The following is a 144,179-nucleotide window of genomic DNA, read 5'->3' as shown; positions in this document are numbered from 1 at the left end:
CAAGGAACAAAATAAAAACGAGAGCGATAGATATACAATACTGTGCAAAAGTTTTAGACAGGTGTGGAAAAAAATTAAAGAAAGAATGTTTTTATCACTAAACAAAATGCAAAGCAAGTAACCAGAAGAAAAGTCTAAATCAAATCAATATCTGGTGTCATGGTCAGATGCCCAATACTTTTGTCCATATAGTGTTATATACAGTGAAGGAAAAAATTTTTGATCCCCTGCTGATTTTGTACGTTTGCCCACTGACAAAGGTGGTAGGTTTATTTAAACAGTGAGAGACAGAACAACAACAAAAAATCCAGAATAACGCATTTCAAATAAGTTATAAATTTACATGCAGTAACATATTTATACACCCACAGTAACATACATTCATACTGACACACAGTGACATACTTACACACACAGTAATATATTTCACAGACACACATGTAATAGCATACTAACATACTTACACACATACAATGCACCGGGAAATTAAATCATATTCAAACTTTCAGACTCAGCATGCAGGGACTGAGGTAGCGAGGCTCTCTGACCCAGTGATATGCACAGGTGATGGTGGGTAGGGGTTTAATTGGGCTGCATTTGTGGTGGGGTCCCCCTTGGGCAGGGCTCCCTCTACGATGGGGGTCAGCTGGGGCCTCCGTTACATCAGTATATTCACTATAGTTTTGCCTATGATGCAGTTAGATGGCATCTCTAATAATATATATAGAATCAAAATACACCATAGCATAAACTTTTTTAAATTTCATATATGATAATGAATGTGTCTAACATAGTATTAAAGTTTAAGGTTGTGGCCACTTATAATGTATCCAATTTTAACTACTTTGCACTGATATGTGGTTACCTGTGCTGTGTTACCATATTAAAGATTATAAATACAGTAAAAATAAAACACCATCATAACACTCAACCAGAAATGTATATTCAATAACCTACCATCCCATTATAGATATACACCAGGGACTATACTGCTACACTACCTACTACTCACTACTTATAACTCCTCTTGTGCAAGTGTTAAATAAGCACTCAGTAAGTCACTCAAAACCTTCTACACCGGTCTAACGGGCAAAACTAGAATTGTTGGGTTCACAGGCATGTTTTTCAGTCATTAGCTAGGAGTAGGACAGCAGGGCCCTCCTCAGTTGTTATGTTATACAGTAAATTGCTTTTGTCCTGTTTACCCATTGTACAGTGCTAATGAATATCATGGCCCTATATAAAACAATAAGATAATAATACTAATGTGAACCATGCACACAATAGGAGAGACAAAAGGTGAGATAGCCTATCAGAGACACTAAAAAACCTAATACTAAAAGCATTGATAATTGTATTCTACAGAAATTGTGATATTGTCAGCCTCTGACATGATTCATAGCAGGGCAGTGATGAGGTCATGCGCCATCCCCAATATGGCACCGGCCAGAGAGGATTCAGGGAGGAGGCTACACAAAGTGAATGCTCAGGGACAGGCATGCACACTGAGGCCAATGATTACACCATGATAAAGACACCTGCTGTGTTCATGCAGAGTATGACTGCTTGTTGCTTGACAGTGATATAATTAGTATGCCTATGACAGGCTATAGTGGCTAAAAGTAGTCCACATTGGAGACTGTGGTTAAAAGTGCGATGTGTTGAGATGGTTGACAACTCATACTAGTGTTGTTTGAATATGTTAATAAATTTATGTTGATTTGCATTTTGCATAATTATGTTTACAGTTTGTTTGTTTGGGCCTCCTGACTGGCAGAACTCCAGGGCCCGGTTGCAGTTGCGACCCCTGTGACCCCGGTAGTTCCGCCACTGATGACGATTATAAACTTTAGCTTTTGTGTGGTCTCACTAGTTAAAGATTTGGAGGAAAGGGGTAACATAGTAATTTAGGTTGATTGAAGTCCATCAAGGTAAACCCTTCTACCTATTCTTCTTTCTTTTGATCCAAAAGAAGGCAAAGAAAAAAAAAAAAAAGCTATTGTTGGAATTAAGCTACTAAGGGAAGGAAAATTATTTCTTTTTGACTCCAAAAGGCAACCAGATCCTTGAATCAAGAAACTTTAAAAAATGAATACTAACATTGGGTCGACCTCAGTCAAGCCTATAAATGCCTTCAGCCCCTATGGACATATATGTACGTCCTTAAAAGGCATTCAGTGTACGTCCTGACATTGATGCTGCTCCACAGGAGATCAGGCTGTCACTAAACAGCCTGAACTTGCCCCAATAAGCAGAAGCCAGCATCGCTGGCATTCCCCTCTGGGAGACGTCACTGCTGAAGTCGACCGGAAGGTCAGCGGAGAACAGGATATCCGTGTTTTTTTTTTCCTATGTTTTCCCCCTGTTTCCCCTTTCCACAGGAGTATAATCACACCCTTATGTTACTAGGCCCATTGGATCCCCATTTCCCATGCCCTGTGCCTGACCAGGTCTTAGATGTATCACTCTGGTACTGTTTAGCGGCTAGGATCTGCAAAAGTGCTCACTGACTTAAATCCTAAACATCTCAGATGCCCATGGCCCCACCGGAGTGCCCTTCTGTGTATCTGCCAACAGTGTGTGGGGTACAAACAAGGGGTGATTAGGAGAGGGAGCTCCCTAAGGAACCCGGGTTTCTATTACCTCCTTTAGACCACCCTGGCTATGGAGCCTGCTCCCGGGTGCATTGCGGACCCAAAAGACTTTCAAACTGCTGCCCCTTGTGGTCCTGACCCTGACCATGGATCACGTGACCTTTTGGATTGAACAATCTAGGGACCCCAAGCTATCCATCGATTCCCCCCGGGATCGCTGTCGGTCCCTTTGGGACTATATGGGATTATACTCCTGAGCTAACTATATTTGTATGTATAAATATCTGTGCTATTCCCAATAAACCTAGTGTGTCTTTTTCCACCTCAACAGTTTTGTCTGATGATTGGGGTGGGCTGCTAGGACAATATTAGTACTGAGTAGCTACGCTCCTGGTGAGGCATAGTGCCAGCACGACTCCATTGTATTGCTGCCCCTCTTCATCTAGCCAGCACCAAATTTGGCCTATGTATCACTTAATATTTTTTCCAGATCTACTAAAAAAAATGTAAGTATCAATTGAAACATACTTCAAATATATATTTTTCTCGTATGAATTCTTAGGGGTGCCAATAATTGTGCCACACATATATTTAACTTTTTTTTCTTTTCTCTGTTTTATTTGCAGTTGTTTTATATTCATGAGAGCAATGTATGTTTGTGTATTTTTAAAGAAAAGATCAAAGGGTTAAACAAATAATTTTCACAGCCTTCTTTGCTCATATTTACCCAGTGTGCCAATATCAGTGGAGGGCACTGTATGTAAAAGATGGATGTGGGATATGTCTCTAATCAGGGAATATTGCTGAACATAAATTTGGCCATTGTTCAGTGACACCTGAAGTGTAGAAGAAATGGAAGAAAATTGCATAATAGAATACATTGTTTAGTTTTTATGGGGTTCTTTTTTGTACTAGCACCATACATGGGAACTATCCCAGTTTACCTGGATATTGCCGGGTGAAGCACCGCTTCTCCTGGTCAAGACCCAAATCCTCCAGGTCGCGGGAGTCTTGACACGCCCCGTTTCTCGTCCATTTTCCATTTAAACCGGGGATGCCCACTGACCTCCCATTGACGTCAGGGGGAACTCCCACCCACGTCACGGGACTGTCCGCTGACGTCAGTGGTCAGTCCTGGCCGCATCCCTCAAGGGAAGGCTCCAGGTGGCCGGAGCCCAGAAGTTCTCAGGTATGACTAGCACACACAATTTTTTATTTGGTGTGTAATTAAGAATCTGTCATTTGTGTGGGTATATCAAGCACAGAAAAGGGGAATCCTAATTAGGGCTGCAACTAACGATTATTTTAATAATCGACTAGTTGGCCGATTATTTTTTCGATTAATCGGATAAAAAAATGCAAATTTTTTTAAATTTAAAATAATGTAATAAAAAACTTACAATTTACATTTTCATCTCTTTATCGCAATGGCCTCTCTCTATTCACCTTCTTATTTTACTGACATAATAAAAGCTACAAGAACCGAAACACAGTGTTTCTCAAACTAGGTTTTAATACAAAGTTATTATTAAATATTAATTCATATGTTAACTATTTTTCATATTTAATAAAAACTGTGACAAAAAAGCCTTGTTTATATTTTCTTTTATTTACCAAACTGCCCCGAGTTATGCACATCTGACCCCCAGCTTGCCACTCTGCCCCCAGATATGCAAGAGATTCCACTGTGCCCCCTGATATGCCAATGAGCCCCCGATATGCCTTATACTCCTTATATGCCAGTGATATGCAACTGAGTCCCTGATATACCTTTTACCCCTAGATATGTCTTATGCCCCCCTGATATGCCTAATATTGATATGCCTTATACCCCCTATATGCCACTGTGCCCCCTGATATGCCTTATAACTTCCAATATTCCACTCGCCCCAATTTATGCCTTATACCTCCCTATATGCCACTGTGTACCCTGATATGCCACTCCGCCCCCATAAATGCCCTGCACCACCCTGAAATTCATTATACTCCCTGATTCACCACTCTGCCCCCCCCCAGATATGCCACTCTGAAATTCATTATACCCCCCATATACCACTCTGCCTCCCCCTATACACCACTCTAACTCCTCCAGATATGCCATTCTGCCTCCCTGAAATTCATTACACCCCCATACACCACTCTGCTATCCTGAAATTCATACCCCCCCCATACACCACTCTGGCTCCTCCCCCTCCCATGCACCACTTTGCCTCCTCCCCCCTCCCATACACCACTCTGCCTCCTGTCAGCAACAGAGGTTCACAAGACACCAGGGAGCCGGGTAGAGAGGTAGAGCGGTGTATGGGGGGGGAGGAGCCAGAGTGGTGTATGGGAGGGTGGCTCCCATACACAACTCTGCCTCCTCCCCCCTCCCATACACCGCTCTGCCTCTCTCCCGACTCCCTGGTGTCTTGTGAACCTCCATTGCTGACAGGCACTTTCACTGCAGCTTCATAGAAGCCTCAGCGTAAGTGAAGGGCAGTAACGGAGCCCGTCTGTGCGCATCGCACAGACCCCCACCAGCTGACAGAGGATGATCCTCTGCAGGAGACCTCGATTCTCTGTCAGCCGGTGGGGGTCGGCACGATGTGCACAGACAGCCTCCGTTACTGCATTGTACCACTGCATTGTAGGTGCGGAAGTGGAGGGGAGGGGCGGAAGTTGTCTGTGCGCATCGCACGGACACCCACCGGCTGACCGTGAGGGGAATCCAGGTCCCCTGCAGCGTTGCGGGGCATCTGGATTCTAGTGTTATAATCCGATCTCTGTTTGAGGTCGGACTATATAAGGAGAGGAGTTTTTCAGAGCATTTGCTCTGAAAAAAGCCTTTTTATAAATCGTTGAAAATCGATTCAACTAATCGATAATGAAAATCGTTGTCAACGATTTTTATCATCGATTAGTTGTTTCAGCCCTAATCCTTATTAAATCCACGTATGGTAAAAATGGCAAAAAAAGCTTTGGTAAGGTACCAAAACCCCCTGGGACTGAAGGGCTTAAAGAAAAAAAAAACCTAGATTTGTCATATTGTGCTTTAATCACATAAACAATAACACCCAAACTTTCAATAAACCATTTCAGTTTTAATAGCAAATGATGTTTGCAATGCTGCACAAGCAAGTAAAATCTTAAATTGTGAGTAGGTGAAACACATACACACTATTTTACAATATATATATATACATAGTTTTATTTTTTAAATAAAATATATGATATGCTTAGTCTTACCAAAAAAAATTTAATGCACAAAGAGGTTTGTTGATTGTATATTAGGAGGCAATGTCTCCCTCTTGTGGTCTACCTCTGAGTATTCGGTAATTTTATAGCAAGACAGGAGGCTTCATAATTTGCATAACGTCTTTACTCTACCACCAGTAGCAGCAAAGGAACAAACATGAAAAATCAAAATATATAACCAATCAACATAAAACAGGGACTATAAAGCCTGAAGACAGCCAGCTTTCCATTCAATTTTCCTATATTGATTGTTTCTATTATAGATTTTAGTTATCTTTATTTTAGTGATATTATTATTGCAATTACATCACCTCATCTTGCCTCATTTTTCTGTTTTTTAGATTATATATTTAAACGATTTTTTTTTTCTTCTGACATATGTGGTGCTTGCTGGCACATTTTCTCAGTTGGTCCCCTGTTTTAATACTAAAAAGGACATATTGCTATACAGGATGATTCAGGGAGGCCTACCAGATTGGTCCATGTCCCCACCTGGGTCATACTTTTACTACACCTGGAACCTTACCATTACTACACTACTAGCCTCTACCGCCACCTTGTGGTTTTATATATACTGTGGCTTGCACATTTATTACCGATCTCTCACAGATCTCTGGTGCCAACATCTTCACATGTTTTCTGCTCATACTCTCTTGCTCTGAATACCACCAAGCGCAATATGCAATACGCACTCCTGTTGGCTCCGCCCCAGAGCTCAGTGGGGATATCCATGGTGGCTTCAGGCACCTGCAACGGACTCCTAGATGAGTGGCAAGGCGATTCTCCTGACTCTGACCTAGATTTGGACTATCTGGACTGCCTTACTTCTCGCAGGATGGGGAGACGGCCTCTGATCCCCAGGCTGATCTGATGAATCCATCCGGAGCTGCTGCAACACCAGAGGATTCTGGTGCCCTCAATGCTGTGGATGAACCCTGTTTTGACCCTGAAAATATAAGGCACCCACGTTCGGCCGAGTGCACCCTGTCTGACCATATTTCAAACTCCCTGGTCACATGGATCCATAAACCAGTGAAGAGGGAGGTCCGGAACAAATTTCGTGCAGAATGCCCACATCCTAAGCTGCCATACTCGGCCCCTTGGCGCTTTACCAACCTGGTGAAGCCTGTCATGGCCTTCTTTCAGACCCAGGAGATCAAGAAGGAGATCCGCAGGGTGCTATGCTCCAAGACGATTCCAATAGCTTGCATTGTGGACCTTCTCTCCTCTTACATAGAAGCAAGCGTTCCTGCTTCGCTCCACTACCGAGCTCTTCAGCAACCCTTTGCAGGTTTCCATCCTACGATCGACAGATCACCCTTTCGACGGAGGGGAGGCTAAAGCTCATAGGGTGGCTACAATACATTGAGGCATGGAATGGTCACGCAGTCTTCGTCTCCCTTCTCGACTTAGTCGTGGAATCTGACGGCAGCTTTTATTGTTGTGGGGTGTCCAGACCGGTGGTTGATAGTCAACGGAGGAGATTGCACATCGATTGTCCGGAAGTGATTGCGGACTCCTTTGCCATTCAGAGCTTGGCAGCGGATTGCGCCAACTTTTGCCTTCTCCTTCGGGTGAACAACATCTCTTGTAATTCCTGCACCTTCTTCAGGATCTGGACCGTCAGTTTCACCCCTCTCTCTGAGACGCCCTTGCACCAGGCACTGGACGAGCTTATGATTATGCTTGTAGGTTCTGGGTGTCTTGGTGTTTGGAATGGCAGGATGATCCATTTTTGGCCCCTGTAATTGATGTTCCCAACTTTCTCTCTCAACTTTCTCCCAAGGGAAGTCTTACCGTACCCTGAATGCGTTAGATCAGCCATGCTCCAGTCTTTGGTGTTCCCCTGAGTAGGCATCCTCTGGTCTGCCGTCTTTTGCGCAGGGCCCAGTTATCTTGTCCCCTGGGCCCTAGGTATTCGTCTCTCTGGGACGTCCAGAAGTTATTGGATTGGTAATAGTATTGGATTTCCTGAAATCCTGGCCCAATAATACTTCTCTCTCTTAAACAGCGTTTGGCCAAATTTGCTTTGCGTCTGGCTTTAGTTTCCTTTTGCCGCATTTCCGATGTCCAGGCTTTCAATGCTGATGTCATTTCTTTCTCTCCGCAGGGGGTGGTTTTCTTGCTCTCTTGTCGCACAAAATCAATTTCTTTGGCTGTCTCCTACCCATACTTTCCAGAGCAGCTGCTTTTGCGGGTGGCTCGCTGTTCTCAGCAGTATCTTCTGTCCACAGCCTCTCATTGTCCAAGGGGTTCCCATCAGCTGCTTCGCTCGTATGTTTTCCCTTTAGTCTGGTATCTTCGTCTACCATCGCTAGATGGGTGCACTGACTTTTAGGTCTGGCTGCCATTGACCCCAGTTTCGGGGCTCATTCGGTCAAAGCGGCAGTGGCCTCTGTCGGACGTCCTGCACGCCGCAGACTGGTCCAAGACTCCTACTTTTGCCTTGCTCCCCATGCTGTTTTTGCTTGGTATAGCGTTAAAAATGCAAGTTATGAAGCCTCCTGTCTTGCTATAAAATTAGAGATTATAATAGCCTTGGTGCATATATAATCTAAATTTTAATAAAAAGACAGGAGGCAAATAATTTCCCACTCTGGTGTGTTTTTATGCCTTTTTGTTATTACTGTATGTTATTGACCTTGCTATAGCATCACAGTTACTTTTACTGTTCCCTTTTTATTTCAGTTTAATTGTGCCCTTTCTCTGGCTCGGAGGTGGATGTCATTGGTTCCACCCGTTGGAAATATCCGATTTGTTTGGTTCCGGTTATAACCTCATGTTCATATTTGTTCTTCACGTTGGCTCTGCATCAAAGAAGAGGAGGAAGAGTGGCTGTCATCAAGCTTTATAGTCCCTGTTTTATGGTGAGTGGTTATACATTTTAATTTTCATGTTTGTCTCTTTGGTGCTATTGGCTGAACCGAATATGCAGAGAACAAAAATAACTGCCTAAAAACGAGTTTTTGGCCCATTTGCACATCAAACATTCATTAAGTCCATACAGCATTACAAAGGTAGCTGGTTAAATATCATATATTGTATATTGTATCATAGATTGTATGAGGACATTTTTGCACTAAGTACTGTTCTCGTGACATGTCCTATTAGAGAGACCTTATGATTAGAGCAGCTTTTTTTGGAATGTACTTGTAGAAGTTATTGGAGCATGGTTAACATGCAAGCTGAAACATGTTAATCATTTATAGTAAAGCATGACAAGGTTTTTTTCTGTTAGTCTGGCAGTTATAATTAGAATATTTTCTCTTTAACGTCGCAAGTTCTTTAACTGCACAGTTCTCCAACATTTTCTCCACTCCATATAATATAAGAAATACTTTCTTCCCATAATGTTTGCTTTAGTAGTTACACATGCAAAAATACTTCAGTATACATCTATCTATCTATGTATCTATAAAAGATAAAGAAACCACCAGTCACGTGGAAAAATAAAATGAAAGTGTATCCTACACGGTCTGCAACTCCCAGTCAACACTACTCACAAATGTTCAAATAATCAAAAGTAGGGCGCATGAACATGTGGGAAAAACCAATAACAAAACACAATAGTGTAATAAGTTCAAACACAAGTGATATGTATGTGTAAGGTGCACTCACAAGTGTAACATCAAAAAGGGGCTCATGAGAGTGAATGACTTTTATTCTTTGAAGATCTGAAACACAAGTGCTGCAGTCTGAGTATCTTGGTATCGTTACCGTTTAAAAAGGTTCTTTGTAGTTTCCTCAGGTCTTTTCATCATTACGTTAAGCCGCCCCTCCACATTTATGTCCATCCCGAAAAAGGCTCTGTTGGGTCCATGTCTCAGCTTACAGTTTTCAATAAAGTTTTTTTTTTTTTTTTTTTTTTTTTTTTGACAGGATACCCTTCAGAACCCCAAGCTATCCATCAGCACCTCGGGATTGCCGCCGCTCTTTCGGGACCACCCCGAGAATGACATCTGGAGTTATACGGACATTGTGGGGCTCTGTGGCCTAAGTGTGGCGCTGGACTGTCTGGGCAGGGCGGAAAGATGTGGACATGATCAGGAGGGACAGAGGAATTTGGAAGGTGTGCGTTTATGTTAAACCAGAGTGAATGCCTCGTATTAAGGATTCTGTGGAAGCATTGTGGGTCGAAATATCAACTAGGAATAAAAGGGGTATTTCATTAATTTTGGGAGTTTGCTACAAACCCCCAAACAGCAACCAGGATATTCTTTAAGTTTAAAAAGCTGCACAGCAGGGTAATGTTCTAGTCATGGGAGATTTTAATTAGCCTGATATTCACTGGTATATTGGGGCTAGTAGTGAAAGGGAGGAGATGTTTGAACTTGTTGCATGACAACTACATGTCTCAGTTAGTAGAGGCACCTACTAGAAAAGAGGCTTATTTGGATCTTCTGTTAACTAACAACGTAGAGCTGTTTTCAAATATTCAAGTACGGGAGCAATTGGGAAGTAGTGATCATAATATGGTGCAGTTTGAAATTAAAAGTAAAAAGTAAACTGCTGTAATTGTCACCAAGACACTTAACTTTAAAAAAGCACATTTTAACAAGTTAAGGACATGCTTGCAGAGAATTAATTGGGATGACCTCTTTGTGTAAAGAGATACAGAGGACAAGTGGAGTATATTTAAACTCACAATTAAAAAATATATTTTGACACATGTACCATTAGGAAGTAAATCTACAAGAAAGAAACTAAAACCGATGTGGATGAATAAAAGTGTTAGTCATGTAATGCAAAAAAAGTACAAGTCAGAGGGCTCAGTGGCATCATATGTCAAGTATAAAGATGCTAACAGAGCTTGCACCAGGGCTATTAAACTGGCTAAATTTAACAATGAGAAGATGATAGCCAAGGAGCAAACAAATTCAAAAAGATTTTAAGTACATCAATGCCACAAAATTTAGGACTGACAATGTAGGCGTTTTGAAATCTGGAGACTGTAAGTTAATTAGTGATGATCAGGAAAAGGCAGCAATACTAAATGCCTTTTTTATCTGTATATAACAAAGAAGAGCCACTACCTGCTGATTGGCAATTCAGCACTACAGAAACCTTGAATCAATCGTGGAAATGGCTGACTCAAGATAAAATTTTAAAAAATGTAAGTAAACTTAGAGTAGACAAAGCTTCAGGGCCAGATGGGATACACCCAATGATACTATGGGAAGTGAGTCAAGAAATAGCCAGACCACTGTTTTTGATTTTCAAAGATTCTTTCCAGTCGGGAATGGTACCAAAGGATTGGTGGAAAGCCGACGTGGTTCCCATTTTTAAAAAAGGATCTGAGCCTGGGAACTACAGACCTGTAAGCTTAACGTCTGTGGTAGGGAAATTGTTTGAGAGTTTATTAAGAGATGGCATGGCCGTGTGCCCCCCAATTGAAATGCTTTTTTTTTTTTTGGCGCAGCTGGAGGAGAAAGAGAGAGGCGACGAGTGATCGCTCAGGAATAAGTTTTCAGCAACCGCTTGGCACCTCTCACTCTCCTCTGCGAGGCCCCTGCCTTGGTTGCTGTGCCGGCATTTCATGCTGAGCGCCGGTATATGACGTCATATTCCGGCGCACAGCAGTGAAGCAGCATGCACCACGGCAGAGCAGGGAGATAAAGGCCTCACGCTCCCACCGCAGGACTTCTACAAGGTAAGTGAACTTCAAAGTGGGGAGCGTGTAGATAGTGAGAAGGGAGTAGATAGGGCAGAAGGGAGTGAGAAGGGGTAGATAGGTGTGACATTCTGCCCTGGTTTCCTGGCTCCTGTATTGTGCATTCAGGTTTTTGGACTGTTCCTAGTTCAGCCTCTAGTGGCCGCTCTGCCTATGTTTCTACTCTCCTCCTTTTGTTGTCACCTGGCCTCGTTACCTGCTGCCCTGCAGTATAAAGGGCTGTAGCTTCCTGCAAACTGGGCCTTGGCATTGTAGTAATAGGACTGTTTTGCCCTGGTCCTGTTCCTGAATTATTCCTGGCTTCCTTTTTGTTCCTGATTCTGTATTGCTCCTGCCTTCAGCCCTGCAAGTGGGCTTCTTGTCTTGTGCCCTGCGAGTGGGCTTCCTGTCGTGTGCCCAGCCTGAGGGCTTCCAGCAGCATGTCCAGTCCTGTGCTCTGCCAGTGAGCTTCCAGTCGTGTGCCCTGCCGTGGGCTTCTATTTCAGCATCAACCTTGCCAGTTCCAGTCCCGCACTTCTGTCTGCTGTGTGCCTGTCTACTTTGCACCATGAATCGCGGTGTACAAACAGACAACGCTATCCCTGCACCGAGGCCCCTCGCTAACCTGCTTACCCAGTGTGTGACAGAATGCCAAGGCCATACTGAGGAGTCCGCAGGGATACCATCGGTGTTATTGATGCTGGCTGAGGGTATGCTGGTGTTGTGCAAGTCAGTTAAGTGCATGGTTGAGTGCAACACTAGGTGTGCTAGTACCAGTAAGTCCAGGGCTGTGTCTGAACTTAAAAGGTCCAAAACAAAAGTTATAAACGAGAACTCCTCACTAAAGCCGAAAAACAAAGGCGACAGGAGGGCAATTTATGCTTTTATTGTGGGGGGATAGATCACAGGATTTCTTTCTGCCGGTTCAGGCCACCTAAACCAGCTAAGTCCTCTATTGCTGATGAACAAAATATGCAAGCCTCAGAACATGAAAGTCATGGGGAAACTAGAGGTGAATCGGAGGAGGGTGAACCCAGTGCTCCCATTAACCCTTTCAATTCTGTCGTTGGGCCTAATGATCTTGAAATGCCTAGTGTGTCTGAACTTACAGGGGAGGAAAATATGTCTTTCGAGGCTCCAGATCTCAGTGAGGAGGACATAACTGAGAATCATTTTTGTAGTCCTATTTGCACTGTTAAAGAGGCTGTTTCTTCAACTCCCCGCAGACGCAAAACTGATAAAAGGAAAACTGTTGCTGCAAGGACTCCTATGGCGATTGGTTCTGTCAGGAGTACTACTCCTATCACTCAAAGCAAACGAAAAAATAACTCTGGAAAATTGCAGACTGCACGACATCCTTTAGGGGCCCCAGGTCTTGTCTTGGCTTCTGACGGGACAATCTTAGGTAGGGAAAATCTTGCTCAGTATGAAAAACATTTAAGCGAACACATGTCACTCCAATGTAAACGGCTACCTAATGAGTCTAAACATGTTTCTTTGATAAGCCAAAATTATTCTGAAAGAACCCCTAGCGCCTTTTCTAAACCCCTTGTCCTTGGCACAGTGCTGGTCTCTGATAAAGCTGAGGTAAAGAAGAAAAAGAAACCTGGTGCTCGCCAAGAGAAGATTATGACAGCCCATACAGAGGAGTCGCGCCACGTTTTGCCACCAGATTGTACCTATGCCTCTGATGGGACTGTAGTGAAACTTAAAGACCTACAGATTTATGAAAATATGTTGTGTACTAATTCTGACTAGTTACCTGTTCATGCCCTGTCTGTCTGTTTTTCTGCATTAGGGACTGGAGTGTGCTGTTTTCAGCAGCTCCTTTTAGTGTGGTCCCTTTTCGTTTCAAGTTTTGTCGCGTCCTGAGTTCGCTCCTTAAAGAGGGGGTACTGTGACATTCTGCCCTGGTTTCCTGGCTCCTGTATTGTGCATTCAGGTTTTTGGACTGTTCCTAGTTCAGCCTCTAGTGGCCGCTCTGCCTATGTTTCTACTCTCCTCCTTTTGTTGTCACCTGGCCTCGTTACCTGCTGCCCTGCAGTATAAAGGGCTGTAGCTTCCTGCAAACTGGGCCTTGGCATTGTAGTAATAGGACTGTTTTGCCCTGGTCCTGTTCCTGAATTATTCCTGGCTTCCTTTTTGTTCCTGATTCTGTATTGCTCCTGCCTTCAGCCCTGCGAGTGGGCTTCTTGTCGTGTGCCCTGCGAGTGGGCTTCCTGTCGTGTGCCCAGCCTGAGGGCTTCCAGCAGCATGTCCAGTCCTGTGCTCTGCCAGTGAGCTTCCAGTCGTGTTCCCTGCCGGTGGGCTTCTATTTCAGCATCAACCTTGCCAGTTCCAGTCCCGCACTTCTGTCTGCTGTGTGCCTGTCTACTTTGCACCATGAATCGCGGTGTACAAACAGACAACGCTATCCCTGCACCAAGGCCCCTCGCTAACCTGCTTACCCAGTGTGTGACAATAGGGCAGAAGAGAGGGAGAAGGGGTAGATTAAAGAGTCAGAATGAGAGAGAGAGAGTGAATGGATTAATGTGTGGATGAATTGTGTGAATGAGTGAGAGTATGAATTAATGTGTGGATGAATTGTGTGAATGAGTGAGATAAGTAATGGATATGCGAGAATGCATTAATGAATATGTGAAAATAATTTGTGTGAAAGAGTGAAAGAATAAATGATTGTGTGAATGGAAGTGAATTAGTGAGTGACTGTAAAAGGGTTTGTGTGAATCATAGGTGTGTAATTGATTTGTCAAAAAGGCAAAGATGGTATAAGCAGGGTGTTTAAGCATTGGGGACCAAGATGGCACAGGCAGGGAGTTTATGGGACAAAGATGGCACAAGTAGCGTGTTAATGGGACAAAGATTGCATAAGCTCACCTGTTTGGGGATAATGTTGACTCATGCTGGGCTGTTTGGGGACAAAGATGGCACGTCCAATGTGTGTAATTTGGGTGCTGGTCAGGTTCTATGTGGGCAATGTGGACGCCAGGGCTGGCCTTTGGGGTGTGAAACCTGTGATCTATGCCTGTAATTTAGGGGGTTTTATCTATACCTTTAATGCTGAGTTTTTAATGTGAACTCCAATTAATCTATACCTGCAAAGCTGTTTTTTAGTGTTATTCTGTTAATCTTTATCTGCTATGCTATGTTTCCATATATTATTTATGTTTGCCTGCAAGTACAGGATTTGTAGGTCTTATTCAGTTGATCAATACCCGGAGTGCTGTTGCTATGTTTTGTTTATTTGACCTATACCTTCAGTGCTGCGTTTACATGTGATTTCCAGTTGATCTATACCTGCAATGCTATGTTTTATGTTTCCATACATTATTTATGTATACCTGTAAATACAGGGTTTGTATCTCTTATTCAGTTGCACGTGCTGTTTCCATGTGTTGTTTATTTAATCTCTACCTGAACTACAGGGAGTACATTTAGAGAGGATTGGTTTAGTGAACGAGGGGACAAAGGGACTGTGGGGATGATTACAGGGGAGAGGACCTCTCAATGTCACGGTGCAGTCAGAAGGAGGGAAGGCTGCACTGACTCTCACAGTCTACCCCTGATCTGCAGTCAGTGTGACAATTTTTATTTTTTTTGGTGTGGTAGTGGAGGGAGTGATTGCATGTTAGGAAACCTGGAGCGGTGCCCAAGGAAATGCTATAAATAACTATAAAATATATTGGCAACAGGGTCTAATATTTATATATATATTGGCAGCAGGGGCAGATATTTATATATAATCGGCAGCAGGGGCAAATATTAGTATATATTGGCAGGGTCTAATACTAAAGAATGAAAAATAACTTCAGCTGTTATTTTTAAATCATATTTCAATCACGGTCTTTACTTCAAAGAGATAAGTACATTATGTAGTTAAAAATGCATGTCTAAACGCATAGATTATATATATATATATATATATATATATATATATATATATATTGTGGTAAAGTACCTCTTAGGACACTTCTAGAGCAGTGGGGATAGCAGGAGACCCAATATGTTTCAGGCTTTTATTGCACCAACTCCTACTCCTATTTAGGAGGCTTACTAAACAGTAGTCAGTAGTCTTCCCTGACTAACACAGAACAGGCCAGCTAAGCTGGTTACCAGTATAAAATAAAACAGAATATACTTCCCAAAAGTCATCTCTCCTACCAGTCCACCTTATAGCACACTGAAGCTCAGGTACACCTCCTGTTCCTTCCAAGATGTGGACAAATTGCAATGAGCTGGTCTCAGTCAGAGAGAGAGAGAGACGCTGTTTCCTCCACCCTGCATTTATCTCAGTGCAGATTTAAACCTGGGGCATGTGTGTTAATTGGACCAGCAGTTAACCCCTTAGTCACTGGGATAAACTGCTCTTTCCAATCTCCTGCTTACATAGAAGCCATCTTTCACCCTGTCACAATATATATATATGGCATATAGGAATATATTGTGAACAATGATATCATCAGTAGGAGTCAGCATGGTTTTGTGAAGAACAGATCATGTCAGACCAATTTAATTGCATTTTATGATGTTGTGAGTAATGTATAGATCAGGGTGTTGCTGTAGATGTCTATTTAGATTTTGCAAAAGCATTTGCCATAGTTCCACACCATCGGTTATTGTATAAGCTAGGGCAAATAGGTCTTGGAGAAAATGCCTGTGTTTGGATTAGAAATTGGCTTAGTGACAGGGTTCAAACAGTTGTTAATGGTAAATTCTTAAACTGGACAACTGTGGTAACTGGGGTGTCTCAGGGTTCTGTATTGGGTCCAGTTCTCTTTAACTTATTTATTAATGATCTTGAAATAGATATTGGAAGTCACTTGTCTGTTTGCTGATGACACAAAATTAGGTAAGGTTACAAAGTCTGATCAGGATGTAGTGTCTCTTCAGAATGATTTGGATAAACTAGGGGACTGGTCAAATAAGTGGCAGATGAGATGCAGTATATAGATAAGTGTAAGGTAATGCACTTTGGTACTAAAAATAAGTATGCAACTTACACTTTTAAGGGCATTGCATTGGGAAAAGCAGAAAATGAGAAGGACTTAGGTATAATTTTAGACCGTAGACTTAGCAATAAAGTGCAGTGCCAGTCAGCGGTTGCAAAAACCAGTAAGGTATTGGCATGCATAAAGAGGAGTATTAAATCACGAGATGAAAATATAATTTTACCTCTTTATAAAGCATTAGTGAGGCATCACCTTGTGCAATTGTGGGAACCAGTTTTAAAGAATGACGCTATAGAGCTGAAGAAAGTGCAGAGGTGGGCTACAAAGTTAATTGGAGGAATGGAGAATTTTAGTTATAAAGAAAGACTAGAAAAACTGAACTTGTTTTCACTTGAAAAGAGATGTCTAAGAGGTTATCTGATCACATTGTACAAATACATACAAGGTCAGTATAAACAGCTCTCTAGTGATCTATTCACCAAGAGGTCTCTACAAAAGACATGGGTCATCAGTTGAGACTTGAGGAAAGTAGATTTCACCATCAGCATTGGAAAGGGTTCTTCACAGTAAGAACAATAAGAATATGGAACTCTCTGCCTAAGGATGTTGTATTATCTAACTCTTTGGATATTTTTAAGTAGGTCTGGATGCTTTTCTGGTTAAGCATAACATAAAGGGCTACAACTGCTAAAAGGACAGTCATATTAGAAAGTAAGTAAAGGGAGTAATCTGATTGCTGCTATGGAATCAAGAAGGTATTTTTTCCCCTGTTGTGCCCCAAGTAGGGTTTTTTTTGCCTTCTTTTGGATCAATTTTAGAACTAGGTATGTGTGAAAGGTCGAACTTGATGGACTGAAGTCTTTTTTCAACCTACTATTCTATACTAATAAATGACATATTCAATTACATCTAGAAAAATGAAGGATGAACCCTACCAATTTTCAACAGACTTAACATGGTACTTACTAGACTTGGGCGCTGGCCAAGTCTTCGTGTTTGTCTTTAGGAAAAAAAAATCTTTGTATTTTGCGAATATTCGCCTGTTCTCGTGGCCTTTTAGGTTGAATATTTGTTTACTTTATTCGTGTGCCTTTCTTTTTATTTTTTATTTTTTAAACAGGGGTTAATACGAGGTTAATGCCCTAAAAATATGCAGCAGCTTTGGCACCAGGATTTTAAAAGATTCTATTGGTAGCCGGCAGGGGCCTCCTCTGGCATACATCATTGGTTGGCCTGGGTGTGTTTCAGAAGTTAAAGGTCCGTACGAGTGACTCAATTGGTCACCACCAGGGGGCTTGTCTGGCATCAACCAATGAAGGGCAGCTGTTCTTCATTGGTTGATGCCAGAGGAGCTCAGTGCTGGCGAGTTGATCCCCAGGCAAAGTTTTGGCGTCAGGAGTTAAAGGTCCGTACAAACGACTATTGGTCGCCACGAGAGGGCTCGTCTGGCATCAACCAACGAAGGGCACCCTTCATTAGAAGTAGACGCATCAGAAATTGGAACTGGAGCAGTGTTGTCCCAACATAAAACATATGATGGACCGCTAACATCCTTTTTTTCGAAAAAGTTTTCTCCAGCTGAGAGGAATTATGATATCGGCAACCGTGAACAACTGGCTGTCATTCACGACCTTTCTGAGTGACGTCATCTACTGGAGGGCTCCCGCGTACCTGTTTACCATCCTCACTGACCACAAGAACCTCCAGTATATTGGTGATGCCAAGAGACTAACTCCCTGTCAAGCAAGATAAGCTCTCTTCTTATCATGCTTTAACTAAATTTTCTCCTATCGCCCTTGTTCCAAAAATACCAAAGTTGACACTTTATCTCGTATGTTCTGCACAGCCACGGAGAGACCCTATCCAGAACCCATTGTAACCGCCAAATGTATTATCTCTGCGGTCACTATTCCTATTGCTTCTCCCCTTCTCCAGGACATTCAAGCTAGTCAACTCTCTGCTCCAGTCCATATTCCACCTGACAAGCTATTTGTGCCTCCAGAGTACCATGAGAAAATACTTCAGGTACATCATACTTCTAAGTTTGTGGGCCACCTTGGTCTCCGGCGCACCAGTCAGTCTCTAAGATGGCGTTTTTTTGGCCATCGTGGAGATGAGACACTGCTGATTTCATCAAATCCTCCCGCTGGTCTTCTATTTCATCTTCTGGTTGAAGCCAGAGGAGCTCAGTGCCGGCGACCAATAGAGTAGCTCATATAGTCTGTATAAGTGGCTCTATTGGTCACTGGCAGGGGCCTCCTCTGGTATCAACCAATGAAGGGCGGCTGCCCTGCCAGCGACCAATAGAGATGCTCATATGGGCCTTTAACTCCTGGTGCAATCCTACAGATTCCCGTTCCCGTTAACCCCTGCGATGCTGCATAGAGAAGGTAGGCAAGAGGCAGTTGGAAAGGACTAGGGAGATAATCATCATTTATGTTCGTTTTCATGTTCTGCCGAATATGAATGCACAAGTCTAGTACTTACTAACCAAGGTTAATAATTAATACCGTACTTGCTGGATAATAAGATGAGGTTTTTTTCAGAGCAAATGCCCCTCGTCTTATATTCAAGGCTGTCTTATAATCAGACCTCAAATGGGGACCTGGATCCTCCTCTCTGGTAACCTCCGCTACTGCTGCCATTTCCTCTGGGGGCTTCTATGATGGAGCGCCGGTGTGACATGACCTTCCAGTGCTCCATCATAGAAGCCTCGGTGGAACTAACCGGCAGCAGAGGTTATCTATGCGCATCGGGCAGATGTCCACCGGCCCCCACTAGACACCAGGGAGTCTGAAGTATGTGGAACGAGTTTGGGGAAGCATTGGTAAGTCGGGGGGCAGAGTGGCATATAGGGGTGTATAAGGCATATCTGGGGGCAGAGTAGCAAGCCTTTATAAACCTGCCCAGCCCTTCAGTCTGGGCCTTGACATTAATGTTTCTGGACTACCTGATTTGTTCCTGTACCTGATTTGTTCCTGTACCTGATTTGTTCCTGTTCCTGATTTGTTCCTGTTCCTGAGTTGCGGCCAGCAACCCACAAGCGGACTCCCAAGCCGAGTGCACTGCAAGCGGACTCCCAAGCCGAATGCCCTGCAAGCAGACTCCCAAGCCGAGTGCCCTGCAAGCGGACTCCCAAGCCAAGTGCCCTGCAAGCAGACTCCCAAGCTGAGTACCCTGTAAGTGGGCAATCTGCCATGTGCCCTGCAAGTGGGCAACCTGTCGTATGCGCCCTATCCAGAGGGCTACCTGATCTGTTCCTGTTCTTGAGTTGCGGCCAGCACCCCACAAGTGGACTCCCAAGCCGGGTGCCCTGCAAACGGACTCCCAAGCCGAGTGCCCTGCAAGCGAACTCCCAAGCTGAGTACCCTGCAAGTGGGCTTACCTGTCGTGTGCGCCCTGCAAGTGGGCTTACCTGTCGTGTGCGCCCTGCAAGTGGGCTTACCTGTCGTGTGCGCCCTGCAAGTGGGCTTACCTGTCATGTGCGCCCTGCAAGTGGGCTTACCTGTCCTGTGTGCCCTGCAAGTGGGCTTACCTGTCGTGTGTGCCCCATCCAGATGGCTTACCTGCCGTGTGTGCCCCATCCAGAGGGCTTACCTGCCGTGTGTGCCACATCCAGAGGGCTACTACCCGTGTGCCCGCCAGCGGGCTTCTAACCAAGAGACTTACCATCTGTATATGTTTATACTCTCTTCCGCAATACAATCCTTATTATCATAATCAGTCTGTTGTTCATTTCTTTCCACCCGCCTGTAGTATCCCCTGCACCTGGGCTCCTGCCCTAACTGTGTACCCGGTCCATGGCTTATAATTGAGCCATAAGCAGCTCACATAACATCACGAGGCTGATCACACACACTGAGCTAGCAGCCAGAGAAAAAGCTGCATGAGCGGTGAGAGGTAAGCGGGGATGGGACATATGTATATGTGTTTGTATTTATGTATGTATGTGAGCATGGATGTGTACTTGTGTATGTGTGTGAGCATGGATGTGTAATTGTGTGTGAGCATGGATTTGTAATTGTGTGTGTGAGCATGGATGTGTAAGTGGGGTGAGATAAAGTGTGTGTTAGTAAGTATGAGTAAGTCTGTGTAATTTGTGTAAGTGTGTATATTGGAAGGGGGGGCAAGGGGCAAAGAAGCCACACACCAGCTGTGTAGGGGCAATGATGGCACAGATTAGTTGTTGAAGTTGGGGGGCCCAGGGCAATTTTCGCACCAGTGCCCATGTGGTTTCTAGTTACGCCCCTGTGCATAGATGTAAGAACTCCGACACCATCCCTTGAAGTCCCGATCGGACCACTTTCCGGCTGCTTCCACAACGAGACCTCCTCCGGCTGGCTCCATACCTTCCTGGGTAGCGAGTACTCGTACTGAGCCTGCTACCCGTCCGCTGGTGCATCAGCTCCCCCGTGTGGCCAAATCATGACCTTGGGTGACTCTCTGTTTTTGACCCGACTAGCTGACACTGCTCTTGACTGCTGATTCTGCTCTTGCATTTCTGGCATCGACTCGGGTTGTTGATTCTGATTTGGCTCCGAATTGATCTCCTGGTTTGACACGGCTTGTTCACTACGCTACTTCTCCGTTCCGGTCTTGCTTGGTACGCTCCTACCTCTCTGGACCGTTACAATACATACTGTAAACACACACCCATAAACTGTATATATATATATATATAATTATGCAAACAGGTACACACACATATACAAATACACATACATACATATATGTACCACATCCTCCATTTCCCTCCTGTATGTTCCTGTAGCCTCCTGACTTTGTCATGATTCGATCCGGTCACGTGACGTGCAACAATTATTCTCCCTGAGCTCACGGCTTTATGGGACAGGTGAGAGGTATGGACCCATTGAATCCCGGGGCCTGGAGAAGTTAATCTGTTTGATCTATCATTAATCTGGGTGTAAGGAACTGGGTCCATGCTGATGACTGAAAGGACCCAGCGCGCCCAAAGATGGAGTTCAGGAGTCATTGCACGGTAGCGGAGATGGACAGGGCCTGATGCAGGGTGACCGCACTCACCTGGGTGTTGAGTATCTAGGGTTGTGCAGCCAAACACCAGCACCCTGATATAGCGGCGGATGAAGTCCAGAACGAAGTGAAATCCTGCAGGCACCCTGGAACAGGCATGAGACATCACACAACACTCATGTGCGGGATGCTGCAGGCTGGGAGAATGGAAGCTAAGTAGAGAAATATAGCAGAAACATAACAAGCAAGGGACAGGGAGACCAGGCATGAAACATAACCAGACAAGATATACATGTTACAGGGCACAACAGTGAACAAGACAAGGAATAAACATAACCAGACAAGATATACATAATACAGGACACAACAGGGAACAAGATAGGACACCTCGCTGCCGGGGATCCAAGACAGGACACCCCGCTGACGGGGATACAGAACAGGACACCCCGCTGACGGGGATACAGGACAGGACACCCCGCCGCCGGGGATACAGGACAGGATGACACACATAAATACAGGAACTAGCCTAAGACTGTTTGATAACTATTGGAGATTCCGTCACATCTTCTGGCCATAGTATGCTTAGCCCACCACTACGCCAAAGTACTCCAATGACGGTGGGTCCTAACGCTAATCCCTGCTGACAGTGGTACGAAACAAACCAAACATGTAATCCAAACACATAGCACTGAGCCATACCTTTAGACTGCAGACTGAGACAAACAGAACACACGGGTGGGGCAAACCTTATAAAGGAAACAGAGCTGAAGCAAAGAGCTGAAGCAGAAGCAAGGAATGGGAGATCAGAACAGAGCAAAAGGAAATCCAGGAATGGATTGAAGCAAAACAGGGAAACTGAAACAAGAGTAGATATGCAGCTCCACCGCCTGGGTAGAACGTGATACTGGCCCTGCACTCTCGTGTTCTACTTTAGTTACCCAGTAAAATATATATATAATAACCTAAGGACCAAGCAGTTTTTTATTTTTTTGTACCCTTCATGACCGAGGCTGTTTTAACACTTTTGCGGTGCTCATGGTTAGCTGTAATTTTCTTTTCATTTACTGTACCCACACAAATTATATATATTGTTTTTTTCAGAAGGGCTTTCTTCAGATAACATTTTTGATCGTATCATCTAAATTCCTATAAAATTAAATTTGCCTCATCAAACCATATATTTTTGAAAACTAGACACCCCAAAGTATTTCAAATGCTGGTATTTTAACCCTTTCCATGCACTCATTCTACTACCACCTTTGTAAAATTGTGTGGTTGTAATTTTCTTGTATTTTGTTCACACACATTGCACTTTAGGTATGTTTTTATGTCCTATTTGAGACATCTTTGAACCCAAATATTTAAATTAACACCATCACAACACTACATTTTTTTTAAAAAGTAGACAACGCTTGGTTATTTGAAATTCTTTTAGTATTTTAACTCTTTCCATGTCAGGATTTTTAGGAAGATACAGCGCTAATTTTAGCACTTGCTCATAAAAATAAACTTGATTTGAGCTATCCCTCACAGACATCAGTTCAGAAGCAACCTTTCTACTTATGCTCTATACCAAAGTCCTGCGTAAATCGTTGGTACTATATAAATAAATGGTAATAGTAATTATAAATACCAGGTATTTGTAATGCCTATGTGATGCTGTGGACAAATGAACAGGCATTCGTTAATGCATTTCCAGTTTGTGGAAGGATTCAGCAGTAATATCACCGCATCTATACCATAAATACAAAAACCTGCAGAGAGGCTAGGACAAGCAATCATTTGGCTATGAGCAATCAGATTGTTAATACGATGTATGGCATATTTTATCTATGTGTGGGTTTAGTATAACTGATTGTTGCACCGTTAAATATTAAGAAATTGAAGTGTATTTTATTATTATTTCTGGAAATACATGCTAACACAAAATGTGTGAAATTGCAGTTTTATACCAATTACATGGCTACAAAAGTAGATACAATAAATGAAAAACACTTGCCCTTGTATTAGAAAACACAAACATAGTTGTTCCCAGTTGTAACATAGGCAGTGGAAATAAGCCAGCATTACAACTTGAAGCCATTCAGCAGAGTGTATTATCCTGATAATAGAACAAATGGTAATCATAGCTGTCAGGCAATAACATTGATGAGTAGAACATGAGCTGTCATAGTCCTTATTAATATCACGAATAAGCACTGAACAGTAAATTCAATGCAGCACACTTAGTTCCTCATCATGAAAGAAAATGATGAATGCCTCTTGATTGCATAAGTGGAAAAGTTAAGATACCTATACATTAAGGAACGAGTTGCTAGTGTCAATCATGCAACATTTCAGGTGTCAAAATTGGACACTAAAGCGGGATAGTGGGACATTTCTATGTGACAGTGGCCACAAACTGGGACATTTAGGAGGAATGCAATGAGGTTAAAAGTTTGGTTGGTCTTACTAACCCAACAAAATCATACATAATCACATACCCACCAAAATCTGACTTTCTGTCACGTGTCCATCTAAGCTGATATTTGGTGAACTAGCCTGAGTTTTCCTTCAATTTTCAAATCAATTCCGATGTCAACTGTATTTGCAGTTTATTACTACTAGAAAGTGTACAAACGGCTCTCCACAGAAGCCATATAAATATTGCTTTTAATATTGGTGTATTTGTAATATATTTATATTTTTGTTAAGGTTTCAAGGACTCCATCACCATTATAGATGGAATTAACTCTGTGACTGTATCCCATAAGTTTCATAAATTTACAGCTTTTCATGGGTGAATAAAAATAAATGTAATAATTAAGAAAGATCACTAAGGTCCATACAATAAAAACGAAAAAATAATATTTTTTCAGGTAATAAATTTTTGGATGGATATTCCGCTAGTGATAAGACCCCTCTTATTACCCATCTTACAATTGATCCAGAGTGAATTAAATTCATTGCATAACTCATTAAAAATAAATCAACTTTATTATTGGTAAACTGTATATCTAATTAAGTTTAATTGGATAGAATATAATATATTTCCTGTTTGGCATCAAAATCACTTTGTTCATGACTGTTATCAAATTTAAATACACTTGGGAATTGCAGGAATATTCATACTTTGAATCAACATTGAGTTACTGTATTTGCTTGATTATAAGATGACCCTGATTATAAGATGACCCCCCAAAATCTGAATATTAATTTAGGGAAAAAAGAAAAAGTCTTAATATAAGACTGCCCGATAGGAAAAAGGTTTTACTAGTAAATATTAATTCACGTAAACTATTTTTTCATATTTAATAAAAGCTATGATTGAGAAAAATATTTTTTGTTTTTATTTCCTTTTATTTGCCAACCTGCCCTCCCCCCAGTTATGCACATCTTCCCCAGAAATGCCTTATACCCTCCTATATGCCACTCTGCTTCCATGATATGCCTTATACCCCCCTATATGACACTCTGCCCCATGAAATGCCTTAAAGGCATATCATGTGGCAAAGTGGCATATAGGGGGTTAAAGGGCATTTCTGGAGGCATATATACATATGATTGCTAACAGCAATCACAATCCTATCATACCAAGTCAGCCAGTACATGCTGGAACCTGGGCATGATAGGAGTGTGATTACAGCCTCCCTATGCCATGCTACCCCTCCTACACATCCATGCTATCACACACACACACTCATTCACAAACATTTAAATACTCCTTCATTCCCTTAATCATGCATACTTGTTCATAAACCCTCCCCCACGCCTTACCTGAACTGCAGATCTCTCACTCGCAAATTTCTGCAGGGGCCTGACTTATTCCCTCTCCAACTTCTCGTGTCCCGCCCCCAGAAAAAGAAGGAGGGGAGCAGAGGCACCTGACGTGCATTCACGTGACTCTGCTGGGTTCCTGTTCTCCTGGCCAGTACACCAAAGCATCGGTAAGCAGCCAGGCTCTATCTGAGGTCTGATTAGAAGCCGGCCTCGATTATAAGACAAGGGGTATTTTCAGAGCAAATACGGTAATTGCACTCCACATAGAACATCACTATGCTAGCTATAGCCCTGTACGATTGATCTCATTAATAGAACATACACAACAAGGAGGAAGTGTGATACCACATCAGCACCATATAATGTTTGATGACCATTGTAGGACATCTTAGCCCTGCTTATGTCTAATATCTCTGCCATATGCTGCCCCAAACCTGCAATACTTGCCACTATTAAAATTAAATTAAACATAAATAAGTCGAGAATTTACCCTAAAAAACAATTAATTGTTGCAGAGACCTGATTGTGGATGTCCATAAAAATAAATACATGTTGATTAATAAAAACTGAATATGTATTTTGCACCAGTTTAACATTAATTAAAACCTTTCTTCTTAGTGTTGAAAACAAAATCTTTTGTAGACTTTGGCAAAACTGAGAGATAATCAACACTGGAATGAATTTTTCTCCTATTCATTCTGAATGAAAGAGTTTATTATTTAAAATATGTTTTTCCAAAGAAAACCTGTGATCAGCTATCACATTCTCCCTGCCACCATGGTTTCCAGAAAGAAATCTTTCACACTGTGATAGAAACAAATAGTTCTTTACTGTCAAATGTGCATCTATGCATCATGCATTAGTTGGTTCTTGGCAGTTCCACAGAGAGGCAAAGAGTACTCTATGGGGAGGGCCCTATACAGCTGATACCCAGGCCCAGACTGAGCAGCCCATTTTTATAAAAAAAAAACATATGTACATACACATGTACATACACATACATAATACTTGGTCATCCAACATGGGAAGCCTGAAGCCACAATTTAGTGTGGCTAACCCTAGAAATAAATATTATAGCGTAAATAACACAATACTTTATCTTTTCCACTAAATTATTTCAGGGCCTTGAATGTTTTGTCCCCTGAAGTCACTACAAATTCAGGAGGGTGTTTTATCTCTGGATAAGTAAAAATGAAATAGTTCCTACTGTAAATTAAGGAAACAGATAACCAAACACACACCCCAGGACAGGCTCTGCCACACCGACACCCAAACACACACCCCAGGACAGGCTCTGCCACACTGACACCCAAACACACACCCCAGGACAGGCTCTGCCACACTGACACCCAAACACACATCAGGACAGGCTCTGCCACACTGACACCCAAACACACACACCAATACAGGCTCTGTCACACCGACACCCAAACACACACACACACACACACCAGGACAGTCTCTGTCACACCCACACACACACCAGGACAGGCTCTGCTATACTGATAACCAAAAACACACAAACAGCAGGACACAATCTACGACACAGACATCTACACCAGGATGGATTTTCCACACTGCATTGTCGTTGATACCCCCCTTAGTGTTTTGTCCCTTGTGTATTGATGCCTCAGCCAGCACCTTTTTAGTATAGATTAATGTGGTGCCCCCAGACCCTTGTATGATCGCCTCCAGCCAGCACTATTTGTATTAATGCCCCCAGCAAGCCCCTCCCTTTATTATTGATTTATGTGATGGCCCCATCACATATACACATTAGACATGCATTTTAAACTACATAATAAGTATTTATTTCTTGAAGTTTAAATATGATTTCAAAATAACAGCTGAACTGGCAGTTTCTTTAATATTAGATCCTGCTGCCCATATATATATATAAATATTAGACCCTGATGCCGATAGTAGCTATACAACACATTAACACACAAACCCAACTTTGCATGTATAGATCGATTGAAATTCACTTGTGAACTCCGTACTGAAGGTATAGATCAAATAAACAGAATCAGACAAATCCTGTATTTGCAGGTATACAATAATAATGTATGGAAACATAGCACAGCAGATATGGATCTACAGAAAAACCAAAAAACCCAGCTTTGCAGATATAGATCAATTGGAATTCACATAAAACCCCTGAATTACAAGCATAGATCACACCCCAAAGCCAACCCAAATTATACACATAGGACTTGCCCCAAACAGCCCAGCACGAGTCAACTTTGTCCCCAAACAGCCCGGCCTGTGCCATCTTTGTGCCATAAACACCCTGCCTGCGCCATCTTGGTCCCCATGGCTCCAACACCCTGCTTGTGCCTTTTTTGCCTTTCCACAGTTATCCACCTGACACACAAACACTTTTACTGTACCTCACTAATTCACACTTTCCGTCACCCGGCTCTGCCGCGGTGCGAGCTGCTACACTGCTGAGCGCCGGAATATGACTCCATGTTCCGGCGCTCAGCATGAAGTGCCGGCACCGCGACGGAGGTAGAGGCCTCGTGGAGGAGACTGAGGGGTGCCGAACGTTTCTATTCACACTGCCCGGGACCCGGGACACGTGGTCACCCAATTACAGCTAGAATGGCCCGGCCCACCGGTTAGCAGTTTGGACTTGGTATCCTTGGTAACATATCATTTGATGTTATTTTAATGGGCACAATTTGATTTACTTTTGAAGGGTAGTGGATGGCTTCTTGGCCGGGTATGGAATATCATTAACATGCACAGTGCCAAAAGATCTTGTCAGTCTGGATCGGGCAGAAGAAAATTGACTTTAGATAAAAGGATTTTTTCACTTCCTACCTCTTATTACTTTTTCAGTTTAAGATTAGTGCTGGTGGCGGGTCCTCGAGGAGTGGCACCAACATGGAACTTCAGGTGGCACTAGAACAATTGCAGGACTCACCATGAGCCCACCATATATTTTATTACAATTTGTTTTCCATCTGTGGCATTTTATCTCCATGCCTCTGTGACTTGATTTTAACATAGTTTAGTGGCTATATTAATATTGTACCCATCAAGAAAACAGTAAAGAGAAAACAAAAGTAATGTGAAAAGCCTCTTGATTTTGTGTGAGATATCCATACAGTATGCTATTGCAGATCACTACATGAATGCAAATTATGATGAAAACAGTTCACAAAATATAATGCAGCCAAATGTTCACATAAGCATCCGTTCCATGTTTTCCACCTATTTTGGGTTTTCATGAACATACTGCTTGGCATCCTTACAATGTAATATTATTTAATTAGGCTTTGACAACATATTGTTTATCATGCCCATTCAAGCTATTACTGTACTAGTTTAAGATATATATATATATATATCTCAGGGCTTGACAAATTTGTTGTGAATCTAGGCGCCAGCTAAAAAAGTTAGGAGCCAGGATTTTTTTTAAAACTAACAGATCACTTTCTAAGCTTGTTTAATGAAATGACGTGTCAGGCACGTCATACGTCGTTAAGAGATCGCATTTCCGTGATGTGCCTGACTCGTCAATGGACGTTAAGGGGTTAACGGCTGTGTGTTGAGTTATTTTGAGGGGACATCGAATTTACACATGCTGTACACTCACTACTTTACATTGTAGCAGAATGTCATAAAATTTTGACATAAATGTGAGGGGTGTACTCACTTTTGTGAGATACTGTATATACATATATACATACATTGATACATACATTGATTTGCATTTTACTCAGTGAAATAAGTATTTGACGCCTTTGCAAAACATGACTTAGTACTTGGTGGCAAAACCCTTGTTGGCAGTCACAGAGGTCAGATGTTTCTTGTAGTTGGCCACCAGGTTTGCACACATCTCAGGAGGGATTTTGTCCCACTCCTCTTGGCAGATCCTCTTCAAGTCATTCAGGTTTCGAGGCTGACATTTGGAAACTCGAACCTTCAGCTCCCTCCACAGATTTTCTATGGGATTAAGGTCTGGAGACTGGCTAGACCACTCCATGACCTTAATGTGCTTCTTCTTGAGCCACTCCTTTGTTGTCTTGACCATGTGTTTTGGGTCATTGTCATGCTGGAATAACCATCCACGGCCCATTTTTAATGCCCTGGCTGAGGGAAAGAGGTTCTCACCCAAGGATTGACATGGCCCCATCCATCGTCCCTTTGATGCGGTGAAGTTGTCCCCTTAGCAGAAAAACACCCCCAAAGCATTATGTTTCCACCTCCATGTTTGACGACGGGGGTGGTGTTCTTGGCAGCATTCCTCCTCCTCCAAACATGGCAAGTTGAGTTGATGCCAAACAGCTTGATTTTGGTCTCATCTGACCGCAACACTTTCACCCAGTTCTCCTCTGAAACATTCAGATGTTCATTGGCAAACTTAAGACGGACCTGTACATGTGCTTTCTTGAGCAGGGGGACCTTGCAGGCGCAGCAGGATTTCAGTCCTTCACGGCGTGTTTTCTTGGTGACTTAGCTGCCTTGAGGTCATTGACAAGATCCTCTTGTGTAGTTCTGGGCTGATTCCTCACCGTTCTCATGATCATAGAAACTCCAGGAGGTGAGAGGTGAGATCAACTGTTGTCACCTTCTCACCAAGCTGCTTGGTGATGGTCATACCTGGGAATTCTCTGGGTTTGACTTGGAGATTGCCAGGTGAGCCCTGCTCCTCTGGTTCCTCGGGGCAAGACCCTAATCCTCTGGGTCGGGGGAGCGGGGTCTTGACACACCCCGCTCCCCGCCTATTTTTTCCTTCAAATGGGGGTGTTTCCCGCCGACGTCAGCGTGACCGCCCACCAACATCAGCAGGACCACCCAGCAACGTCAGTGTGCAGTCCTGGCCGCGTCCCGCAAGGGAAGCCTCCGGGTAGCCAGAGCAGAGAAGTTCCCAGATACCCAGACATCCTTGGACAGCTCTTTGGTCTTGGTCATGGTGGAGAGTTTGGAATCTGATTGATTGATTGCTTCTGTGGACAGGTGTCTTTTATACAGGTAACAAACTGATATAAGAAGCACTCCCTTTAAGAGAGTGCTCCTAATCTCCACTTGTTACCTGTATAAAAGACACCTGGGAGCCAGAAATCTTGCTGATTGATAAGGGATCAAATACTTATTCCACTAAGTAAAATGAAAATCATTTTATAACTTATTTAAATTGGTTGATTCTGGATTTTTTGTTGTTATTCTGTCTCTCACAAATAAACCTACCATTAAAATTAAAATTATAGACTGATCATGTCTTTGTCAGTGGGCAAATGTACAAAATCAGCAGAGGATCAAATATTTTTTTCCTTCACTGTATGATACAGCATAAGCCATATCACTATATACTGAGCCAGACATTGACAGTAGTGTATCATAACCCCATCACTATATACTAAGCCAGACATTAACATGGCAGGCCTCTGCCCCTGAAGCTACACCTACCACTGAAACAGGCAGCTTGCCTGTGCCACCGCTGCCCCTTAAGCAGCTTGCCTGTGCCCCCTTATCCCTAAAACAGTCTGCCTGTGCCCCCTCTGCCCCTGAAATAGCTTGCCTGTGCCACTTCTGGCCCTGAAACAGCCTCCATGTGCCACTCTTCCCCTTAAGCAGCCTACCTGTGCCCCCTCTGTCCTTTGAGCAGCCTGCCTGTGTCCCCTCTGCCCTTTGAGCAGCCTGCCAGTGCCACCCTTGCTCCGTAAGCAGCCAGCCCATGCCACCCCTACCCCTTAAGCAGCCTGTGGTATCACCTCTGCCCCTTAAGTAGCCTGTCTGTGCCACCGTGATGGGAATGACCTGTACCTGTACTGGGTACACCCGTCAGACATTGCTGCTTTCTGCCTATGGTCACCAGGAATACATGGCTTGGATCATCAAGTGAAAATAGCGTTGACGACAACAGGAAATAGAGCCTCTCAGGAATCTCGGTGGCACTGTCATATAGCAATGCAGTGCTTTACTGTCCTGACAAGGACAGCACCGAGGCATACCCCAATAACAAGACGGAACTCGCATTGAGGTAAAACGGGAACTACTTTATTTGAACCAAACACAGAACTATATATACAAGTTAGAAAGGGGAAAGACAAATGTCACAGGATCTAATTCCCATGTCAGGAAGGAAGTAATTAGATCACATCCTGCAACACAATATCCGGGGAAGGATTTTTAATCTATGTTTAGATTTTTAATCTATGTTTATACTGACATACGCTTCAACTCACTCAGTTGCATTTTCACTCCTTGTGTAATACACTCCCACGTGCATCTAGAATGTGAGCTTGTTTCAGCAGGGCCCTCCTCACCTTTTGTTTCTTTCCAGAATGGCATCTGATGCAGTACTTGTTATGTCCTGTTTACCCACTGGACAGCTCTGTGAAATATGATGGCGCTGTCTAAATCAATAAATAAGATTTATCAATAAATAAATGCTTACTATATGAAATGCATGAAAAAGCCGTTTATAAAGGAGCCTCCATCCATCAGGTTTGAATTATTTAACAAATCTTGTGCTTACTAAAAATTTTTAACATAAAATACCTGCTTATTTTGAAGTTACATTTTTAAAGTTGAAGATGCAACAATTAGTGATGAAAGGGTGCTATCTTTACAAAAAGATAAAGAGCTGAAAAGCCTCTAAACATGCAACACTCAACTTTTTTGTGATATCAGTAATGAAGATTTTTTTTAATCGTCTCTGTATCCTTAGTAAAACAGTGCACCAAGCTTTGCCATGGTAACCAGTGTCTCAGTAGAAAGTCACAGAGAACCAAATAACTACAGAGCTGGAGAGGATTGCACAGTAGAGAGTGTTCCTATCTGTGTGTTGAATTTATAATAGGAGGCAATGGGAATGCACTTTTATTATCTAGCCATAAAGGTAAAAAAATAATGAATGTTTAGCATGATTTCATATCTGCATGTCAAGTTTGTAGAATTTTGGGTTAATCAAATTATACTGAAAGCTACATGAAATACCCAATATATACAAACATATATATATACAGGTCATGATGATGGTTATCAAGCCTATTCTCTTCGTGAATGAAAGAAATCTTAATACATATCCATAAATCACAATACAAAAAGTTTATATATATATATATATATATATATATATATATATATATATATATATATAAATAGTACTCTAAGGGTAAGCCCCAAGTCTCAGGATTTTAACAGTGTTTCAGGCTGTGTTTTTCTCATGCAGATGGTTAATGTGTGTAGACAGTATGTACAGTAGCAGAACAAGTGAACCCTATGGAATTACCAGCATTTATGTATACAGTTGTCTAAAAATAACACAAATTAGTGTATCGTTCTCATCCATAGTGAATACAAACAACTAACTGGAATATGGAATAAGCAAACCTGGAGACTAATCAGTGAGACAGGATGGTTTGTTTTAGAGCTATTTTGATTTATAAAAACACTCTATTGCTATTCACCAGATGTATCTGCTTGTGTGAACCGTGTCTTGCAAAAAAAACAATGACCTACAATAATTCTTTATTGCATAAAGCTGGAAAAGGCTACAAAGTAATTTCAAAGATTTTACATATACATCATTCTCCAGTTAGAGGACGTGGCTATAAATGGAAATTATTTAGTGAGATGGCTAGCATCCTTAGAAGTAGACGCCCAGTCAAGATGACTCCAAAGAGCACAACACAGAATGGTCAATGAGGTTAAAAAAAGAACCCTAGAATAACAGCTAAAGAAGAAATCATTGGAACTGGTTAACATCTCTGTTCTACCATATGCAAAACTTTGAACAGGGATGGAGTCTGTGGCAGGCCACCACAGAGAAAGCCACTGCTCTCCAATTTAAGATCGCTGTTGGCCTGAATTTTGCCATAAGGGCACCTTGACACTCGCCAAAGTTCTGATAAAACTAAGGTTAAGATGTGCGTAAAAATGGCACCGCATACAAACATGAAAACATCACCACGGCGGATGTGTTAAGTAAAGACATGAAATATTATCATTGGTTGTGTGTGTTATTAGCTTAAGCATAATCTGTTTGCCTATACTTGTATACTTGTGACTTAGTAGATCAGATCAAATTTTTTGAATTCATGTAGAAAACCAGGTAATTCCAAATGGTTCATTTACTTTTATTGCCATAGTTTTGCCAAATTAAATGCCTTTTTTATTAGACTAACTTTGAATTTTAAGGATGAGCTTTTAAGAGTATCTCCCTTTATCAAGTCTAAATCTAAGAAAGGCATAGATTATGAATTATAAAGACGGATAAGCAGTGGCGACTCTAGAAACAATATATAGGGGGGGCACACAAGATACCACAGTCAAACTGGGGGGGCATTAATAATTTCCACCATTAAATCATACCACTGAAAAAAACACACACACACACACACATATATATATATATATATATATATATATATATATATATATATATATATATATATATATATATATATTGCCAAAAGTAATGTGCTATGGAATGATACTTTTGTTATTGGACAATACAATACTTGATCATTCAACATGGGAAGCCTGAAGCCACAATTTAGTACGACTAATCCTTGAAATCCTTTAAACAACACAATACCTTAACTTTTGCACTAAATGACTTAAGGGCCTAATATTAGATCCTGCTGCTGATATATATATATATTAGCCCCTGCTGCCCAAATATATTAATATTAGCCCCAGTTGCCGATATATATATTAATATTAGTCCCTGCTGCCGATATATATATAAATATTAGACCCTGCTGCTGATAGCAGGTATAGATCAACACATTAACACACAAACCCAGCTTTGCATGTATAGATCAATTGAAATTCACTTGTGATCTCAGCACTGAAGGTATATATCAAATAAACAGAATCAGACATACAAATCCTGTATTTGCAGGTATACAATAATAATATATGAAACGTAGCATCGCAGGTATAGATCAAATAAATACATAGAAACAGCATTGCAGGTATTAATCAACTGAACAAGACATACAAACCCTGTATTTGCAGGTATACATAAATAATGTATGGAAACATAGCATAGCAGATATGGATCTACAGAATAACACAGAAACCCAGCTTTGCAGGTATAGATCAATTGGAATTCACATAAAAACACAGCATTAAAGGTATATTTAAAACCCCCTAAATTACAGGGATTGATCACAGGTTGCACACCCAGATAACACACATACGATTTGCCATCTTTGTCCCATATACACCCTGCCTGTGCCATCTTGGTCCCCAAGGCTCAAACATCCTGCTAGTGCCATCTTTGCCCTTCCACAATTATACATCTATGATACACACAATCACATTAACTCATGCTCTCCCTCATTCAGACAATTCATCCACATATTAACTCATGCTCTCCCTCATTCAGACAATTCATCCACATATTAACTCATGCTCTCCCTCATTCAGACAATTCATCCATTTTAAGAAACTACACCCCTTGGAGCTTCAAATGAGGGGCTACATGTATTTCTAGGACAAAAGTTGAGTGCACAAATAATGATGGAATATGTCGCTTTGGCTAGAAAATGTTTTTTCTATCCATAGCGACATGTTCATTTGTGTCTTGCGCACTCCAGGTTTGTACTAGAAACACATGCAGCCCCTCATTTGATGCGCCAAGGGATGTCGTTTTTGCAAATGTGTACTTTTTGTGCCATAATTTAACTTCCTACGTGAGCAGTAATGCCACGTCAAGGCTTCAACCCTAATTACTGACCATTCACACGCCTTTCATATCCCAATTCACTCGCAGAAGCACACACCATACTATAAATACATTCACTCACAGAAGCACACACCATTCTTTCCCCTTACAATCCCAAAGAATGATGATGATGGTAAAGGGAGAAAAAAAAATCACTTTTACAGCAAAAATAAGTTTTGCAGTAAAAATGCAAGGCGCTCCAGGGATGAGATGGTTACTCACGTACCGCACAGGCTAAATGGCTGATTTTAATAATATTTGCAGTTCATCAGGATTTCAAAAATTGCCTCCCTCTACCGTTGGCTAAATTTAACCCCATGATCAAAGGGATCATAGGATTAAAAATTAGTATCGGCCATTTTTAAAAAGGGAATGTGACTTTTTATAGCTATATGATCGCTGTGGTAACATTGGCTACCACAGTGATCATTTAGCTAGAATACTTAAACATTTTATTTTTTTTTTTAAAGTTAAACTACTTTGTTTAAATAATTTAATTTGGGGGTCTCTAGGCAATTTTGATCTTTTTTATCTGCCTTTAGAGACCCCCAAATCATTTTTTTTACATTTTTATTTTTTTAACTTAACATTTTTTATTATTTTTTTTTACAAGCTATATACCGTTGGAAAGGCGAGGCGATTACCTTTCCAATGGTATATGTTGGGGGTCTATAGCTGCTTAGATGCCTGAGATACAGGCATCTAAGCAGCATGCCCCCATACCTCTTTAACTGACAATTGTCAGTTGTTAATAAAGTTGCGCGGTGACGTCATCGCATCATTGCGCGAGACGTCACCGGGCAGATCGGGTGGCTCCGGTGATGCCCTTTAGTTTGAGGGGTAGATCGCCGGGGTAGGTGGTGATGGAGGTCCACAGACCTCCATCAAGGTAAGGTAGTGCTAGTGACGGCATGGTGCCGTCGTTAGCACCTGACTGGGACTGCTAGCGACGGCACCATGCCGTCGTTAGCAGTCAAGGGGTTACAAATTCGGCGGGGGGGGCAACAGGGGGGGCAAGGAATAACCTAGGGGGGGGCAATTGCCCCCCCTTGCCCCCCTGTAGCGACGCCACTGCGGATAAGATATACACACCCTGGCCACATTATTAGGTACACCTATTCAATTGCTTGTTAACACAAATAGCTAATCAGCCAATCACATGGCAGCAACTGAATGCATTTAGGCATATAGACGTGGTCAAGACAATTTGCTGAAGTTTAAACCCAGCATCAGAATGGGGATGAAAGAGGATTTAAGTGACTTTAAACGTGGCATGGCTGTTGGTGCCAGACAGGCTGGTCTGAGTATTTTAGAAACTGCTGTTCTACTAGGATTTCCACACACAAACATATTTAGGGTTTAGATAGAATGGTCTGAAAAATAGAAAATATCCAGTGAGTGGCAGTTGTGTGGACAAAAATGCCTTGTTGATGTCAGAGGTCAGAGGAGAATGGGCAGTTAAATAACCACTCGTTACAATCGAGGTATGCAGAATACCATCTGTGAGCACACAACATGTCAAACGTTGAAGCAGATGGGCTACAGCAGCAGAAGACCACACCAGGTGCCACTCATGTCAGCTAAGAACAGGCTACAACATGCACAGGCTTCCCCAAAGACTGGAAGAACGTTGCCTGGTCTGATAAGTCTTGATTTCGGCTGCAACATTCAGATGGTAGGGTCAGACTTTGGCGTAAACAATATGAAAGCATAGATCCATCCTGCCAATCTGAGCATTGTTTAAACACAACAGCCTACCTGAGTATTGTTGCTGACTATGTCCATCCGTTTCTAACCACATCTTCAGATGGCTACTTCCAGCAGGATAATGCACCATGTCACAAAGCTCACATCTCAAACTAGTTTCTTGAACATGACAATGAGTTCACTGTACTCTAATAGCCTCCATTCGTATCATGGATGTGCAGCTGACAAATCTACAGCAAAAGCGTGATCCCATCATGTCCATATGGACCAAAATCTCTGAAGAATGTTTCCAGCACCTTGTAGAAAGTATGCCATGAAGAATAAAGGCAGTTCTGAAGGCAAAAGGGGGTCCAACATAGTACTAGCAAGGTGTACCTAATAAAGTGGCCAGTGAGTGTAGGTCACAGCTGTATTGCTGCAATGCCTTGACATCGAGGCACTCAGCAACACCAAAACAAAATGTATGGGCCATGTAAGACCGCTCCTAGGAGCGATTATATTCCTTTTGCCCTTCAATTATGGTGTTGACTGATGGCTAAATAAAAGTGCTTAGGAGGTGATCAAGGATCATCTCCTAAGCTCAGCCAGTGTTGCTCAAGTGCCTCAATCTAGAGCACCACGAAACAAAGTCAGGGGCCCTGTTTGCCTCTAAGAAGATGGCAGCGCCCATTCAAAATAAGAGGTCCCAGAGGGTCTATCTAGACTATCATGAAGCCCCGTGGAGGAGGACTGAATTTCCACCACAATATTATAGATTGTTTTTTTAAAAAATGTTCCCCTAGAATAATGATGGTCTCGGATGGAGATACCTTTTATCTTGGAATTTTTTTTTTTATTCCTCCTGAAGAAGCTGGTTTCCGTTGTACTGGTGGTTTGCTGCTAATTTCACAAATTTTAGTGTGTGTCACAGTCAGGACTACTTGCCAAACTGTGATGGATTTACTAATTTTACCCCCTTAACAAGGCATAATTTATACCAAATTAACCCTCAAACTCTGCCTGTATCCCCCCAGGTAGTCTGCCACCACTCACAATTTTGATAACGGATTTGTAAGATATCTGAATGAAAAGATCTATCTCTATATACATATCAACCCACCCTGGCAAGCACCATATATATATCCTCTAGAAATTAGGAAATTATTTGGTAACATGTTATCCTCTCTTAGGGTTTGTGGATATCAATACTAGAGCCCAAAGACAGATTTGGATTATTAATATTTTCATAACAAAAAGACAAATGTTATACAGTGCCACAATTACAAAAAAACAAGACATACATAAGACAAAAACAGGCAAACAGTTCTTAAAAACAATGGGACTTTACTCACAACTGGACCCTCACTCACAAGTTTCATCAATAAGCAGGCCTGTGGAAACTCCTTCAGTCCAGATGGTTCCTTTCAATGTTGTTCGATGTTGGAGTTCTCTTTTGAGGTGGCTGCCTTATCCCTAAATCTGAGAGTTTTGCAAAGAAAACACCCCTCTCTGAGGAGAGTGAGGGGCGCCGAGTGGTTGCTGAAAACTCCCCCTCCCAGTGCCACTGAGACAGAGTTACTTGATACATGTGAGTTTATCGAACAGGGGGTTCTACTTCAGCTGTCTAAGGTAAAGACAAATAAGTTGATGCAGCCTGATGGGATACAGCCCATGTTATTAAAAGAGCTTGGTGGTGTACTAGTGTTAGGGAGTTCTGAGCAGAAGCCCAAATATGCAGGGAAAGTATCCCAAATTACCAACTGGGAGCCACCTCCTTTTCAATGTTCCTGGGGTTTTAGTCAGGACGTGCCCAAGAGCCCTCTTCACATGCCTTTAAGGAAGGTACCACCGGTGTGCATGCGCCTGCAGCTTCAGCCGGTACGGAGCCCACAAAGGTAAATAAAGGGGACAAGGCTCTGTGCATGGGAGGCAGTGGGTATTCAGTTGAGGTACTGCGCTTTGCTGTCGCAAGGCACTGCGAGTTGGTGCTCGATGGGCAGAGCCAGTCCCCGCCTGACAAGGGAGTAGTCCCAGAAGATTGGAAATTATCGAATGTTGTACCCATTGTGCAGTAGAGAGAAGTAGGGGCAACTACAGGCCTGTGAGTCTTACATCACTAGTGGGGAAATTAATGGAAACTATGTTATGTATAGGGTTGTTGAACATCTAAAGTCACATGGGTTTCAAGATCAAAAACAGCATGGGTTTACCTCAGGAAGATCATGCCAAGCTAATCTTATTGACTAAAGTAATTGATCAAGGTGGTGCAGTAGACATTGTGTATCTGGATTTCAGTAAGGCTTTTGACACTGTCCCACATAGAAGACTTATCAATAAACTCCAGTCTCTGAGTTTAGATCCCAATGTTGTTGAATGGATTCGGCAGTGGCAGAAAACAGAGGGTTTTAGTGAATGGAGTATATTCAGAGCAAGGTCTTGTTACTTGTGGGGTAGCTCAGGGATCTGTACTTGGACCCATTCTCTTTAATATTTTTCTTAGCGATATCGCAGAAGATCCTGATGGTGAGGTATGTCATTTTGCTGTTTCAGTATTGCACTAATTGTTGTTTGTTTCTTTTTTCCCTACATGTATTTGCGCCCCAACATCTGAAGATTTCTTTTGTGCTAAGAGTGCTGTAGGCAGCTTACCTAAAGGGGGTGAGGAGGGGTGAGGACGGCCCAGTTGCCACTCATCACGGTCTCTTCTAACCCCAATTAAGAAAAGGACCATATGTAATTATTGGTATAGGCAATAGTCAAAGATATGTAATCACTGTTCATAAATAAATGATTATTAAGATATATTAATAGGTTTCAATGATAGGCTTCAGGGTTTCCTTGACCTTAAATATGGAATGAAGGATTTACTGAACAGGCATTCCATAGATAGGATAGTAACTTGCTAATGCATGGTATAGTTGTAACTGTAAAAGGGCATTACAGTATGCGTACAGTGACCACCTAAAATAGGGTTTAGACGTGTAAAGATCTTAGTGAGCATGTTTACCCAATTAAGTGAAGACCAATAGACTGACATCATTATCCAAACCACATCTAAGCTAGGCTTTTGTAAGACATGGAGAGGCATGGGAAGAGAGGTTGAGAGAAGATGTACTTGCCATCCACGGACTCTTCACGTCCCAAACACTCCCTCCCTCCATCCTCAGGAATGCATAGGACAGATATCATGAACTAAATTCCTTTCCAAGGTTTTGTAAGACTTGTTTTGTATTGTTTTTGTTATCTTCTTTTTATATTCTTCTTCTATTTTTGTTCATATTAAATGTTTCACCTTTGTTTGCATCTAAGTGACTCTGCCTATTTTTGACGCACATACATTTATATGTGTGTTCCAATTATTTGAAGTTTGTATTGGCCCTATATTTTTATTACAGATGGCAGCCTAACGCGGGCTGCAGCTCACTTGCTCTCTTTATGAAGGACAGCGTCAAGCCAATCCATTTGAAACAAAAAGTGCAGCGGTGACAGAAGCAGAGGAAGTAACGGTGGTTGAGGAGCTATCCATTGGGACAGTATTGCCCGTTTTGCCACTGCGGAAAGAATGAGCAAGAGAAATTTAGCCCTCGCCACAGGGGGGGGGGAAGGTGTTCAGGGAATATACCAAAAATTGCCCATTCTGCAGAAATTACAAAACGAATGCCCAGAGTGTCTGTGATGTTCAATTGTAGTGCTTCCCAAAATGGGACAGTAGAGCTACAGGACCATAGGCCATGAAGAAGATTGGCCTCAGGCAATTGGCATTTTAAACATCGGGAGTGATCTGCTAAGCCCATTAAAAACCGAAGTTTGGGGGTGACATATGCTGTATGCATGATCCTAAGGAACATTTCACTATAGTCCCTAGAAACCAGGACTTTAGAATTACATGTATACGCTTGAAGAATCTGTTTCGGAGTTAGATTTGGAAAATCAGTCTTCCAGGAGGTAAGACCTGCACAGATTGGGACTCCCAATCGATGACTGGTCTGATCAGATTATATATTGTAGACAATTTAAGCATTGTGACGGGGGACAATATCGTTATCTGATCTAAGGGGTTGTTAAAATTAGCCCCAGAGAGGTAAGGAAGCAGTGTGTTAACATAATTACGGAGTTGAAGGTAGTGAATAGGGTGAATTTTAATAGTAGAGTATTTAGATTGGAGCCGCAAGAAAGACAATAATTTACCCTCTTGTGGGTCAAGGAAGTCACCAATGGCGCGACCCCCCACCCGGGCCAGGCGTCGGAACATCCTCCCTCCCATGCTGAAATTGCGGGTTACGAACCAAGGGCATAAACCGAGAATAGCGAACCTCCAGGCCCAGGCGACGTCTAACATGCTCCAAGGCCTTCAAAGTATGATACAGCAACGTGTTGGAGACAACATCTGGAGGCAGGTTAACTTTAGACAGATGCAGGAGAGAGGCCAAAGAGTCACATTAGTGAATTTAGACCCACCATGCAGCCAATCCGCCGCAAAATGATAGATGCCAGATTATAGTCCAATAGGTTTGGTAAATTCACCCCTCCATTGCGAACAGGGTGTCGGAGTTTAACCAATTCTAGCGTTTTTGTTGCACCACAGGAACTTACGCAGCAGTGCATTATGATATTGGATATCCTTTTTTTAAAGGTAATAGGCAACATGTGGATCGGATATAAAAGTTTGGGGAAAAAGGCCATTTTGTACAAGTGGCATCTACCTAAAAAGGAGAGGTTAAATTTGGACCAAGTTTTAAAAGCCTTACCATGTCTCTGCTGCAAACCCTATACAAGGGTGCATTAAGCACATGCACGTCCCATAGTGCTGGTGATTATCCCAATGTGCTCGTTTTAGGGCCTAATGTTCCAGGGAACCACGGAGTTGCCTGCTGCAGACTGGGTTAGTGGGTATTTGGGGGACGAGCTCCACCAGTACCCCTTACAGTGGCACCAGTAGGGTACCATAGGGGGGGACTGCCCCAGGTGCCACTCCTCAGGGAGGTGCCCCCTACCACCTTATGCGGGCCCACAGTTTACTGTGAGAGGAAACTCTTTTCCCACCTGAGTTCCTGCTTCGCCTGGGCGGGAAAAGGGGGTTTCCTCACACAGTGTGTGGGAGCCATATCTATGAACAATTCAAAACTCTTCCATTCAAATTGACTACCTGTTAAATTTGCTCAAGGAAACATAAAGCACCAACCAAAAACAAGCTATTCAGTCATCAAGACACCCCTGATTCCTTTTTCACAACCCACTGGAAACAAGAAGCAAAAGCTTCAAAATAATAACAGGCAATAAAACACATCATAGGGAGGCACTTATCACCAAAATAAACACCATTCCAGACCCCCAAAAATGAAAACAATCTGGTTAAACCCATCATATGTCATGAAATGAAGTTTTCGATTTCTAAAATGTTCAAAATTAATACCACTGATCTGAGGTGTCTGTAGTGCATTGACATGCAGTTACATATTTAGACAGTAGAATGTAAAGTATGTTAAAATGTACGTTATTAAACCATCTTATGGAAAGTTGGAGTTTGCTTAAAATTATTTAACATGAGAATGAAAGTAATACAATAAATTATTTATAGTTTCATAAATAGTTTTAAAGATTTACTATACCCCCCACCATCTTTTATATTTACACAACTGAATTCACATTGTACAGTAATCTTTGGTAAATGGTGTATGCAAGACAATTGTCCATCAAGCATTGCCAGTATTTTACCATGCTCTAGGTTTATGTCATCTGAAAATAATTTGGCAGACTGAGTTTTTATAAACCTTTTTGACTTGTCCATATTTTTTGCGTTGAAGGATTCCTAATACAACACTGAGAAAAAAAACTTTCATTGGCTGTTACACAACAGGCAGGCAGAGGTGGCAGTAGGAGACAGAGCACTTAAATACCAGAATGCCAAACCTAATCAGCTCCAGGAGTAATGGTCATATAAATTAAATATTTTCTATTGGAGCATTTGATTAGATGAGGTTGATTTTGTTTTTTTTCCACACATTATCCGCATGACCCAGTATGCCACTGGGTACACAAAGTTGTATGTTTTTTTTTTTAATGTTGGCAAACTACATTCCAGTTGCAAATATAAAATATGTGACATTCCAGCTTCCACATTGGCTAATTCAGCATTTACACAGGAGAGGAACACTCATAACCATACATCCCAAAATTTCAAGTATGCAAAGAGGGATGCTTTTGTTTTATGGGGTGTAGGTCAGGGCTAAGTTGTAGAGTTTTACTGGGACTTGTTATTTGATGATGTGACTTTTCCATAGCATTTTTGTTACCAAGCAAGCCATTCAGAGAAAGATACAATAATACCAAAAAAAAATAATACATAGTTTCTGCTTTCTCTGTACACATTATTTTGACTTTTAGGGCAGGAGAAACATACCTCCCAAACGTTTTCTGCAGAACAGTTGTGATTTTTGGGGACTATCCCTCTGTCCTGCATAGCTGACCCACTGGTTGGTTTTGTGGACAGTGGGAATATGGGCTGGTTAGGGAGGTTTTCTGAAGTCCTTTGACTAGCCTACTGAGCCATAAAAGCAGCACGAACCTAAGACACTGTTCCCACATGGCATCCTCATAAAGTAGTAAGGCTGTGCTCCAGAATATGACAGGGATGTACTAAGGCGGGTGCCATAGGTACACAGCACCCAGTAACTGATTCGCTCAGTGGGGTTATGTAATGCAAGCTATTGTGAAGACAAGGCTCTGTGCGAAGTAAGAGAAAGGGGAGGGAGAACTGGCAAGCTGCACTGATAATGAGAGAGAGTATGTTTATGAATATATTTCTGTGTAGGTGTATGTTGTTAGAGCAAGTGAGAGTGTGCATGTACTGTATGTATGTGTATGGTGTGAGCGAGGGAGATTCTGTGTCTTAGGGTATGGTGTTGGAGAGTGTGTAAGTGTATGGTGGTAGAGTGAGTGCGTGTTACTGCATGGTGTTAGCTTATGTATGAGCATATGGCATTAGAGTTAGTATTTATGACTGCATGACAGAGTGTGCATGTGTTAGTATATGGTGTTAACATGTGGGTTAGTACAAGGAGTTAGAATGTTCGTGAGAGTTCGTGTACTGTTAGCATATATGTGTGTTTGTATGATTTGTATGATGTTAACAAGTTTGTTTGTTAGAATGTGTGTGTTAGGGGGATGACAGAGGGCCAAAGAAATGCTGCATACAGGCGTGGCTCACCCCTGGTATAGGGAGTCATATCCTAGCATTTGGTGTCATTTATGAATTGGTGAGATAGGCGACTTTCATCTTGCCCCTGCTGCCTATACTCAAGCTCCTCAATGATATGTTTGAGGATATGAGTAGGACACAGTGAGTCATCCATACCCATGAAACATTCTGAGTTCCTAGAGGGTTCCCAAAGGGGAGGTTGTCCCTTCTAAAGAAGGATACTTTGGAACTATTTTTTAAAAGTCTCAAGTGTCTGACAGATCATATTTACCTTTCTGTCTTAGCAACAACTAAAATAAAAAATATAGTCCCTGCAATCACCTGCATAATGAACCTATAAATAAATAATAGTTATTAAGAAATCAACTTGTTTATTGATTTGTAAGTGTCCATTTTCTTGAAAAACATAAAAAAAATAGTTTTTTTTCTCCAGACATTCTGCAGTCGAAATGAATGAAGGTTAGCTTTGATACCTGTCTTAGTACTGCCTCAGAACATTGTGGCTTGCCACACTTTAATGGATTTACAGATGCTAAAGTCCTTCAGATGTTTGTACATTCTTATAAACCTGCAGTTTTATTAACATTCTATTTCTCAGGAAAATCCAGTATTGCTTTACTAGAAAACTCCAGTGGTTCGGATTAGTCTTGAAAATACAGCAGCCAGCCTCTATTAGATAATTCTATTACAAGCTTTTACTGAGCAGAGTGACTGTAATATATCCTCCAAGCCTTGTATTTCAAGGTTGTTTTTTCAGTTGAGGTTCATTCAGTATGATCAGACAAAGAAAAGCATCATACAAACAGCAAGTAACATGACACTACTGTACTACTCCATAAAATGTAGATCCGCATCTGTATTAACAGACAATATATATGATCCCTGCAGACAGTCTTCCCATTACACATACCATTAATGCTGGATAATAGAAAAAGGAAATAAAAAAAATAAATGGCAAAAAAACATGGTGTGGCATTCTGTGCAGCTTAACTTAGTTGCCCAAATATTGGTGGACAACACTCAGGAGCATTATCACATAGTCTTATAAGCACGTAAACCCAGTACCCACACTGTCCTTTTCTAATACAGCTACTTACAATGATGAGAGGATAACATTTTGGTCCATAAGAAACACATTTGGTACAACTGTCCTGTGTAGGGTTATAATAGCTGTGAGTTGATGAGGGTGGAGCCACAAAGGGCTTAGCCACCACTCAATGTTACATAACTCATAGTAGATTGAGCAGTGGTACACCACAACTTCCATCATTAAACAGTGAGCCAGACACAAATGGTGATACAGCATGGCTCCCATTATTATATAGTAATCCAGACACTAATGGGGATCCAGACATAGGAATCTTTCTGAACAAATAGCAATCATTATATAGTGAAGCAGACAGAGATCATGGTACATCATGACTCCTATCATTATATACTGTAGTGATCCAGGCACAGATGGTGGTACAGCTTGGCTCCAATAATCATATAGTGATCCAGACACAGATGCTGGTACAGTATGTCGCATCTACTGATGGGTGGAAATTCTGGGACCTTTGAGCACATTTGGGACAGACACAGGCGGTGGTACACCATAAATCCCATCACTGTATACTGAGCCAGACGTTGATGGTGGTACAGCATAATTTCCATCTCCCATACATTTTGTTCATTTTTCACTTTCAATTGCTCTCTCACTCAGTCTTATTCATTCACTCATGCTCTCTCGCACTCACTTTATCTATTCTAGGGCTGCAACTAACGATTATTTTCATAATCGATTAGTTGGCCGATAATTGTTCCATTAATCGATTAATTCTATTACAAGCTTTTACTGTAGCTTTTACTTTCAATTTTTGGGGGCTGTGTAAATGTATATATATTTTAAAATTCTTTATTTAAATAACAACAGAACCAAAGATGTAAGTAACAAATAGTCCAGATACAGAATGCATGTAGGTGCATCCCTACATGGGGAAAGTACATGGTGGAGAAGATGATTTATATCTTAAGCTTAGCTAGCATACTATGAAGGGCATATTTTTATATTGTATTAAGTTCCTTCACCATTTTGTATATGTATTTTTCAGAGCCAGATTAACTATAGGTAGGATCAGGGGCGTACCTAGAGTATTTCGCACCTGGGGCGGATGCTGTATGTGTCACCCCCCCCATAAACACTTACTGCATAGCTTCTAACACCTTCCACTATATACTGAGGCACACATTTGCAGTGGTACAGCATAACACCTATCACTATATACTGAGGAAGACATTGACAGGGGTACAGCATAACACCTATCACTATATACTGAGGCAGACATTGACGGGGGTACAGCATAACACCTAACACTATATACTGAGACAGACATTGACGGTGGTACAGCATAACTGTTATCATTATATACTAAAAAACAAAATACTGTCTGCGCTTCTCACCCTAATAAAGTTGGCAACAAATATATAAACATAATATAAATGAGAGGTTTTGGTTATATGAATTGGCCAAAGCATAACTAAGCTCACCCGCCACGTGAATGGTTATAATTGATGATATATTGGTATGCAGCAATCAAAGGGCAGAACATAACAGAAACCTACTTGTTGTTATAAATCAATGCTATGAGAAAAAATGGTGAAGCCTAACTCAAAATATAAATTGGTGTTAAGGAGGTAACTTACTTTGGCCATCTTAATAAAAATGATAGCTCGAAGCTTGATTCACAAAAATAATTGCAAAAATAAGTCATCAACTGGAAGGCACCTACCTGCAGAAAAGAACGTGAAACAGTAATACAAACATGAATAATAATTATGTATGACAGTTCTCAAAGGGCTTAGCTTAACAGATGGCTCCATCACCCAAATGCTTCATAAACTTACACGTTATTATGAGATGAAAATATGCAAAAAAATCCTACTTAAAAGGATTGGGAGGATCATTAAACAACCTGGACTGATGCTAAACATTTTAATGTGAATTGTGATGTTCTGCTTCAAATAGATGCATGCCAGTCTGGGCTAGGGGTTGTATTCACACAACAGGGCTAGCCAGAGACTTACACTTCAAGGGCACCAACAGCAGATCAGTTCAATTCTGCACAAATAGATAGGGGGATGTTAGCTATTACGAATGGAGGCAAAAAATACCATCAGCACCAGGGCCGGCCCGACAATGGAGCCGAGTGGGGCAACTGCTCCAGGCGGCACTTTTGAAGGGGCGGCACTTCGCCGCCCCAAGCCCGCTTTTTTATTTATTTATTTTTTTTTTTAAAGCGAAAGAGAGAGAAAGGGGCGCCGAGTGGTCAGTACCCGCTCGGCGCCCCTCTCTCTCTCCTCTGCGGCGAGTCTCCCTGTTCGGTCTCGATGCCGGCTTGTAATGCTGAGTGCCGGAAGATTTCCGGCGCTCAGCATTACAAGCCGGCACCGAGACCGGACAGGGAGACTCGCCACAGGACTGCTGAAAGGTAAATACAAGGGGGGGAGAGGAAGGGTAGATAAGGGGGGGGCGGCAGGGACGGAGGGAGAGGAAGGGTAGATAAGGGGGGGCGGCAGGGACGGAGGGAGAGGAAGGGTAGATAAGGGGGGGTGGCATTTTAAAATTCACCCGAGGCGGCGTTTTGCCTTGGGCCGGCCCTGATCAGCACATGTATGGCCATCTAGTGTTGATAGAAACTGACAACAAACCTTTACAACAAATCTTGCTTACATAGGATGGTGATGAAGTTAATAATGTCTCAAGGTGAGGTACAGACCAGTAAAAGATACACTATCCCGAATATTCCCATCAGTTCATGAAGCACATGAGGAGTCTGACTTGGAGGAACAGGGGCATAGAGAAACTAAAATATGTGAAAAAACAAAAAAGGATAAGCAGCGGGGAGAACTAATGAGAAGCATGTGCACTGGTTGGCCAGAAAAAAATCGATAAACTACCACGAAAACTACAAGGATTCGGGCCCATACAGAATAAGCTGATATCATTACTGGGTGAATGTATACTAATTTCAAAATTACAACATTAATTAGTCTATGAACAAAATCATCAAGGCATCTCTGCATCTCCCTTTGCAAATGTTATACTGGCCTAATCTGGGTTCTAATATCGAGGCACATCTGAAGGATTGTGAATCTTGTAAAACACTCCAAAGAAACACAAAGGAACTACTTATTCTTTGGAGTATTCCTTCTAGTGCATGGCAGAGACTTCCCACTGACATTTTTCATATTGATGAAACACAATATCTTGAACCGGAACAGCTGCAGGAATTACACTCATCTACTATCACAAGGGGCTTTATATCTATTATTTTAAGGCATGGGATATGTAAAGAGCTTGCGTCAGACAATGGTCCACAATTTCCAGCTGCTGTATTCCAAAACTTGCAGGAATGGGGTATCACACACAAACCAGTGAGCCCACAGGCTCTGAGAATCACAGCACCAATTGCTCCTCAAAAGCTACAGCCTCAAACCATTGCATATGAACAAGTGGTTGCATGAGGAAAAAATATAAGAAAACAAAAATTATGAGAATGGCCCTGGACAGCCCTCAGTCCAGGGCAGGTGGTAAGCCACAGAGTCACTGGAAACAAATGGGAGCATGTGCAGATTGTACATAAATGTGACTGACTCTCCAAGATGATATGTGATTGAAGATCTTCATGGGCAGGATGTCTAACCCAATAAATATCCTTCCCGATGGCTACAGTTCTACAATACACATGATCATGCCTCTGGCACAAAAACTGCACAGGAGTTGACAGAAGAGCAAAACAAATATCAAGCAAGTGATAATAATCCACGTACATCATTGCGTAGTGTTTCTGAAGGAAGTCACCTACTCCAGATATGGTCGGAGAATCACACAGAAAATCTGGGAGGACTTTGTCTTTCAATGCATAAAAGAGCAGATGTGATGGTATTTGCTATTTATAGTAAGTTTGTTTTGACATTCATTTTATTTATGCTTCTTTCACTTTAAGGAATAGCAGTTTATTTCTGCAGTACTTACTTTCTGGGTATGTGACCAGGGCAAGAGAGAGAGTGCTGGAGAGAGTGGAGAATAAAGATGCACATGTTAATGCTCTGCAAGTGTCCCAACATTTCTGAGTAAATATAATATAACAGATGTTTAGGAAACAATGTTTTTCATTATTTAACTGATAATATTAACAGAAATGAGTAGAACGTTGAAATTGATACAGTTCAAACAGGTTAAAATTTTATTTTTGTACTCTTGCAAAGAAAGTGTAGATTCCTCGTGGCTGGACATTAAATGTAAAGGCTAGAAATCATTAAAGAAAAATAAAAAAAATAGATGATTCAAAAACCTTACCATAAAATTGTGCTTTGTGGGTCTCGATTGGTTTTATAAATCAATGTCTGTTTCAACAATCAGGTCTTTATATAATTAAAAAAACATGAGGGAAAAATGTAATTTAGATGTGAGATTGGAGTAAGGATTATTTTAACACACCTTACTAATTAATTTTGGGGTCACTTGGAAATGTTCTTGTTTTTAAAAGAAAAGCTATTTTTTCCCATTAAAATAAAATCAAATGGATTGGTGTAGACATTGCTAATGTTGTAAATGATTATTGTAGGCCCTTTATCATCAACCTTCACCCCTGTGTTAAATGGCACATGTGTTAGCTAATCAAAGTTTAAATGTAAAAGGTTAATTGATCATTAGAAAACCCTTTTGCAATTATGTTAGCACAGCTAGAAATTTCTTGGTTTTTCATTAAAACCGCTAAGAGAACCCAAACATACAAATGGTAGTATATATGAAACATTAGTGCATACATTTTAATCAAAATAGTGTTATCAGCCTAACATTTATTAATGCATTATGTTAATAAACCTTATAATAATCATTAGATTCATAGAGCAATAATGTCCAACTGGAGGCTCGCAAGCCTCCTTAATCATGCCCGGTGTGATAAGGGAAACATCCTTAAGAAAGAAAGAAAAAACAATCACTAAGGACTACTCGTATTGATTGCATTAAGGGGGTGTGTAGAATTTAAATGTACAGAATTTACGCATCTCACATCCAACAACTTAATTTTTTGTCTAAACTGCTAAACTCACTCACAAATACTGTAAAGTAGTACAAATAAAACGACCAGTAGAGAACTGATAGTAACTGCATATAATGTATCTGATTTGTGTATGTTTATTGGGCAGTAAATAAAAAGTCATTTTGCAGGAAGACTCTATGGAATGTGAATGTGGACAGTGTAGTTGACACATTAAGTCTGTCAATTTTTACTCCTTGCTGTAAAATCCCAAACCTTACTTGATTCTTGGCCTTTGCATAAATATGAGCAAAAAAGGCAATGGAAATTTGTCTTTATTGTTTAGCCTTTTAATGTTTTCTTCAAAAAAAATACACAAAGATAATCTGCTCTCACGGATAGCAAACAATGGAATGGAAACACAACACAGGTTTATAAAAAAAAAAAAAACGAGGAAGAAACGTTGTTAATATATGTGTGGCACAATTATTTGCACCCCTATGAATTCATATGAGAAAAAAAATATTTGAAGTATATTCTCATGTGAAACTGACTTCCTGTTTCACAGGGGTATAAGTATTAGGTAACACATAAGCCAGATACCCTTAGTCATTTATCATAATGGGTAAGACAAAGGAATATAGCTGTGATGTGCGGCAAAAGGTTGTAGGGCTTCACAAAATGGGAAGTGGCTATAGGAAAATAGCAAAACCATTATAAATGCCTATTTCCACCATCAGGGCACTAATTAAAAAGTACCAGTCAACTGCATATGTTATGAATCAACTGGGCAGAGGGAAAGTGTGCATATTGTCTCAATGCACTGTGAAGAGGATGGTTCGAGTAGCCAAAAAATGTCCATGGATCACAGCAGGAGAATTGCAAGATAGTTGAGTGCTGGGGTCAGAAAGTCTTCAAAACTACAATACGTCACCTACATCACCACAAGTTGGTTAGAAGGGTTTCTAACCAAACCCTCATCCAAAATAAACTCAACCATCTTCTGTTTGCCAGGCACTACTGGAACTACAAATGAGATTGTGTTCTAAGGTCAGAATAGGCCTTTCTGACAATAAACATTAAAGGTGGGTTGGGCGCACACAGGGCGGTAGCCATATTAAAAAGTATCTCATGCCCAGGGTTAAATATGGTGGTGGCTCTTTAATGTTTTGGCTCTGTTTTTCTGCCAGAGGATGTGAACATTTTGTTAGAATGCTTGGGCATCATGAACACCTGATTGCATCTGTCAGAGAGCTTAAAAAGGGCCGTGGTTGGATCTTCCAGCAAGACAATGATCCAAAACATCCAAATCAATATAAAAATGGTTTACTGACCGTAAAATCAAGGTCCTACCATGGCAATTGCAGTCCCCTGACTTGAACCCCATAGAAAACCTGTGGTGTGAACTGAGAGTCCACCCATGTTCTATTCTCTATCATTATAGAAGACTCAGAGCTGTTATCTTGGCAAAGGGAGGTAGCACAAAATATTGACTAAAAGGGTGCCATACTTGTGCCACACACATATATATATATATATATATATATATATATATATATTTTTTTTTTTATAAACCTGTATTGCATGTACAATTGTTGGATATCCATGAAAGCAGAGTATATGTGTATTTTTTGAAGAAAAGATCAAAAGGTTAAACAATAAAGACAATTTTTTACAGCCTACTACCAAAAACAACCAAACGTGCCAATATTAGTGGAGGGCACAGTACTTATATTGCCTCACTGCATTAACCTTTACTACGTTAGCTGGAAGGCTATTTGTTTTGTTTAAAAGCCTTTTTTAACATATACTTTAACAAAATGATAAGTGGGTGATACAGGATTTGGGACAAACCATTCCCTGGTTGAACCCTAATGGAGCCTAGCTAACTGAGCCTACCAAAACTAAGCTTTATATACAGGACCTAGTGCACAGCTCAAAGATGTAAGGCAAGGAGGTGTTTTAGCTGGCCATCCTTGGGTTTGAACCCAGATCAGGATGTCCATATTTATTTAAAACATAAACCTCTGATCCTTCAAACTGTTTTATGAATGCTTGTCTTAGTATTTTTCACCTTACAAATACATTTCCCTCTTCTATACCTCTTCAGTTGGACATTACTGCTATAGCAATGTAAGTAACATTCTAACAACAGTTCAACATATCCTTTTGTACATGATGTAACATTTGAAGACAACTCTATAAAATGTCTTATTACAGATACCATGATGCCCAAGGACATTCTGAAATATTCTTTTCTAAAATATTTGGGTAGTTTTCCAAACATTTTAACACATTTCTGAAGGGAACAAGCGTAAGTTGTTTTCAGTCATAGGCCATATTCCAAACACTTCCTTGTAAATGTTTGCCTTTGTCTCTGGGAGAGCCAATGTGTCCTTTAACTGCTTGAATGTGTCCAACAATGACTTCAACTCTCTATGCAAAGAAGTCTGTTTGAGGCCATCTTTGTGTTTGTTTCCTGGAGATAAGAATATAAGAATTTTACATGACAGAGATCACCAAGGCGTATAAAAACAGCTTCTTTTTTTAAAAAAAAAAAAAGATAGATCGGATTACTGTATAGCATCGTTTTGGCCACAATTTATATTAAAAAAATCTGTAATAGTTTTTGAATTACTGTCAGAAATACTGCATTTCGTCCTGATACATTTAAGAAACCTGTGCATCAATACATAGTGATTATATAATCTCCGAGGAACATCCAGCAAGAACATTAGCATAGCTTTCCAAGTGTTGCCACTTGAACAGCAATAAGGTAAAAAGATTGTTTTGCTGTGAAGTAAAAAAAAAAAAACTCATGTATTTCTGTTAAAACTGGACAGCATGGCTTCTCCATGTCGTAAGGCCTCGAGGGTGGCCGTTTATTTCCAATTCAGATGACATAGACAAAGGTCCCATTTCTTGTCCACGTATACATGTAATCTGCTCCATGGGAACATTATACGTTCAATTTTTCTTCTTTTATCTTTTTTGCTTTGCCGCAAGAGAAGGAAGTTTAACAAGCAATTACATGAAAAATACCATGTCCCGTTACTAAAATATAGTTCAGAAGCACAATGCACAAGAAGCACCTGAGCTGGATGCTACTGTCTCTTGAAGGTTACCGATTTCAAGTTTAACTTTTTAGTTTCAAGTAGAAGCTCTGTTCATTTTTTCTCATTATTGGCAGGTTCCAAAGACAACCCATCAGTCTGTCTGCTTTTGCCCTGTGTTTCCTCTATATATTGCTGTACAGCTTTTAGTACTGCATTTTCCACTAGCCTTTTGCTTAGGCTCACCAATTCTGCATCATCTGGCTCTCTCCCGTTCTTTTGACCTAAATGCCACAACAAAGGAAAGGAATCAGCTGTTACATTGTTGCACAAGACAATTATCATGCATTTTTTTAATGGAGTGCTCTAGCCCTTGTTTTAAAAATTTAATGATTATGCTCCAGAGGATATAACTACATGCAAATATGTGCAAACATTCTTTAATTATTTAACTCCCTAGCTCCCTTTTAAAAGCAAGCAGTATATTGCAGTATGTTTCCTACTAATGCTCAGTAGAACTCCCATTTTTGTCCATTAGAGCAGGGCTGCTGTTGAAATCGATGGGAGTCACAGTAGCCAATTGCATGTATGGCATTTAACCCCTCAATGACAAAGCCCTTACATGTACAGACTCAAGATGCATTGTTTTCAATGGGTTTAGGCACCGCCCATTGTCCTTAAGGGGTTAAACACTGATGTTTTTCTAGCATATATTGCTGCTTAAATTACTTCAATAGGAGTGCACCAACATTTCAGGTTTCCAAATTTGAGTGTGTGGATAGAGGAGGGAGTTGATAGGGCTTACAAGCATGTCCACCCACACACCATAGCCAACAAGCCACCTTATGGCACTCAGCTGCAGAGCGTCATAAGGTGGGCAAGTGGGAGCTATTTAAGTACACATACACTGTTGATTTTACAGTCCCCTAGTCTGGTCAGTGGAGATCAGGACATCTCCCCAGCCTGGCATTGATCCTCAGTACCTGCAGGTCATTGTGGCAGCTTCCCAAGGACAATGGCCCCTAAAAATATGGAGTATCCCATGAAAACCCAAGCTGTTGGGAGGTATGGCAATGCTACTGAGCTTGTCCACAAAGTTTCCATTCTACTGTTTCATAGTTTCATTACAGGCAGCCAAAGGAAAGGGAAAATCGGACAGACAACTTCTTTATAAACTCCAAAAACTAAATATATGTTGCATATGGTAGCTGAGTGGTCCTTTTAAACTTTTATTATGCCCTTATTGTACATACATGGAAGGATTCTACAGAGTGCTCCTATATGAATTTTTCTCTTACCCCAGCCCACAGTTTTTTTGCAGTACAGGAGATGTGTTTGGCACATGATATACTTGCTGCCAGTCAGGTTCTGTCCTTAAGGGGTTAAATAATCACACCTAAAGTACATTTTTAAGGCTGGAGATACACTATATAAGGTGACACATGTCTCCATATAAACAACAACATAATGTTCTCTCACATAAGCATAAGAATAACAATAAATACTATAGTATACATAGCTTTCACAGGTACTATACACTCAGACAATTTTTATGCTAAGAGCATGACATGAAGGTTACATGATAAAGGCTCTGTAATACATTTCATATTTCTCATTTCAGGCTTTGTTTGAATAGTTATGTTCCCATTGTATGCTAAGCAGATACACTGAGAACAGATGCCAGTTCTATTTAGAAGACAGTCTGTCGTGGTTAGAATAAATAGCACAAGGACATAGACAGAACATAGGCAGTGTGTCTGTGTAAAGTTATCCAGTGTCTGGGTTTCTCACTGGAACAGACATCTTGTCCTCATCAGAAAACAGTGTCCTGTTATAATGGTTATTGATCTAGACTTGCCATATTTTAGTGTAATCAAATTAAGATGTCTGGAAAGATCAGGGGAAGCAAAAAATTTATATAGTGAATGGAACACTGTAGAGAATGTGTAACATAAGAAAATTAATGATTAACAGATAACAAAAGGAATTTTGGGACATACTGCCACAGAGAGTAAAATGTGCCTAAAATATGCTCTCAGTATCACCTAGCTCCCCTGCTTCAAACATGAAGAAAGGGTGCTTGGCCATTTACCACTTGTGTTTCAACTACCTGGTTTTACTATACTATAAACCAATCATCCATAACATTGTGACCACTGACAGATGAAGTAAATAACACTGACAATCTAGTTATCATGGCACATGTCAGTGAGTGGGATATATTAGGCAGCAAGTGAACATTTTGTTTTCAAAGTTGATGTGTTAGAAGCAGGAAAAATGGGCAAGCCTAAGGATCTGAGTGACTTTGACAAGGGCCAAATTGTGATGGCTAGATGACTGGATCAGAGCAAAACTACAGTTCTTGTGGGGTGTTCCCAGTCTGCAGTGGTCAGTAACCAGCAAAAGTGGTCCAGGGAAGGAAAAGCCAACAGACAAGCTACTGTAGCTCAAATTGCTGAAAAAGTTACATCGGATATAATGCTATGCACTATGATGCCATGAGCTTTAAAGTAAAAGCAGGGGTATAACTATTAACCATAGGGCCCTAGTACGAAAAATAACCCAGGGCCCCCCAACTTCACCAAGCAAAATGTCTCACAGCGCCACCTTTGTCCTAAACATCTTGTGACTGCCACCTTTGCCCCAAGCAGTTCTTCAGTGCCATCCTATCCTTCAAACAGCTTGCCGGTGCCATATTTGCCCCGAGGTTGCCAGTGCCCCCAAACAGTGTATCTGTGCCATCTTTGCCCCCAAATAACTTGTCTGTGCCTTTCTTTCCCCTTGCTGACACTCCTACAACATACACTCTATGTAAACACACACACAAATTACGCATGCTAACACACACTTACTCATACTCACTAACATACATTAATTCAAACACACACACTTTCATGCCCACACACACTTTCACATAGACATTCATGCTCACATACATACATACCCCTTTCCTGCCTGCACCCGCTTATCTCTCACCTCTCCTGCAGCTTTTTATCCGGCTGCTCGCATATTGTGCAGGCAGCCTCAGTTTCACCACAGGGTCACATAGCTAATTACATGATAGGTGATCAGAAAAGCAAGGCAGCACAGTGCTTAAAAAAGTAAAGAAGCCACATACGATAACAAAACTGCTACAAAACTGGTGGGGATGTCCTGCTGCACAATTGGCTGGTGACCATAGAAATCTTTGATCTTCCCAACCGGCCTACTTGTTAATGGGTTTAGCGGTATTAGTCCAGTAGACACAATGCCAAAAAACTGAGTATTGCAGCATGTAGCGATAACTTTTATATTGGACTAACATTTAAAACTTTAAAAGACAAGCTTTCAAGAGTTAACCTCTTTTCAACAGGTCTGAAGAGTATTGCTTCAGACAAAATTCATGTCTGTATAATAACCAAAAATTGTCTTACTACAAATTAACTCTCAGGCTCAAAAAATTTCAGTACTAGAAAAACTGCAGGCCAATATTGCCTCAGTTAAGCTCGGTGTTCACAATTCCACAATCAGAAAAAGAGTGTGCAAACATGGCATCCAAGTCAGGTGAAAATCACTGCAATAAGAAAACAAAGGCCTGTCTCACATTTGTCAAAAACATCTCGATGTCCCCCAAGACTTTTGGAATAATATTGAGTGGACTGATGTGTCAAAAGTGAAACGTTTTGGAAGACCTAGGCCGCATTACATCTGGAGTAAAACTAACATAGCATTCCACAATAAGAACATCATACCAACAGTCAAACATGGTGGTGGTTGTGTGATGGTGTGGGACTGCTTTGCAGCTTTAGGGTGATTTGGCATAATTGATGGAACCATGAACTTTGTTCTATTAGAAAATCCTGAAGGAATATGCCCGACCATCCGTTTGTGACCTCAAGCTCAGTTGGGTTATGCAGCAGATGAAATTATCATTTAAAAACTACATTTTGTGTTTACTCAAGTTTATCTTATTAAAATTGTATTAAAATTAGTTGGATAATCTGAAAGACTTAAATGTGACAAATAAGCAAAAACAGAATCCGGAAGGGGGCAAAAACGTTTTCACAGCACTGTATTTATCGTTATATAGATACAGAAACATATCATCTCCTGTCATTTAGGTTAATCTCCAGTGGTAACTGACTATTTGGTACTCCTAACCTATTACACCCATTAGTGTGTCTGGACAGAATAGAAAGCAATTATTGAGTAACAGCAATTATAAGATCTATGTGTGGTTTCCAAGTACTCCTAGTGCAGCATACTGACGGTTATACTTATGTTTTAAAGAGGTAGCAGCAACATATCATACAGAATTTTAGATTTGAAGGCTGGATACAATAAATTGCAGTAATGAGCAAGACGACGATAACTTGCATATTATTAGATGTACTATACTTACAAAAGTTCCCATATTTACCGTATTTGCTCTGAAAAATGCTCTGAAAAAAATAATAAAGTCTTATATTTAAGGTTGTCTTCTAATCTGACCTCATATAGAGGTCTGACTACAAGACTAAGATCCAGATCCCCCGCAGCGCTGCAGGGAACCTGGACAACCTCCGCTACTGCTGTCACTTCCACCGGGGCTTCTATGGTGGAGCACCGGAAGGTCATGTGATGCTGGCGCTCAGTCATAGAAGCCCCGGTGGAAGAACTAGCCAGCAGCAGCGGAGGTCTGCATCGCACAAACTTCCACCGGCTGCCCCACTAGACACCAGGGAGTCTGAAGCATGGGTCACAAGTAAAGGGATGCACTGGTAAGGGGGGTTAAGAGTGGCATAGGGGGGTTCAATGGTTTTCTAGAGGCAGAGTGGCATATAGGGGGTTAAAAGGCATATCAGGGAGGCAGAGTGGCATATAGGGGTGTCTAAGGCATATCTGGGGGGTCAAATAGGGGGTTAAAATGCATGTCAGATAGGCAGAGTGGCATCTATGGGTGTATAATGCATTTCTGGGGGAAGAGTGGCATTTAAGGCATATCTGGGGGGGGCAGATGTGCATAACTGGGGCAGAGTGGCAAATAAAAGGAAATACAATTTCTAAATCATTTTTTTGACATATGAAAAACTTGTTTACATGTGAATTAATATTTACTAGTAAAACTTTTTTCCTGTATTAATGTTCACATTTTGGGGGGTCGTCTTGTAATTAAGGTATTTATTGAATGTTTACGTGTAGATTGTTATTATTCACCAACTGAATTACAGTAGGTTTTATTCGTACAGAAGGCACTCAATTTCTTTAAATCATAAAAGCATCCTACAGACAGTAATGTTTGGATAGTCAGTAAAACGCTATGGATAATGAAAAAAAAGTGTTAACAATGAACGACACTTGACTCATAAGCCTGTGCAATTCAGCAAAGAATATGTCAGATTTATTGAACACCAAATCAGCTTTTCTTAAAGTTCAAATAATTTGTAGAAGAGAATGTTAATAACCATGCTTAAGAAGGTAGCTATTTTTGAGCCATTTTTAATTCAACAATTAAGTTTGTATGACAGCTAATTATAGATCCACTGAAGAGTGGTTCTTAGAATTTACATTCAGTGTATATAACTTGATGTTGACAGATACACTTGGAAAACAAGTTCCACTGTATTATGCCACTCTTGTAATTGCATTCAACACCCCCGACAGCAGGCTTCTAATGCCTAGTATCTCTACTTCTGATCTCTTCACATAAGCTGAAAAAAGAGTTCCCCTTTCTGAAGAACATAGAAATAATAACAATGCCCAATCATAACCCCTCATTGGAAGCAGGTTGGAGGTATGGCATTCCTTTAGTGTCAAGTGCTCCTTAATTACTTTGTTCAGCACTTTACTTCTAATACACCACTAATCTAATTCACTGCACAAAAAGAGTACCAGAAAAGCGCAATTAAACCATATGAAAACTATGAATGCAGTGGAGAAACATCTATTTTATCACAGTGTTACAATTAATGTCCCTTTAAGAAAAATGTTTGCACAGCCAATATGACATTAACAAAGAGGCATTGAAGGCATGAGAGAAGATAAGTGCAAGGCTTGCAACAACAAGATTGATAATCTTGCATCTTGTACCAGTTACCTAAATTGTGCCTCATGACAAGTGGCTCTATATTGGCATACCTGAGAGCTTGATACGTTTTAACCACAGTCTCCAGCTATAGCACTGCTTCCCGGGACCTCTGGGTTAGTATCTTCAATCTTATTTACCCTAAGGATCCTTATTCGATTGGGAATACTAATGCTAGTTTATAGTCTTAACTGGGCAACGAAATTAGCAAACAGATTTTGTTTATATGAAAAAAAAGTTCACCACTGCCAAAATTATTGTAAATATAAACATTAGTACCAGAACAATTGGCACTAATACAACTGCAATATTTGAAACAAAATAAAGTCCCACTAAAGTGTGAAATATATCTCAAAAATATATTTCAAAAACTGCTTTTAAGGAAAATGGACCAAAAATTAAGATCAAGGAATCTTGATGTAGTGTTAGATGCTAATTCTAAGTGGTTAATGCCAGGAAATATAAGAAAAAATGCTATAAGAATAATTGTACCTTTCACAATATAACAATTACAGTATAAACGGCGGACACAAATTTTTAATCTGTGCTTGCTAAAAACTGTCAATGTTCACATGCAGAATTTTTTTTTTAAATTTGACACACAAATGAGTGCAAATAAAGATGATGTATCATGTTTTATTTTCAATTCAATTTTAGTACAAACACAGCAGCAATTAATTTATAAACCTCTTTATAAGCATCTAGTTGCTAGGTAGGTTTGTCAGCACACAAGAAGAAAACAATACTGCATTATTGTATTGATTTCCAGTAAAATACAGGGGTATAGAACTAAGAACTAAGATTAAGATCTTAATTAACTGTCTTGATGTGCTGGAAGCTCATGCTAAATCCACTCATTCACTTAATGGCTATAAAAATTTCGTATTTCGTGATGCACTGCTTGTTATTTCCTATTTACTCGTACAGCTGTACAGAATACAATATTGCTATATTAATTAGTAAAAAATAGAATCACACCAAATTACACCCTGCATGGTAAACAAGCTTATACAGTAGATACTGAATAAGCACAGTTAAGGTAGAGTTGTCATCCAAAGAAGCCACTGTCCCTGCAGGTAAATATAACGCATTGTATATACAAGTGTATCAAATACACATATAATACATTTATATTTTATGTGACAGAATGACCTGTCATACAGGGCCCCAAGGTACTCAAGTGATGTCTCCAGCCTGGCTGTAAAATAAAGAACTCAATTGTTTAACTAATCCCATTAAAAGGATTGCTGCCAGGGGAACTGAAGGTTGGGTTGTATACACGTATCTGTTTATCTATGTTAATCTATGATTCACTTATACAAAAAATACATTTTATATTATATGTGCATGCCCAACTGTGCAGGGCCGGATTACCGCAGGGGCCCTGCTGCTTACCTGTGTGTTGCTCGCACACACTGAGTGAGCAATGTCTTCCTAGGGGAAGCAGGAACCCAGCGGAGTCACATGAATTCACGTCACATGACCCTGCTCCATTCCTGCTTCCCCTGGGTGGTACAAGAGAAGTCGTTTGAGCAACACAGAGGGAAGCAGCGGGCCCCATGGAAGTCTGCTAGCGGCACAGAGAGATCTGCAGTTTAGGTAAAGGGGTAAGGGAATGGTGTATGAACAAATATGTGTTATTGAGGGGAGGAATGAGTATATGTGAATAAGTAAATTAATAAGTATCTGTGAATGAGTGAATGAATGAGTATCTGTGAATGAATATCTGAATGAGTGAATGAATGAGTATCTGTGAATGAGTGAATGAATGTTTGTGCATTAATAAATGAATCAATAGGTGCGTGATAGCATGGGTGTGTAATGGGGAAGCATGGCACATGGAGGCTCTCTGAGGCTAAGATGCCACATGGAGGCAGTTTGAGGCTAGGATGCCATGTGGAAGCTGTTTGAGGCTAGGATGCCACGTGGAGGCTGTTTGAGGCTAGGATGCCACGTGGAGGCTGTGTGAGGCTAGGATGCCACGTGGTCGCTGTGTGAGGCTAGGATGCCACATGGAGGCTGTTTGGGGGCAGAGGTGGCAAGTCCTATGCTCCCAATCTGGGTGTTGGGCAGGTCCTGTAGATGCAATCTGGGTCCTAGACTTACATTATACTAAAGGGGGGCAATATGCAAGGGTGTGGGGGATATTAATTCACAAGGGGGTGCTGGCTGGGGGCATCAAATAAATCAATACTAAAGCTGGGGGAAATACACAAGGGTGTGGGAGCATTAGGGTGACAACATCGGCTATGTTTTCCAGGACACACATAATTTTTACATATTGCTGACCAACTCAGATAAATCGCTGCCTTGCTGTATGGGGGATGTGTAGACTCATGGAAGGGAACCAATAAGTTATTTCTTTTACTGCAGTCAGCATTTTATCTGGGCTGGTGGCATCAATACACAAGGGGGCTAGCTGGGACCATTACGTAAATCAATACTAAAAGGAGGGGCAGACTGGGGGCATAAATACTTAGAGTGCTGGCTGTGGGCGATATACAGGGGCAAAAACACAGAAGGGGGTCAATAAGAAAGCAGTGTAAAAAACACTATTTATTGCTGCAGCTTAGCCCGTCCGGATGTGGGTGTCAGTGTGGCAGAGCTTGTTCTGGTGTGTGTCTTTGGGTGTCGGTAGTCCGTAAAGTAGCCGGCCAGAGTTCAAGACCTGTGGCTGGGTAAACCCTGTTTCTAAAGATGGGCAATAAAACCAGGTTTCCCAAATAAGCTCCCTCTCAGTAACCACCTCCGATTGTGACCTACCACGAGCACAGTATAATCCCAAAAGGGTGATGTGGTAGGGCAACGGACATCCATAGCAACTCAGTTCCAAAGTTCGGCGGGCATTCCTGCGGTTCCTAGCTGCCGTGCAGTTCCATGGATTTATGGCTAGGTCCCACTCAGGTGTCAGGCAGGCAAGAAAGGGAGTTAAACGAGCGCAAGGGGAATACTGGGTTTATGAGCCCATAACCCTTGGGAAATCTGATGAATATATTTCTTTGACTAAGGGGGTAAGACATAGGGACGGGGTACAATCCACACAAACAGGAACAAGGCCAGAACACTCTCCGTACAGTCCAGGGCAAAGTAGAGCAGGGGGAACTGAGCAGGTTACGGATATAACATGTGAAAAACAGATGGGACTGTCACAGCTGCCAACTGGAATTCATAGTGCCTACGGGATGCGCACAGACAGCCGGCAGCAGCTGAGGTTGTCTGCGCGCATCGCACAGATGTTCACTGGCTGCCCCACTAGACACCAGGGAGTCTGAAGCATGGGGGACAAGGAGGATCCACGTCCCCTGCAGCGTTGTGGGGGACCTGGATTTTAGTCTCGTAGCCAGGCCTCTATTTGAGGTCTGATTATAAGACGACCTCGAATATAAGACAAGGGATATTTGTATGATAAATGGGTCCTGACCAATCTGCCCTTCTCTTAATGATCAGACTACAAAGACAAAATATATTTTTGTGGATACTGTTTCTGCTTTTTACCAACAATGCTCATTTATAAAATACAGAAAGGGTGAAGGGTACATACACTACCATTCAAAAGTTTGGGGTCACCTAGAATTTTTTTTTTTTTAAAAACGCAAATTTTGTCCATTATAATAACTTTTAAATGTTGTAAATGACTATTGTAGCTGGAAACAGCTGATTTGAATGTAATATTTTCATAGGCGTACAGAACCTTTTATCGGCAACCATCACTCCTGTGTTCCAATTGCACGTTGTGTTCACTAATGTAAGTTAAAGTTTAAAAGGCTAATTGATCATTAGAAAAACCTTTCACAATTATGTTAGCATTGCTACAAATGTACTTGTTTTTTGTGAAAATAATTAAGCTATGAATGGTAGTACTACTAACTACTATTCTGATTTCAAAAGCAATGTATATTCAACAAGGATGCAGAATGAGGGTGAAGCAGCAAGAACTGGATCTCATAACACGGGATTAGAGTTTTTTTTTTTTTTTTTTAGCAATTAACACAATAACATTGCGTGTCAGTATATTTCGCAGCTATTTGACACTGGGGACCATAGCTAAAGAAGAACTAAAATATTTCATGGTGAACAGAATCTTAGGGAAATAAGACCGTACCTAAATATGTTTGTAATGTATTTGTGTCTTTTGTATCATCTAAGACGGAGAATGAAGAGGTGATACTAGGGTTCAAAAGTACTATTAATTAACCATGATAACAGAGTCACAAGTTTTAATCTTGGAATGTTCTTTCCCTAGGGGAGTCACAAGATAAATTTAGCTCTGGCAAAAATATGAAGCCAGAAGGTGCATTCTCTCCATTCCCATCTTAGATTGGAAGTAGAAGAAACAAAAGTTATTTGTTTTTAACTCAAAACAGCAGAAAAACTGACCAAATACACAGCCTAAGCAAAGATTATGATCACTCATATATAAGATACAATAAACACAAAGAAAGTCTTTGGTAAGAAATATTCATCTTTCAGAGCATCATACGAGGCATGTTCTAAGATCCACAATATTTCAACTAATTGTCAATGATAAAACAGATTAAAAATACATATAGTGCTGGCTGTGGGCGATACACAGTTACTAAATGTACTCAATCTGATAAAGCTGCAGCTCTCCTCCTCATCTGTGGTCTGTTTTTGACACTGACTGGCTGCTCTAAGCAGTTAATAGGTGGCAGGAAGGTGCTCCCACTGAAATCAATAGAATCACTTACCCCACAAGCACACGGGGGTCTGAACTAACTCCAGCCCGGAACATTCACTGAGTCAAAGCTGCAGCTGACTGATGTCTTGTATATCATGTTCAAAGATATGTGTTCCCCTGCATGCAAAATAGCTGGAGGATCCTGGAAGGGGCAATTGTTTTTAGGGGATTCTGCAGAACCTCCCCAATGCACTTGCAAAATGAAATAGATTTGTAGGAACATTATTTTTAATGAAATAAAATCTGGAAATGTCAGTGAGAAGTGATTGCAGTTTCATACCTCCCAACATTTCAAAATGTGAAAGAGGGACACTTTTTTTTTTTTTTTTTTTAAATCTCGCAGAACTCACTGATACAAGCAATTGCACTTTACAATGCCGCGTTTGCATCGCCACTGAAAACACGCTTCATTTTTGTTAGCACAGTCATGCATATTAAAACTAACCAACCCATTGAATTGAATTCCCATGAGGCTAAGCCAGACATAATACTTTCATGATGCTGGCTGAGCGTCATGGGAAGTGCAGCAACAGTAAAGCTGCAGATGCTAGCTGGGTACAAAAATTCCCATGATTCTCAGCCAGGTGTCCACCATAATGCTGGCTGGGCTTCATTGGAAGAGCAGTCCACAGCAGAAGATATTTTTTTTAAAATTAAAAGGGTCCCAGGACCCTTACACACACCTGCCCATAAACACACATATACACATACACTGCCTTTACACACACCTGCCAATAAACACACATATACAGTTGGGGGGCATGCAGTTTTTGTGGGTTGGGCAGAGCTGGTGGCAGACATGTATGAAAAAGTAGTCAGGTGGCTCCTGGTATACCAGTCCCAGGCAGGCTGAAGCCTTCTTGCTCAGAGTCAGCACTACCAAGAGGTGCATGCAGCAAAAGCAGTACCAGACATCCTCCAAAATTAAGTCCTGCATCAAGGGTCTGCATGTGCCTGCCCAAGCCCCATATCTTACCACTGCTGCTCCACTATTCCCTTCCTTACTCTGGCTGGTCAATTCTTTTTTTCTCTCCTAATATTGGGAGAAATTCCATATTGTACTATATGGCCGGATGTGCATGTCTGCCAGTGACTGCTCAAAATAAAAAAAAGGACTCCAAATTTCATCTGGACTGAACGGTCGAATAACGAAATGTCTGAAAACAAAAGTGGCACAAACAAAACTGAATTTTTGTCCGAACGATTTTGCTTGCTGTGCACAAGTCTAAAAGGAACACTGTGACGGATCGTCCTGTGCCCCAGACTGGACACATCCGCCCGTCAGCTCCTTCCCTCTCCCAGTCAGCGGACACGCTGTGGCTGTCCGAAGAAAGCAGTCACAGACCAGCACTTCCCTCAATCATGAGACAGAACTTCATGCTTTGAGGTTAAAAACAGAACTCTCTTTATTACAAACACACAGAACTTATATACAATCTCCATTCACTGTGCACCGAACCCAACCCCCAATCCTATCAGCCACATCCCCTCACAAATCCCATCAGCCACATCCCCTCACAAATCCCATCACCCCCATCCCCTCACAAATCCCATCAGCCACATCCCCTCACAAATCCCATCACCCCCATCCCCTCACAAATCCCATCAGTATACAGGGGATGTATCAGGTGAGGGGATTAAGGGATACAATGGGTTCCCCCACCTGTGTTATCCCCCCTGTAGTGCGGGTGCCGTCTGGGCAGACAGGACTGTGCTGGCTGATTAAGAGCCCCAGCCAGATTATAGGATCGTCTCTTTGAAGGCTGGAGCTGCAGCCACATTCAAACCGGCTACACATAAATATAATAATAATAATAACAGTGAAGATCAGACAGGGTTCGTCACATTACTCCCCTCTTGTGCAAACGTCCGGCAGACACAGCCAGATCCCTAACGGATCGGCTTGGGGATGACCGGGCCTCTACTGTCTCTAGTCCTGCGGGGTAGGGAGAGCGGGCGTGCGGCCTCTGGGGCACCCTGGCAGCCCCATGTCAGTCACCCAGGCTCCTAGGCCTGGCCCGTAGTGAAAGGGTAAGAGGCCAGCCCAGAAGCCTCTCCAGTGGGCAGCCCTCTTTAGTCTCCTCTGCAGGCATGGGAGACCTTTCTCCAGGGCTTCCTTTCCCCTCTGGGCCCTCAGCCCAGACTCGGCTCCCTCCCAACCTGATGGAACCCTCCCATGGTTACCCTGACTACGGGCTTGTCCCGTGTCAGCTCCACATTCCCCCACCCAAACAACAAGAGCCCACTCCAAAGCAGCAGCAGTTTCACTTACCCCTACCTGGCTCTCCGAGCTGGGGCTCGTTTTGCCCACTGGACCATGCCGCTGGGGAGGAGTGCCGGTTGCCCTTCCTCCCATAATTGGTGACAGCCGCTGGGGAGGGTCGCCGCCTGCGCCCCCTCCCGGATGCTCGTGCAGGAGAGAGCCAGATAATGGGGGTGTAAGCAGTGCAGGGCAGAGGTCAGTGACTCTCTGCCCCATTGCCAGTGCTTCTGCTGGTGCAGGTAACGGTGCTGGGCAGAGAACAGCGTCACTCTGCCTTGTGGCCAGCTCTTCCGCTGGTGGTTCCCTGCTAACAGGTGGGGACCCTTCGCTGTGGGGCGGGCAGAGGCCAGCAGCACTCTGCCCTGTTGCTGGCGTTTCAGCCAGAGCGAGGATTGCTGGTGCAGGACAGAGGTCAGCGACTCTCTTTCCGGGTGCCAGCACTTCTGGTTGGTCCTCGTTAGCCGGCGGGAACACTGTGCTGGGGGATGAGCAGAGGCCAGCAGCACTCTGCCCCGTGGCCGGCTCTTCTGCCGGTCTGGCATTTTGCTGTGCTGGGCAGAGGATCACGTCGCTCTGCCCTGGTGGGTCCCTGCTAGCAGGCAGGGACCTTTCACTGTGGGTCGAGCAGAGGCCAGCGGCACTCTGCCCCGGTGCCGGCGCTTCAGCCGGAGTAGGAGGGGCGCATGGTCCTGGGCAGAGAACAGCGTCCCTCTGCCCTGTTGCCGGCGTTTCAACCAGAGCGAGGATTGCTGGTGCAGGACAGAAGTCAGCGACTCTCTCTCCGGGTGCCAGCACTTCTGGTTGGTCCTCGTTAGCCAGCGGGAACACTGTGCTGGGGGATGAGCAGAGGCCAGCAGCACTCTGCCCCGTGGCCGGCTCTTCTGCCGGTCTGGCATTTTGCTGTGCTGGGCAGAGGATTGCGTCGCACTGCCCTGGTGGGTCCCTGCTAGCAGGCAGGGACCTTTCACTGTGGGTCGAGCAGAGGCCAGCGGCACTCTGCCCCGGTGCCGGCGCTTCAGCCAGAGTAGGAGGGGCGCATGGTGCTGGGCAGAGAACAGCGTCTCTCTGCCCTGTTGTTGGCGCTTCTGCCGCATCTAGTGGGAACCCATAGACCGCTGCCTCAAATTCCGGCGACTGCATGCGGTCCATAATCGCCCGGAAGACTTCCTCCCAAAAGTGATTGCCCACTTTCACCTCTTCGGGCTCTGGCTGCAATAGCAGGGGCAGAGTGGCTGAACCTTCAAGTCCGGAGGCTTGCCAATTACAGTGAGCGGCCTCCGGAGCTCGCTCTGTGACATCTGTCGGCTCACACTGCAGGGCGTAGCTCCCCTCGAACAGCGCCAAGTATTCTGCCTCGAGGCACCATTCTCTGTCTACTAGTCTCTCAAGGTCTTGGCTGAGTTCACTTGTTGCAGTGGGCGGCAGGGCTCTCCGGCGCTTGTCACTAATGTCCCACCATCGGTCCATGTTGCCATTGCCAAAGACACCCCTTTCCTCAAATGCCTCCCACAACAGGCCAGGCCCGCCAACATCCATCCCTTCCGGAGAATGGGGCTTACTGGATTTTCGCTGCGGGCCTCGGGCTTCCCAGTATATGGCTCGGTACTCCTCTTCGAGCCCAATCTCCTGTCGGACCAGCCTCTCTAGCTCTGCAACCTCACCTGGAGACGCAGGTCCCCCGAACAAGTAGAGCCTCCCATTCACCTGGTCCCTGATTCGTTGTTCTAGGGTGGGCAGATGTGTACCTTGGTGGGCGCTCCACTTTTCTAGGGCCGCTCTCCATCTCATGAGCCGGGCTCGGGTCCGTCTCTCAAACTCCCAAACTGGAGTCTCCGATTCGAGGGTCTCGACTCCCCTCCAAGTCACCCCGCATCCGGGTGACTGTTCAGTCCACTCCATCTGTGGATCCGTTTGGCTCTTCCTGGCCAGGGTATAACTTTGTTCTGCGGCTAGTTGCTTTGGTCCGCTCTGGTCTGGAAGGAGTAGTTCCCACCGCTGCCACCAATGTGACGGATCGTCCTGTGCCCCAGACTGGACACATCCGCCCGTCAGCTCCTTCCCTCTCCCAGTCAGCGGACACGCTGTGGCTGTCCGAAGAAAGCAGTCACAGACCAGCATGAGACAGAATCATGAGACAGAACTTCATGCTTTGAGGTTAAAAACAGAACTCTCTTTATTACAAACACACAGAACTTATATACAATCTCCATTCACTGTGCACCGAACCCAACCCCCAATCCTATCAGCCACATCCCCTCACAAATCCCATCAGCCACATCCCCTCACAAATCCCATCACCCCCATCCCCTCACAAATCCCATCAGCCACATCCCCTCACAAATCCCATCACCCCCATCCCCTCACAAATCCCATCAGTATACAGGGGATGTATCAGGTGAGGGGATTAAGGGATACAATGGGTTCCCCCACCTGTGTTATCCCCCCTGTAGTGCGGGTGCCGTCTGGGCAGACAGGACTGTGCTGGCTGATTAAGAGCCCCAGCCAGATTATAGGATCGTCTCTTTGAAGGCTGGAGCTGCAGCCACATTCAAACCGGCTACACATAAATATAATAATAATAATAACAGTGAAGATCAGACAGGGTTCGTCACAAACACTATAATAATTACAGTGCATATGTGATCCGGAGTGCCCCTGTAATGTCTGTATGTATAAAGAGAAGGGTCAAGTGGTATGTAGCCATGTCAAGATTGAGGGGATTAGAGAAAATGCTTCATCTAAGAAAGAGTTTTTGGACAGAAAAAAATGGATTAGGGAAGGCAAAAGCTGCTAGTCTGGCAGGTGGTTAGCAGCCAAGTACCATTTGCATTCTCAATTACACGGTTACTCTTTAACTTGTTATCTGGCAACAAAAGTCCAATATTCAGGAGGTCATACAATATGAAAGTTCTAAGTTTGGCATTACAATTGCCTTGTTCATAAATGACAACACCAGGAGGAGGTGGAACCAGTGTTTGGGATGCAATGGGGAATGCAATAAATAAAGAAAGTTGGCAGAGCTCACTATCTAGCCCCATCCCCAGACACCTAGGCACAATTATAGCAATACATTTGCAAAACATCAAAGGTATCTGAATATGTCACAACAATTTGTGTTGCTTGTACAGATACTTCCTTTCATTTTTGAACTTCATCTTAATTGATCTGATCTTTAAAATAATTTAACAAAGTGAACAGTAAAGAACATGAGTGATAATAACGAAGATACATGTGCAGAGTGAACAGTCATTATAAGCAGGCCCGGACTGGCCATCGGGCACACCGGGCATTTGCCCGGTGGGCCGGGCTGGATTGACTTAGGGGCTGATGGAGCTGCAGCTCCAGGCTCCTACCTTAAAATAGGCCCAGTCAGGACCGGACTGACTGGGCCTATGCGGCCTCTACGGCCGCATTAACGCAGGGCATAAGGGGCACCTACCCCTTAAGCCCGCCGCAACTGCGACCGGGTCCGCCACTCTAAGGGGCCGGGAAGCCCCCACCAGGGCCGGCCTTACGGGTGTGCGGCCGCACAGGGTTTAAATTAAAACATCGGGGTTTTTTTTACTTTATTTAACATCCTCCATGTTAAATAAAGTTTTTGTTAACTTTATTTAACACGGAGGATGTTAAATAAAGTAAAAAAAAAACCCTGATGTTTTAATTTAAGCCCTGTGCGGCCGCAGACCCCCAAGGCTGGCCCTGGTGGGAGCTTCCCGGCCCCTTAGAGTGGCGGACCCGGTCGCAGTTGCGGCGGGCTTAAGGGGCCCTGCGTTAATGGGGCCGTAGAGGCCGCATAGGCCCACAGGACTGGGCCTATTTTAAGGTAGGGGCCTGGAGCTGCAGCTCCATCAGCCCCTAAGTCAATCCGGCCCTGCCCCGGGCCTGGTCGCAGTTGCTGCTTGCTCCGGCAACAAGGTAAGTAGGGTGAGGGAGGGGGGGTGCAGTGAGAAGGGGCAGAGGGGGGTTAGATAGTGAGAAATGGGGAGAGGGGATACATATTGAGAAGTTTTTGATACAAAGAAAGGTTATGTTACGAAATACCGTAATTGCTTGAATATAAGAAAAGTTTTTTCAGAGCAAATTCTCTGGAAAATACCTCTCATCTTATATTCAAGGTCGTCTTATAATCCGATCTCAAACAGATGTCTGACTATAAGACTAAGATCCAGATCCCCCGCAGCGCTGCAGGATTCCTGGATCCTCCTCTCTGGCAGCCGGTGAACATCCGTGCAAAGCACGCAAACAAACTCTGCTGCTGTCCGACCCTTCCTCCGGGGCATCTATGATGGAGCACAGGTGTGATATGACCTTCCACAGACGTTCACCAGCTGCCCCATCAGACAGCAGGGTGTGTGAAGCACGGGGAACAAGTGTGTGGATGCATTGGTAAGTCTGAGGGGGCATTGTAGCATATCAGGGGGGCAGAGTGGCATATAGAGGGATATAACGCATATCTGGGGGGCAGAGTGGCATATAGAGGGATATAAGGCCTATCTGGGGGGCAGAGTGTCATACATTATATTATTAGATATGAAAAAAATGTTTACATGTGAATTAATATTTACTAGTAAAACTCTTTTTCCTTATATTCAGGCTTTTTCTTTTTCCCCTAAATTAATATTCAAATTTTGGGGGGTCGTCTTATAATTGAGCAAATACGGTATATTTTGTACCCTAGGTAAAAATTCACAGATAACGTATTCTCACTTACAAAAAGTACACATAACCACATATTAAAAAAAGGAAAAGCTACAGTTGTGTGAAAGTAAGTACATCATCTTTCAAGTCTATGTTTTTACATATCAGGGTATAATAACAATCATCTGTTCCGTAGCAGATCTAAAAATTCGTTAAATACAACCTCAGATACACAAACACCGCATACCAATTGTGGTGGTGGACGATGATGATTTGGGGTTGTTTTGCAGCCACAGGACTTGGAAACCTTGCAGTCATTGGGTCGACCATGAACTCCTCTGTATTCCAAAGTATTCTAGGACAATGATCCCAAGCACATCAGTAAATTTACAACATAATGGCTGAAATGCTGTGGCTGGACCTTAAGAGAGCTGTGTATAAACTAATGCCCGCAAACCTCAATGAACTGAAGCAACGTCATAAAGAAGAGGAGGTCAAAATTCCTCTACAACAATGTGAGAAACTGATAAAGTCATACAGAAAATGATTACTTCATGTTACTGATGTTTAAGGTGATTCTACAAGCTATGGAATTCTAAGGTGCCCTTTTTTTTGCACACATGACTTCTCCATTTTGGCTTTATTTTCGTTGAATAAATCATGACATTGTGTAAAATGTTATGTGTTATTCATCTGAGGTTGTATGTATCTAATTTTAAAACCTGCACAGAAGGAACAGATTAATGTTATGATGTCCTGGTATGTAAAATCACAGAATTCAAAGTGGATGTACCTTCTTTTTCACACAACTGTAATTCTATTCAGCTTGTTAGCCCATGATTGTTGGATTTACCATCATTTCATATCTTAAAAACTTCCATCTATTTTTGTTCTTGGGGTAAACACAGTTTCATGAACCCTGAGAAAGGTTACAACTAATGAGGCTGAGGGAAATCATACCTCTCTGTAAGGATTAAAGAAAGGCCTTGAACAGAAGATAATTGGCGTAACTTATTGTAGAATACAACAGCCTTTGAACATGAATCTAAATTCAATTCAGTCTTCACAGCAGTAAATACTAAAACGAATATAGAGAAATACAGGGATGGTATTTCCTTTATTTTTCCTTATGTCTCAAATGTATTTAGAATCACGTAAACACATATCTCATAAAAAGTCTTTATTTGCCATACATGGTCTTTTGTCAAACCAGACTTCTATTGGAGAATGAAAACCTGTAGCACTTACCAGACCTCCAATGTCCTCAATTAACATAAATTAAGCATCCAAACAGTGGCAGGTAAGCACTCCAAAATAAATACATTTCTATTAGGAGAGCTTCCTATGCATGTGCACAAGAAATGAAACAGATCCCTGCCCACGGTGTTCACAGAGCCAGCACTGGAGTTGACTGGCTGTAAATATATCCCATGCACGGAGCTCGGCTGAATACTTGTATTGGAAATAGCTAAGGAGCGGGCAAAGGGCCAAATGCATATGGGGGATTCTGCAGAATGCATAGCTATCATATGCATTAAAGTCAGGGCCTCTTAACAGCATTGTAGGCTCTGAGAAAAACAATGCACTGGGGCCCCTACCCCCCCTCAAAAAAAAATTACCGTATTTGCTCGATTATAAGACGACCCCGATTATAAGACGACCCCCCAAATCAAAATATTAATTTAGGAAAAAAACAAAAAGCCTGAATATAAGACGACCCTATAGGAAAAAAGTTTTACCAGTAAATATTAATTCATGTAAATTATTTTTTCATGTTTAATAAAAGCTATGATTGAGAAAAATATATTTTTTAAATTTCCTTTTATTTGCCAACCTGCCCCCCCCAGTTATGCCACTCTGCCCCCAGAAATGCTTTATACCCCCCTATTTGCCACTCTGCCCCATGATATGCCTTATACCCCTATATGCCACTCTGGCATATAGGGGGTTAAAAGGCATATCATGGGGCTGAGTGGCATATAGGGGGTTAAAATGCATTTCTGGAGGTATATAGGCATATCATGGGGCTGAGTGGCATATAGGGGGTTAAAATGCATTTCTGGAGGTCCAGAAATGCATTTTAACCCCCTATATGACACTCAGCCCCATGATATGCCTTTTAACCCAGCATGTACTGGCTGCCTTGGCTTGATAGGAGTGTGATTGCTGTTAGCAGTTTGATATATATATATATATATATATATATATATATATATATATATCAAACTGCTAACAGCAATCACACTCCTATCAAGCCAAGGCAGCCAGTACATGCTGGAACCTGGGGATGATAGTAGTGGGATTACAGCCTCCCTATGCCATGCTACAACCCCCACCCCCCTTACACATCCATGCTATCACACACAAACACATTTAAATACTCATTCATTCCATTAATCACACATACTTCACACATTAAACACACATTAATCACACATACTTACCAAAAAACCCTCCCCCACCCCCTTACCTGAACTGCAGATCTCTCACTCGAAGACTTCTGCAGGGGACCGGCTGTAGAGCAACTTCTCTGGCCCCGCCCCCAGAGGAGGGAGGGGGAGATAGAGCTCTGTGAGGACGCTGCAAGCTTCCTGTCCTCCTGCTTCTAACAGAAGAGACGCTGCTCGCGACCGGTAAGCAGCATGGCCCCAGCAGACATTTTTTGGGGGGTCTGAGAAGACGACCCCGATTATAAGACGAGGGGTATTTTTCAGAGCATTTGCTCTGGAAAAAACCTCGTCTTATAATCGAGCAAATACGGTATGTACACATATATACACATATCCCTTTAAAAACTCATACCCACACACACATACATTGCCCTTATACATGCACAGTAAACTGCCCCAACACACACAGACACATACAGACCCTTAACATACGTCTGCCCATAAACACATATACACATACACTGCACATACAAATGCCTGCCCATACACACACACATATGCACTGCCCTTACACCACACATATGTACATACACTATCCTTACAAATGCCTGCCCATACAGATACTGCCCTGACACACTTCTTCCCATACACACACACATACACCCTACACTGCCCTTACACATGCCTGCCCATACAAACACATATAGGCATAAACAGCTCATATTGACACATATACACTGCCCTTACACACAAATATACAGGGTCACACTTGCCCTTACAACACCCCTTTCTTCCCATCTCTTACCTTTTCTTCTCTTCCGTCTTCCATCTTCAATCCTGTAGTGGGAGGTTGAGGTCTGACCTCCACTTTGGTGCTCCCTAATCACTATGCGCCGGCAAACTGATGCAGAGCGCTGGGATACAACGTCATTATGGAGCACGGAAGCAGAGGTCTGGAGTGACAGACCTTGTTTACCGTGGCTGCTACCAAGACCAGCACTCATGTTGCTTTGGTGCACACTACAATCAGGCACCATGAGCGCTGGTTGAGCGGCAGGGTTGGTTGTGGAGGTTACAATCTCTCCTCTCTCTGCGTAGGCCTGAAGACTGGCTCAGTGGAGATGGCTTCACCGCTTGCTCCCCCTATAGATATGCTACTGTTCTAGGGGTACCAGTAACATGATTCACTAAGAGGCCCCTAGAACCCAGGGCCCCTGGGCAACTGCCCAATGTGCTCATGGGTTAAGACGTCACCGATTAAAGTGCATATGAGGGCAGGGGTGTCCCTTTAGGACAGTGTTAATTATGGAATCTTGCTCCATCCACAATTTGATACAATCTTCCACATCTGTTCTCTCACATCTGTGAACTTGAAACAGCAATGTTCATCACAAGAATAACATTTCACACCGCAGACCACTCACACTTCACACTTACTCAAAGCACAAGTAACTAACACTATCAACATACACAAACATTTTGTACCTCAACACAAGCATAACAAAACATATAACACCAAAGTATGTAACAGTATCATCACTAATAACATAAGCACATTACATGCTGTAACACAAGTGTATAGTAAATTAAAATTTATAGAAACCCACATCCTCCATGGCTTGATGGAACCAAGCAGATGACATTAAGAACACCACTGCTGGGCAGACAGTTGATTCCATGCACCTAATGCTGGATGGCAGGAACCACAAAGACAGCATAATGAGACCTGTGTAAGTTAACAGTATGTTTAACAGCTTGGTATCGAGTGTCTTGCATTTCCTACTTCATGACAGCATAAGATGGGGAAATTATTGTATTTTTGTTTATAAATGAATTCTTAATTTATACTAGCCTGCTAGTTGGCCGCGTAACCCGTGTCAGCTGCCTCTGCTAAAAATCACAGCTAAGATTTTCCTTTATGGCTCAGAAGATGAGTCATGAGATACATGGCATATATCTATTGCTGCAAGGTAACAGAGCTGGATGTGATGTTAACTACCTTTCTATCAATACAAGAAACCTGCATTCAATAATGCACAGCTTTATTAACGCCTTAAGGACAATGGGCGGCCCCTCATCCCATTGAAGCCCATACATGTACGGGCTTTGTCATTAAGGGGCTACATTAATAATAATCTAAACCTATTTAACACTAATTCACCCTTTTCTTAAAGTTAAGTGGGATTCAAGAATGTGTGGTTTGATGTCTTTCAAAGGCTAACGTCTCATCTATGCATTTCCTCAACTAAGTATGTAACACAACCACGTATACAGTTTGCAATGAAGTGACAACTTCTTAGGACACTGGTTAAAATCGCAATTATTAGTGTGGGACTTATTTAACTGATTTCTGCAGCATGTCCTTGAAACATGCCTGGCCACGGGATGCAAAAATCTTGAACTCCTGTACTGGTAATGTAAAGTCCCTAGCTTTGGGTTCAGCAGCTGATGTCAAATTCTACAGCCAGATTAAACTGTTGCTTATTCAACTTTGTATTTGTAAACTCTGAAGAAAAGCCTAAATATTTTACAGGCCCATACTAGGGTCCCATAGACCATTTAATAGTCTTCACAAAGATTTGAGTGAGCAAGTATTCTGCTAAGCTACTCTGCTTCTGAATATTTATTGATTATACCACCAGAAACATATTTATGTAGGCTCTCAACTGAGTTATACTACCAACCACTGATTGTTCCAAGCAGATTGTTAACTTGAGTATTAACACAATTGGCTTTTGAACCAACTGTACAGTCAATGATCTTCTAAGCAGGCAAAAACTTACTGTATTTGCTCGATTATAAGATGACCACGATTATAAGACGACCCCCAACATTTGAATATCAATTTAGAGAAAAAAATGTAAGACCCCCCTATAGTTTTATTAGTAAATATTAATTCACATGTAAACTATTTTTTCATATCTAATAAAAGCTATGATTGAGAAAAATGCATTTTTTGTTATTATTTCCTTTACTTTGCCAACCTGCCCCTGTAGTTAGGCACATCTGCCCCATGGCTTGCTACTCTACCCCCCTGCCTTATACCCTCTATATGCCACTCTTCCCCCCTGATATGCCTTATACCCCCTATATGCCACTCTGTCCCCCCTGATGACTTATACCTGTTATATCCCCCTCTGCTCCCCAGATATGCCTTTTGCCCCCCTATGTGCCACTCTGCCTCCCCCCCTATTTGCCAATCGTGATATGCCTTATACCCCCTATATTTCCCGACTTACCGATGCATTCCTAGACTTGTCCCCCATGCTCCAGACTCCCTGGTGTCAACCTCCGCTGCTATCCTGCACTTCCGCCAGAAGGTCACGTCACGCTGGTGCTCAGTCATAGAAGCCCCGGTGGAAGTGTTGGGTAGCAAAGGAGGCTTTCTGCGTGCATCATGGGTTGCCAGAGAGGAGGATCCAGGCCTCCTGCAGAGCTACGGGGAATCCCCCTCTCTGGCAGCCAGTGAACGTCTATGAGAAGCACGTAGACAACCTCCACTGCTGCTGGTGGGTACTTCCGCTGGGGCTCCTATGGCGTGAGTGGCCTTCCGGTGCTCAGTCATAGAAGCCCTGGTGGAAGTGCAGGATAGCAGCTGAGGTTGACACCAGGGAGTCTGGAGCACAGGAGACAAGTCTAGGAACGTATCGGTAAGTTGTGGGGAAATATAGGGAGTATAAGGCATAAAAGCCCCGTCTGATTATAAGATGACCTCAAATAAAACACGACAGGTATTTTTCAGAGCATTTGTTCTTAAAAAAACCTTGTCTTACAATAGAGCAAATACGGTATTTCTGTTGAAGCCAATTTATACTGGCAGTATATTTGATTTCCCCATACTTTTATTTAGTTTGTTTGTTTTTATTATTGACCTGGTAACCTATTAGCAACTGAGATGTTTAATTTTTAAACAAACACATCAAATTCCAGGCTTGGTTTCTGTCAGCTTCAATCATATTGACATTTTCCATATTTTTATGCATTTTAAGCGCTCCACTATTGCAGTTAATAATGATTTCTGATACAAAAATATATTGCATCAAATGGTTAAAAACATGCTTTTGCATACAGAATCATCAAAGGCACCATATAATAATATAAGCAGACAACACAGTGCGTATAAGCAGCATCGTTTATATACTGTATATTGGTGCACGCATTGTTTAAAACTGCCACTCTTGCACTATCCTGAGGTGGTATAAATATACACCACTGATAATTACTCTGTGCATTATATCCATAAGCTCCCTTTTATTAACATTACACATATGTGTATCTTGCCCTGATCAGTGCAAAGATATTAAACAACAAGGCCATAAGGGGCATTATGCTGAACACTTCTTGCAACCATGAGACCTGAAAAGTGGGACAGGGCCCTATCATAGTCCAGTGTGATTGACAACTCCTACAGTAACAAGACTATTATATATAAATTTTAATATCGGCTAAGAAATTCATTTTAACAAACCTTCAAAGATCTCAACGTTACTAATTTCCAATAGTTTCAAATATACATAGTAATTTTTCATCTGAGACACCATGAAGTTTTTATGAGTGTGTAAAGGTCAACGTTATCAAGAAGACTGACAGGCAATAGCTACTATCAATCCTGATGAAGGGCAAACAAAGTCAACAATTCAATGACGAAAACCAGGCTTGTGACATTGAATTTTGTTAGTCAAGAAGTATTTTGTTATAAAAAAATACAGTAAAGTTATGTAACTATTTGTTTATTTTTTGATTGTTATTTTTACAAGTTACATAAGATCTCTTATTGACCTTTTCTGTCAATATCTCTCCCCACAAAAGTTTTATACAAAAAAAACATACAAATGAAGACTTCTAAAAACCATGATGCTTATAAACCATTTACATAAAAAGCAATGGCTATTCTTAAAACTGATCTCCAGCTTGACAGAGTGCTCCATACTGCCATGACAGAGTGCATGTAAAAAAAAGTGCTCCCAAAAATGTAATGGAAGGGTTTGCTTGCCACTTCAAGCTGTCAGAAGTCGTGCAACGGACCTCAGAGATAGCCTCCTAAAACTTAGTTTATACTCACTGGCCACTTTATACACCTGTTCAATTGCTTGTTAACACAAAAGCTAATCAGCCAATCACATAGCAGCATTTAGGCATGTAGACAACTTGCTGAAATTCAAACCAAGCATCAGCATGGGGAAGAACGGGGATTCAAGTGATTTTGAACAGGGCATGGTTGTTGGTGCAAGACAGGCTGGTCTGAATATTTCTGTAACTGCTGATCTACAGGGATTTTTACACACAACCATCTCTAAGGTTTACAGAGAATGGTCTGAAAAAGAGAAAATATCCAGTGAGCAGCAGTTGTGTGGACAAAAATGCCTTGTTCATGTCAGAGGTCAGAGAAGAATGGGCAGACTAGTTTGAGATGACAGAAAGGCAACAGTAACTTAAATAACCATGGTATGCAGAATCCCATCTCTGAACACACGACACGTCTAACCTTGAAGCAGATAGGCTGCAGTAGTAGAAGACAACACCGGGTGCCACTCCTGGCAGTTAAGACTGTGGCTACAATTCACACAGGCTCACCAAAATTGGACAATGGAAGACTGGAAGAACATTGCCTTTTCTGATGAGTCTCGATTCCAGCTGCGACATTCAAATGGCAGGTTCAGAATTTGATGTAAACAACATGAAAGCATGAATCCATCATGCCTTGTATCAACGGTTCAGACTGGTGGTGGTGTAATGGTGTGGGGAACATTTTCTTGGCACAATGTTGTCCCCTTAGTACCAATTGAGCATCGTTTTAAAACAACAGCCTACCTAAGTATTGTTGCTGACCATGTATATCCCTTTATGAACACAGTGTACCCATCTTCTGATGGCTACTTCCAGCAGGATAATGCACCATGTCACAAACCTCAAATTATTTCCAACTGGTTTCTTGGACAATGAGTTTACTGTACTCCAATGGCCTCCAGTCACCAGATCTCAATCTCAAATAGCACCTTTGGGATGTGGTGGAACGGAAGAACCGTGTCATCCGACATCCCACCAGAAAAAATTCATTGCAGGGAGGTGACGTCACCAGCCCCTGCCACTATGCCCCCCCCTGCCCTGAAATCCACAGAAAGTATATAGTAAATACCAGCACATTTTGTCTAAGATTTATCACATTAAAATCATAGTAGTATGGATTTTTTTCTTATCATCTAAGTTTGAACATCTGTTTATTTTTTTGAGGGTTTTTCTAGCGCATGTTCATGTGACCCTAGACCCGTATATTAATTCAGCTGTTGCCACTTCAATGGATGAGTGATCATCTTAACGTGATAAGTTGTGCGCAAATTTCCGTGGTTTATATATTTTTCATTTCTGTTTTGATGCTCTAATTGGATCTTAGTAAGAGATTCATTTAAAAAAACTTGCTTTCATTTGTATACATGCAAAATCTCAGCATTGCATAAAGCAAATTGTTTCATTAGAGCAGTCATTTTGTGACTTGCAATCTCATGTGTCACATGAATCAGCCTCAGTAAGTACGGTAGAAGAGGGTATGATTAGAAGCTAATTTTGGAGCAGAAGAGATATATTATCATATAAAAGAATTCTGAAGCTGACATATTACAATGGGCAAGTATGATAATGTAGAAGATGACCCCCCCGAGACACCAGACGATTATTTTAGAATTTAATTTAACATATAAAAATATACATTTGTGGAGACAGAGGAAGGAAAGAAGAGATGAGAAAAGAGAGAAACAGACAGAGTGGGAATGGAGAGAGAAACTAGTGTTATGGTATTCCAAGATGTTAATAAACGATATGTAGACGTATACATATAGTATACATATCTACATATCGTTTATTAACGTCTTGGAATATGTTAATAAACTAATTTATTTGTTATGTTTGGTAATTAGTTGTTCAACTTACGCACTTCCCAACAATTCAGATGACCAAAGGACTCCTGTGGGTACGGGACTTCACAGAGACGTTTTATGATATCTCTAGCCCCTTCGTTTATTTACAAAATGTAATTAATAAATACATTCCTTGTTTCTATTATTGTGACTGCAGGTCTGAAGGACACTGATACACTCATACTTAAACCTTTTGAGCTTCCAGAAAAATATAATCAGGGGAGGAAATAACGAAGTTAGAAGAAGAGGAGGGCATGCGGGAGCCATGCTCCCTTAAAGCCCTGCACCCCTTTGGTCGTTTAGCATTCAGGGAACTAGTCCATTGAGTGAATTAAGCTCTGAAAGCTGACCCTGGGTTCGGCTCAGCTCCAGCTCAACTCATGCCCAAGATAGGCTGGCTCATCCATCTTTTACAGGAAAAAAGAAAGGGAGATTTGGGTCCCTAAGTGGGATATATTTTATGTCACATAAGTTCAGGTACATGCTATTCATTCAAGACACAAAGGGGTTTAAAGTTGGGGTGGTAAAAGTCACCATAACAACCATTCAATCCCCTGATCCAGAATCATCAGTAATCAATATATAGCTCACATGCAGATACTGCCCAATACAGAAACAAATGCAGAGTTTTTCCTTTTTATGACTTTTTTCTAGGTAAGGCCAAGTGTTTAAAAGTGTGACAGAATACCACATAAACAGGCGTCAACCTGTATATGTTACTGCCATTTGTAATATATGATAAAATTACTTTAAACGTGTTTTCTTGTCGTTCCTAATTCCTGCAACTTCACAGCTTTTATTATTACTGCTTGAAGTAATTTTGTGGCTCCATGAAATGATTTCAAAAGAAAATCATAATCCATATATATATATATATATATATATTTATTTACAGTATCTCACAAAAGTGAGTACACACCTCACATTTTTGTAAATATTTTATTATATCTTTTCATGTGAAAACACTGAAGAAATGACACTCTGCTACAATTTAAAGCAGTGAGTGAACAGCCTGTATAGCAGTGTAAATTTGCTGTCCCCTCAAAAAACCTCAACACATGGCCATTAATGTCTAAACCTTGGTAACAAAAGCGAGTACACCCCTAAGTGGAAATGTCCAAATTGGGCCCAAAGTGTCAATATTTTGAGTGGATACCACTTTACAGCACTGCCTTAACCCTCTTGGGCATGGAGTTCACCAGAGCTTCACAGGTTGCCACTGGAGTCCTCTTCCACTCCTCCATGACGACATCACGGAGCTGGTGGATGTTAGAGACCTTGCACTCCCCCAACTTCTGTTTGAGGATGCCCCACAGAAGCTCGATAGGGTTTAGGTTTGGAGACATGCTTGACCAGTCCATCACCTTTACCCTCAGCTTCTTTAGCAAGACAATGGTCGTCTTGGAGGTGTGTTTGGGGTCATTATCATGTTGGAATACTACCCTGCGGACCAGTCTCGGAAGGGAGGGGATCATGCTCTGCTTCAGTATGTCACAGTACATGTTGACATTCATGATTCCCTCAATGAACTGTAGCTCCCCAGTGCCGGCAACACTCATGCAGGCCCAGATCATGACACTCCCACCACCATGCTTGACTGTAGGCAAGACACACTTGCCTTTGTACTCCTCACCTAGTTGCTGCCAGACACGCTTGACACCATCTGAACCAAATAAGTGTATCTTGGTCTCATCGGACCACAGGACATGGTTTCAGTAATCCATGTCCTTAGTCTGCTTGTCTTCAGCAAACTGTTTGCAGGCTTTCTTGTGCATCATCTTTAGAAGAGGCTTCCTTCTGGGACGACAGCCATGCAGACCAATCTGATGCAGTGTGTGGCATATGGTTTGGGCACTGACAGGCTGACCCCCCTCCCCCCTACCTCTTCAACCTCTGCAGCAATGCTGGCAGCACTCATACATCTATTTCCCAAAAACAACCTCTGCATATGACGCTGAGCATGTGCACTCAATTTCTTTGGTTTACCATGGTGTGGCCTGTTCTGAGTGGAACCTGTCCTGTGAAACCGCTGTATGGTCTTGCCCATCGTGCTGCAGCTCAGTTTCAGGGTCTTGGGAATCTCCTTATAGCCTAGGCCATCTTTATGTTCTGTGATTGAGATATATATATATTGTATAATATCACAACTCAAATATGTGTGCATGCTTAGCATCCACAATAGGAACCAGAATTTCTGGTCTAAGTGCAGCATTTGGTTTTTATATCTCCAGATTATATTCCTGTAAACTTTCTCTGCAAGGTCTAATGGTATTGGACTTTGGATTCAAGGGGCAATGGATTGACTCTGCTCTGAAACAGATAGATTTTCAATTATGAAATAGGATATTTCTCCATTATGATTAAACTTCAAAAGAGCTGTTCTGAACAAACCATTACTTTCCCTCTATAGTATGTTAAGCAAACAGCTCTTACCAGATCTATAATTTTCTCATTTCCTGAGAAATCACATGAAAACAACACACAAAAAGGTTTTTTGGTTTTTATGGCAGCAATTTGGTTATGGCAGCAATCTCTCAATGCCAAGTAAGTGTTTCCAGCAAAGATTATAAATGAGGCAGCATTTTATTGCTTAAAGAATTATAGATGGATGCTTAGACATTCAACAGCACATCTAATTGTATTTCTAATGCTGCGTTTAGAAACAAAGGTGATAAATAAGGTAAGTAGGTAAGATAGCACTTTAGCCTGCTAAAGAGGCACTGCTGGGTTGATGGGGATATAAACATCAATGAGAAGAACCAGAAAATCTAAAAATAATATTTCAAGATATGTGTTAGAATGGAGATATAATGAGCGGAGGAATGGTGTGCCAGTGTTCTTCATTTTCAGTAACCTTCAATTAATAATTAAAAAGCAACTTCTACAAAAAAACTACACTTGTGCTGACATGGTTTTCAACCACCGTATGAGGCTGTCATCAGGGCACAAATGCGATCAAAATAACAGGTCACTATTCATCATATTATTATTATTCTGGCCCAAGGTTCATAGGGATATGTAGAAGACTATGTGAAAGCAGGCTCCCAGTGCCTGTGCAACTGTACGCAAGGATCAATTTACAGATACCCAGCTAAGCTGCCTGACTAATATGATTGTTTCCAAATTGAGTGTGGTTTGGATTGCAGGGAGACATGGATTCATGAAGTCGCAACACTTTGCTTCACTCATCATTGGAAATAAAATAAGCAATCATGTCCCTTTATCTCTAACATGTTCTATGGTATTTTAAAGCACTGTAAACCACTGGTTAAGTCATGGAAGAAATTTCTACTTCAAAAGAGTTTACTACAAAACCAGTAATACCTTTAAGTGCAGAACTCATATGGTTTCAAGCATACAACAGAGTTAACTAAAACTCTATGATTAAGCCCCCTGGCATTTGACAAGCTTGCTGGTCATTTACACTTAGACTTTAGGAAACACGTAGCAGTAATGATTTATAATGATGCATTATGCTGATGTTCTCATACATAGCACACCCATTTCAGTTACTGTAACATCCACAATACTGTATCTATGAGACAAGAGTGATGGTTGTTACCACTTCTTCCTCTTTTGACAAACATTGTACGTACATTTGCTTATATTCAGATAATGAATATCTCCACAATCTTACTAAACAACCATAGTTCTCACACACAGTGTGTGTGTATATATACCCAGAATTCCTCGTGGTTGTGGCAGCACCATGGGATTTCTGGGGAAAAAACAAGCCTTCTGGCTTGTCTGGTAGATGTTGATGAGTGTTTAATACTGCTTCTACTACCCTATATAAATATATATATATAGTGAGAGAGAGAGAGCGAGAGAGAGAGACATTGTGATTAGAAAAATAAATAAGTAAAATAACTTAAAAAAATAATAATAAATTGAGTGCAAGTAGAGGGTTAAAATAAAAGCATTTGAAATACTTTGGTGTCTGTAGTTTTTAGACACATATGGTTTGATGCGGGTACACTGAATTGGCCAGGTTTAAAGATGTCTCAAATAGGACATGGGGCACAATGGCCAGTTTTGAAATAACAATATGCTACTTATACCTATAGCTTGCAAAAAAATTAGCTTTTGTAGATGTGTAATATATATTTCAAATAAAAGTCAAATAATAATATTAATATTATAATAATAATAAATACAACTGTGTCACAATGTTTTTAATGTTCCCTCCTTAAGTCATTCAGAATAATTATTTTGAGGAATAGCAATGGTGTTTCATGCAAACCTTCCATAAAAATTCAGTGAAGTTTGCCACTGTGCTACATGGGATTTTCAACATGTTCTCTAGACTCTTCCTGCTTATATTTTTTTACAATTGTGTAGTTCCTAAGAACATATATTATCGTAAATATTTTAGTGTAACACAGAGATGTAAAGCAACAAAACAGTAGCTCACATATACAGGCCAAAAAAATATGAATAAGCCCAACTTTATTTAAAGAAAAAAGCAGCATAATGAGACAAAAATACTGTCTAGTTAGCAGTTTGTAAATTAAAGGAATATTCTAGTAAAAGTAATGACTGTATTGGCTGGATTATAAACAGCACCTGTTTGGTGCTATTTTAAAGAAAAAATGTATTTTTAAAGAAAAAATACTCATTAGTGGAATGGTAAAACAGTATTTCACCTAATGAACAGGAATACATGTATTTTAACATTTTTGGTATCTATTACGCAGTTAGTCAGGAGATGTTATATACAAACAGAAGCTTGGAAAACCAATAGACATTTTAAGGTCCCTCCCATAATGCACCTTACTTATAGATATGCCACTCTGCCCCCAGATATGCTTTATGCCCCCCTGAACGTAGACAACCTCTGCTGCTGCTTGCCACCTCCGCCGAGGATATTATACCATTGCTACATCATAGAAGCCCCCGGAGAAGTGCCGGCAGCAGTGGAGGTTGTCTGCGCGAATTGCACAAGTGTTCACTGGCTGCCAGAGAGGAGGATATAGGTCCACTGCCCGCTGCCCCGAACTGCATGTCCTGGGCGTCAGGTGATACAAATTGTGTATCCCTGCTCTAAACCCCGATTATAGGCCGCACCCTAAAGTGTGAGGGGGGGGAGTTCGGCCTATAATCAGGCAAATACGGTATTTATTGTTGGGGCTGTATGGGGCAATACACTGTCCCTTTAATTTAAAACATTTGCTTTAGTAATGTAACACTGCAGGGCTGCAACTAACGATAATTTTTATAATCGATTAGTTGGCCGATTAATCGATAAATTGGATAGAAAAAAATATGATCATTTTCCATTTATTTAAAATTATTTAGTGAACAAATTGGGTGTTAAAAACAAACAGCAGAATAAAAAACTTAAAATTTACATTAACGTGTCATTGTGCACACAACACAATGATTTTTATGACAATGGTATTTCTCTAATCGCCTTCTTATTTTACTACGACATAACACTAAAAGCTATATTTTAAAGGTACAAAAATCCAAACACAATATTTCTCAAACTAGGTTTTAATACCTAAAAAAGCTTTACCAGTAAATATTAATTCACACGTAAAGTATTTTTTCATATTTGCTAAAAAAAACTATGAAAGAAATGCATTTCTTGTTTTTATTTCCTTTTATTTTGCACCCCCAGATATCCCCCCTGGGCTCCAGACTCCCTGGTGTTTTCTTCTATGATGGAGCACCGGAAGGTCATGCAATGTCGGCGCTCCATCACAGAAGCCCCGGCAGAAGTGCTGAGCAGCAGCGGAAGTTGTCTGTGTCCATCACGCAGACGTCCACTGGCTGCCAGAGAAGAGGATCCAGGTCCCCAGACTAATTCAGCTAATTGATAATGAAAATCATTAAATGAAAACGATTTTATTAAATGAAAACTATTTTCATTATTGATTATTATCGATTAGTTGTTGCAGCCCTAAACCGAAGCAACTTTGTAAAAAAGAGTGGGCCAAATTTCCTCCATAACGATGTGACAGACTGTCATGCAAAAAATGGTTATTGTTGCTAAAGGTAGTTCTACAAGCTATTGAATCATAATGGCGTACTTAGTTATTCACACATGGCTTCTCCATTTTGCCTTCATTTTCCTTGAATAAATCATGACACAGTGTATTTACCTAATTTTTAGACCTAAGGAACAGATGATTGTTATTATGTCCTGATATGTAATACAATAAAATTCAAAGAGGGCTACGTTATGTAAAGACGACTGTGTGTGTGTGTGTGTATGTATGTATGTATGTATGTATATATGTATATATTGTCCTGAGGAAAGTCCACAAGGTGTACTGAAACATTGACATCTTGGCGTCTTGCAAATAAAATGAAGCACTATTGAAGACTGTAAGTGATGGCTTTACTACTTTTAGATTATATATATACCGTATTGGCTCGGATATAGGCCGCCCCCGTATATAGGCCGCACCCTAAAAGTTTGGTGCTTTTTTAAAGAAAAAGTTTTTTTCTTTAAAAAAGCACCAAAAAAACATGCTGCCACTCTGCCCCCCCGAGATATGCTGCCACTGTCCTCCCTCCCCGAGATATGCTACCACTGTCCTCCCTCCCCGAGATATGCTACCACTGAACTCCCTCCCCGAGATATGCTACCACTGTCCTCCCTCCCCGGGATATGCTACCACTGTCCTCCCTCCCCGAGATATGCTACCACTGTCCTCCTCTGCCCCCCCGACTTACCGGAGCAGACTCCCGGGTGTCCGGGGGGGGGGGTCAGAGGTCAGAAGTCCTGGCAGGGGAGGCTGTCTGAGCGTATCGGGGAGTAGGATGCAGGTCCCCTGCACTGCTGCGCTAGACCCCGAATATAGGCCGCACCCCCACTTTAAAGACTTAAAGTGGGGGAAAAAAGTGCGGCCTATATTCGAGCCAATGCGGTATATATATTTCAGTTTAAAATTGTTGTGTGTGCATTCTTTAATTTTTCATGTAAACAAAGACAATCAATCTTTCTCCAGTTAGCCTAATTACAGATCAGAAAATTACCCAATGACCTAGTTCTGGCAGAAGCGTTTCTATACATACAAAAGGAAAAGGTCACCTAAACATCTTTAACATCAATGAGTTTATTAATATCTATATCATAAACCCTAAGATATTCCCCCTCTTCCTTTTTACTACTTACTTTGTTGCTGTCTCATATAGATATTTATACATGTTTATTTTAATTCTGATTTTGTCTACTGTATTTATTTTGTATTTTTTTTCATTTTTGTGACCTTTTATTGGTGCTGTTTCCCTGCTTTTTGGGGCCTTCCTTGGGGTCTGTATAGCCTTTTATTTCCCCCCTTTTCCCTGTTTCCCTTCGTTTGCGTTTTTCTTTGACGTGTTTTCTCTTTCCTTTCTCTGCTGTTTCTCTCTCTTCGCTGCTTAGCATCCCGGTTATTTTCCTTCTCCAGCCGCCATTTTGGCTGCATGTGAACTCTTGCTTTTCATGAGAGTTCGCCGCTGTCAGGAACCACTTTTTCGCTGCCTGAACCATGGCTTTTTCATACCTGTGCAGTTTACATCTGCTACCACTAGTGGCCACCATCCGCCCTCTGGAGCACTCAGAACTCAGGTGTGCCTTGTTACCTGGGTTGAGCTCTAGTGAATACATCCAGCTGGGCCTTGTTACCTGGATTGCCCTGCCTTTATGAACCTGCCCTGCCCTTCAGTCAGGGCCTTTGTATTGAAGTCTATGGACCTTCCTGCTGTGGCTCTGCACCTGTACTGTTCCTGGTTCCCTGCTATTGTGTCCTTTCAAGTGGACTCCCTGCTATTGTGTCCTTCCAAGTGGACTCCCTGCTATTGTGTCCTTCCAAGTGGACTCCCTGCTTTTGTGTCCTTCCAAGTGGACTCCCTGCTTTTGTGTCCTTCCAAGTGGACTCCCTGCTTTTGTGTCCTTCCAAGTGGACTCCCTGCTTTTGTGTCCTTCCAAGTGGACTCCCTGCTATTGTGTCCTTCCAAGTGGACTCCCTGCTATTGTGTCCTTCCAAGTGGACTCCCTGCTATTGTGTCCTTCCAAGTGGACTCCCTGCTATTGTGTCCTTCCAAGTGGACTCCCTGCTTTTGTGTCCTTCCAAGTGGACTCCCTGCTATTGTGTCCTTCCAAGTGGACTCCCTGCTATTGTGTCCTTTCAAGTGGACTCCCTGCTATTGTGTCCTTTCAAGTGGACTCCCTGCTATTGTGTCCTTCCAAGTGGACTCCCTGCTATTGTGTCCTTCCAAGTGGACTCCCTGCTATTGTGTCCTTCCAAGTGGACTCCCTGCTATTGTGTCCTTCCAAGTGGACTCCCTGCTATTGTGTCCTTCCAAGTGGACTCCCTGCTATTGTGTCCTTCCAAGTGGACTCCCTGCTATTGTGTCCTTCCAAGCGGGCTGTGTGCCTTTCGTACCCTTCCAAGCGGGCTGTGTGCCTTTCGTACCCTTCCAAGCGGGCTGTGTGCCTTTCGTACCCTTCCAAGCGGGCTGTGTGCCTTTCGTACCCTTCCAAGCGGGCTGTGTGCCTTTTGTGCCCTTCCAAGCGGGCTCTCTGTCTGTCGTGCCCTTCCAAGTGGGCTCCCTGCCAAAAGACTTATTACCTGTATTTTATTTTGCCATACGTCCGGTTACTTGCTTAGACTATATTACCCTTATTTGCTGGTTCTGTTATATACATAAAATACACTGGATTACCTGGATTTCTGTTGGTGCTGTCTTTGTTTGCATAATCATGCACCCTGGGTTACATACTGAACCCCAAGTAACCCCTGCGCATGGGCTCCTACCCGACCTGATCACCCGAGTCCTGACAGAATACAAAGGCCATTACAAGGAGTCAGCGGGGTTACTTTCAGTCATCAAAGTGATAGGAGAATGCTTGCTTGAACTGTGCAAATCATTAATGCAAATCTGGGACTCCAACTCCAATCACTCTCATGAAGACCATTCACCTACACCTGCTACATCACCTGAGAAACCCAACAAGCCTGTTCCAAGTATTAAAAAGGAATCTCCTAGGAAACGTGAACCCCTTACTGCAACCGAATTGCAACAAAGGCGTGATGAGGAATCTTGCTTTTACTGTGGCAAAAAGGGACACTGGATCACCCAATGTCCTCTGAAACCAGCTAAACCCTCTGCAACCCACACCAACAAACCCCAGGCCCAGGAACCTGCATGTGACAACAGCAATGCATCAAAGCTGGAGCACACCCTATCTCTTCCCCAACCTGGTGATACTGGGGTTACCCAATCCACAGTGCCTGGCACTTCTGCACCATCTGTAGCCATGTCTGATGACCTCCAGACCATCTCTGATGAAACCGACTGGTCTGATATGGACAGTGTGTCTTCAGATGCTTCTGTTGCTGATACAACGGATACACCCGCAATTGATAACCCCACGGCTGTTTGTGCAGTTGGGACCATCACTCCCAGGAATAAGAATCGTAGACCCCAAACAGCAAAACACTCCTTAGGGGCTCCTGGTTACATCCTAGCATCTGACGGGACAATTGTGCATCGTAAAGAACTTAACAGTTACGAGCAACAGCTGCGTGAACAGAAGTCTGTTAAGCCTGCCACTCCAGCCTTGAACCAGTGCAGTTCGGTTACTACCCCCCGGCCCCCAGAGGTGCCTTGGGTACAGGGCAGCTTCGTGACCCCTGGTGCATGGACAGCCAAGAAAGAGGGAGTACGGAACAGTGCCATCATGTCTATGTATCCAGCATCCAATACCACTATGTCTTACAACTGCACTGCAGATGACCTTTCCTCAGACTGTGTCATTGCCTCTAACGGAACTGTAGTAAGAAAGGAGGACCTGCACGTATTTGAAAAAGCTCTAAGTGCTAGGACTAAATGTTCTTACCACAGGTTTTGATACTGCCTCTCTACAGTCCCAGGAGCACCCGGAGGCCGCTCCTTGGGGAGGGGGTACTGTCAGGAACCACTTTTTCGCTGCCTGAACCATGGCTTTTTCATACCTGTGCAGTTTACATCTGCTACCACTAGTGGCCACCATCCGCCCTCTGGAGCACTCAGAACTCAGGTGTGCCTTGTTACCTGGGTTGAGCTCTAGTGAATACATCCAGCTGGGCCTTGTTACCTGGATTGCCCTGCCTTTATGAACCTGCCCTGCCCTTCAGTCAGGGCCTTTGTATTGAAGTCTATGGACCTTCCTGCTGTGGCTCTGCACCTGTACTGTTCCTGGTTCCCTGCTATTGTGTCCTTTCAAGTGGACTCCCTGCTATTGTGTCCTTCCAAGTGGACTCCCTGCTATTGTGTCCTTCCAAGTGGACTCCCTGCTTTTGTGTCCTTCCAAGTGGACTCCCTGCTTTTGTGTCCTTCCAAGTGGACTCCCTGCTTTTGTGTCCTTCCAAGTGGACTCCCTGCTTTTGTGTCCTTCCAAGTGGACTCCCTGCTATTGTGTCCTTCCAAGTGGACTCCCTGCTATTGTGTCCTTCCAAGTGGACTCCCTGCTATTGTGTCCTTCCAAGTGGACTCCCTGCTATTGTGTCCTTCCAAGTGGACTCCCTGCTTTTGTGTCCTTCCAAGTGGACTCCCTGCTATTGTGTCCTTCCAAGTGGACTCCCTGCTATTGTGTCCTTTCAAGTGGACTCCCTGCTATTGTGTCCTTTCAAGTGGACTCCCTGCTATTGTGTCCTTCCAAGTGGACTCCCTGCTATTGTGTCCTTCCAAGTGGACTCCCTGCTATTGTGTCCTTCCAAGTGGACTCCCTGCTATTGTGTCCTTCCAAGTGGACTCCCTGCTATTGTGTCCTTCCAAGTGGACTCCCTGCTATTGTGTCCTTCCAAGTGGACTCCCTGCTATTGTGTCCTTCCAAGCGGGCTGTGTGCCTTTCGTACCCTTCCAAGCGGGCTGTGTGCCTTTCGTACCCTTCCAAGCGGGCTGTGTGCCTTTCGTACCCTTCCAAGCGGGCTGTGTGCCTTTCGTACCCTTCCAAGCGGGCTGTGTGCCTTTTGTGCCCTTCCAAGCGGGCTCTCTGTCTGTCGTGCCCTTCCAAGTGGGCTCCCTGCCAAAAGACTTATTACCTGTATTTTATTTTGCCATACGTCCGGTTACTTGCTTAGACTATATTACCCTTATTTGCTGGTTCTGTTATATACATAAAATACACTGGATTACCTGGATTTCTGTTGGTGCTGTCTTTGTTTGCATAATCATGCACCCTGGGTTACATACTGAACCCCAAGTAACCCCTGCGCATGGGCTCCTACCCGACCTGATCACCCGAGTCCTGACAGCCGCCATATTGATTCTTGCAGCGCCCACCGTGGTGTCCCCTTGTTAGCATCTTTACAGTTAACGGCAGGCATCTTGGTTGAGGTGTCCGAGTCTCATGATTTCCGAGATTCGGATGTCAAGGATTTGGGTGTGGCTGCTAATGGTTTGCTCTTTGGTGATGCTTTCATTAAGGAGCTGAATCGGCCGTTCATCGTTCCAAGGCTTCAGACTCTAATGTCCTTCAGGGCTACATTCCAGCAATGGCCCTTTGCCGCGAGAGGAGGGAGTAGAGGCAGAAGCGCTTCCGATTTCCCCAGAGGTCGCTCCGGAATCGGTAAATCTAGAGATTTCTTGTCTTTCTTTCCCTCCACAGGTCGAGGGCAGGATCTTTCATTTTTTCCACAACTGGGTGTGGATTACGTCAGACCCATGGATCCTCGGTTTTCAGATACACTTTGTCTCTCCTCCTCATCAGGTACGGAGGCCCCCTCTGATGCACAGATCTTCTGCCGATCGGGGTCTGGTAGAGATGGAGCTTCGCGCGACAAGTGACCTATCCAGCGGGCAAGGGGGCTGATTGGTTTCCTCCACATTTCTGGTCAGAAAACGGTCCGGAGAATTTCGTACGGTTATCAACCTCCAGGCCCTCAACGCTTTTGTAGTCTATCGTCATTTCAAGATGGAGGGGATCCATCTCTTACACGACCTTATGTCAGAGGGCGACTGGTACATCAGGTTGGACCTCAAGGACGCCTTCCTCTCTGTGCCAATTCATCCGGATCACAGACTATTCCTGCAGTTTCGTTGGGACAGGTAAATTTGGCTAATCAAGGCTCTGCCTTTCGGCCTTAGTTCAGCCCCTTGGTGCTTTACAAAGCTCCTGAAGAGCTTTTTCGGTCCGGGGCATCAGATGCGTCGTCTACCTCGACGACATTCTGCTTTTTTTCAGCTACCGGGAGACCTTTCGGGCCCAGATGGATTTTGTGGTTCAGACGTTTCACCAGCTCGGTTTAATCGTCAATACACTCAAGTCCGAGCTGTCCCCAAGCCAGCGATTTCTCTTTTTGGTTTTCGAGCGCCTCAAGACTCAACATCTGCGCAGACTAGCCAGTTCAGCTGACCTCCGAGGTACATCAGGAACTTCGCCACATGGAGGCATGGAACGGTCGGGCGATCTTCCGTTCTTGAATCCGAAGTTCAGATTTCATCCTTGAATCCGATGCCAGCATGCTAGGTTGGGGTGCGGCCTCTTGTACAGAAGCGACCGGGGGTCGCCTTCTTTTCCACATATTCCACATTATTCTGGCTTTGGTACCCGAATAATTATAATCTTAATAAAGACAGGAGGCGAGTATTTTCCCTCCCTGTAGGTGCAACATTGTAGCTGTTACGCTTTCAAGTTGAGGTGCTTCGCCCCACTGGTTGTGAGAACTCTGGTTTTGGTCCCGGTTCAAGTTGAGGTTCTGGTTCTAGGTTTGCAGAAATATATTTGACTTAACATGAAAGGACATGAAAGCCACAATCTAAACATCCTGTTCATATCCTCTTCCATTGTTATTTTGTTATTGTTAGAAAATGGCTGTTGATTAGTTCAGGCTGCCTTTGTATGGGGTTGAATAAACTGTACAAACCTAATGTTATAGATCCAAATCCAATGTTAGAAAAAGTGGTGCAATGTGCTACATTTTGTGCAATAAGCTTTGTTTTCTTTTATATATTTCTACCAGTTTTGTAGTATGTTCTATATTAAACCATTTTTGTTTTTATGAATATGTCCCAAACTGGTTGTATGGCTTTAAAATAAATGTAAATGATCTCATAAAAAATATGCTGGCATTGAACATGCTGTGCATTTAAACATAAATAGCGTATACATCAGACTCATGATAGACTAACAGATCATTCTGCAGAACTCTACAACTAACAACCAGCAGGAGAACTTCATCAAGGGAAAACTTACTGTTTTCTGCTAATAATGAAATTTTAAGAAGAAACAAAAAATAAGAATAATCATCTCTGCATGCTGGCATGTTGGATGCTAGTATAACAAAAGATGCTCTTTTGGTGAATATGAGTTAACTTACAGCAGAATTTAAAAACACATATCCAGTTATGTTGGGTTTGGGGGTTTTTTTTTACTGTGCCTTAACCTTTCCTGTTGTAATAGTCTACATCTGGATTTCATCACAATTGCACTGTGAGCTGCATTCCATATAAACTGTTATTCTAACTGTTATAAGCAGTGGTTGCCAACAGCAGATTTCATGCTAGCAGAATACTACAATATATAAACAGAGGCTAGGCAAAGTCATTGGATACGCAAGAGTTAACCACAAAACACCAAGAGCTGCTGCAATGTTACTGTTGAGGCAGCCCACAAAAAGGAAAGCTCAACCTCTAGACACCTCTGAAAAAAGTACACCCTCTTTGAGTTCTATGGTTTTACATATCAGGACATAAAAACAATTATTTGTTCCTTAGCAGGTTTAAAATTAGGTAAATACAACCTCAAATGAACAACAACATATGACATGTTACAATGTATTATGATTTATTCAACAAAAGTAAAGTCAAAATGGAGAAGCCATGTGTAAAGATACACCCTTACTACTAAGAAGTAGCAGAAGGGTGCTGCTAATCAAATGCTCTCAATAAACCGAATATTGACACTGACCACCTCTATAAAAGCCATAGTTTTAGCAGTATGCTAGTCTGGAGCATTTAGGTGTGGGTTAATACAATAACAAGGAGCAAAGACATCAGTAATGATCTTAGAGAAACAATTGTTGCTGCCCATCAATTTGGAAAGGGTAATAAGGCCATTTCCACGCAAGTCCATCATTCTACGGTGAGTGAGATTATTCAAGAGTGGAAAATATTCAAGATAGTTGCCATTCTTCCCAGGAGTGGATGTCCCAGCAAATTCACCCAAAGGTCAGACCGTGCAATGCTCAGAGAAATTGCAAAAAACACAATAGTTACATCTCGGACTCTACAGGCCTCAGTTAGCATGTTAAAGGATCTTAACCTATATAGCCTGGAAAAAAGACGGGACAGGGGGGATATGATAGAAACATTTAAATACTTAAAGGGAATCAACAAGGTAAAGGAAGATAGTTTATTTAAAAGGAGAAATACTACCACAACAAGAGGACACAAGCATAAACTAGAGGGGCAAAGGTTTAATGGTAACATCAGAAAATATTACTTTACGGAAAGGGACGCATGGAATAGCCTTCCAGCAGAAGTGGTAGATGTTAATACAGTAAAGTCATTTAAGCAAGCATGGGATAGGAATACGGCCAAGCTAGATATAGGATAAGGGCAAGTACTAAAGGAAAGTACTCAGAGGTTGGGCAGACTGGATGGGCCTACTGGTTCTTATCTGCCGTCACTTTCTATGCTTCTATGTTAAATGTTAAAGTTCATGAACAAGTAAGGTTTGTTTGGAACAGATGCCAGGAGGAAGCCCCTTCTCTCTAAAAAGAACATGGCAGTATGTTACAATGTCCTTTGGAAAGACAACACCAATGTGGTGATGTTTGGCCATAAAACCAAACGCAGCATATCAGCACAAATACCTCATACCACATGTCAAGAACGGTGGTGGAGGGGTGATGATTTGGGCTTGCTTTACAGCCACAGGACCTGGGAACCATGCAGTCATTGAGTCACCATAAACGCCTATCTGTCCAACAACTAAAGCTTTGCCAAAATTGGGTCATGCAACAGGGCAATGATCCAAAGCACACCTGCAAATATACAACAGAATAGCTAAAAAATAATCACAGTGTGACAATGGTCCAGTCAAAGTCCAGGCCTCAACCATATTGTGCACCTTGAGAATGGTGTACATGAACAAATACCCAGAAACCTCAATGAACTGAAATGTTGTAAAGAAGAGTCGGCTACAATTCCTCCAGAACGATGTGAGAGACTAATAAAGTCATATGCTTTTTTATCTCATTTGTTCCACTGCAGTCTAGGGTAGAATTCCTTGTGACAGATTTGTCGGAAATGGGAATTTATTTTGGGAAAATTAGGGGTTTCCAGGGGCAGACACACCGTCTAGGGGTAAATTGTTTGAATCCACATAGCTAAAATAAGAAGAACTTGCTTCCTTGAAGAAAATGGAGGGGTTAATACTGTGATGAAGCCTATGAAAGGTAAATACACACAGGGTTACATTGGGAATGAAGATGTATGGTAACAAGGACGTAACAGAAATGTAGGTAACTGCAACCAGAGTGCAAAAAGATTGCAACAAGGTATTGGGGGAGACCACAATTCTTATAGGAACAATATATTATATTGTTAATTTTTTTAAAAATGTATTGTACTATTTTAGTGATTTTTTTATTGTTAAACAAAATTGTTATTGTTATAGGATTGTGTCCCTGCCGCTGCAGGAAGATCAGGACGCACTGGTACCTCCATAAGGGTCTTTTGAGATGCGTTTTATGGACGTACCGGTCCGGGGACTGATGGGGTTAAAGATCCTATGACACATTATTTAAAAACAGGTACTACTGCTTTTACATACAATGCAATACACTATTTACTATGTACATTTGCCTATTTATGTGGGCTTCAGGAGACTACATTTGTATTAAAAAAAAGTCTCTTCCTGTCCTACCTGTGAGCATGTGAATTTTAATATAAATATGTTATGCTCCCTAAGGTGCCTGCTATAGTCTACACACTATCTCCACATGATTTACCTCTAGTACTGAATGCAGAATAACACAAAAAAATAAGACAAAAAAATATTTGATCCATCAACCATAAAGGATTGGCTAAATTCCATATACTGTCTACATGCTACACTTTTACTGATGTTGGCACCCTTACTTGTCCAACTGGTATCCTTGGGAGCTCATGAAATCACATTTGCAGTGCCCATACAAACAAGGACTGGCACAGGCAATTCAGCGTTCCAAGAGAACGTTGTTTAAGACTTAGAGAGTGGCAGCTGTTCCCTCGTCCAAGATTGTAGTTTAACTACTCCTTTTAATAGGGCAGATTTGAAAACTCTGTCTCAATTACATATAATGTTAATAAGCCCCAAATGACTGTTTCCTACCATAATAAACTAATCCGTAAACTGAGTCTTCGCAATGATCGTTATATTTTGAAGAACCTCAGGTTCAGCTGATTGAGAGAGTTCCATATATATATAGATAGTTCTTTAATTTCTGGTAGGTCGTAGTATTAAATAGGTTTGTCTTTGTTTATTTTTTACATTGAGATATGTTGATTCATTAGATGCTCTCTGTAATTTTGGTTTGGCTTTATGTTCTAAAAATAAAATGAATATGTGAAACAGCATGCAAAGGTCATATTATAAATCAGGTTTTGGCAGCTGTACTCCAGGAGTAAGAACATTTGTCACTGTGCAAAATAATATAAAATCTAAATATATTTGGTGATGGGGCAAAACAGCTAGAGTGGGTTACAATACAAATAATAATGGCATATATAAGAGTTGACCAGGTTTTACTTTATTTCAGGAAAATTATAAATTACATTATATATATATATATATATATATATATATATATATGGAGCCTTACACTGAGTTTAATTTAGTCCTAGAGTATACATTTCTATTTCTATAATGGATCTACGCAGCTATGCAGCAACATACTCAGGCCTAGGGTGGGAGGTCCAGGGGAAGTAATCAAGCCCCCGCTTGTGCCACCATTCAACCGCCGGTTATGAAGCATACATATGATCTCCTAAACTGGTCCATTTACACTATAGAAGTTGATTTTAAAGGCCCTATGTGCCTTTAAGTGACTGAGTACCAGGGTATGTCAGATTGAAGTGCTCCACAGTGGGGACAGTATCCATGGAGGAAGTGGCTGGGGTACTAAGGCAGCTCTAAAGGAAAATACAACTCTGGACCTACATGGTGATCCTAATACAAAGATTTATACAATTTTAGTTTGCGGAATATGGATTCTAGGCTATTATGGGGATTGTACAGAAAAGTACCCAAAAACAAATCCACAATAAAAATTATACTTTATCTCTAGTAGTGTGAACAAAAAACATTTTCCTTTTTTACCTTTTATCCATTAATGGCATTCTGATAGCTAGATCAGCATTTTTTGTAGGTAATTTTATAAGGTACAGCAATAAGCATAAGGAGAAAAACCCAAAGCCATAATGCAATAATGTGTTAGATACAAAGAACAGGTAAAAAATAACCATGCACCAATACAGAAAGAAAACCACCAAATGTTCCAAATAAATTTTTATATAATCTGTCTCGATATGTGACAGAATTATTTGAAAGTGACCTTATTTGCATGCGCCAACCCAGAATCCCTTGTGGATGTGGCAGCACCATGAGATTTCTGAGGGAAAAACAAGCCTTCTGGCTTGTCTGGCGTCTGTAGATGAGTGCTTAACCCTTTACCCACCATAACTTATGTAATGGTATATATATATATATATACACATATATATATATATATATATATATATATATATATATATATATATATATATATATATATACACAGATTTGGGTTCTATCTCCAGGGATCATATATAGGCATACTGAACCTAGAAATGTAAACATTGCATCTAATTTTTAGACACCTCTGAATTCTGCATTCAAAAGTAAAAAAATCTCGCACATGGAAGTAAGGTGCAGGAAAGAGTTCTTTATTAATTACTGGTTGGTCCCGTTTGGAGGAGTCATTTGAAGACTCCTGGCACCGGAGTTTTCCCACCATATGTGGTGATGCAAGTCACAATATATTCACTGATTACAGAGATCCGAAAGTTTGCCGGAAGGGCAGCCCGCTGATACATTGTATAAACCTCTGAGTGCTGCCCTGTGCATAGAACTAGGATATGACATCATATCCTGGTGCTCTTCTCAACGCATTGGGCCTGTGGTAGCAAGTAACAGAGGTCTGTATACCCTGAAGTAAGGAACTCTGTACATATGTCTGTAATGATATATATATACTTACTTTTGACATTAATTCTAGACAGCAAAATGTCTGAGGCTTTATAGAATAAAAGCTAGATAATGAGGAATGATACTGTGATTTTAAATGGCCATCCAGATTTTCTATTGATGGATTACCTACAGAAAACTTCTGTAGACCCAACTCTATTATTATTGGTGGTTAGTTATTTAATATTACCATGTCGTTGTTTTCACATAGATTTCACATTAATTTCCACTGTAATCACAGTTAAATCTATGTTTATTGATTTTGTTGTTAAATCCCAGAACTCTATTAGTCTGGCCCGTAACTAGTCAATGCTAGAACTCTGCATGGTCTAGTCATTCATTCTAACTGCAAATTCCATGTGTTTAAACAAAGAGTAAAACGACATGACAGCAGAAACTATTCAATGTAATGATTTCTTACAGTTTCTACAAAAAAAATACGAGACAGTAAAAATTACCAGGAATGTTAAGGAACTAGGGATCACCCACTGATTAGGAAATCGAACTGTTCCCTAGTCGCTGCACCTGGGTCCTTTAAAACTGTTAATAACTGCAGTCACCCACTGACTTTATTCCCTTTTCAATTATTGTACTAGGTGCAATCCTCCAATTTAACAGGCATTTCTAGGGCAGAGAAAAGATTCATTAGATTGGTGCTCAAATGATGGTAAATCCACTAAAGTATATATATAATTTTTCAGCTTTTTCTTCTGATACATGACTATGGTCTCATTTACCCTATTCTGTGAACCTGTTATCTTCTCGGTTTCGGAGTTGTTCACAATGCATTTCTATACTAGTTTGTCCATGAATCTCAAGGTTTTTATACCAATTCTAGGGTGATTAACCAATCAGAGTCAAATAATCTAGGTTTATATTCTACTCTTTTTCAGTGATTAATTAAGCACTTCAATTTGTGTTTTTCTCACTGCTTTATATCACAGCTAAACCCCCTGCTTGAATAGAGAGGCTCAATTCACAATATCTTTATCTCCTGACAGCGTTTTGCTTTCATAAGGACAATTATCACTAACATTACATTGTTAGCACTGGAAAGTCACTGCAAAAGAATCTTGGTGCCAATGAATAACTCAAATGTATGAAAGATGAGCTGGCATGTGCTAAGGCAAATGTGCAAGAAGTCTACATTAGGGAGGACTCCCAACAAATTTTGTTAGTAATTACTAGAATGAGTATAAAAATCATTTTCCATTTTTTTCCATTGTATAATGTTTCCAGACAGATGCATATTTGCCATGTGTCTAGCTATGTTATCTTATCCCAATCTACTAGAAAACACTCTTATAACATCTTATAATGCTGGTGGTAAACAATAGAATGGCTCACTGGTAATCACATAGGTGGACACTCTGACTAATGAACGTCTATGCAGGAACAGACTTCATCAGCGTTGCCATTTAAAATCAGCTCTGTGTGGTGTTTGAGCAGGGACGGTCACCCAAAGTATCACATGACTGACAATGTCAGACTTCACATCTGTAGATAACGGAAATTTAGTTGCAACAAATGAAATAAAATGTCTGTCAATTCTACCCTATTGTACTGTATACAGCGCTGTTTCATATGCTCAAGTTGATACTTTTCAATGTAAATTCTTCTTTAAGTAGGCTTCCTGTTTCAATAGAAGACAGGCAGAAAATGACAAAAGTGGCAATTCCTAACTCTAGCGAAAAAAGGAAAAAAATACATAAATTACACTTGGTAAGATATATGTAAGTTTAAGCATGTTGCACAATACACATTTCCTTTAATGTAAAGGGGGACTCAAGCAGTCTTATGAGATTATAAAAACTGGCCTTGCCTCATCATAGAGAGGTTCTTTTCCAGCAATTACAGCGATGGCACAAAAAGAAAACCATGGATTAGTAGATATGCTAGGATATAACCTTAGTGTTTTCCCATAGGTGTGTAGTAGCAATGCAGTTGTGTCTATCGTGAAGGTGCATAGCATGGTCTGCAGTCAAACACATCTCCTGCTTATCAATTTGAGTGGTACGCTGCAGTGTCTTAAGCAGGTAAATGTGCAGGTAGTTGTAGTTTTTTTCTGATTCCTACCAAGTAAATTGCAGATACTTCAAAAACTAGTATTTTCTTTTCAATGTGATAGTGAGAAAAGGAGGGGAAGGGTTGCCATAGCATCCATTTCTTGCAAGGTGCATATACATTTCACATGTTGCTGAACAGCAAAGTGCCTCCCTGCAGTATAGACAATTTGTAAACTCACAGAAAGGTATTACTTACACATGTGCGTGTGCCCTGGGAATCTATGTACAGATACAAATCTAAAATCTACATGTGATTTAAGGGTTCTGTGTATATCTAAAGCATGTTGCCGATGATTTGCCAGCAGCAGAACACTCCACTGAGCTACTGATCTGTGCTTTTGATAGCAAATCTTTTGGCCCAAAGTGCCAATTTGAGTTATGTCCTTTAGAAACTCTTCATTAAACCACCCATTAACCCAATAAAATCTGGGTGGACAATGAAGCAACACAAAACTGAGTCTCACTGCATCCATTTAAAAACTATATGGAAACCATCATGCAAGCATCTAAATACAGTCAATCTGGCATCGTTAAAATTATTGTTAATAAAAGGTTATATATAGAAAATAACAGTCTAAAAAAGAGACATTTAAATATTGCTTTTATAGTATAATGAAAAATAATGCCGCAACAAGCATTTAATAAAAAAAACAAACATGTTTTCATACCAGGGAATTGGTACTCCTAGGATATCCCCTATTTTAGGGACAGACACTGCAATCCCACCTTGGACAAGAATGTGCAAAAGTGCCAAGTGTGAAAGGGAGAGAGCCTCTTGTACAAAGTACTTTTATATGATTCTTCATTGGTGGTGCCTTATTGGAGACTATACTGTGCCTCCTCAAAGTTGTGGCACGTGTTCCCTTTTCACTTCATTCGTCCAGTTTCCTCAAGTGTTTAAAAAAAAAAAAAAAAAAAAAGGTATATGTTTCATAAGAGCATAAACTAAACAGTGCATACATCTTACTCCATTCAGAATTTTCCAGACTTTGCTGCGGTTCTGCAGGCTGGTGAGTAGTTAAAGGCTTGTTTGCCTAGGTATACAGTGAAGGAAAAAATTGATCCCCTGCTGATTTTGTGCATTTCCAGAATAATGCATTTCAAATAAATTATACATTCATTTGCATTTTACTCAGTGAAATAAGTATTTGATCCCTTATCAATCAGCAAGATATCTGGGTCCCAGGTGTCTTTAATACAGGTAACGAGCTGAGATGAGGAGCACTCATGTGTGGTCAGAAGAGACTAAAATCGAGCTATTTAGCATCAACTCAACGGGTTTGGAGGAGGAGGAATGCTGCCTATGACCCCAAGAACACCATCCCCACCATCAAACATGGAGGTGGAAACATTATGGGACAGGACAATTTCACCGCATCAAAGGGACGATGCCTGAGCCAGGGGAATTGAAAATGGGTCGTGGATGGGTATTCCAGCATGACGATGACCCAAAACACATGGCCAAAGCAACAAAGGAGTGCCCCAAGAAGAAGCACATTAAAGTCCTGGAGTGGCCTAGCCAGTCTCCAGGCCCTTAATCCCATAGAAAATCTTATTTGAAATGCGTTTTTTGGATTTTTTTAGTGTTATTCTGTCTCTCACTGTTCAAATAAACCTACCATTAAAATTATAGACTGATCATGTCTTTGTCAGTGGGCAAACGTACAAAATCAGCAGGAGATCAAATAACCACCAGGGATCACCATGAAAGCATTACATTTGTATGGAAAACTGAATCACGGGCCATATTTGTTTAAAATACTGTATCTTTGTTCACAGTAAATTTTCCTCTTGTGGCTGGGTTCAGGATTAACCCATAATGGTTTTTGGTACACCAGCCTGATAGATATACTAATGTTCTTCCATTGAAGTAGGTGGGCTTATAAGGCCAGACTGCTCCTCGTAGAAACACTCTGTATGACAGCATAATTGCTGGATATGTTTCTTTCTTAGCAGTAGTGGTAAAAAAAAAAAAAAATCACATGGTTGCTACTTTAATTCATTTAATACTGAGTTATCTAAGGGTTATTTGTTAAAAGCGGGGTTTTGCTAATGTTTTTTTATCGATGTAATAAAAAATAGATATTCTAAATGCAATTATTACGTTAATGTCTCTTGGGGGACACCAACAGTTTAGGGGCTCATTATGCCCAGGGATTTTGCAGAATTTGAAGAACTTTCTATGAAATCATAACTCAGTGTTCCACTTTCTTAAATGCGCAGTTTCTGCTTGCCCTTGCCTAAGGATGGCCCTGATTAGCTCATAGAACACTGATGGTCATATTCTAAAGCCCAAACAACAGTTTTTTGTTTTGCTTTTTTTTTTAACAAGTAAAATGTCTCACATGACTTGGCAGTGAGTAAAATCAATAAAGAAGAGGTTAAGGCTTAAGTGAAATCTAAACAAAAAAAAGTTTTGGCAGTGACTAAAGAAAGCTCTTCCGAGAGTAACGAACAATAGAAAGTTTGGACTTCATGGAAATGTATTGTTTCATAACTAAATTGTTCCAAAAGCTATCAATTAACACACACCAGAAAAGAGCCTTCATAGAGTAAAACAGAATCAACACACCAAATAGAACAATGAACTACAAGCACAGATTTAAATACTGGATAAAATATTTTTCAGCCTTGCTCCCATGTGTAAGACATGTAATAAGAAGAAAATTAAGATACCTTAGTTAAGATGAACTTTCCTAAAAGTCTATGAAAATTTTCCTTGAACTCACCTATTCTATATAGAAAAATTGAATTGTTTCCGAGACGAAATTTCTTCATGAAAGTATATTCAAGACACAGCTTTCTATACTTGGGGTTTCAAAGGGAGCACGTGCAGTTTCCTGACACCTCTCTCTTGGAAGCATATTGGAGGGAAACCAAATCAAATATACCAACTGAGAATACCCTAGGGATTCCAGTTCAGTATGTTAATTTCCTTGTTAGTCTGATGCTGTTTTAATACATCATAATATTCAAAGATCCGACTGAGAACATTAATTATACATTGCCTTTCCAGTGCCTAACTTGTAAAACATTGAATATGATGCTAATAGGAGTCTAGGATGATCTCTCTATTAGGCAGATTCATTAAACTAGAGGTCCATAAGACAGCTTGCAGCTACTATGTATCACACAAAGGTTGCATTCCTGGGATTGGTACAGTTGGTCCTAAAATATGAATGGCACATACATTCTGGGCACAATGCCACCAGCTGTGGTGGTCACTTGTTTGTATTAAGTCCCCAGGAACCCACAGCATTAAATGAGCCAAAGATTCACTTTCACTATCATTGTAAATAAGATTTTAATTGTCACTTATTTGTAAGGAAAAGTGCATAAGGGTGTATCCCAATCAGGATAATAAATGGAAAGTATACCCTGGGACAATGAGTATATACATTTGTAAGGCTTTATTCTCTATACTGAGAGTTTGTAGAAAATGCTTTATAAAGAGCTAGCCCTGTTGAATTTCTCCAGCAAGATGGGCTGAGCAGGCCTTGGATTTAACAATGCGCTATGCAGGGCAAACTGGGATTGATTCTTTATAATGCATAGTAAACCCAAAGAAATAAAATGTTTCGTACAAACACAACTCACAAGTTAGTAAATACACCTCTAAGGATCTGTGTCGCAAAACCAGGTTGGGCAGCATTACATTAAAACTGTCACCTCAGTCTAGGCTCTCACTTACCACTGCACTGCACGGACTTCTGTTTTTTTTTGCTGTGTGATACAATAAAGCATATATATATGACATAATTTATGTTCCATGCATGTCTAGATGAGGCACATGGCTTATGGAACACTACAGAGACAGGTATCATCAGTTACTGCAAACATGCCCTTAAAAGTAACAGGCCAACCTGTGTTACCCAACTGAAAATCACAGAAGTTTTGTATAAAATACGTAAGTTATTTTAAGTAAGATGTTTGCAAGTCATAACACCATTCTGACCTTTGAGATGAACTCCATTTTCCAGTAAAAATGAACAGATACATGCTCCTTTTCAAAATATTATTTATTCCTAATCCAGTTTCCTGAGTAAAAACTATCACAAATGTAAACCATATGCAGAAACCAAAGTTGTTTGGTCTAGATCCTAAGGGTTTTGAAGGTCTCTGGTGTTCCAAAATGTAGCAACAATTTTCTGAATGTTACACAATAAAGTTTATTTTTTTTTATTAGGTGGCTTATAGATACTGTCCAATATTCTTGAATATGGAGAAAAGAAAAAAAAATCAGGGCATTTAATTACAGCTATACCTGATAATACACAGATATTATACTGAATGTTCTTGTTTGACTTGAGATATGGTGTAAGTAGAACCTGAAGGAAGCACAAAGATGAAAATATAATAAACTTTATATAAAGTAGAACGTCCTTACTGGTAGGAGCAACATAATGTTTATTCAAAAAGAGTATTACTATAATATAACTGTCTGACTGTATATATTCATCTATCATGCATGGCGATATAACTATATACTCATCTAAATATATCTGAATATGTAGTTATGTGTGGGGGACGCCATATGTTTGTGCATGATATATATATATATATATATATATATATATATATATACATACATATATATATACATGTGTGTGTATATATGTATATATATATATATATATATATAGTGAGCTTATTTGAGCAGGCCCCTTCTCACCTTTTTTCTGTAAATCCAAATTTTTATGTTATGTCCCGTTTACAGCGCAGCGGAATATGGCAGCACTATATAAATCAATAAATAATATATATTGATACATAAATATAGATATAATGTGCAAGTATATATATATATATATATATATATATATATATATATATATATTGTAATATACATATAGATTTTATAAATGTGTAAAGCAGTACTATGGAGGATTGGTTTTATAAGTGACTAAGGAAGGAAATACAATACCACACTGTACACTTACATTCTACAACTAAGTTTAAAGATCACAGAGGCTAAGATATTAATGACATTTAGCTTTACCTTGTCTGGATCTGTTAATGGAAATAAGGTGCCAGAAAACTGAGGGGAAGGAAATGAAGACATGTCTTTTTAATACCTTTATTTATAGAAGAGGCAGTGTGCTGTGAATATATTAACAAGCCATCTCCCACTATCTCTACACTGGCATTCAAAGCTGTGTGGGGTTTTTTTTCTCCCTGTGCACTCGTCTCGCTACCCCCTACTATAAACAGACTATACAGCCCAGGCAGTTGTGCTCTGATTATTACACTAGCCATCTGTGCAGAATGTGGCCACTTACTGATTTTCTCCTCGTCCCTGGAAAAGGGGAAGCAGCAGAGCTGACCCATGGCACCTGGAAGCCTGAGCTTGATCCTCTTCTCTGCAAACAGCTCAAACTGCAGATTAGTGCACAGGCTGGCACAGCGCTGCTTATTTCACAGACAGGGGAGGAGAGACAGGAGAGAAGGGATCCAGAGGCTATATTGAGGGAACGGCTCCTCCTTTCTGTCCTCTGCTGCAATTGCTTTAGCACTGATAGCGTAGAAAAAGAGAAGTGGATGGGAGCCTTGCATCTGTGAAACACAGCGTCTGCTAGAGATGAATAGATGGATAGGTAACCACACTTCCCCTTTCCCACTATTTATGGTGACACAGACTGATATGTAATATATAATCTAGGGAATGCCTACAGGAAGCTAAACTGAAATACTGATTCCAAAATAGTGTATTCTATTTATTCATAGAAATCCCGAGCACTACTGGTGTCCACAAAGGCACAATTCAGATTGTTTTTTTATTTACAAGAATTAATTAATAGATTTCAGCATCCCCTGACCGAACACAGCTTCAATTACTTCATCCTTGCTTGGCACACAGAACTGTTCAGCTTCTCACATTTTCCTACAAGTGTTTGCATAGCGCACTGCAGCTGATGTGTAGCCAAGTCGCCAAGTTCTTATCAGATTCCGCTGAATCCTGCAGCTCCCCAAAGTGTGCTGAATTTTCCAGAGCCCAAGCTGACTGGAGATCTTTCTGATTCCAAGGACTGAGCACAGAAGAGATGAACCCAACCCAAGTTTAGTTAATTGATTAGGTGTTCTTCTGGGAATTACCAACTCAGAGACTGAATTTGGAGTCACTACCAATCCACTTGCCACAACACAACATCCCCATGCTTTAAACAAGGACTGCACTTTGCACCTATACCATCACCATTATCATTTTATGTCCTTGAAACTACAGAACATAGAGGCTAAGCCTCTCATATACCGTATTACAAGATTTATGAAATTGAGTCCATGTAGTACTATCATAAATCATTGGTATTCTTTAAAAACTAGAAATCATAAAAAAGGAGACTACTTATTATAAAAGGAGAATCCCAACGCGCTGCTCCTTAAATACGTGTTTAAATCAACAGTCCACATTTTCAGTTTTACTAGGTGTCAGTTCTTAGAGAAACATTATGCAACTCCTTTCCTTCTTTCTATACAATTGCATATGTAACATCATTTGAAATGGCACTTGGTAAGGGAGGAGCGGTTTACCACAACCTTTTATATGACTTTATAACCAATGGATAGCTACTTATGTAAGATCATTTAGCGGAACAATGGATTCTGGGTGACTGTATTAGTGAGCGCACTTGCTCCTTTCTCAATACAGCTGTACCTAATTCATACTGGCAACACATAAACCTATATAACAGGCTTGGGTGTTACTGTATACACATCCCAGGTGTTCCCTCTTGAAAAGGGCCGTTCCTTCTTTTAAGATCTCAAACCTGTCTATGAATTCGCCTTCTTGTGGATCGGCAGATATGGGTACTCAGAAGCATGAGTACAGTCCCACAGATCTCAGGGCTAGATGAGGAGATGCACTGACCTCTCCTGACTGGGCCAGGGAGCTGTAAAATTAATGGAGATCTGTGCTGTTGCTGTACAAAATTCCATCACAGGTCCTATGTGGCTCTTTGGGTAAGGTAGAATCATGATCCCACGTTCAGCTCTGCCTCTAGCCACCCTCAAACAAAGGTGTCCCAGTTAGGACACCTGAACTGTTGAGTATGTGGAAGGGCTAAACTTGGTGGACATATCTTTTTTCAAACCCCTTAACTATGTCACATAAAATGTTTTTTAAATTGTGTACCAGTAATTAAAATAAATCATTGATCTTTTATATGATTTACTCTGTAACGTAAATACATCAGAATGCCCCTGTTTCATCATTTGAAATGGTAGAAGGTGGTTGTGTCGAAACCATGGCTTCATTTGAAAACAAAGGTCGTTGTATGTGGGTAAACAGAAGTTATTGTGGAAAGTGGTAATAATGGAACAATCATGAATTATTAGTTAATAATGTCATAGCACCATTCTTACCAACACAACTGCCTTGTAGACATAACCCCAATGCAGCAAAAGCCTTGCTAAATTGTTAGAGCTACAAAAATCCCATTTCTGTTTCTATAGTAACAATAGCCAGGGTTTGCCTTGCTCTATAACACTAGGGTTAACTGACAATGTAAATAGTGTCAAGAAGCCCCTCAATTATTATGTGATATTCATTGTGTGTCTAATCTAAGCACTCCTCAAACAAGAGGATACGAAACATATGCCCAATAGTGATTCCCTTTTCCCAGTAAAAATATCCAAATGCAGAACACAGAACTCCCAAAGGGGAAAAGGAAATGTTTAATGGTAACATATAATTACCATGGAAGATGCAAAATCGGAGTAATTACTGCAGATATATACACATTGGGAAATTCAAATATAACCCTCCATTCTCCTATATTGAGTATGTGAGAACTCTTCCACAGATGCCAGGTGGTTATTACTGTTTGTCTAATTCTTCCCTTAATGACAGCTTCTTATAATTATAGTTTACACCCAAGAATTTTAGACATTCAGAAAATGCGACTTTCTTGTGTCAAGAAAAGAAAAATTAAAATGAATTTTTTCTTTAAAAAAAATGTATTAAAACAATACATTACCCATGTATTCATCTCATCCAATTACCTATCCCTGACCTATAAATACCCCCAATATACACTAGTCTAAAATTAAAAAAAACTATAAATAGAAGGGACACAGGGCTCTTGACACAGGGCTCTTGACACATGTGGGAACTGTGACAAGCAAATCACTGCAACTACACTGCATGTAAAATCTGTGACTGATTATAACAATCACATGATCAGGGACATTGCATGATGTTTTATGATGTCATGATGGATATAATGTAACTTCAAAATTATGACGGATTGAACATCCTGATAGATGAGAAAGGGTTTATGACTTATTGCATTGATTAATGCTGCATTTTATTTACTACATGTTTTATTATTTTTTCTCTTTCTGAGGATTTAGCTGTGTTTCAATAGATGCGCACACATGTACCTGATTGACTTGATATGGTGCGACCAGACCTAACATAAAGAACATTTTAGAAATATAAAAAGTGAAGACATAGCTATACCAAAAATCAATCTGTTTTGAGCCTAGATATATGTACACCAATCAACCATAATGTTATGACCACCTGCCTAATGTTGTGTCAGAGGCGTACCTAGAGTATTTGGCACCTGGGGCGGATCCTGTATGTGGTAACCCCCCCCCCAACACACACACATTGCTTCTATCGTTATATACTGAGGCAAACATTGAAGGGGGTACAGCATAACTGTTATTATACACTGAGGCAGACGTTGACGGGGTGCAGCATAACTTATTATATACTAAGCCAGACATTGATGGGGGTACAGCATAATTGTTATTATATACTGAGGCAGACATTGACGGTGGTATAAGAAACACCTATCACTATATTTACTGAGGCAAACATTGAAACATTGACGATGGTACAGCATAACTATTATCATTATATACTGAGACAGACATTGATGGGGGTACAACATAACACTGATCACTATATACCAAGCCAAACATTGATGCGGTGTAGGCCTACCACTTCAGTGTCTGGCTTAGTGGGATGCACCGAAATGAAAATTCCGGACCTAAACCGAAAATTCAGCATTCACTTGGCCAAAACTGAACATTTATTAAAAGTAACACACCAAAACTGGACAAAAAAAATGCAATAACAATATATATATATATATATATATATATATATATATATATATATATCATGGCATAGGGAGGCTATGATCACACTCCAGCAGTGTGCAGTTTCAGCATGTACTGTATGCCCGGGCATGATAGGAGTGGGATTGCTGTTAGCAATCATATATATATATATATATATATATAATCAAATAGTAATAAAGCCAACACTCATGGTCTTCAATAGTACTTAGCTTTTATTGCAAGACGCTAAAATATCGACGTTTTAGTCCAACTTGTGGACTTTCATCAGAAACTGAAATTCAAGTAGTGGGACAAACTGTTTTCTCCACCTAATGGTCAATAATCTAATGATAAGGACTTTTTTCCACTCCAGGCTGACAATGTGGTTCGCTTCCCTGGCAACCAGGCAAAGGCTGTTGTTTAAGACCATTAGCAGGGATTGACTGGCGATGATGGCACTTTAAGGCAAGCAGCCGACTTATGACTGTAAAAGTGTGGTCAACAGCTAGATATGTGCGACCAAACACATTTTTATGCTCGCATTCTGTGTGGCTGTGGATAACTAGCCTCTGGCCACACACTGCAGCAACAAATCAGGTGACTCAGTGGCGCTATTGGCATTTGCCCGGTGTGCCAGATGGCCAGTCTGGGCCTGAACATTAGTGTCTTTCCCTGTGTCTATTTTAAATAAAAGATAATAATAATAATTTTAGAGATTTATGCGTATATATCTCCGATCTATCATGCATCAAACTAAAGCCCTACGCAGGACGGCTTTTTTAATCCCGCTCCCGCCCGCTCCCGCTGATTTTTTGTCCGCTCCCGCAATGTGGGTGTTCCACTCCCGTCACTTTTACGCCCACCTCCTTACCTGAACTGCAGAGTTCCCGCGCAGTCCCGCAAGGCTGCCTTCTCGCTGCTCCCTCACAGTGTCTCTTCTCATGGAAAGTGACATCACATTACGTGACTCCGTTTTGTTACTGGGCAGAGCAAGAGAGGAGACACTGTAAGGGAGTAGCGAGAAGGCAGCCTTGCGGGACTGCGCGGGACTCCGCGGGATTACCGGGACCAGCAGGTAGAGTGCCTGACCGCCCGCTGCACCAGCAAGACCGCCTACGCCTGCAAGTTTTTTGCCGGGTCCCACGGGACCCGCAGGGCCCGCCTCCCAATGCAGTCCTCTACATCAAACCTCCGGGATCAGCGCTCATGAGACATTCTTAATGCTTTTTAGGTTGTGCATTCTTTTTGGGCTATTCATATTTGCAGTTTCTGATCAATCTTTAGGTGACTCATTAATGGTGTCCAGAGAAAGCTTTAAATAGCTTGAGAGTCTCGTTTGGTTAAAATACAGTGAAATACAGTGAAGTCCCAACTGATTCAGCTATACGGTAAGCAATATAGCCATGCAAAATTAGATATGACTAGCCAAACCTGGGGTAGCATAATATGGCCATAGTGAATTTGTGTGTACTTGGTCATTATTATTTTAGCAGCAAGCCGAAAATCTCAATGTGTATGCCTTTTATACTTTTGGTTGTGCGCTGTCCTTTTTGTGTACTTTTTGGCTCACATGCTGCAGGAAATGATGACACATCAGGGCACATGGAACAGTGAGCCAGAGCAGGGGCGTACCTAGAGTATTTGGCACCTGGGACGGATCCTGTATTTGGCACCCCCCCACACACACACACACTTTAAAACTGCATTGCTTCTATCGTTATATACTGGTGCAGACACTGAAGGTGGTACAGCATTACTGTTATCATTATATACTGAGGCAGAAATTGACGTTGGTACAGCATAATACCTATCACTATATACTGAGGCAGACATTGACGGTTGTACAGCATAACACCTACCACTATATACTAAGGCAGACAATGATGGCGGTACAGCATAATCCCTATCACTATACATTGAGCCAGACATTGACAATAGTGCAGCATAACTCCTATCACTATATACTAAGCCAAACATTGATGTGGTATAGGCCTACCACTTAATTGTCTGGCTTAGTAGTAGGGATGCACCGAAACAAATTCTGGACTGAAACCGAAAATGCAGCATTTACCTGGCCGAAAACGAATATGACCCCCCCACCATAAAAAAAAATCATGTCCAAGTTCTAGCATGTACTGGCTGCCTGGGAATGATAGGAGTGTGATTGCTGTCAGCAATCATATATATATTAATATTGTTATTATTGTTCACATGTGAACTCAGCACTGGAGGCATAGAATTAGACATACAAAAGTATTTGCAAGTATACAATAATAATGTATGGAAACATAGCATTGCAGGTATAGATCAACTGGAAATCATATAAAAACTCAGCAATAAAGGTTGCTATGTGGGCATCCACACTGCCCACATAGAACCCGACCAGCACCCAGATTACACACATAGGACCTGCCATCTTTGTCCCCAAACAGCCTACCATGCGTCAACTTTGTCCCCAAACAGCCCGGCCTGTGCCATCTTTGTCCCATAACCACCCTGCCTGTGTCATCTTGGTCCCCAGGGCTCAAACATCCTGCTTGTGCCATCTTTGCCTTTCCACAAATCAACTATACATCTATCATACACACAAACACTTTTACAGTCAGTCACTAATTCACACTTTCATTCACATAATTAATTCACACAATCATTTATTCTCTCACTCATTCACACAAATTTTCCACACATTCATTCATTCTCTCACTCATTCTCACTGTTCATTAATGCATTCTCACACTCATTAATTTATTCCTTAATTCTCACAATGCATCCACACATTAATTTATTCTCTCACTCATTCTCACTGTTTATTTATTCCAATATACTTACTACCCTCTTTCTACCTTTCCCCCGTCTCACTCCCTTCTGCCCTATCTACCCCTTCTCTCTCCCTTCTGCCGTATCTACCCCCTTCTGCCCTATCTACCCCTTCTCACTCCCTTCTGCCCTATCTACCCCCTATCCCCCCGTCTCACTCCCTTCTCCCTATCTACCCCCTCCTAACTATCTACCCTCTCCCCCTTTGAAGTTCACTTACCTTTCAGGAGTCCTGCGGTGGGGGTGCAAGGCCTCTGTCTCCCAGCTCTGCCACTGTATGGAACAGTATCGAGTGATGGGAGTTATGATATACTTTAGAGCATAATTATATCATGAAAGACATTGGAAATGGTACAGCATAACACCCATCACTCTCACACATTTACCGCAATCCACGTTTACCAATCCACACATACCAATCCACACATACTAATCCACTCTCACTGTCACTCTCACTGAAACTGAATGCTTTCCTACCTTTTCTTTTTTCTCCTTACAGCAGTCAGCTCCTTTTCCTCCTCTTCGCTCCTCTTCTTCAGTTCTTCTGTCTTCTTCCGGTTCAGAGGGCACAGATGGCGGTTGGCAGGGCGCACAGCAGCAGTTGCCGCGCGGATCGCAAGGGGGATCCTTGAACCAGCTTAACATCACTCAAGGGAGCCGGAGGTCTGTTAAAGACCTCTGATACCGCTCCCTTGCGAGCCTGCTTCACCAGCGGCGGACATTACTGTCCGTCTCTGGAGGGGGTGCCGGGTGCCGGCAAGTTGGCACACCCCCCCTGATCCACGGATCACACTGAGCATGAAGGCATGGAGGATGAAGTACACAGACATGCCAATAGGGGGGTGTTGCAGGGTAGGTAAATGGGGGGGGTGGGTCTGAAAAAGCTTGTCTGAAATTTTGGAATGAATGTAAACCTTTAAAAAAAATACTTAAAATGAAAGCTATTTGGTTTATGCTTTTGTTAATAGGAAAAAAAACAAAGTATTTTATTAATTTTCCATGGTATAAAAATGAGTTGACTGCATCCTCAGCTAGCCTTTTTTGTTTTGTGAATGTAAATCAGGTTTGTTCCCATTGCATAGAAAATCACTATATTGTTTTTTGGCATATTATGAATACATAGCAAAGCCTGGTATGTGGTAAACAAATACAATTTGATTGACTTTATAAATGCGGACGTGAAAATATTTTAATGTAATTTGACTTCAATAAACCATCGGAGCACAGTTCATTTGACTTTAAATATTCACAACTATGCATTCTAATGCAACTAAAAAGCACAGTGTAAGCAGGATACTATAATTCAGTAATGACCCAAACAGAACATTATTACATTTCTAAAGATAAGAAAGGTCTGTTTCATACACACACACACAAAAAACTACAAAATCATAACTTAAAGGACAGTCTTTGAAATGTAAGGCTTCTATAGTGGAAAATAGAAAAAACTTGTGTAATATATTTTACAGTAGATGTAGTTACACTAGAGAACGGGTCATTGTCTGAACTCAGAGAATGGCACGCTAGGAAGAGCTAATGTCTAAAGAAAGGCCTTAAAAGCCTTTAATAGTAAAATTACAATAATGTTACTGCTTGAGATAGAGAAGAGACTTTTTAATAATTCAAAAGGCCAGAGATTATAATTCACATATTATATAATTCAGATAATAATTCAAGCGGCGTCTGTCAAACGTGGGGTTACCAGGTTCAATGAGACACTAATTTAAAAGCTCCAATTGCTTAGCTCAAAAGAAGCTATAGCAAATAGGAAGAAAAAGAGGCCCATGCCTGCAGCACAGCATCTCAATGCCTGTCCTAAAGTGACCCTGCCATTTAAAAAAAATGGTATTCTTTATTTAAGGCTGCCACCGGGCATGTGATAAATAAGCAACCCATGTGTGTTTAATGTTGCCAGCTGACAATCTGAAACTCAGATCGATGATATTGAATGGATTCATATGGCCTGGTGTTTTAAATGACATCATAGCCCCATGCTCTACAGCAATAGCCGGTGCATAGTGATGAGGGAGCACGGAAGCCAAGGTCTAAAATGAAAGGCTTCATGCTCCCACAACTGGATGGAAGATGATAAAGGTAAGAGATGGGAAGAAAGGGGTGCGAAGGGCAGTGTATGTGTGTATATATATATTGCTCATAGTAAGGGGCTTGCATTGTTTAACACCTTCAATCCCAGGGGTTTTCGGTACCTCAAGTCCCGGAGCAATTTTGCCATTTTTGCAGTATGTCGGTTCAGCGATTATTCTCTTTTCTGTGAATAGTGTACCCATGTAAACTATATATTGTTTTTTCAAGGAGAGATAGAGCTTTCTTTTGATACCATAGTTGGATGATTAGCTGACAATTTAGGATGAGAAATTTAGTAAAAACTAGCAAAAACACCTTTTTTTATTATAAATTTTCCCTCTGAATCCACACAAAATTGGGTCAAGTGATGGAAAATCCCCTGCAAGTTTATGAATTCAGGTGTCCTGATTTTAGAAATACCTAATTTATATAGATTTTCCATACTTTCCCAGCATTTATAGGGCACATACTATAAGGTGTACATTATTCGTAGAATTGTTATGCTTATGGCTTAACGGGTTTGGGGGTTGTGAACAGGGCAGGAGGGTTATACTGTTTAGATGTTGTGTTAGGGCATTGGGATGTAAGGTTTTTTTTATTATTATTATTTTTATCTTTTATATATATATATTTACATTTTTTTGTATTTTTTTTAAATATTTTAAAAAAATGGTTAGAGGTCCTCTTAGGGACCTCTTGAACATGTTATTAATGCCAGTGATGTCACAATGGCATCACTTAGCTCACTTTATTGTTTTGTTTTATTATTATTTATTGTATTATTTTAGTGATTTATTTATTTCTAACTCTCCTCCCTGCAATCCCCCTGCACCGATCAGACTGTGATCTCAGTGTCTGTGCCTCATCTGAGCGATCGTATATCCCTGCAGGGATCCTGTCCTCCGATGACCTTCCAGGTTAACGTCAGCAGTGACGCTAAGGAATAGATGATTGTTATTATGTCCTGATAAAACCATAGAATTCTAAGGAGGGTGTACTTTCTTTTTCACACGACTGTATATATACACACACTCTGCCCACCTCCTTCAGGAAATGCCTAATTCCTGCCTTCTTTAAGCAGAGGAGGAGCTTGAGAGTCAGTCCTGGAAAGTTCTCAAGCGGACGTACAGAGCATTTGATTGGTTATAATCTGTGATCGTGTGTATCTAGCAGGAGGCCAGAACGACAATGTATTGTGCCTAGAAAGAGTGCCTAGAAAGATTTTAATCCACAATGCATGTGCACTACTGTTCAAGTTTAGCTGTTTTAATGGAAAACACATTTCTAGCTGTGCTAACATAATTCCAAAATGGTCTTCTGGTTATCAACAAGCCTTTTAAACCTAAACATTAAAGCTCATAAATAGTTATTGTTAAAGCAATTTATTTAATTCATAGCTATTGAAAGGAAACCAGGCCTACTACTTATGCACGCTTAATGTTGCACTCAGGCAAACATTGGGGACACTTGTCTGTGCCAAGCAGTACACTCAGCAAACACTTTAATGTGCCAGCATGCTAAAATGGGTGTAGCCGGATGTTTATGAAATATGCATAGTGGAATAATTTTAGTCACTTTCTTCCACTCCCAAGCTGCCTCTACTGAAAGCAGAATGCTTACTTACATTTATGTTGGACAAATCACACTTAAGCAGTATATGAGATGTAAGCATATAAGGGCTGTGTTTTGTGTTTTGCTTACAAAAAGGTATTTTATTGTCATGAACAGGTGAGACTACCTGGGACATTCAACTGTCCCTTTAGCCAACATACACCCATCAACAGCTACACATAGATCAAAATGTTTGTATAATTGTGCCTCGCTTCTAAGATTCAAAATAGATGTGTTTTTACACAGTATGACTATTTTCTACTTAATATATATATTTTTTTTTATTAATGTTTAGAACCCCCCTTTCGTCAAACTGTATATGTGTATCTCCATGGTACTGATGACCTTTGCAGCTAAATCCTAATATAGCACATCATACACGGATTACCACACACCAGAAATACAAATTCTCTCTCTAATCGTGTAGCATATATAAGCTGATCAAATCTAAAACTTTCATAGTACCAAGAAGAAAAGCATGCATTGGGCATTTTTAAGGAATTATGATTTGTATTTGTCTTTGAAATGGATGTTTGTCTTTGGAAACAAACATAACACTTTGAACCCCCAGCATCATATTGGTTTCTGGGATTTTACATTTGCAGAGTGTATTATTTTAATGAAAATAATGTCGATCTTTTCTGCAAAGTGTATAGAATATTTACTATTATTTATTGGAAGTGTCAGAATTAATTAAATCGCATTCGCCCTGTTGCAATTTTTTTCTTACTTGCCCACTGGGCCTGTTATGTAGAGCAGTAAGATATTACCCCTCCCTGCAAGCACACAGATATGGCCATGTGTGTATGTGGTATTACTGCATGTAGAAAAGTTTAAAGAATGCTGATCAAGCCAGTTGTGTATTCTTGCCTAGATGACAGATTCTGGGAGCAGTAGGCCCTGTGCCACATCACAAATGACCTGTGATGCAGTGCTCAATGATCTGGCTGGGGAGATTAGAGACCTCTCTTGTAACTGGCCCATTTATACAAAGAGGTTTTCTGTGCTACCTAAGGCAGAGCAGTGAGATATCACATCATCACTTGGCATTCTACACTAAGGAGGAGTAGGACCCACTTGGCATGGTAGGTGTAGGGCACTGTCAGCAAACATAAATCTAGCATGTATGTAAATGTTAATTGTGTCTGTCATTTTGATTCATTAACTGGTTTAACCCATTCAGCACCCAGATATTTTATACCCTAAAGCAGGAATGTTTTTTTGTTACTTTAACTATATGCTTACTAAACCATGAGTCCCCTTTTCCATATTTGATGTACCCATAAAAATAATATATTTTGTTCAGGACGAGTAGGGCATTCTTCAAAAATTATAGAAATACATAAATCTAATAACTATTAGTGATACTATGTAATAAATAAATAAATATATATATACACATATACACACACACACTAAAACAGGAGGAAAAAAATATGCAATTTTGACCCAATTTATGTTCAGCAATATCCCCTGATTACACTAAGATCCTACATATATATTTTTTCAAGGGGGTCACATTCATATATTACATATTACCCTATATTATATTTATTAATACTACTGGCTTAAGAGGTTTGGAGGTAGTGAATTTTTAAATATCATTTTTTACTTATGGTTTGCACTTTTTTTTATAGTTTGGTACATCCTAAGGAGCACAAATGGGTTAAATACAGTTGTTCTGGTAACAATCATACAGAGGGGGCATGCCCAGCAAACTGATCCAGTATTAACCCCTTAATGACAAAGCCTGTACATGTACGGGCTCAAAATGCATTGTTTTCAATGGGTTTAGGGACCGCCCATTGTCCTTAAGGGGTTAAAGCTCACAAGAGATTTGAGAACAAATCCAATGTGTACTATCCAGACATGTCCAAAACAAATTCCAAAAACGGGATGCACATAAAAAGCCGATACAAGGTATCTAGGTCATTGCTACACTAGACACCCTGTCCAGAGCAATAGCTGTTCACTTATTAAATATATTTTAGCACAAGACGGGAGGCTTAATAAATTGCATATTTAAGCGCTGCGTAAATTGTTGGCGCTATATAAATAAAAGATAATAATAATATTCTTCTTTACTGAACCACCAATAGCAGCAAAGTTAAAACAATAACAGAAAAATAAATAAACCAATGAACATATATGATGGATAATATAGTCTATAAACATCTACTTCCCCTCCTCTTCTTTGCTGCTGCCACCAGACAGGTCAGATCACAATTTGTTCTCTCCTACAATTCTTTTTTTATTCCAATTTATTGTATTTTATTCTACCTATTTGGCAACTCGTGGGTTAATAATTTACCTTTGAGGAGCTAACTGGGCTTTGTCTTCCTGTGTTGACATTCATATGCCGTTTCATACATTTATTCTTTTATTCCACTTATTTAGTGGTTATTGCATCTCTAGCCCTTATTTTGTTTCTTTGCCGGTTGCCTGTTGTCTGAATCACAAGAAACTCAAGATATATATATATATATATATATATATATATAAATATAATTTTGTGCTCCTTGCTACTGTTTTAACTTGGGGGACTTCTACCACACTCTAACCCATGTATCTTTTATGTTTGGGTGATTTCTCCTACTCTGATTATAGTATTTTATTTGAGTGACTGCGACCCCTTACAGGCCACTTTTATTCTGCTTGTGGTGCCACCTGACTTACAGTCGCCTCTCCACTTTTAGTGGTAATTGACCTTGTGTTCTGCACATTACTAATATTGCTGTTTAATGATCAGTATCTTGTCTGCCTCTAAATGCTGCATACTCTATTACAGTTCCTACTGTGACAGAGCAGCATAATTTTATTATGACATCCCGCCCATCTCCTGCTGAAGATCTAGCAGCGTGGCTCTCAGTGACCAAAGCATCGCTAGACTCTGCTCTGCAGAATGCCCTGGTCTCTACCCCCGGCCTCCCTCCTCTGTCCCTGGATGATTCTCACAGATCCAATTCCACTTCATCGGACTCAGTTACTGATGGCCCTAGAAGCAAGTGCCCATGCAAGGACACAGGGCGGCGTAAGGCTAAAGGCAAGCGTAAATATTGGCTGCATCCCAGAGCTCAGTGGGGGTCACCATCTTTCCTCATCTGAGAATGGCGAGACTGGCAACTGTTATGCCCTGCTTGATGAATGGCAGACCTCTGATGCGAACTCTCGCGCGCTCAGCGAGCCGGCACTCTGCAACACCCGCAAGGACTCCAATCCTACCGCAACCCCAGGTGCATCTACATCTGCTGGAGAAGCTACAGCCTTAGATGCTGGCAGGGCTGGTCGACCGAGAATCCGGGCTGCCAGCCTTTCCGACCTCTTGAGGGTCCCGGGGCTTTAACCAAGCTGCCTTCCAGCCCAACTACCAGTTCCGGGCTCTGTTTCCATCTACCAGAGGTTCCGCCAGGCCAAGAGGCGCCAGAGGTCCCTGTCAGGGGAGATCCGGAAATGGTGAGTTTTATTCTTTCAAACCATTATTCCCCTGTAGAAGTGGCGGGCAGATTATCAAATTTTTCCCACAATTTGTCCCATATCTCCCTAGATCCGTGGATACTTTAGACGGTTCAGGGCTTCCGCATAGATTTTTCCGCTCCCCTTTCAAGTCTCTCTTCCTGCCCCAGTTTGTTTTAGCACCACAAACTCAGCCATGGTACAGGAGGAACTCCTCAAATTACGACAGAAAGGGGCGCAAAAAGTGCGGAGAGTTCCACCCGGTTATCAACCTCAGGGCTCTCAGCACTTTTGTGGTCTACCGGCACTTCAAGATGGAGGAGATCCATTTTCTTCGGGACCTCCTCCTGGAAGGCGACTGGTTCATCTGTCTGGACTTCAAGGACGCTTACCTCACGGTACCGATCCATATCACCCAACGCCAGTCCCTTCAGTTCTTCTGGCAAGACACCCTTTGGCAGTTCACTTGTCTCCCGTTCGGGCTCAGCTCTGCCCCATGGTGCTTTACCAAGATCATGAAGCCCCTCATGGCATTCTTCCGGGCACATGGGATTCGCTCCATTGTCTACCTGGACAACATACTCTTTTTTCCCCAGGACTTCTGCTCCAGCAAACAGCATTTGTTGTATCTTGGCTCCAAGACTTCGTGATCAACGCCTCGGAATCGGATCTGCATCCCTCTCAACTGGTCCAGTTCCTGGGCTTCAAAATTGACTCGGTCTCCACGGTCCTCAAGCTTCCCGCCACCAAGATCAAGGCCATCAAGAAGGAGATTCATAAGGTTCTTCGGTTAGGCTCAATACCCCTGCTATCCTCATCCATACAGACTATTTTTCAAGCCCTGCTCCACTACAGAGCCCTGCAGAGATTGAAGACGAGCTACCTTTGCAGATCTCCATCCTACAACCAGATCATTGCTTTTTTAAGCAAAGTGAGACTAGAATTAATGTGGTGGCTGCGTCACATGGACGCTTGGCAGGGTTGAGCAATCTTCGGTTCGAATCGTGACTTGATTCTCGAATAAGATGCCAGCAATTATGGCTGGGATGCGACAGCCCCCCTCGGGGCCACAGGGGGGCTCTGGTCAGCAGAGGAACGGCAACTGCACATCAATTGCTTGGAGCTAATTGCAGGATCCTTTGCCATCAGGAGCCTGGCGGCGGACGATCCATCTAAGGATGGACAACTTTTCGGCCGTCCAGTACATCAACCGGCTGGGGGGCACTCGCTCAAGGATACTGACAGACCTAATAAAACAGTTGTACGACTCCCAGGGTCCGACAACACAATAGCGGACTAGTTCTCTCGTAACTGGAGGGACGTCAGCGACTGGATGCTGGACAGAGAGGTGTTCAAGCAACACTCAGGGGCCCCCTTTCAATAGACATATTTGCGTCCAGACTCAACACGCAACTGGACAGATTTTCCAGCTGGCTTCCCAAACCGGAATGCGAGGCGGTCGATGCCTTCCTACAATCTTGCCTGGAAATGGGTGCTTACGCTTTTCCCCTTTCGCCTTGATCGCTCGCGTGCTTCGCCAGATCCCCCCTACAACAGATTTCAATGATTCTCATCACTCCCCTGTGGTCATCTCAACCGTGGTCCCCTTCACTGCTGGAGATGTCCGCGGAGACCCCTCTTCTCCCTCCTGCGGGACCCCTTGGACACTTATACATAATCATAGTGCTTTCTCAGCCCCTCTAACGTCAATCCTTAATTTCCTATCCCACATCTTTTTGCTAGGCAACGTCTTCCGTTCAGCTATATCTGTCTCTCATTCTCTTCTCCAGGGGGTGCGGGTAGGCAGACATCCTTTGGTCTGTCGCCGTTTGCCAAGCCTCTCTGAGATGTTCAGCTGGTTCTGGATTCCTTGCATTCCTGGCCAGACAACCCCACATTTTCCCTTACACAGTTATCGGCTCAGCTTGCACTTTTGCTTGCGCTCATTTCATTCCCCCGCATTTCTGACATCAGCGTCTTTAACTCAGTGTCAGGCATCACCTAGAGTCCCACAGACCGCAAGGCGTGGCCGCCCCTTTAAGAGGCCCGGCTGGACTTAAACTCACTATGTCATCACCTAGTTCTGTTCTGGACTGAACCCCGCCTCTCTCACCTGGCCTCATCATCAGGCTTTAAAAGATCAACCTCACCTCCAGCCCAGTATCTGGTTGTTGTTTTTGCTTCTGGATGCGCTGTGAGTATTTGCCTGATTTCCTGGACTTTGACCTCTGCTCTGATACCTCGTTTCTGAACCTACGCTGCCTGCCTGTGACCTTGGAACTGCTTTTGACTACGCTATTTGCCTTTGCCCTTTATACTGGAACTGTGACCTCGTTTATGAACCTACGCTGCCTGCCTGTGACCTTGGAACTGCTTTTGACTACGCTACTTGCCTTTGCCCCTTTGCCCCTTGGCCCTTTGTACTTGAACTGTGATTTAGTTTATGAATCTACACTGACTGCCTTTGTCCGTGGCACTGTTTAATTAACTACACTGCCGTCTTTCGTTGGGACTGTATGTTTTATTATTGGTTGCACATTAAAACACCTCGCTTACCAAATCTGCGCTACGCTCCGTCCCTGTTTCTGACACTCAGATACTATTTCCTTTTCTCCGGGGGGGGGGGGGGGGTCGGTTCTCTGTAGGACTAAGTGTTTTACCCCTTCTGTATCTTACCCTTATTTTCCGGCCGAACCCCGTGTCTGCGTTGCCTGGTGCCTTCAGCAATACCTGCTGGTTACGGCACCTCCTCGGTCGCCACGTTATAACCAGTTGCTTGTCTCTTTCGTTTCTCCTTTCCCTCCCTTTTCCCTCGCTAGTAGGGTGGTATTGGGGATTTTTTCTGTGTTTTCTCTGTTTATAGAAGCATGCATCAACATATGTTCCATTGGTGTTCCAGTTACTGTTATAGTGTTCTCTCTTTTATAGCTTAATTCGGTGTCGGGATTCGGGATGCTTCCTTGTTCGGATGTTCGATGGGAGTCTGTTCTAGTTTGTTTCCTTTGGATTGTTCTGCTTATGTTGAGGTTTTCATATCAAAGAAGAGGAGGAGGAGTTAATGTTTATAGATTATATTATCCATCATATATGTTCATTGGTTTATTTATTTTTCTGTTATTGTTTTAACTTTGCTGCTATTGGTGGTTCAGTAAAGAAGAATATGCAATTTATTCGCCTCTTGTCTTTACTAAAATCTAGATTATAATAGCCTTGGTGAAGGTATAATCTCTAATTAAGTCACATTAAACATTTCCTGAAAAAAAATATGAAAGAAGTCTAGCAGATACATATGAACATTTTTTCCAAGCTTTTTCAGTCTATATAGTGCAATAACATGCCAATACCTACTTTTGTGACAATCTAAGCAAAAAATATAAAAAAAAATTATTAAATTATTTCTCTGAAAAGTTTCCGCATTCCACAATACTAGAAATTATGTTTTTAACCTTCCATTTAGTTGCAAAAGAACAATGTTTCTTATGTGGTATTTAGTTATTAAATGTCCCGTATTCAGTTGAAAACAGTCAGCGAACGAATATCAATAAAAACACAGAATAGTAAACAGATCCAAGGGTTCATAAATTATTCAGAGGTCAATCTCACTTTTAAAAGTAAGACTGAATTACTTAATTATTTGGACAAAAAAACAGAAGATGATCCATGGCCGCAGGCATAGAAGATGTGACTAATTAAACCTCTGAAATGATTGATTCCAGTTTCCTCTCCCTATCAGGCTACTTTTTTCTTAGTCAAAACTAGCAATACAGTCATGGATAAAAATGGCTCCAGAGAAAAATAGGATTAGTAAGTGTATCTGCATTTCATATAAATATAATCAAATAAGTCTTCTTGGCATAAGGAAGCTCAATTAGCACCTGTTTTATTATGCCTTTCAGAATTACATAACTATATGACTCAGGGCAAAATCTTGGCAGGCTATCCACAAATCATACATTTCCACATTATCCATCATATAAAACTAGCCAGAATACAGCAAAGCTTAAAGCTTAAATTAGGATATTTACTAAGCCTTATAGGTATAACATTTTCACTTATTTTTTTATGTTTGGCATTTCAGACCTGCATGGCGCATGGTGATAGCATAGAGCATAGCAATAACAACAGTGAGCCACAATTCATAAACATAATAATGTGTAATTAACAACAATACGCTTTTTGCAATATTGCCTCAATGCCAAAAGATTTTGCATTTATGATACAATTTAATTTTTGTTGAACTAACTACTGTGAGATATGCAAATGCTGTAACAAGTGATGTGCAACAACAATGAAACTTCCATTAGCCTACTTACAATAAATACTTGTTCACTTGATAATTGCAATGACTAAAATTTAATAATATTGGCTACTGATGAGCATATTACAATCTGTCAGTGGAACATATTAAATTATTCTGTTTGGAGAAAGCAAGAGATTGTGGGCCATCACACATATGCCCACAGGAATTTTGGCAATAGATTTAAAAACAAAGCCACAGTTGAGGGAGGATTGACTCAATACATGCCCAATATTATATTTGATATTTACACTATATGCTTATTTTTCTTTTCACTTTTCTTGAGGTCATTGAAATAAACTAAGATAAGTGGCTTGTCTATTTATAATTTTTGCTGTGCACTCTCACTTCATGCTTAAAGTTTATTGTGATATAAATGGTTTTAATTGCACCAAGGATTTGCTGCACTGTTATCTACACTATTTCTTTTGTACAAACAAGCACCAATTACACACTTTAATTATACATATATGTAGATAATTACATCAATATTTACATTAAACTGTGTGATATTTCTACATCAACCTGCCACAGTATTCACATTATTTGTAGCAAATTGATTATCTGAAGAGGGTCTTGGAAAGGATCTTCAAAGATTGGAACATTTTTGTTTACTGGATCCAGCTCTTCTTTTCTTTCTCTGCCGCTAGCTGCATATACTTTTGGGGCTGATTGACAAGCACATGAGATTCCTACTCATGCTTCAAAAAAATGCGCAATTTGACTCAGCTGTTTTTTTTTATAAATGATAACTCACTGCACATGTCCTTCAGTTTTGTGTTTGTTTGTGCATATATGTTGTTCTTGAATGAACTTTAACCCCTTCAGGTCCGGGACATACCTGGTACTTCCTGGTCACAGGTCACCGGTAGACCGGGACGTACCAGGTACGTCATCCCCAAAAACCGCCCCCACATTGCCACAATCGTGGTGATCGCGGGGCGCTGCTGCTGCTGCTGTCTGCCCAGGAGTCTGGGCAGACCAGCACAGCCTCTCTAAGCCCGCCCCCAAGCCTACGATCACTCCCACGGAGTGATTCTGTAGGCTGAAACCGCGATTGCAGAAAAACAGGCAGCTTCAGGGAAGGGGATGGTGTGTTGATTGGGTCCCCACACTGACACAGCAACCCCCCCCCCCCCCGCTGCCTGATCGCTCCATGAGAGCTTCAGTGCAGCGTTAACCCCTTCAAAAAAAGTTTAAAAATTGAAATACGCGTGTTCCAGTTTTGCCCTCAAAAATAGTTCCTCATAAAAATGCATGAACCATGCATGTGAGGCCTTGTTGGAATCATGGGATGTTGGTGAATAAAATGTGGTGTTTTCTTCCACTGTTGCACTTACAGCGTGCAAGAAATTCAATGCAACATTGAAATGTATGCGTTAAAAATGCAATAAAATAATTTCCCTGTGAACTTTGGCAGACATCAGTGACGAAATGGCTGGCTGAAAACTGTCAAAACTACCCTAGTTGAACACCTTGACTTGTCTGCTGTTCATAAATATACTTTTATGGGGTAATTTACAGTGGGGGGGCTTCCAAAATCTCCCAAATCTCCCAAATGGGATATGGGCCCAGTAAACCAATTTCTGAAAATTCCATATTTGAAAACTAAAATGCGCATGGTCCCGTTTTGCCCTCATAGCGTCCTCAAAATATGCATGAACCATGCATGTGAGGCCTTGTTGGAACCGGGGGATGTTGGTGAACACAATTTGGTGTTTTTGTTCTGCAGTTGCACCTATTCTATACAAAATATAATATGAAATCTAAAGCAACATTGCAACATATGCAAAGAAAAACGGTTTGAAAAGTGTCAAAATGACCCTAGTTCTACACCTTGACTTATCTACTATTCATAAAGATATCATTTTGGGGGGACAATCAGTATCTGTGACAACTATTGCAGTTATTAGACTACCATGCCAAATTTGAAAAAAATTACATTTCAAAAATGTGATGCATGCCTTGCAATATTTGCCCTATACTGGTCAAAATAGATGAAAATCCTGGCCATGTTGGGTGGTTTCCAAATCAGGACAAGTTAATGAATATATTTTGGATAATTTTGTCCCATTGGTTCAATGTGTGTACAATTTGTATGTATACAAAACTGTAAAAGAATGCGTTTTTTTCATTTTCCCCCCACTTTTTCCAGTTTATTTCAAACAAAACAATGTACTACCCAGCTTAATATGAAAGCTGGGTAGTTTATCAAATGAAAGCCCTACTTGTGCTGAAAAAAATAATATATGATTTGTGTGAGTGCACTAATTGATAAGAGAGAAATTACAGCTGAAGAAAGACATGGCAAAAACACAAAAACGGCTCTGGTCCTTTAGCGACACTTTAGTATCAAAATCCTGGTCCTGAAGGGGTTAAACTTTTCACGTTTGTTTTCTTTTTTCATCCAGCCATACACCCCTGTTTCCGTGTAATTTTTGAATGGTCTAAATCAATGAAGAGGTTGGAACGTGGGAACATTGTCAGCAGTGTTTTTTTTCTTAGAGTACATTAATTACCACATAGACTGACTCAGGCAATTTGTGTGAGTAAATAACCACTATGTGTTTAATTTTGAACACAAAAATATAAGCTATGTTTAATATGATCTCAATTTTACTGAATAATAAAACTCAATCATTGGTGTATTTTTCAACAAGCAAACTAACTGCAACTTCCAATACAACGCACCATGCAGAATATATTGTAGTATTACATATGATCCAATATGAGTGGTTTCTCATTCTTTAGACTCTAAATAATCACGATCCTGAATTGAGGCCAGATGTCGGTGAACTCCCAGTTTGTGGACCAGTCTTGGGGATGCTTCCAAAAGCAGGCAGGTCAGTTTTTAGTTACTAAGAATACTAGAACCCTCCCGCAGGCTCTAAGACTTGCTCTGAAGACACTGTAGGCTTGATCATTTTTAGTAACGGTAAAAAACTTCTACTCTATACAAAGAACAAGGGAAGATAGTACATTTACCTTCGCAGAACATAATTAGTCAAATGATGTGTCACCATGTGGGTCTGCATATGTATCCACATATCCAAATTTTGACAATGTAGAGTTAGCAAATGAAATATCTAAAATAAGCTTACATTTTAGAGGAAGAACAGACCTGACAAGCCAACTTCTAGTATGGGAGAATTCTGACAACGATTATTACATCACCTTAGGAGAGACTACCAAGAGAATACTCAGCAGTCCAGCTCTCGGAGTCAAGGAAACCCAATTGCCAACCTAGTTTGGTTGCAAAAGCAAGATGTGCAGACAGTGAAAGAAATATGGGATTGTCATGAGAAATTATGAGCCTCTTATTAAAGAGATTAAACGTCCTTTCTCATTTAGCATACTCACAGAAAAATGTTATATTTTTCTTTGGGACAAGTAAAAAAAATTAAATAAAATAAGTTTTTAAAACCTGGTTATGGGGACTCAGGGATTCACTGTTACAACCTTTTTGACTGAATTATGCATGGATAATGAGCTCCACAGGGGCCAAGACAAAACTAGCATTTTATAAGATAAGGGGGAAATAAAAAAGAAAAGACTGTAGCAGAAAATAATGTAAAAAGGAAATTGTGAAGATGGCTTAGCCATGTTTTTGAAATCCAATGTGAAAACTGTGAATGATGTAAAAGTAGAAAAGGAACATTTTTCCCAATATTATATAAAAAAAAATTACTAGCGTCTATTCCATTTAAGTACAGTCAAACAGTGTAGTAGACTGCATGAAAGATACCACCTTATGGGTAAAATTGTGGTTAGCAGAAAGGAACCTCTTGATTCTGGATACAAGTCCTTTGTAGCTTACAATTTGTAAGGCTATATACAACTTATTTATCATTAAGGCTAAGTAAGGTCTAGTAGGCACCTGGCTGTTACCTACAAAAGTTTAAAGTATTACAAAGTAGAGGCAAAAAACATACAAAAAACTAAACAAATAAAATAAATGTTGTTGCTTCTTAACACAATAGTAACAGCAAAATCAATATGGCACAATGTATAATAATATATATTTCATCCATCACAAATGCAACCTTAACTTATCTAAAAAAATACAGGGGGGGGGAGTAAACATCATTCCATCATCGCATCAAGAAAATCATCCCAACATAGGAGACCTTTTACAACAACTGAATTTGCATTTGCTCAGTGTCACAGCACTTGGATAACACAGCTTTTCCTAGCCAATGTGTTACACACATATATATATATATATATATATATATATATATATATATATATATATATATATATATATATATATATATATATACACATATATTTCTGATTAATATATAGTCCTGTCCTGTGTAACAACATTATTTACTACTCATTAGAGGCTACTAGTGTTTGTATTGTGAAATTAGTTAGTAATCCTTTAGGTTACTGAAATACCCCACATGCATACATTTTTGTATACTTTTTGAAACCTACAGGGCACACTACATCACACTAATTTCACTGCTCAACAGGACACAGAAGTGGTCAAGGTAGGCCCACAAATAAAGTGTTAAATTACACAAATTTTCACAAGTATGATAGTCTTGTGCTTTTCTCGTGTACACACAAAACCCTTATCAACTTGGCTGATTGTGATGGGAGTTGTAATGCACATAGACCCATCAGCCCATTTAAAAAATTTGAGTGTTGGCTACTTTTCATATTTTTAGTATTTGTGTTGTTATTTGTGATGTATTTTATTGATGTTATTTAACGCCTGATCCCATGCATGACAGCAGGGATTAGACAGTTTATTCAGTGTGCCAGCCAGCTGATCTAACTAAAGTTGGCACCCTTTTTTTTAATACTCTTGTGAGGCTCAGTTTTCTGATTTTTACTTGAAAAAAATAGATTCTACTATTTGTCCTGAGTTTAGAAATACCCAATGTGTTTGTTTTTGGGGTTTTTTTTTTTTGCTTTTTCTGCACATTATGGGGCAATAAGTACAGGTAGCGTTTTTCTATTTTAAAACCATTTTTCCCCAAATCTGGTAATTCTTCCCCTATGTGCCATTTCGGGTATCTTTGAAGACTAGACACCCAAGGGTATTTCATATTTTTACTATTTCCATGCACTAATTCTACCACCAGTCTTTGTCAAAGTTTGTGGTAGTCCCACACACACTTTTTTTCCCCACACACATTTTATCTAGGTATGAATTAACAGGTCCTGGTACATGTCACTTTCACACAACATCCCAATTTGTGATTAGTAACATCTCCTGAGTACAGTGATACCACCCATGCATGGGTTTTCCTGGGTTTTTGGGGGGCAAAAGAGCCACATTTTGGGCATGCACATTTTTAAATTTTGAACTTTGACATTTGGTGATCCACTGCCAATGCCCTATTTAGTACATCTTTGAGCCGGGCCAATTAAGTTTGCCCAATAAAACCATATATGTTTGAAAACTAGACACCCAGGGTATTTCAAATGCTGGTATTCTAACTCTTTCCATGCAATAATTCTACCACCAGCCTTTTTTAAAGTTTGCAGTAGTATTTATTTTATCTCCCTAGTACAGTGATACCCCCCATGCATGGATTTGTCGGGTTGCTTGGGAGCTAAAAGGCCACATTTGGGACGTGTGTATTTTTTAGATTGGAAAATTTGACATGTGGTCATCCTTCCCCCTGTGTTAATTCAAATTACCCCATCAAAATTTTTTTTTGTTAAAAGTAGACACCCCATGGGCAACCTGCAGAAGTTGGAAATCCTAGAACTAGCTGATAAAGAACTGCAAGCGCCCATCCTACACAACCCTGTATTCCCACCAGGGAGAGATGGAAACCCTTCACATAACACGCCCTGGATGGATCTATGAGTTACTTGAAGTGGACAGGCTGAATCCCCCACAAGTACTCCATAAAATCAACCCCACTATCTCAAACAAATGCTGGTGCTAAGAGAGTGGGGCAGGCTCCATCGTACACCTATGGTTGAGTTGCGACCTTATTGAAGCAAGGTTAGGGATGTTATAGAGACGCTCTCTGACAATCCTCTACCACTTCTCACCAGTAAACTACCTGCTACACCAAACTACCCTACCTTTCTCCAGATACAAGATAATAATTAAATACCTCATCAATGCAGCAAAACTCCTGATCCCGCTACACTGGAAGACTACCAAGACCCCAACCCTCTCAGAGTGTAAAAGCAAAGTGGAGAGTATCAACATTTTAGGACTTACACCACCCGTTTATGGAAAACAGGAATAATATATGATATGGGCTCAATCACACATCCCTCCATAGAGTCTCTTCTGTCTGCCCAAACTAACCACCTGGGACAACCTCCCACAACACCTTCACCCACTTGACAGCCCCATAACAATCCCCTATACATGCACTCCTCTCGTGCCACACACCGCATCTACTCTCTCTTTCCCCACCACCACCTTGAACCTCCCTACCCTTCAGAAGCTATTAATAGTAGAATTTGTCAAGTACAATGTTACACACTATCAATATGTCATAAGTTCATCTGCTACTATGTAAATCTAACTATCCTTGAAAACCAAAAACACAATGGTTAGAAAGAAGAAGAGGGCACTGCTGTAGTGATTTTACAATCTATTATTGTATAGTAGCCATGATTACTCACAGACTGCATCATATCATTTATGTTAAAAGAATTATGTCTGGTTATATCCACCTTTTCAACCAACTTTTTTTTATAAATTAGTAACATAGTATTAGTAACATTACAATACAGAATTGTGTGTTTGACATGCATGATTGAATTATTTCCAGAATGCATTTACTCACGTTATTTAAAAATAAATATCTCCCATTTTCCCACAATTCACCTACTGAATTAACACATTTGAGATTTTTACCAGGAACATTTTATGCAGGGTTCTCCTGAGGACAGCTCGGACATAAAATACAGTTAATTTATTTCACTTTTGCTGTTCTTTTCTGAAGGTGTGAGGAGCTACACTAATAAGGTGTGGTATAAATCTATGATTACATAGAAAAATCTGAAAGATAATTTGGACAAAGCACGCGCCACTCCTCTGAACCAGATTAAAGGACTAAAAAATGCTGTAGACAATTCTTCTTCAGCTGTATATATTTTTTCCTTTCTAATCCAATTGCAGTAAATAATTATACTTAGCCACCAAAAAAATAATTGATACCTCAAAGGCTATTTGTACTACCATGAAATATATCAAATTATAACAAGATCGGAGACAGTTAGTTATTCTACAACATAACTAAGGCTCTAGCACCACCCTCTGGAAATCCTTGTACAGATCGGGATCATGTTTTTCACTCCCTAAATAGTGGATGCTGGCTGCTCTCATGCATGTAAGTACACTAGGAATTACATTTTCAACTAACTTATAAAACAGTATAAAATATATTTTTTAGTAAAATAAATACAAATGAATAATAGTTGACTTGTGCTTTTTTGAAAATATATGGCCATATTTGTCTTTATTTATTTACCTTTTCCCTATACTAGTTCTTGGCTGTATGGTAAACATGGCAATGGAGTGGACTCCATGAAGCAGAATAAAGACTTGTTAGACAAGTGGTCCAGTAACCATAGCAACTAATCATGTTGACCGGTCCATTGTTTACTTTATCACACTGACCACCAAAAAGACCCAGAAACTACTTGTGCATTGCTAGATATCTTGAGATAAACATTTCTATATGTTTAAGATTCTCGAAGCGCGCACCCCCCCCCCCAATATTTAACAAATATTTTCATATATTCACTTATATTCACTTAATACATGTGAATATATTCACTTTAAACATGCAAGCTTTCGGATTTTGCATAAAAAAAAAAGCAAACAATATCTTGTCACAGAGCTGTTGAGATTAATAAATGAAGGACAAAAGTGTTAAGACATTCAAAAAATCTGCATTTGCAGGATTTTAGTAGATCAACATAGAAGTAGACAGTAGACCGCTATTCAAAAGCTAGTATTTTAAGACCAAGATAGCTGGGAACACCTATGATTTCACATTGAATTTTTACTCCATTCTCATGGTCTCTCAGAGTGATTGGGTTAATTCTCAATGTCACACAGTCTGGAGTACACAACCTCACATTCTACTCTTATGTGATGATATCTGGGCATGCCAAATTGTGCTTTTTTCAACAGTCTGTCAAACTTGGATTTCCTGCTTGAATATAGGTGACCTATTCAAAATATTTTTGTCTCTTCACAAGTAATGGTTTTGGTGAGGATTTATTACACCAATTTGGTTGGCATCATTTATAAGTCACCCCAACAGAATATCTGTAGGGGCTATTAATGTGTTAGTATTTAAAATGTCCCAGGTCTCAAGGTCAGTTAAACTTATAGAGTTTCAGATGTGCTGGCTACTAATCATGGGGGTTGTGGTCCTACAACAGCAGTGGGCACTTGCTGTTATAAGGTACTAATGCAAAAATCCAAGGTGTAGGGAAGTTTGGCAAAAAAGGCTATCCCTAGTATAGTTGTTAAATATTTGTTCATAGGCACCATATGTTGCAAACACTAGTATGTGAAAATTATGGGTTGATCCACTGTGCAGAATATTGATATTAAACCTAGGTTTATAAAATAAGCCTCAATATGTTTCAACTCACCTAAATATATAGAGGCCTCAGTGTGGTAATACCCACTTGGTTTCCTTTTCTTTAGCATTGAACAGAGGTCAAGTCGGTACAATATTTCATCCCCAAAGTAATGATCTTGGAAATCCTTGTACAGATTGGGATCAATTTTTTTCACTCCCTAAATTGGGAAAAATATAAAGTCAGTTGGACAAAAATATTGGACATTTTAGAAACCCAAATTGTCTGAAATCTACTAATCATTTAGTTGGTTTAAACCGGGCTCTGGAGGTCTGCAGTATTACGGCCGGTTAGGGGGAAATGATGCGTCTACAGCCCCAACCTTGCACGTTTCTTTGTGCTTCTTCAAAAGAGATAGGACAGAACATCTGAAAACCCTTGTCTGCCTTGACATTTCTGCCTGTGCTCAGGCTTACCATGATGAGTGACTTTTGACATTAACCTGTCTTCAGCAAACTCACATTGCTAGTGAGTTTATCTCATCCTCACACAGGTCTTATTCCTCCTACACAGATGTTTTTGTTTATGATTATGTTTCAACCTACATATTAAATTGATGATCATTAGCACCTGTTTGGTATAATAGTTTAATCATACACCTAATTATCTGGCTACAAAATCTATTGACAAGGGCATTAGATAACATGCCATGTGGTGCAGAACTATGGTGTAAACACACAAAATACATGTCAATAGAACATAAGAATCACTCTGCATGGTGTGTTAAAATGTCTCCACAATCTAATCTATTAATAAACCAAAATGAGCATTAATATACATTGCATTCTGGGCACATTTTGCAGATCAGATAAATATGTTCTAAATAAAAAACCTAGCATTAATAACTGAAATGCTATCACTTACAGGTCAACTGACACCTTCAAACATCAATCCCCCACTGATAACATGGTAGGTAAACCACTTACTATATAATGTTTTCCTCCTCTCAGATTAAAATAAGCACATCTGAGGTCAGTATCTTCCCAGAAATGGTTTAAATATATAAATCTGCCTACACAGCATGAGCCAGTTCCGCGTTAAATAAGAGCTCACCTGCTTACGTAACTTGGGTGCTCTTGACAGCTTCATGAAGGTCAAGTGTGGTACAAAGCCTTTGCATCCTACTAGGACAATCCCCTTTTCTTTAAATATCTTCTCTGTGATCTCTGGGGAAAAAGAAATCCATTGATGGTAAGAAACCAAACACCAGATGTTTTCAAGGACACTGTTGTCCTCTGTAATTCAGTCAACTAGGAAACTGATGTCTGTTTCTTGTAGTCTTGCAAATAAAAATATTATTGGTGAAGTAACAAAACGTAATGCTCTGCAGTCAGTGAGTAGAAAAGTACATAATACATTATACAGTGTATGTCAGGCACAACTAGGTAACATTTTTGACATCCTATTTACTCCATGGATTATTACATAGCACAGCACATGCTATTTCAACAGCAAGACTTAAAATTAATTAAAATACACCAGTATATTTGGTGGGAGTAAGGTTTTACAACCTAATACATATGAGGTATTATGGCATAAATTGGTCAGGAAACTACTCTTATTAGAGACAATTTAAAGCTCTGCTAACTGTTTTTACATTTTACTATACACATACTATGTACATTGATCTGTGGGCCATGTGTTCTAAGTAAGTATAACTTGGGTAAAAAGGTTCCAGGGAACTCACTGGCATTTATTACTGGCAGGTTATTCTTTGCCATAGAATTTAGGTGCTCAGTTCTGCAATCTTGGAATTTCCCAAATTCACATACTTCAACTTATCTCTGACTGGCTTACAGTTATGAGGTCTTCCTGTTGGTGGGGGTCCGCTAGTTTATTAGTGTACATTTTTATACACAGTACTTGTAATCTATTGTTCAGAGAACCTGCTAAAGAAGGCACATGATATAGAATTATCACCTGGGATAGCAAGTCCTATGTCCTGTAGCCTTCATCCTTTCATCTACTTTAAGCAAAAAAAAAAAAAGGAACAAAAAAGCTCCAGGGGTAGGAAGGGGCTCCACATGCAGAGAGTTGTGCAGGGTCTGGCCAGAGAAGGTGGCAATAGTTGAGAGAGGCAGGAAAGATATATAAATATAAGATGTATTTATCCATGAAACTATGTGAGCACAGGTGATGTGGGTGCCAGCCAAAATCACAGACACACATTTTAAATCGGACTTGTGGGGTAACTGTTTTTCCTGGCAATTTAGCCTGAGCAAAATGAAGTTCATTTTAATGCTGACAAATGAAAGCTATTTCTAGAAAAGTCATTCTCACCAGCAATTTCTTTAAGAAGTGAATCTCCTTCAATCACTTTACCATACACAATTTCATGTTTAAATTCGCCCACTCCTCGAATTGAGCAAACTGAAGCTTTCCTCTTTAAGATTTCTTCAACTGGTTGTTTGCTCTCCAAAAGTGCATTTATGGCCCTGTAGTGAAAATGGTATAGGTGCGGTTAATGTAAAATAATAACCAATTGAATAATAACATTATTATTTTACACATAATTCATCAGAGGAATACGTTGGTTTTATACACATATAAAAATGTAAGACAGACCTGGTCAGAACTATGTTACCATCACACAGAGCAACTGGAGTTGCTGTTTACCTGTTTTTACAGGATCAAGTTTATAGAAGCGTGACATCACTTTCGGAGTTTTGATAACACTTCATCCACCAACAAAATAATGTCACTTCTGAGACTTCAATAACTTTTGCCCAGGAAGCTCTAAGCGATGTCACACTACTATAAGCCGGATCCCCATTGGATCCCCAGTGGACAACATTATCTCATCTAGTTACATTCTTTATTTATTCTTTTTTATGTAAAGTGAAATACCATTTCCAATTTACAGTTTGTGTAGTTTTACACTATGGAGTTTCGTGTCTGTCCTCTTTTTGAATGTTTGCTGCAATCTAGGAATCTGAATCAGATCACAGCAGACACAATAAATAACTCTACAGGCACTAGTTTTCTAGGTTTTTGAGTTGTGAGTACTTTGAATTTACTTTGAATTGAAAGTGAGTATTTTGAATTGAAAATATTACACTATACGATTTTCTTCTAGGGCTCTTCACCTTTAATGCTTTGTGTTTCAGAGTATGGCATACCCAGGGGAGTATAGAATGGAGGCTGCATTACAACTGGGAAGGGTGAATTTTAATTTGTTCACATTATTTTTTATACTATCTGGTACAAACACACTATGCATTTGCACAATAGGCCCCAACAGGCAGCTTGTGACTAAAGCAAAATTAATCAGGAAGTCATGTTTTCTTCTTCTTACTGTTAATAAATGTGCTTCTTTCCCCACTGTTGCTATCAGGGCATGACTGGGAATGAAAACTAACCCTGAAAATAATTAAATACCAGCCCCATATTTCATAGTGCCATTTGTGGGTATACTGCACATGGAACGTTCTAGACCCAATATCTTGGGACCCACTGAGAGAACACCGGTATAGTTAAAATAATAAGTAAAACAATTAATTATGAAATTAACTGATTTAATTTTTTTAAGAGCTAAAAATTAAATAGGGAGGCTTATGGCCCCTATTAATGTGTGAACTGCATGGATTATCAGAGAGAGTAAACGTGTGTATATACAGTATGTGTAAGCGTATAGTGTTGGAGTGGCTGTGTGTGCATGGTGTAAAAATAAACCGTTTCCAGCTACAATAGTCATTTATAAAATTAGCAACTTCTACACTTAATGATGTCCCTGGCACATCATGGAATTAAATAACCTTGGAAAGCAATCTACGATCGATTTCTTCGCTTAAGGCATTCAGCAACACAAAGACCAGCAGTCAACGTCTGCTCCCAGTGGCGTCAACATCTGCCATACACTGTATGGATGCGGACGCCCGACTTAAAAGAGGCGATCAAAGTAGAGTGTGTGTGGACCATAGAAAAAAATAAACTTTGCAAACTTTGACACGGCTGGCAGTAAAATGTGTGCATGGAAAGTGTTAAAATACCAGCATTCGAAATACCCTGGGGTGTCTAGTTTTCAAAAATATATGATTTGATGGGGTAAATTGCATTGGCCGGCTTGAAAGATCTCCCAAATAGCACACGAGGGCAACATGAGCAGATAGTTTTGAAATAGCAAAATTCTACTTGTACTTATTGCCGTATAACTTGCAAAAATACATTAAAACATTGGGTATTTCTAAACTCAGGACAAACAGTAGAATCTAGTTAGCAGGTTTTTTTATTAGCTTTTGTAAATGAGTAAATGTGAGAAAAGTGCTTATTAATTTTTCAGCTTAATTTATTATTTTATTTTTTTTATAGGAAATTAGATGATATGATCAAGATGATATCTGAATATATACACTAAATGAAAGAGAAGAAAATTACAGCTAAACACCACATGTGTTAAAAGAGCCTTCATCACGAAGGGTAGAAAAATAACTCCTTAAGGAGTTAATGGACAAAATAGCTTTTCTTTTAAAACCAAGGGAAATTTATGTGTGACTCAAAGCGGTAATGTATGTGTAGGTGTAGAACTGCCCCTGACAATCATCCTAATTAGTTCCCACCTCCCACCACTTTCATTCCCCCTAACATGACTTATCATCATCTCTATACCCACCCTGCATTATTTTCTCATCATCTTAACCCCTTAAGGACAATGGGCAGTCCCAAAACCCATCGAAAACAATGCATTTTGAGCCCGTACATGTACGGGCTTTGTCATTAAGGGGTTAATTCCCTTACCTCATATTCAGACAAAAATATTTCTCCCCTCATCTCCTCAGCCTCTGACAGTCTGCAGTGCGACATTGCTCTGCACATCTGACAGTCAGCACTGCGCCGGGTATGACATCCTATGTGCAGTGCAGCGCCAAGTGGAAGACACACACTGGGTGTTTAAATAGGTAATCTTTGCCTCAAACAGCATTGGTGACCGCGACCATGTGTAAAACTGCATGGTTTAGCTATATTCTCTGTCAGAGGTAAGATGTGGAACAAGATCTACCAAAAGGCGTCCACTATTCCTGATCCAAGAAGTAGCAGCACATAAAATGGTTTATGTAACAAGTAGGAGTGGTACTTACAAATTAACTTCATCTTCATTTGCTAACTGCATTACGAACAAAGTGAGATGGAATGAGCCTTTTGGAATCATTGCCTTAGAGAGTCTTTCATCCTTCACCAACACCGCTTCCTGGAAAGACTGAATACTGCCAAGAACCTGTGTATAAAAGTACTGTTTAACCAATAGCACATGCAAACAAAGCACCTAACACATTGATAGTCTTTATTTTATTGAGTCTTAATAAAAAGTAAATTATAAATTAAATACAACATGATGCAATGTGAAGAGTAGTCAGGGGCAAACCATGGTTCAATTCACTTTCTGGGTCCTTTACTCAAATTTAACAATAGACATTTCCAGTCACAGAACACCAGGTTAATTTGTTTGAATTTAAGTACCATAATGAACCCGGTACCTATGCTATAAACCCCCTTTACTCTTCCAATTTTTTTTCTTAGGCTCCATACTAAAACAAGTTTGATAGACTTAAGTTTTTTCACAAAATGACAACACAATAAGCCAAAGGAGGCCAGATAGGTGCTAGCAAGTGTTCTAGGATAGAGAGGGTGCAAAATGGAACAGAATGCTACAAATCAGGTATGTAGAAATATATTGTTTTTATTTTGCATGAAGAAAATTACTAATACAATACTAATACAATACAAAAATCTAATACAGCAAATATAATGTTTATGTGTTATCCTGAAAATGGCTCTGAAGCACAGCAACTATTCTAGACTGCAATATAAAAGGCAAGCAGGTATTCCACTACAATAACTAAACTTATATTAGCTACATTTCAACTGCATTTTACTGCATAGGCACAATGCCTAGTCAGTCAGTCTATATTTACCTTAGGGTTTGTAATAGGAAGTGATAAAAAATAATTAGGCCTCTTTTGTTTTTTACTTCTGTCATCATCTTCATTTTCTGTGAGATGTTTTCTTTTCTTTTTCTCTTTTTTGTCAAGAGTTTTTGGGGCTAAAATAAATCACATTAGTACATTAAGTGCAGCATAAAAAAAAGCTGTAAACTGTGTATAATTTGATTACAAACTGGTTTTGTTTATTACAGCCCAAAGCATCCTGCAAAAGGAAATCATATTCCTAATAGATGGCAACACAACCATTGTCTCATACAAGCTTAAATAACAGGTGACAATGTATGAATAAGTTATGGGCCTTAGGTATAGAATTGAGGAGCTGGGCAAAACCGCTTATCCTGCTAGTCAACTAGTACTTATCCTGCTAGTAAGTTTAGTATTCATGTCGTTGAGGTTTATACCTTAAAGGTAATATATTTAAAGCAGAGTTTACATGAAAGTTTTGCTTTGGCTTCTTGACCTCACTATACATTCTGAAGAGCCAATCCAAGTTGTTTCAGAAAGAGCTTTGATGACATTGCATACTGAGCATTGACATTAGATTTTGCATTACACAGGGCAACTCAGCCCTTCTTGCTAGCAAAACTTGCTAGTGCCGGTCCTTAATGATAAATAAATTTCATGTGAACTCTCCCTTTAGCAAATACATCTCATGGTTTTCCATGTTTTGGAATCTTAAAATCTACTTTCTTTAAAAACAAAAAAAAAAGTCAATTTCAGGGAAATTTCAAAAGTTTAACATACACATTTGAATCATCTTATTACGTATAACCAATTGGTAAAATACATGTAAAATTCTCCATCATAAAAAAAAAAATGCAAAAAAAGCATAGCTGCTAAGAATTGGAATGTACTGTTCTGAATTTCTACTCTACAAACAAAATGTATAGTGTATATATTTTTTGCAAAACATGTAACTTTAGAAAACTTAGTATCAAACAAAGCAGCAATTTCTGCATTTGAAAATGGTAACTCACTTAATAATTTATCTGTGGGTCTTGGCACCTGGCACTGTAGTTTCATTTTCTTTTTTCTCATCCTTCTTTTGTTCTTCTGAGTATCCTCTTCTTTAGTGCTTTCTACTTCCTCTGATAACCAAAGAAAAGGAAATGTTTTTTAAGGTATTTTATTATTTTATTTTAGCTTCTGCTACCTACAAAGCCATCTCACATAGCTAAACATGTCAATGTCACCTCACAGCCAGTGAGAGGGTCCATGTCCAGCAAAACATAAAAACAGGAAGCAGAATTGAACATGAAATTCACAGAATACCATTAACTAACATGTAGTATCACTGCCAAATATTACTAGTTGTATGCAGAGAAAAATAAGTAATTATCTAAACAAAAGCAATATGCTAGTTTTGTTAACCCCTTAAGATTAAGGTTGTTATTTTTTTTTGTACCCTTCTTGACAATGGCTGTTTTAACATTTCTGTAGTGTTTGTGTTTTGGTGTAATTTTCTTATTTCTCATTTACTGTACCCACACAAAGTATATATTGTTTTTTCAGGACAAGTGTAAACAAATTTGTAAGATTAATTTCCACAACAAACCAAGGTTTGGGACTGGGCGTACAAGTGGCAGATGAGGGTCAACATAGATAAATGCAAAGTTATGCATTATGGTAAAAATAATAAAAATGCAAACTATACTATAAATGGAATATCCTTGGGGAAAACTACCAATGAGAAGGATTTAGGAATAATGGTAGACAATAGACTTGACAACAGTGCGCAATGCCAGCAAGCAGCCGCAAGGGCCAATAAGGTTTTGGCATGCATAAAAAGAGGTATTGATTCACGGGAGAAAGATATCATCTTGCCTCTTTATAGGTCAATGGTAAGACCTCACCTTGAGTATGCAGTACAATTCTGGGCATCAGTCCTTAAAAAGGACTTTATGGAACTAGAAAAAGTGCAAAGGAGGGCTACAAAATTAATAAACGGATTGGGAGATACTAGTTATGAAGAGAGACTAAAAAAGTTAAAATCATATACATTGGAAAAACGTCATCTTAGAGGGGATATTATAACATTACATAAAAATATGTGGGGCCAATATGTACAAAGAACAAGAGGCCACCCTCTGAGACCGGAAGAGCTGAGATTTCATAGACTACAAAGGAAGGGATTCTTTACAGTAAGGACAATAAAGGTATGTAATTCACTGCATAGGTAGGTGGTATTATCCAGTACATTAAATGCCTTCAAAAGGGGTCTCAATATTTTCTTAGAAAGGCATGACATCCAGGGCTATAAATAGAATTAATATTTTAGAGCTTCTTGATCCAAGGAGAAATCCGATGTCCTTTTGGAGTCCAGAGGGAATTTTTTCCCCTGATGGCAGAATTCGAAGTAGCTTAATTAGGGTTTTTTTTTGCCTTCTTTTGGATCAAGAGTAGAAAGGTTAGGTAGAAGGGTTGAACTTGATGGACTTAGGTCTTTTTGCAACCTTATGTACTATGTAATTATGTAAGGTCAAGGACAAAACAAGTTTTGGAGCTCTATGCTGATTAATTCCCTGCCTCTATAAAGTTAGCCTCCTGGATTCACTGCTGACCATCACAGGTTACAAACTGCAGCCCTGAAGTTTAAAATAATCGAATTTACAGGAAATATGGTAAAGTTCCAATTATATGCAATAAATCAATTATATGAACAGCAAGTCTTCCAAAAGGCCCACTAGCAGGGCCTGAAATTGGAGTCTTAATTGCAGTGTTATGAACAGCAAAAATGTGAGGCTTATATTTTTGCACCACTAGCAGGAGCTGAAATTGGTGTCTAATTGCAAAAACATCACAATTAGGGCACCCCGAAAAATGCACAGTATGCATGCAACCGACCTAGGCATCAATCATCATAGGACAGCGCTACACAGTCTTTCATCACTTTACCATTAATAGGACACCTTAGGACCAGAGACTATTTACCTCTGGCTCTGCCTTATGCCTGACCCAGAGCAGCACCCCTCTGCGACCACCATCTTCGCTACAGAGAATCAGATATGACATCATACCTACACTTCGTCCAAAAAAAGCGGACTACCACCCTCTTGACCTAGTTGTCCAAGGCCAGAATACGTCGCTGGGTAGGACACTATAACACTATTGCATAAAACACCAGGCAGCTTGCTGTTCAATAGATAATAGAAACATAGAAACATAGAAAGTGACCGCAGATAAGAGCCAGAAGGCCCATCCAGTCTGCCCATCCAGTCTGCCCAACCTCTGAGTACTCTCCTTTAGTACTTGCCCTTATCCTATATCTAGCTTGGCATTATGCCTATCCCATGCTTGCTTAAATGACTTTACTGTATTAACATCTACCACTTCCACTGGGAGGCTATTCCATGCGTCCACTACCCTTTCCGTAAAGTACGGTAATATTTTCTGATGTTACCATTAAACCTTTGCCCCTCTAGTTTATGGTTGTGTCCTCTTGTTGCGGTTTTATAACATACTGTATCACTAGGATTATTTGGGAGGTCAGACATTATTTAAAGGGGAACACCTACCTTTTTCTGTGTGTGTACCTGCGAATGTTGTACCTAGCAATGTGTGTTTTGTAGGTTTTTGTTACTTGAAGTAGAATAACTTACATAAAGCTTCACCTTGGTTCCTTTTTGCCCACAATTTCTAGTCTTGCGTGCCAACCTTCCTATGTGGACTTCAGACACTCAAGGGACGTACTAGTCGTAGGTAACTGTTTGTTGTGTGGTACATGAAGCTGCAGTATTGCGGCAAATAGACTTTATTTTATTATTACATGATTTCAAAGATAATTCATGCAATCTGAGGCATCAATATGACTATGCTGCATGCTGTGCCACTTGTACCCAGCTTTTGGGTATTCTCCAGGAAATTAACTAGACGATGGTCATGTTGATTGGTAATAAGAAAGTCATTCATGATAATAAAGTATTAGCTTCTTAGGCAAAGTCTATCCCCACCAAATACATGAATGATTAAAAGAAGCTTTAAAACCCTGCTCCTTTTTTCACAGAAACTGTACAGTACCAGGCATGAATAAACTGACAGAAGTGAATGCCATTCTCTTAAATGTTCTTTTACAATTAAGTACTTTGCTCTGGAATAAATGAGGGCTCAGGTATAATTACTATAGAAACTATGTTTCCTGAAATAACTCATATACACATATTGTCACTTTGCTACTAGCGGCACAACGTAGTGGTACAGGGGTCTGTTCTCAGACCTGTCTCATCCTGAGCGGCGGAGCAGACCAGTTCTTCTACAGCTTCCATAGCCTCCGCTTGTGGAGGTTTCATGATTAGTGTTTTCTTCATAACCGGAGAAGGAGATTCCCAACTGAGGAACCAATGACGGGGTGGTGGGGCACGGATGACGTCACTATGAGAGCGGCTCACGGCGGCGCGGAGAGTAACCCCTAACAGGGAAGTAAACAGCCCGCGTTTCGTTCCCCCCATGCCGTGCACTGGGAGGTACGGAAACTCGCGGAGGACAAACAACGGCGTTGCAAATTTATGGTCGCCTCAGCGACGGCTAGTGGTACGGAAGACATTAGAGTTTCGGAGTTGCCGTGTTTATAATTATTATTATTATCTTAATAAATAATGGTTTATCACAGAGTGAGTATAGGACCAGCAATACGAAACGAATACTATGTTATGAGTACTCCAGTGTCCCATGAACAGAAGGGAATGAAAATGGATTTACTCGTGTTGTGACATTATTTTCTTTGGGTAGAATGTTGCATTTACCAACGTTTTCAGAATGGTTAGTATTTTGCAACAAAATATATGCGACACTGACACACCATCAACCAAACTGTTCTCAGCCACACTGATCCAGACTTATACCGTATTTGCAACATAGGCCCCTCTTAAACATGACGATGACTCTCCCAGACACACACAGCACTCTCAGCCAAACACACACAATATGTTGAACTAAACAGTGCACTCAACACAGATCACACTACAGCGCACACACACACTGCAACCTCACACATACACATATGACACTTCACCACCCACACACCACTCACAGGCACACAGATCACACATCTTACACTCTACTGGTTGCTATGGAAATAAGACCACTTGAAATTTTTCACCAGAATCATATTTTAAACATGACCTCAAGGCCTAACATTAAATACACTCTGCAAAACACCCAGAGAAATAGAGGATCCTTGTGATTTTAGTATTTTAATAATCATTTTTGTTTTTTAAAGCAAAAGAGTTATATAATAGACTTGTGCATCCAGATTCGTAGAAATTTTAATTTAAACAATTTGTCAATTCATACAAATGTCCGAAAACAAGGGACACCAATGAAAAAATGAAAACAAAGCTCTGAATTATTGTTTGCATTTTGTTGTTGCTGAAATAGAGGTCTGACTACAAGACTAAGATCCAGATCCCCTGCAGCGCTGCAGGGAACCTGGATCTTCCTCTCTGGCAGCCAGTGGAGGTCTGTCCGATGCGCGTACACATCCTCCACTGCTGCCGGCACTTCTGCCGGGAGACGGCGTCACATGATCTTACGGTGCCATTTTACAGTACAGGACCATAAAAGTAGGACTTTCTATTTTTTAAGCCATATTCATATATGTAAGACATTATTCTTATTAAAATTTTAAAAATGGGATAAAAATATTCATATAAATAAATTGTACATATCAAGTCAAGGAGAAATCTAATTCCCCACTAACTAATCCCCACCACTAACTACACAATATAGTCAAAATAAAATATTTTATTTTTAAACCTGGGTCTCAGAGAATCACTGTATGTTACTGTTCCCAGTCTCTGTCCTGCCCACGATCACAGTGGGAAGGACACAGGCAGAGATCAGAGACAAAAGGCGGTCTTTACAAGCAGGGGAGGGCTGGCAGCCTAAGGCCTGGGGGGCAAGTCTAGTCAAGTGGCCCATTGCGCCACCAAAGCGGCTGCGTGCGACATTGATAGCAGTCACTCCACTGGCGCCTAATGAAATTAAAGCGGACGGCGTGCATGCACCGCGCCACCCAATAGCCGTGCCTCAGCTCTTTATCCCACCCCTTTTAAGACGCGGGACGAAGAGCTGCGGAATGGCCATTGGAACTGACTGCTGCATGATGCAGGGGCGTACCTAGAGTATTTGACACCTGTGGCAGATCCTGTATGTGGCACCCCACACACACACACACACACACACACACACTTTAAAACTGCCTATTTTCTATGGTAAGGCAAACATTGACAGGGGTACAGCAAAATTGTTATCATTATATACTGAGGCACACATTGACGGTGGTACAGCATAAC

At 40.9% G+C, this 144,179-nt stretch overlaps 1 protein-coding gene across 2 annotated transcripts; it reads right to left on the bottom strand.

Moving 5' to 3' along the window:
- Window positions 1-51,833: 51,833 nt before the first annotated feature.
- Window positions 51,834-142,338, bottom strand: AKAP7 (A-kinase anchoring protein 7). 2 transcript variants are annotated; one of them, XM_053459252.1, is made up of 8 exons: window positions 142,103-142,338; window positions 138,867-138,977; window positions 137,860-137,987; window positions 137,026-137,162; window positions 134,231-134,385; window positions 133,004-133,116; window positions 131,963-132,110; window positions 51,834-52,258 (listed from the first exon to the last, which is right to left on the bottom strand). In XM_053459252.1, exons 1-8 carry the CDS (start codon window positions 142,332-142,334, stop codon window positions 52,068-52,070), a joined length of 1,215 nt encoding a protein of 404 aa, XP_053315227.1. In that variant the 5' UTR covers window positions 142,335-142,338; the 3' UTR covers window positions 51,834-52,067. The 2 variants fall into 2 exon arrangements, with proteins under 2 accessions (XP_053315227.1, XP_053315228.1); XM_053459253.1 differs by lacking the exon at window positions 51,834-52,258 and adding an exon at window positions 52,353-53,116.
- Window positions 142,339-144,179: the final 1,841 nt, after the last annotated feature.

This window comes from Spea bombifrons, chromosome 3 (assembly GCF_027358695.1).
Source record: "Spea bombifrons isolate aSpeBom1 chromosome 3, aSpeBom1.2.pri, whole genome shotgun sequence".
NCBI classification, from domain to species: domain Eukaryota; kingdom Metazoa; phylum Chordata; class Amphibia; order Anura; family Pelobatidae; genus Spea; species Spea bombifrons.
Note: the sequence above shows the minus strand (reverse complement) of the source record. Positions and strands in the feature narration are given on the sequence as shown.

What these genes read in the sequence shown, in the direction of transcription:
- AKAP7 (XM_053459252.1), bottom strand. Translation starts at nt 142,334, where the DNA reads ATGGGGGGAACGAAACGCGGGCTGTTTACTTCCCTGTTAGGGGTTACT. An exon ending in TTCCTATTACAAACCCTAAG is followed by an intron (nt 137,163 to 137,859) that starts GTAAATATAGAC and finishes TTTTATACACAG; the next exon opens with GTTCTTGGCAGTATTCAGTC. An exon ending in AATGAAGATGAAGTTAATTT is followed by an intron (nt 134,386 to 137,025) that starts GTAAGTACCACT and finishes TTTTCACTACAG; the next exon opens with GGCCATAAATGCACTTTTGG.